The sequence below is a fragment of the Bombina bombina genome, chromosome 6 (genome assembly GCF_027579735.1).
Source record: "Bombina bombina isolate aBomBom1 chromosome 6, aBomBom1.pri, whole genome shotgun sequence".
In the NCBI taxonomy this organism is placed as follows: domain Eukaryota; kingdom Metazoa; phylum Chordata; class Amphibia; order Anura; family Bombinatoridae; genus Bombina; species Bombina bombina.
In genome coordinates, this window is record NC_069504.1 from 536968405 (window position 1) to 537112583 (window position 144179).

Here is a 144179-nt window from a genome sequence, read left to right on the forward strand (position 1 = left end):
AAATGTGTATTTGCGCACATTTTGCCTGCTCGACGGTTTTTCCTACTTACGCCAGTTTAGCATCTGACGACGCTGAATATTGGATAGCTAGAGTTGCGAGCCGAAACTGCGGGCGACGCGGGTTACCTCGCTTGCGCCGCAAACTACGATCTATATCGGATCGACCCCCATGTATGCCGACTGAAATAAGTAATTAAGCCAAACAGCCAAGGTAAATGTCATAGCTTGCAGTCCCTTACCAGGTGCAGAAAAATAGAGAAGAAGAACGTCTTAACTCCTCTGTGGATTCAACAAAGACTTTTAAAGCTCTCATAACATCTTGGAAGCAAAAAATAACTGAGGATTCACAGTAAGTGGAAAGGATTTAAAGCTCTGGTGTGTTCGGTGTTTTTGCCTCCTCCTAGTGGTCTGGGGGTTAATTTCCCACACGTGATGTCTTATGGACTCTCACAATGTGATAAAAGATATTTTTTACACAATCTTAAATTACAAGTACCAAAAAATAAACAAACCAGTGTTTAAAACTATAGAGTTTGGCGGTCAAATAATAGGTACACTTTGTAGAGATAATTAAGGTAATTAACTAATACAGTTGAGTTATGAGTATTGTCTGGAAAGTAATTTGTGATGTGCTGAGTGTTTACCTGTATACTGTACAATGTCAACAACAAAACCAGGGAAGCTGTGTTTGTAATTCGTGAGGATTGTCACAGATTGTATAGTTTAAAGTTAGCATATATCACCTTTATTTCTCCTGGGGTTATAACTTGTATTGGGTTTAAAATACATTTTCTCTATGTTATCAAATCAAATTGTGAGCGGCATTTTGGAGGGGGCGGTCCTAGGAGCTATTGCGGCACGCTTGGCGTTGGCGCACGTAAGGAGCGCCGAGGCGAGGGACACGCAGGGTGAACGCTGCTAGCGGAACCGGCGGGAGAGATCGAAGGACAGGGAAGCAGTGCAGTGAGACGGAAGTGGCGATTGGAATCCACAGCCGACGGCGGATGGTCTCACTTCCCGGTCCCCGCAAGCGGCTAGAAATCTCGCTAGGCAAGATGGGTGGCTGAGGAAAGGCGGCTTAAAAAGGAATTAAGGTAGTAGATACTGACAAGGCACACTGATACCTTTCCCCCTTGATAGGCTGTAGTAAAAGGTTATTCCCTCCCAAAATTCACTGATATACCACGGGGGATAAGGATTACTTTCGCTTAGCCCTCCTCAAGTACTCACATTCTATGCCGCGAGTTTGGTCATTAACAAAGGCGACCTGCTAGGACTTGCCCCAAGAATTTAGGGCTGTGGAAAAGGGAAAAGGGTTATTTCCCCCGCCCCCCCCCTTAGATATAAGGTTAAATTTAGAAGTTAAGTCCTAAAAACAGCAAATTCATTAGCAGATTTTAAACCTAACAAAAGTTCGTTGGAAAAACAGACATGCGGGCACCACAGAAATCAGCGTGCTGGACTGCTGTTAAAAGGTCCAGCCTGCTTCCAAAGGCACACAGGAGTGCCGCAACGCTTGTGAGTATCACTCTGTAAGCTAACCAATGATATACGCACTGTTTATGATAGAGTCACACATGTGTGGTTTGTATTATGTCTCCTTCTCTGACTTATGTACCGGAGGAACACTGACACATTGCAACTGAGGACAGTGTGCTAGACTGCTGTAAAAGGTTTAGCCTGCGACAACTGGCACAAGAGAGTGCCGCTGTGTTTGTGAGTACCCTAAAAACTGCTCTGTATACATTTCATGCTTGTTTTCTTAGCGGATTCACACAGGGTACTGTATTTTATGTCCCCTTTACATGTTTACCGAAATTTGGAAGAAAAGCAACATCCTCCAGGAGAGAAACAGCATGCTGAACTGCTGCTAAAGGTTCAGCCCGCTTCTACTGGCACATGTGGGTGCCTCTGGAATATGTGAGTACCCTGTATGGCCCTAGCCTAGGTTTATCTTCACCTTTTTATGGATACACACATGGGGCACCCCTTCTTTCTTTTATTTCAACAGATTCGCTGAAGCAAAAGCTGGGGAAGGACACGGATAAGGATCACCCCAGATTGCCCAGAGGAAATATCTAGGGGAAGAAAGGACTCTTATTTTGTTATTCAACACATTTGGACATTTGGGACTGTGATGGCACAGAAGCTATTTAAGTATCACATTTAGTTATTTATTCTTTCTTTACAAGTCCTGAAGGGCTGTCGGATTTGTTACTTTTTTTGTATTTTATTTATTGATTTAGAAACTGTGCACTGTAGAATTAATGTAAATTTGGTTTAAAGACAGAAGACAGGGGCACTAGACACATAAATAGCCTGCTGACTTTGGGAATAGTAGGACATATGGGATTGAATAAGAATCTAATTAAGTATTATATCACTTTTGTAAGGTATATGCACTGAGTGCTTATGTCACTGTGCTTGCTCATATAGTGATCTTGGTATTATGCACTATGTGGGTGTTTGGGGATAAGTCAGGGAGGGAGGAGAGGAAGAGATTTTTCTTCTTTTCTTAGCTCTGCTTTAATATTGGTCTTGGTAATAACAATATATAGAGGAACCTTGAGGACAGAAGAGGAGAGGTCAATAGGAGCTTCACAGCTGCTAAAAGGTTAATCAAAAGGAGGACAGTGATAGAAGGAGACACAAACACGAGGAAGTTATATAGGGAAAGCAGGGACAATAGTGCCACGTCCCTTATGGATAAATTTATTTCAGTGTCCGCTCCAGAATCTTTAAAAAACTGTGTTATAATTTGGATTTATTGGACATTTGGAGAAATAATTTTCCAGATACTCAAGAATACACTTGCTTGTCTAAAGCACACAAATCACTCTCGCGGATAGACATGTTTCTAATTAGTAAAAACCTATTCTCTTTAGTTCAAAAGACTACAATTACCCCAATCACAATATCGGATCATGCACCAATATTGCTACGTTTAGTAACAAACGGTAATAGTACACCCGGGAATAAATTCTTTTTTCCAAAATATTTATACACAAATCTTAGATTTCGAAATTTTCCATGCAGTAAATGGGACGAATATGCCCTTAATAATAAAGATTCAGTTAAGAGTAAGGAAATATTTTGACAGGCCTTTAAGGCCGTGATTCGTGGTGAAATTCTGGCCTTCCTTGTTAAAAGGAAGAAAATAAATAATAAATATTGGATGCAACTTACTAATCAAATAGTGAATAAGTATCAAAGGTATTTACAAAACAATAATAATGAGAACTGGAGGCAATACATAGATGCCAAAAAACAGAGGGACACTTGGTGTCTCCTAAAAGAGACACAATCTGAAATTAAAAGGAATAGTAAATTTATGTCCTATGGTAATAAAACTGGGAAATTCTTAGCCAATATGGTTAAGTCTCAAAAAGGATGTAAGCCTATAACAATGATCAAAGTCAAGGACAAAATAGTTAGCCTGTCTTCAGAAATTATTCAGGAGTTTCAACAGTACTTTAAAGAACTATATGGGAAAAGGGAGGTAGACCAACAGGAGAAGGAGGCGTTTTGCGGTACTATTAAGGTACCTCAAGTAGCGAAGGAAGATCTTATGAAACTAAACGCACAGATCACCGATGAAGAAGTTCAAAAATGTATTCAAAATTTGAAGCTCAACAAGGCACCTGGCCCTGATGATATCCCAGGAGAATTATACAAGATTCTTGAAGAGAAAATTACTCCAACAGTGAGGAAAATATATAACTCTTTTCTTTACGATGGGGATTCCCCCCTCTAGTTACTTTAATGAATCTAGGATTGTTTTATTACCAAAACAAGGGAAGGATCTAAGTAAGATGGAATCGTAAAGGCCCATATCACTACTGAATGTGGATTATAAGATACTGACACACATTCTGGCAAACAGGCTACAACTGGCTATTAGTCCACTTATACATCCAGACCAAACTGGATTTATGAAAGGGAGAACATTGGTTAAAAATCTCAGGAAGTTGGAGGTAGTGATAGATTACTGTGATATGGCAATTAAAGAAGGCATATTCACAACGAAAGATGCGGCAGTGATAACCATAGACACACAGAAGGCCTTCGACTCGCTGATCTGGGACCATATGTTCACATCATTAGAAAAGTTTAGATTCAGAGGTAATTTTTTAAATGTCCTCTTCAAGCTGTATAATGCACCTGTAGCTGCACTAGTAATCAATTCTAGCCTCTCAGATAAATTCTGCTTGCAACGGGGCACAAGGCAGGGGTGTCCTATTTCACCCCTGCTCTTTAATCTAGCATTGGAACCTCTGGCCATATATTTTAGGGGAAAATTGGAGGGAATCGATATTGGTGCTTTTAAAATCCAGCAAGCTATATACGCAGACGATCTCCTCATTTTCACGCAGAATTTGGAAAATAACTTGTCCCTGATTATCAATATCCTGGACAGATTTCAGTCTTTTACGGGATTTGCTATTAATAAGGACAAATCGGAAATACTGTGGTTAATAAAGGATAAAAACTCACCTACAACCCCGTTTTAAAGAGGCAAAAGAATACATTACGTATTTGGGAATCAAGTTCGCAGCAGACCTGAGGAATTGGTATAAATTAAATTTTTCAACACTTATTAGCTCTTTCGAGAAAAATATAGAGAAGTGGATGAATCTACCCTTATCTCTGTCCGGCAGAGTTCAGTTAATCAAAATGATCTCACTACCTAAATTCTTATACATATTTCAGGCACTGCCACTTTTATTATTGAAAAAAGATAGCGAGATAATTAATAAAATTATAAGACGATTTATTTGGAAGGATAGAAGGTCTAGAATAGCGCTTAAACGTATGTGTGCAAGGAGGGAGGGGGGGGACTAGCCATCCCGGATATAGAGGCGTATAACATTGCGGCCAATATAAAGTATGTTATTGATTGGTTCCAAGGAACAAATAATTTCTCGTTATGTGATGTGGAGGAGAGACTGGTCGCACCCCTCTCCCTCAAAGCCCTCGCGCATATGCCTACATCCAAGATTCCTAAAGAGCTAAGACAATTAACAATTATAATTCAGCCAATCAGAGCCTGGAGGAAATTCTGTGCGAAAACAGGTTTTGACTATAGGGCCTCCCCGTACCTAACTATAAGGGGGAACCCAGATTTCTTGGCAGGATACGACTCGTTAAGATTTGAAGCTTGGACGGAGGCTGGGATTAGTTACATGATTCAATTGGTTAACTTAGAGGAAAATAGAGTGAAAACCTTTGACGAATGTAAATGTAAATTTGGGATTTCCAACTCCCAATTCTTTGCCTACCTGCAAGTTCGGCATTATGCCGAGCAAATTTTGAAAATAACAAATTTGGACTGGCAAAATAAAGCCTTTCAAAATATACTACTATTATTTAAAATAGGAAAACTCTCTATTTCACCGATTTATACTTTAATGCTAAGTAGTCAAGAGCTGAGTAATACTAAATATCTCACATTAATTTGGGAAGATCTTTTGGAGGGGGAGGTAGAAACAGAGGTATTGACAAGCTCTATCAAGAGGGCTGTCAAAGCTATGAGAGGGGAATATTATAGAGAACAACAATTTAAGATTCTGTATAAATATTATAGCACTCCCAAGCTGAGATCATACTGGTCTAATGAGAGGGAGACCTCTTTTAGTATTAGATGTAAATTTCGTTTAGCAGACCTCACCCATTTGTTATGGTCATGCCCAGTAATGCAGAGATTTTGGGGTAAGATCTCATTCTGGGCCACCAAAATTTCTAGGACTTATATATGCATCAATAGGCAGAATGTGTTTTTCCTAACTTCAGCAGAGGAAGTGGGGGAGCTCTCCCTATTATTGAACACAGCTATTCTCATAGGCAGGAAAATAATTCTGAAAAACTGGCAGTCCCAGAAAGAACCTAAGTTTTCGGAATTCAAGAATGGGGTAATTCATCAATTATTCTTAGAACAGGCTACAATACAAATGGAAATGGAGGTCAACATAGAGAAATTTTTTGATAAATGGGGGAAACTTATCAAGACACTGGACAATAATATTCAGAAATCAATCATATCCCCTTTTAGGGACACTTTATTTATGCAGGAAGCAAATCTAAGGGGAGACTGGGTTATTACAATCTAATATGATATATAGAACGGGGGTGGGAGAGGAGCTGGAAGGGAAGGGGAAGGCAAATCGATATGACTATTTAATTACCACTTTTTTTTTTTTCCCTTATGGATGGATGGATGGGCAGTGGAGAGTGAATGATAAGGGAATACGAGTACCAGCCAAGAATAGACTACAATGGGTAGCACAAGACGTAGAGACTTAGGGATAGGTTGAAAGGAATTATCTTTAATGCTCAGCACATTATTAAGTGTGTGGTTTATATTGAAGTTGGTGTTCTCTCCTTTCTTTCTTTCCTTTTCTTTCTTTCTTTTTTCGTTTGTTAGGAAGTACTCCCTGGTGGTGTTGTAGGATAGGTTTTTAGGGGGGAAAAAAAAAAAGAAAACCCAGCAAGATGCGTAAATATGGAAAAACTTGTAGTTGCTTTTCTATTGTGATATGGCCCTGCGTGGCAAAATACCATCTGGCCCTGTGTGGCGCAGGAAATAGTGTATTTTTTTTTTTACTACATATGCTCATTTATAATGTTATATATTGCTGGAAATAAATAAATATATATATAAAAAAAAAAAATTTTCTCTCAATAAATTACAATAGTTTTGAAGTTACTTGGGGCCTTAAACTTGGGGGTCGATCCGATATAAATCGTCTCCCGCAAAAGCCGGCGACGCCAATATTTGCGCGGATTTGGTATCCTATATACGGCGTAACCTAGAAGTTACGCGCGTATATTTCTGCCGTCGCCCGTAGTTTTTTGGGCCATAGGCAGGTATACCAAACCCGCGCAGTTTGGTATCCAATATGCAGCGTAAGGACTTACGTGGCGAAAATGGAGAAAACTTACTCCATTTTCACCTCGCCACAAAAAGCAGCCGTAAGAAGCCTTACGCTGACTATTGGAGCCCCGTAACTCCCTAAACTAACTAGAAAATAAACCTAACACCTAACGCATGCGCAATGTCTATCTCCCTGTCAACCGCGATCTGCTAAAATAAACCTAACACCTAACGCATGCGCAATGTCTATCTCCCTGTCAACCGCGATCCCCCCCCCCCCCCCCGAAATCCCTAATAAAGTTATTACCCCCTAAACCGCCGCTCCCGGACCCCGCCGCCATCTACATAAACTAACCCCCTACTGTGAGCCTCTAAAACCGCCGCCATCTACCTTATCTATCCCCTAATCTGACCCCTTACACCGCTGTCATCTACCTTATCTATCCCCTAATCTGACCCCTTACACCGCCGCCACCTATATAAAAATTATTAACCCCTAATGTAAGCCCCTTACACCGCCGCCATCTCTATTAAAATGATTAACACCTAATTTAATCTACCTACCCCGCCGCCAGCTATATTATCTATATTAACCCTAAGTATATTATAGTTAATATAGGTATTACATTATATATATTAACCCTAATTATATTAGGGTTAATATAGTTAATATAGTTACTATAGTATTTATATTAACTATATTAACTCTATCTAACCCTAACTAAATTTATATTAAATTAATCTAATTCATTTATAAACTAAAATATTCCTATTTAAATCTAAATACTTACCTATAAAATAAACCCTAAGATAGCTACAATATAATTAATAATTACATTGTGGTTATGTTAGGGTTAATATTTATTTTACAGGTAAATTGTTAATTATTTTAACTAGGTATAATAGATATTAAATAGTTATTAACTATTTAATATCTACCTAGTTAAAATAATTACCCAATTACCTGTAAAATAAATCCTAACCTAAGTTACAAATACACCTACACTATCAATAAATTAAATAAACTACAAACATCTATCTAAAAATACAATTAAATTAACTAAACTAAATTACAAAAAAAAACAAACACTAAATTACAAAAAATAAAAAAAAGATTACAAGATATTTAAGCTAATTACACCTATTCTAAGCCCCCTAATAAAATAATAAACCCCCAAAATAAAAAAAATTCCCTGCCCTATTCTAAATTCAACAAATTTCAAAGCTCTTTACCTTACCAGCCCTTAAAAGGGCCTTTTGTGGGTCATGCCCCAAAGAATTCAGCTCTTTTGCATACAACAAATACAATACCCCCCCCATTACAACCCACCACCCACATACCCCTATTCTAAACCCACCCAAACCCCCCTTAAAAAAGCCTAACACTACCCCCCTGAAGATCTCCCTACCTTGTCTTCACCACACCGGGCCGAACTCCTGATCCGATCCGGGCGATGTCTTCCTCCAAGCGGCAAAGAAGAATTCTTCCTCCGGCGATGTCATCCTCCAAGCGGCAAAGAAGAATTCTTCCTCCGGCGACGTCTTCCTCCAAGCGGCAGCAACGTCTTCATTCTTCCGGTGGCATCTTCAATCTTCTTTCTTCGCTCCGCCGCCGCGGAGCATCCATCCCGGCCGACTGCTGAACTTGGAATGAGGTACCTTTAAATGACGTCATCCAAGATGGCGTCCGCCGAATTCCGATTGGCTGATAGGATTCTATCAGCCAATCGGAATTAAGTTAAAAAAATCCGATTGGCTGATTGAATCAGCCAATCAGATTCAAGTTCAATCCGATTGGCTGATCCAATCAGCCAATCAGATTGAGCTCGCATTCTATTGGCTGTTCCGATCAGCCAATAGAATGCAAGCTCAATCTGATTGGCTGATTGGATCAGCCAATCGGATTGAACTTGAATCTGATTGGCTGATTCAATCAGCCAATCAGATTTTTTTTACTTAATTCCGATTGGCTGATAGAATCCTATCAGCCAATCGGAATTCGGCGGACGCCATCTTGGATGACGTCATTTAAAGGTACCTTATTCCAAGTTCAGCAGTCGGCCGGGATGGATGCTCCGCGGCGGCGGAGCGAAGAAAGAAGATTGAAGATGCCGCCGGAAGAATGAAGACTTTGCTGCCGCTTGGAGGAAGACGTCGCCGGAGGAAGAATTCTTCTTTGCCGCTTGGAGGATGACATCGCCGGAGGAAGAATTCTTCTTTGCCGCTTCGAGGAAGACATCGCCCGGATCGGATCAGGAGTTCGGCCCGGTGTGGTGAAGACAAGGTAGGGAGATCTTCAGGGGGATAGTGTTAGGCTTTTTTAAGGGGGGTTTGGGTGGGTTTAGAATAGGGGTATGTGGGTGGTGGGTTGTAATGGGGGGGGGTATTGTATTTGTTATATGCAAAAGAGCTGAATTCTTTGGGGCATGCCCCACAAAAGGCCCTTTTAAGGGCTGGTAAGGTAAAGAGCTTTGAAATTTGTTGAATTTAGAATAGGGCAGGGAATTTTTTTTATTTTGGGGGTTTATTATTTTATTAGGGGGCTTAGAATAGGTGTAATTAGCTTAAATATCTTGTAATCTTTTTTTTATTTTTTGTAATTTAGTGTTTGTTTTTTTTTGTAATTTAGTTTAGTTAATTTAATTGTATTTTTAGATAGATGTTTGTAGTTTATTTAATTTATTGATAGTGTAGGTGTATTTGTAACTTAGGTTAGGATTTATTTTACAGGTAATTGGGTAATTATTTTAACTAGGTAGATATTAAATAGTTAATAACTATTTAATATCTATTATACCTAGTTAAAATAATTAACAATTTACCTGTAAAATAAATATTAACCCTAACATAGCTACAATGTAATTATTAATTATATTGTAGCTATCTTAGGGTTTATTTTATAGGTAAGTATTTAGATTTAAATAGGAATATTTTAGTTTATAAATGAATTAGATTAATTTAATATAAATTTAGTTAGGGTTAGATAGAGTTAATATAAATACTATAGTAACTATATTAACTATATTAACCCTAATATAATTAGGGTTAATATAGTTAATATATATAATGTAATACCTATATTAACTATAATATACTTAGGGTTAATATAGATAACATAGCTGGCGGCGGGGTAGGTAGATTAAATTAGGGGTTAATCATTTTAATAGAGATGGCGGCGGTGTAAGCGGCTTACATTAGGGGTTAATAATTTTAATATAGATGGCGGCGGTGTTAGGGGCTCACTTTAGGGGGTTATAGATATAATATAGCTGGCGGCGGGGTACGGGAGCGGCGGTTTAGGGGTTAATAACTTTATTAGGTTGCGGCGGGGTAAAGGAGCGGCGGTTTAGGGGTTAATAGCTTTTTTATTGTTAGGCTAGTGAGGGGGGATAGCGGATAGAGGGTTAGACAGTGCGGGCTATGTTAGGGAGGCGTGTTAGACAGTGCGGGCTATGTTAGGGAGGCGTATTAGACAGTGCGGGTGTTTTAAACTTTAGTCAGGTTTTATAGGCGCCGGCAGTTTCTAACGTGGCGCAAGTCACTGGCGACGCCAGAAATTTGTACTTACGCAGATTTCTGGACATCGCTGGTTTGTGAGACTTACGGCACGTTAGCATCTGACGGCGACCTATATGGGATGGCTCGAGTTGCGAGCTGAAACTGCGGGCGACGCCGGTTCCCTCGCTTGCGCCGCAAACTGCGATCGATATCGGATCGCGCCCTTGATTCCTCTACACTGGAAGCATTGCAATAAACAATTACACTGTAAATGCTTGATGCAGATAAATATCAAAGCCAAAAAATAAATAAACACATATCAAAGTATTATACTTTTCAATGAGAGAAATAAGATTTTTACTTATATATAAATCAATTTCTTCACATTCAGAGTAAAAGTACATAAAGTAAAATTCTATACATCTGGGTTAGTTAACTCTTGCCTCTCCTGTTCTCAGCCTTTCCAGTTTTTACATATAGCCTAGTTATAGAAGCGGAAAATTTTATAGTATAATTGCACAAAGGGTAAAAGGAGTCAGACACTCTCTTGTAAATGATGTATTGTGATCTATTGATTATCAGAAAGCATTAATCCAAAAGACAGGTATGCATAGTTGGTGTCCCTTTGCTTGAGAAGACTATAGTGTCTAGAAAAAAAGAAAAAAAAAACTATCATGATTTAGTACCAAAAGTAAAGGCACTGTGGGAGACAGATTATTTCATTCACAAAGATAGGGATTACGGTATACATGGTCATGATCAATAAAGATGACGCGGGTACTGAGAATAAATGTATCTCACAATGGAGAATAAAAGGATAAAGCCATGTAAATAATACATAGCTGCCAACATTTAAAAAAAAAATTCCAGAGACACTTTGCAGCAGAGCCACATCCATTTGTGGTTTGCATAGCTCCGCTCACTCCAAACCCCCTCAAAACAATCACTTAAAAAGCTAGTAGTGTAAGTTAGTCATACTGATTGCTTAAAGGGATAGGAAAGTCAAAATTAAACATTCTTGATTTAGATAGAGAATGTAATTTTAAAATGAACTTCTGTTATCAAATTGTCTTTGTTCTATTGGGTTCCTTTGGTGAAAAGAATATTTCCATATCCTCTTGCGCATCAATGCACTAATGGAAGCTCCAAGTAGTGCATTGCTGCTCTGGAGTTTATTAATTATGGGCGGGATTAATTAGCGCTAATTAGTGTAAAGCTTACCTGGATAGCGCTTGCTTATTGGTGGCTACATTTAGCCTCCAATAAGCAAGCATAACCCAGGTTCTGAACCAAAAACGGGCCTGCTCCTAAGCTTTACATTCCTGCTCTTTAAATAAAGATAGCAAGGGAACAAAGAAAAATTGCTAAAAGTAAAAAATTTGGTTTAGTATCCCTTTAAGCAGGATAAAGGGGAATAATTAACCCTTTCAGTGCTAACGACGGCTCTGAGCCGTCGCAGAGTTTCCCACTCTGGTGCCAACGATGGCTCATAGCCGTCACTCACACTCTCCCACCTTGAGGGAGATCTGGGGGCTCCCACCCGCTCCTACTGTTATGCGTGGTGATGTCACGCGCAATGACATCACTGCGCAACTTGAAAAATAACAATGTTAAGAATAGGAAAAGGGGGCATGCTGCTTAGAAGCCTGTATCTCAGGAAATTGCATAACATTTCCAACAGTGTAAGTCTTGGGGATCTGGAAAAAAAAAAAAGTTAAAAAATGTTTTTTTTGAAAAATGAAAAACCTATAAACAGCTTAGCACTCAGGTGGAAAAGTGCTTAGCACTCAAAAGGTTAAATAAATACTCTGTCCCTTTAGAAATGCCTCACTAAGGGCTCGTTTCCACTGAGCCGCAACTAGGTTTGCGTGCACTCGCAAACCGATAAATTTGCTGTTGTAAGCAATATTGTTCACCGACTGCTTCCAACGGGTCATTATTCCTCAATTTCAGCAACTGGATACATACAAGGTATGTGCCCCATACAAAGTATCAGAAGCTGCTAATCTAGAAATAATACCAGGTTTCCAATGACTGCGCAAACCGTTAATACACTGTCGGAGGCTGCGGATACATAGAGAAAATTACTCCAGGTCAACTAGGTGTAAAATAGGAAAAAGGAGCTTTTTGAGACCTATTTCCCATTGAAATCTAACCCACCTCCCAAAAATAAACCCGACACGTCAAAACCCTTTTCTATCAGCAATCCCCCCACATCGCAACTAATAATAAATGTATTAACTACTAAACCACCAACCCCCCACATCGCAATTTACAATAAAATGTATTAACTAGGGATGCACCGATACCAATACTAGTATAGGTATCGGTACCGATACCAAGTATTTGCATGAGTACTTGTACTCGTGCAAATGCACGATACTTAAACCGATACCTCCACTTCCTACCCATATGCTATCTTGTGGCGTTTTTTCAAATTGCATGTTCCCATTTCATTTTAAACTGGAGTGGAGACTAAACTAAAAATTGTTTACTACTGTTCTGCCAATACAAATTGCTGTTATTTGTATTATTGTAGGAGAGATCACTGTACCTTGTTCAGACAAACCCCTGAAGTACTGGGCAGTTAATAAACAGATTTCCAGCTCTTGCTAAAATGGCCCAAATATATCTTTCTGCCCCATGCAGTAGTTTGGAAAGTGAAAGACTGTTCAACTTAGAGTCGAACCTCCATACAAATGTCAGATTGATGTTATATAACAGCCCTACAACCCAATTGTATCACCCCTTTAAATTTAATATTTTATTGTAATATTTTTTATTTATAAACATGTTCAGTGAACTTTTTTATTATTTCATAATGTCTTTTGAATTACAGTCCTTTATAATTATAAAGAAGGAATCTTAAATAATTAGTCTGTATTGTGCTTGGTAAACTGTCACATGACATAAAAAAAAAAGTATCGGTAATTGGTATCGGCGAGTATTTGAAAACAAGTATCGGTACTTGTACTCAGTCATAAAAAAATGGTATCGGTGCAACCCTAGTATTAACCCCTAATCCGCCATCCCCCCACAACACAACCAACCTAAACTATTAACCCCTACACCACCATCCCACCAACACAAAGTACCTATTTAAACTATTAACCCCTAATCCAACATCTCCCCACAACACAACCAACCTATTTTAACTATTAACCCCTAAACCACCATCCCCCCACAATGCAAAGTATTAATCTAATCACTAAGCCCCCTAACCTAACACCATTACATAAAATAAAAAAAGACTATTAAACTAATAAATTACATTACCAAAATTGAAAATCCTAATCTAAAATTTAAATAAAAAAATAAAACTTACAATTTAATTTAAATACAAAATTACATAAAATACAAAAACTACAATCACAAAAAATAAAAAAAGTCTAAGATTACATAAAAAAATAAACAAAATTATCCAAAATAAAATCTTCTTCCTGGAGGTGCGGAGCGGTCTTCGGTGGCAGGGCGGTCATGACATGGAGGCTCCTCTTTATGCGATTGTCCGTCGCACACTGAAGCTTGAATGCAAGGTTTCCGTTTTATATTGTGGTACCTTGCATTCCTATTGGCTTACAATTTCAAATCAGCCAATAGGATGGGAGCTGCTTAAATCCTATTGGCTGATTTAAACAGCCTATAGGATTTAAGCAGCTCTCATCCTATTGGCTGATTTTAATGCAATGGATGATCGTATGAAGAGGAACCTCCATGCAGCCGAGGACCTCCACTCCGAATCTGCGCATCAGGGAAGGCCACTATGCACCTCCGGGAAGAATATAGAAGATGTCCCCACGATGGATGAAGATGTCACTGCCTGGATGAAGATGGATGTCCGGACTTCAGGAACGGTGAGTAAATTTTCAGGGGTTAGTGTCAGGGTTTTTTATTTTTTGGGGTGGGTTATTTTTAGATTAGGGATTTTTTTAATGTGCAGCAAAAGAACTGATTGCCCATACAAATGCCCTTTTATGGGCAATGGGTAGATTAGATTTTTATAGTAAGGTCTTTTTTATTTTGGGGGGTTGCGTGGGTGGGGGTTTTTACTGTTAGGAGTTCATTTGTATTTCTTTTCACTGAAAAGAGCTGATTGATTTAGGGCAATGCCCCACAAAAAGCCATTTTAAGGGCTATTGGTAGTTTAGTTTTTATTTTGGGGTGGCTTTTTTATTTTTAGAGTGGTATTAGATTAGGTTTAACTTTTTTTATTTTGGATAATTTCGTTAATTTTTTTATGTACTCAGATTTTTTTTATTTTTTGTGATTTTAGATTTTTTTTATTTTATGTAATCTTAGATTTTGTAATTAAATTAAATCATAGGTTTTATTTTTTTTATGTAATGTTAGGATTTTTTATTTAAATTTTAGATTAGGATTTTTAATTTTAGTAGTTTAATTAATTTATTACTTTAATAGTCTTTTTTTATATTATCTAATTGGGGTTAATTTAGGGGGTGTTAGGTTAGGTGGCTTAGTGATTAGAGTAATACTTTGCATTAATAGGTAGATAGTTTAAATAGGTACTTTGTGTTGTGGGGGATGGCAGTTTAGAGGTTAATAAATTTTATTGTTAGTTGCGATAATGGGGAGGATGGCCGTTTAGGGGTTAATACATTGATTAGTTATTGCATTTGAGGGAGGGCGGTTGAGAGGTAGATATCTCGCATGTGTTAGGTGATTGCTTTTATTATAACAGAGAGCGACAGGTAAAATATATGTGCAGCACTTGTATGCATCGCCGTATATGTGATTGAGTGTAAAGTGTAGTGCAAGGTCGGGTTACCATAGTAACCTATTAATTTTCAAGAAATCTGGCATCGGGTAGAAGCGTTAAACACAACACTAACTTACACCTACACTAAAAGGGCAACTGCACGCAATGCGCTAAATAATTCAATGGAAACGTGGCACTAAAATAGAGCCGTAAATTACTTTTAGCTGCCGGCAACTTCGGTAGCTTACAGCTACATTTTTAACGGCTCAAAGGAAAGTCTGTAGTCTGTATTTTTGTTTTTAATGTTCTCTGAATTTCAGTCCCAGCACACAAAGAGCCCAATGTGTTAAGTCCCTTCTAAGCAAAGCATCAGTTTATAAATGGGAGCAATTCTACATGTTCCAAAGATGCCTTACTTCATCACCCATTGCCTCCTATCCACTCTGGTATTATATATCACATCTCATGGCTTTCTCTTACCTGACCACACACTGCTAAACTTCAATGTAACAAAAGACACAAATAAAGAAGACTACAAAAAAACCAAACACACACCATATTGTAAGCTATGAGATAATAGAGTAAAATGAAAAGCCACAGTGACCTTTGTGCTGGGAGTACTGCACTGCACACAATATTATTAAACTAAATACAGACTAAATTAAACAAGGAAAAGACTTAAAAGGCAGGGACAGGAAGCCAAAAAAGTTCCTAAGAAAAAAAAAACAGTTGGCAACTATAAATAATAATAGGGGAAAAAATTGAAAAGGGAACTGCTTCATATGATGAATCTGACAAGTTTGAAAAATAAACCCCCAATTTAGAGGCCTGATATATGAGAGAAAAAAGTGTTGGAATGTAAAATTAGTGAGACCAGAAACAATTAGTATGTTACCTTAAGACATTTATAATAAAATATATCCTGGTGGGGCTGTGTAAAGTTTCAGGGGAGATACCACAAGTGAACATAACCTGTAGCATTATAGCAACTACTAAATGAGATTAAGTGGAATTAGGGTTAACTTCATGAGGGTAGCAGTTGCAGGTTATAGTTTTTGAACAGTTACTCTGACACTTAGCTATCCGTGTTGCTGTGAAGAGGTCAGACACTCCATTAAAGGGGTTTTAAATAGTAAACAAATCATAGATATAATGATGTATTCAAAGCAAAGTTTAGTCTAAAAATACATAGATGTATTTTTCTAAAATGATATTAGTTGTTTAAATAGTGGAAATTTACGAGTTAATGGTTAGTTTCTATACAGTACTTTAGTTTCTTTAAAGTAATAGACACTGCCATGTTTGAACCTAGGTTTTCCCATTATTTATCTTTTCTGCTGATGACAATTACAGAAAGATATAAAATATTCAATAATAGTTTGCATATAGGATTGTAAAAGGGACAGTGTACACCAAATTTAATTTAACTGCATGTAATAGACACTACTATTAAGAATAATATGCATAGATACTGATATAAAAATCCAGTATAAAACCCTTTTACAAATCCAGTAAAAAAACCTTTAAAAAATCCAATATAAAATCCTTTAAAAACTTACTTAGAAGCTCCCAGTGTAGCACTGTTAAAAAATTTAGCTGGAATACCCACTGCAACTGCAAGTGGTTCTATAGCAAAAAAAAAAGCCCCCCCCCCCTTTCTCTGCATATGAAAAGACTCTTTACACAAACAGGAGCAAGCTGGAGTAGGTGAACATCAGTATTCTCCTAAAACTTTGGGGCTTGGTTAGGAGTCTGAAAATTAGTGCAGTTATTTAAAAATAAGCAAAACTATACATTTTTACAAAAACACACCCAGATGGGCGATATAAATGGATCATCTACAAAACATTTATGCAAAGAAAAATCTAGTGCATAATGTCCCTTTAAATAAACTAACAGAGTTTCATCACAGCCTTGTTTACACACTCTCTTTTATTGCCTGTTTTATATCTGTCCTCAATTGTTCTCAAAAGAAGAGAGAAAGGGAAAATCGGGGATCTAATAGTGCAGTGTCCATTATTTTACAGAAAATTATTTAAAATTACAGGAAAAGGGGACACATAAAATGATTCAAGTATATTGCAAAGTTTTTTTTTTTACTACATACATTTAAAAGGGACACTGAACCCAAATTTTTTTCTTTCATGATTCAGATAGAGCAGCTATTTTAAACAACTTTCTAATTTACTCCTATGATCAATTTTTCTTCGTTCTCTTGCTTACTTTATTTGAAAAAGAAGGCATCTAAGCTATTTTTTTGATTCAGCATCATGGAAAGCACTTGTTTATTGGTAGGTGAATTTACCTACCAATCAGCAAGAACAACACAGTGGGGCCTATCTATCCAGCTCCGAATGGAGCTTGACGGCCCGTGTTTCTGGCGAGTCTTCAGACTAGCCAGAAACACAAGTTATGGAGCAGCGGTCACAAAGACCGCTGCTCCATAACCCTGTCCACCTGCTCTGAACAGGCGGACAGGAATCGCCAGAATTCAACTCGATCGAGTACGATCGGGTTGATTGACACCCCCTGCTAGCGGCCCATTAGACGTGAGTCTGCAGGGGCGTATTGCTCTCCGCATTCAGCGATGTCTTGCGGACCTGATCCGCACTGTCGGATCAGGTCCGCAAGACATTTCTTAAATAGGCCCCAGTGTGTTCACCAAAAATGGGCCGGCATCTAAACTTACATTCTTGCATTTCAAATAAAGATACCAAGAGAATCAAAAGAATTTGATAATAGGAGTAAATTGCATGCTCTATCTGAATCACGATTGGGTTCCGTGCCCCTTTAAACTTTTTATTTTACAGTCTCAAACTTTTTAATGCTCCTTTAAGATACTTTCTTTTTATTTTGGCTTTCTGTGGCAGGATTGAGAGCTAACCCATATCAGATTTCAGCACAGCCCAGTTAATTAGTATATGTATTATCCATGATAACGCCAGGTATCAGCATGGACTATGTACTTTGAGTTACAGTTTATATATCAGCCATGATATATTTAGATGTCAGTATTGCAATACTATTAACAGAATAGCATATTCAGTATAGGTTATTCATGAAAATGTACTAGATATGAGCACAGTAATAATAGTTAAAGGGACATTGTTCACTAGATTTTTCTTTGCATAAATATTTTATAGATGATCCATTTATATAGCCCATCTGGGAGTGTTTTGTAAAAATTTAGTTTTGCTTATTTTTTTAATAACTTTGTGCTGATTTTCAGACTCCTAACCAAGCCCCAAAGTTTTAGATGAATACTGATGTATACAGATCCCTGCTTGTTCCGGTTTGTATAATGGGTCTTTTCATGTGCAGGGGAGGGGGGGTAGAGAGTGTCTACACTTCATGCTATCTCAGTCCATTTCAGTAGGTGCCCCAGCCTAACATAATCAACAGTGCTACATTGGGAGCTTCTAAGTACGTTTTAAAAAAGGTTTTATACTGGATTTTTATATCAGTATCTGTGCATATTCTTCTTTATAGCAGTGTGCAGTTATGTGCAAGATATATGCATTTGCATGATTATGTGAAAATGTGTGTATACTGTTCTTTTAAGAGCAAGATGTATGCATTAACGTGCAGTTATGTGAAAATTGGTGTATACTGTCCCTTTAAGAGCTAGATGTATGCGTTAATGTGCAGTTATGTAAAAATTGGTGTGTATTGTCCCTTTAAGAGCTAGATGTATGCATCAATGTGCATGTATGTGAACATTGGTGTGTACTGTCCCTTTACCAGCATGTAATAGCATGAAGCTCCTATAAAAAGTAATGTTATTGCAAGTGACATGTCCACTGACAACCTCTACCCAGCACTAAAGGAAAATCCTTCATGATCATAATAAAATCTTGTTATCAAAGGAAAGAAAACAAATATATCACAAATAAAAACTCCTGTGTTTAAGATCCACCTGTCAAATAGTCATGCAACGGAACCAACGTCCATTGAAGGCCAACTGTCCATATGCAACGGAATTAACCCAGCCAATGCCCATATTACTCTCACACCTTGCTGTATACAAGAAAGAAATCAAACAGAGAACAGTACTAGGGAGCATCCAAGTAGAGTGGTATCACTGTGAGGATAGGAGTCAGAACGTATTTCAACAAGTAGTTATTTACTTGTACACCAGTACATTTTTATACGCCATTCAAAATGAGAATGACTGCTATCTCCAATTAGCCTGAGGAAAGGGAGACAAGTGCACTAAATGCTAAGCACTAAGATAAATCAGGCAGCTAACAATCTCTTTGGCATTTGTTTACTGTAAAATACACATGTCTAGGCTGCTGCTAGTGGTTTTGTGGTGTATCAGGATGTTCCACCAAGCGAAAAACATGGTAAACCTGCCTGACAAAGACAATGGTAAGTATTTGTAGACCTTTAGATATAAAAATGTTCTCAAGCCGAAGGTCATAATATGGTCCCTTGCAATACTGGCTACCAAAGATATTATCAAGTGCCCAGTGCAGTTGATGATGTTACCTGCTGGAGTCAGGGAAGAGATTGTAACACATTCCACTGACACGAAAAAACTTTATGGTTTCAAAGTGACATTATACACTCTATTTTTCTTTGCATAAATGTTTTGTAGATAATCCATTTATTTAGCCTATACAGGTTTTTTTTTTTTTTAAATGTATAGTTTTGCTTATTTTTAAATAACATTGCAATGATTTTCAGACTACTAACCAAGCCCCAAAGTTTTATGAGAATACTGACGTATAGCTACTCCAGCTTCCTTCTGTTTGTGTAAAGGGTCTTGTCATATGCAGAGGAAGGGGGGAGGGGGAGTGTCTGCTATATCCCACTTGTAGTGGGTGTTCCAGCTACCTTTTTAACAGAGCTAAACTTGGAACTTCTAAGTAAGTTTTAAAAAGTTTTATACTGGATTTTTATATCAGTATATGTGCATATTATTATTTATAGTAGTGTCTATTACATGCAGTTATATACAAATTGGTGTATACTGTCCCTTTAAGTCACATTGCTGGACCCTTATCAACAGAGATCCTGCCACACAAAGAGTTTGGGGTCAGGACCTGCCCTGGATTATAGCAGTATAAGGTGGCCTGAACCCTCACTTCCCGAAAAGGGGTTTCCAATGTATATACAGATACGTATCTAATTTTAAAAAACTGTAATTCCTCTTAAAGTTTGAAAACTTGTTGTTTCTCCAAAGAATAAAAAGAAAACTGTTGAGAAGTTAATACTTAAAGGGACAGTCTACCATAGAATTGTTATTGTTTTAAAAGATAGATAATCCATTTATTACCCATTCCCCAGTTTTGCACAAACAACACTGTTATATTAATGTACTTTTTACCTCTGTGATTACCTTGTATCTAGGAACCTTCTTCCAGCCCCCTGATCACATGACTGTGACTGTTTATTATCTAGTGTCTTAAATTTAGCATTGTGTTGTGCTAGATCTTAAATAACTCCCTGTGCCTGAACACAGTGTTATCTATATGGCCCACGTGTACTTTCTGTCTCTTTGTGTTGAAAAGAGATTTAAAAAGCATGTGATAAGAGGCAGCAGCCTAGCTATGTTTAGTTTAAACTAAGAATACCAAGAGAAAAAAGCAAATTTGATGATGTAAATTGGAAAATTGATAAAAATTAAGAGTCCTATCTGAATAATGAAAGTTTAATTTATACTAGACTGTCCCTTTAAATAAAAACCCAGACTAACAGAATCCTGCTTAATGCACTGTCAAAGTGAGAGAGAAACATAAATATGTACTTTAGAATGGATATAACTTTATCTGAACTGCACAGTATTTCAAATATCACTAGAATCATTTGTTATCAAAATTTGTATAAAAATATAGCTGAAGATCGCTGTTTCATGAAATCTTTTAATGTCCACAAGAACCACAGGCTATACAGATATAGGTTTTCTGCACACACTTTCAGCCACAGTACATGCTCTGAGTTCTAGTGGTGATGTCACATATAGGACGAGATTACATATGCAGTGCAGGCTTCAGCACAACTGCTGAAACCCGCGTCGCCCCGTAAATTCACCTCACACATCGGAGAATCACATAAACCACGCCGGCAGTTCATAAACTGCCGTATGTCGGATAAACTGGCGATGTCCAGAAATGTGTGGTCGCCAGTGACCTACAGCAGTCTATAAACTGGCGGCTCGTAATAAAAACACAAAAAAATCCTACATTGCCTGTAAAAGTCTAACCCGCCTCCCAAAAACAAAACCTGACATGTAAACCTGACATGTAAAAACCCCTATATCCGCCATCAACCTCTAAACCGCCACCCCCTACAATGCAATATACCTTAATAAACTATTAACCCCTAATCGGCCATCGCCACACATGGCAACTAATAATAAAAGTGACTAACCCCTAAACCGCCATCCCCCCACAACGCAATATACCTTAATAAACTATTAACCCCTAATCCACCATTCACCCAAATCGCAATCTACATTATAAATGCATTAACCCCTAAACCGCCAACCCCCACAAACGCAATATACCTAATTACCCTATTAACCCCTAATCCACCATTCCCCCACAACACATTAAACATAATAAAGCTATTAACCAATAAAATGCCCTTTTAAGGGCTATTGGTAGTTTAGAGGGTGTTTTTGTTTTGAGGGGGCAATAGATTAGGTTTAATTTTTTTATTTTTGATAATTTGGTTTATTTTTTTCTGCAATTTTAGATTTATTTATTTTAATTTAATTTAAGTAATGTTAGGTTTTTTATTTTATCTAATTGGGGTTAATTTAGGAGGCTTAGTGATTAAATTAGTTATTTGCATTGTGGGGGGATGGAGGTTTAGGAGATAATAGGTTAATTAGGTTTATTGTGATGTGACAGATGGTGGATTAGGGGTTAATACATTTATTAAGTAGTTTGCATTGTGAGGGATGGCGGTTTAGGGGTTAATCACTTTATTAGGTATATTGCGTTGTGGGGGGTTAGCGGTTTTTGGTGACATTTTTATCACTGGAATATTCCTCTAGCGCTTATTAAATTATAACAGATTTTATCCCTAGCGAATTCACATAGCTGGTGTTAAAATGGAATATTCAAGTAGTTAATTCTTATTCAAACATATAGAAAACTATAGACTATGTGGCATATTTATCAAGCTCCGTATGGAAACAGAAGTTATCAAGAAGTTATCTAAAGACTGCTGCTCCATAATTTGTCCTCCTGTGGACAGAAATCAACCCGATCGAATAGGATTGGGTTGATTGACACCTGTTGCTAGTGGCCGATAGGCCGCAAATCTGCAGGGGGCGGCATTGTACCAGCAGTTCACAAGAATTTATCATTGCACCAGCAGTTCACAAGAACTGCTGGTGCAATGATAAATGCCGACAGTGTATGTTGTCGTCATTTATCGATGAGCAGCAGACATGATATGCTACTTCGTAGTATGTCCGCTCACACAATGTTAAAAATGCCCCTTAGGCTTTGGCCTAGTCTCTGTCTAAGGAGGATACTCCCAATAGCCTTTGAATGGCATTTGATAAACCCTATTGAATTGGGGTATAAAAAAACATGGCTGATGTTGGACACATTGGGGAATTTGGCTAAGTATACAGTATTCCTTGGATAAAATGATGTGATTATTTTAGCAGTGTTGCACAAATTGGGGATGCGGTAGCTAGTTGCCCTGTATTATATATTTTACAGCAAAACAGTCCAAATAATTATGTATATACACCTGTAAATAATAATCTTATTATTTAACATATATTGATTCCTAATAAACTCTTTGGAAACAATGGAGACCCTTTTACAGTGTTTATTTCACTTAAAGGGACTGTCTAGTCAAAATTAAACTTTCATGATTCATATAGGGCATGCAATTTTAAACAACTTTCCAATTTACTTCTATTATCTAATTTGCTCAATTGTTTAGATATCCTTTGTTGAAGAAATAGCAATGTACATGTGTGAGCCAATCACACAAGGCCTTTATGTGAAGCAACCAATCAGCAGCTACTGAGCATATCTAGATATGCTTTTCAGCAAGTGATATCAAGAGAATGAAGCAAATTATATAATAGACGTAAATTAGAAAGTTGTTTAAAATGACATGCTCTTTCTAAATCATGAAAGAAAAAAAATTGGGTTTCATGTCCCTTTAACTTAATTCTAATGGTTTAGTGGGTTTTTACATAGAAGTATATATTTAGTGGATTAAATTTAAAAATCTATATACATTTTTAATAACCACAGGGTTAATAGGTTAATAAGATATTTTACGATGTGGAGATTTTATTTAGTTATTGCGGTGGGGGATGACGGTTGACAGGTAGATATTGCGCATGCAATAGGTGTTAGTTAGAACTTCCTGGAAGTTACAGTACTTATATATTCAGCACAAGGCTTGCTGCGCCTGCCTATGTGTGGCGAGGTGAAAATGGTGTAAAATTTTGCCATTTTCGCCGCTTAAGTCCTTGCACTGAATATATATGATACTGATTTGCAACGCGAATTAGTGGGTGCAAGGTAAAATATACGCGCCACATTTAAAAACTGGCAACGCCGGCTTTTGAGGGCGACGCCACATATTTAATCTCGCCCTTGATGTCATATGCACTCAGGGCATGTATGGCTGCTGAATGCTCAGGCATGAGACAGACAGAGTAGGGAAAAAAAATGACTAAAGCTTCCTAGCCCTAACCCCAGAATGAACAATAAAAAGAAAATTAGACTTCTTGATCCCAGGAGGAAACACCATGGGAAACAACAAGAGGGGGGTTATGAAAGCTGCTTTATTCTCATGGAAAATGATCTGAATCCTACAACAAATACCTGTTTCATAAAGATTATCCATGTGCTTAAAATCTTTTGTACATATGTATTTTGGTAGAAATATTCTAACCAAACTTTTCCTCAGAACCCAATAGAAAACTAGTGACCAATTCAGAGGCAAAAAAAACACACAAGATAGAAATACATTTTTTCCATAACAAATCTGGATAAATGGAAAGACAAAACAAACCTCATTCCATGGGTTTGATCTGCAATCCAAAAAGTTTAAAAGCACCAAAATCACTTCAGGGGAACTTAAGTTTTTTTGAAGAGGAGGTATATAGAAAGGTAGGATCCACAACCTCTGACTTTCGTAAGGAATTTATCTGTACTCCAGAAAGGTTTAATGTCATCTACCTCCTGTACTATAATGGTTCTAAAAAAAGCTTTAAAGAAACACAAAAACAACTTATATTTACAGCTTTTAGTGTAAATAGGGTTTCTAAAATGAATAAGTATAAGTGATTCACTTTAATGAGAACCTCAGATTTCCCTCTGAAACTTTGGTATTTCTAGGTAAAGAAGTAACTCTAATGTCAACATAATGGTGATGTTACAAACTATCCCTTTCACATATAAAATTAGGAATCTTCAGCTTGATATTGACTTACAGGTCTGAGCAACACCTAAACACTACCTTCTCTGCATAAAGGTCTATACACTTTGTTGCAATGTCATTCCCAATGTCTATTACAGAGAGGTTGGACCTTTAAGAGTCATCCACCTTGATAGATGTATCTGCACTGATGTAAAATACATTTATATGCATAAAAATAGACTACAATGCAGCAAAAGAAGAAAAAAAACAGAATTTATGTTTACCTGATAAATTTCTTTCTCCAACGGTGTGTCCGGTCCACGGCGTCATCCTTACTTGTGGGATATTCTCTTCCCCAACAGGAAATGGCAAAGAGCCCAGCAAAGCTGGTCACATGATCCCTCCTAGGCTCCGCCTACCCCAGTCATTCTCTTTGCCGTTGTACAGGCAACATCTCCACGGAGATGGCTTAGAGCAAAAGAAGAAAAAAAAGGCAATTACATGTTCTGAGACAGATAAAAGGGAATATAAGGTGAGTTAAGTGGGTCTTATCTATTTCTCAATAGAAAATGATGTTGTTCTGCTCGGTTTCATGACTGAAGGGTCTTTTTAACTGAAGCAAAACCAGTAGAGAGAAAAAAATGAATCAATTGCTTTTCTTTTCAAAATACTTTGATACATAAATCATTAACTTGGAAGAAAATGATTTATTTTTATATTTTGCCCCTAACATTTTTAAAATATTGGTGTGAAGCACTTAAAGGACCAGTCAATACAGTAGATTTGCATAATCAACAAATGCATGATAACAAGACAATGTAATACCACATAGTCTGAACTTCAAATGAGTAGTAGATTTTTTTCTAACAGATTTCAAAGTTATGTATATTTCCACTCCCCCCTGTATCATGTGACAGCCATCAGCCAATCTCAAATGCATAGACATATATTCTGCAAATTCTTGCACATGCTCAGTGGGAGCTGGTAACTCAAAAAATGTAAATATAAAAAAATGTGCACATTTTGTTGATGGAATTAAATTGGAAAGTTGTTTAAAATTGTATGCTCTATCTTTTTAACACCTAAAAGTAGAGTGACATAGTTCCAGATGTATTCAAGCAACAGTTAATAAAAAATTGATACATTTTTAACATATATACATACATTTTAGCAAGAAGCCATAGCATTTTCATTTGAGTATTTTATTTTAACTTTACATGCGGTGTTAAAAACCCAAAAATTACAGATTTATTTACACATTCACAATACAACTATACAATATATCTACACGGTAAAGTACCCTACAGAACAGGATAGAGCAACTTAATATTATAGTTACTTTTATATGATGTACCATTATAAAAAAAGATACAATCTGCTCTTTACCTTCACACAAATGGATAAAGCACTTTATTAAATTAATGGTTTGACCTAGACTGATTGTTAGAAATGTCAACAGAAATACTGATAGAACCCACAATACAAAGCCGCACAATGTTATCTGGTTTAACAGATTGTTATGACTCTGCTTGTACAGTCTTAAGTGTTCCTATTATTACATTAAACATGAAGTCACATCAGTGTGTACACTTTAAAATATATGACTTAGTAGCGATAATTGCATATACGTTTAATTTAAAGAGTGCTTAAAACCTAAATTTTATGTTCTTAACTTTGGCCACAGGGAACAAAATAAAATGTGGTTTATATCGACACATTTATACAAAAGATCTAATTCAAATATATAAATAATATTTCATGTAAAACTGACATTAATTGGACAATTTTTGTTTTAGGACTAAAACACCATTCAACCATTGCTTTTAAATTAGTATATGTTATGCTCAATAAACAATATGCTTATTTGCATGTTTCAGCTAAAATAGCCATCTGTGTTTAACTCCAGTAACAAGAAGATACTGTAGAATCTTGGAAATGTTTTACATTGTTTAACCAGGTGTTACATTAATCTAGAAAATGTTATTTAGTATTAGAAACGGTAATCCTTCAGTATTCTGAAGTGGAATGTCTCAAAGTAAGTGATAGTTCTGACTGTGAGCATTTACTTTATTCCTCCTTATATTACACTGATTTAGGGGCTTATTCAAAGTGTTTATTTGTGGCACTCGGTTAATATGACGTGCTATACTAAAGACATGACAGACTATATTTTATTCTCATGAATAAGGCACAAAATGCACAGATTCAGATTCTCTCAACCATTTGTACAGAATATTGTCATTACCTGCATGACTTTATAAAACATCCATACATGAAACAGACATTGCACTACAGTTGAACATACTATTTTAACAAGGCTGTTCTGAACTTCAATATTCAAGGGAAGGGGTGTAACAATTAAGCAGTATTATTTTAGTGTGGGAAAGGATTACATTGATGGCACTGCAACTGTTAGTTATTTCCTCTAGCACAAGAGGTACATTTATTGGTTTTCAATTTGCAGTGATCAGGTAACACAAGCTACCATTAATGCTATAATTGACCAACTGTGGATAAATAAAATCCACAGTATAGTTTCCAGTGGAAATACAGAATATTGATTAAATAGCAGCATAATATTATTGAGAATCTTTACATTCTTGCACAAGGTACCACGTTCAGCCAAGATAATCATTTGAGAGACAGAAATGAAAAATGATCTGTTTCACTCAAATACAAGCTCAGCGGAATTATAGTGGTAGGCAGTAATATATTTGTTCAGTCATGCTCAATGTAAACTTGTCCATAGCATACAAAAATTGCAAAGATAATATATATATATATATGTGTATATGTCTGTGTACAGAAAATATGTACATACAAAGTACACACATATATAGATTTATTGTGATATACAGAATGATGAAAAATTACATTTAAGCTTGAGAGAGCAGTAATTACATAATAACGCAAATATTGAGACAAGTTTCAGACATTTGTGCAAGAGGCAATGTGAATGCATACATATTAAAATGTTCACATTTAATGGGATAGCTACACACGGTGGCAGTCTAAATGTAAGCCCATTTCAAGTATATCATAGTTCTTAGCACTGTATCAGGTTTCTGTAAAGGTAAAATAGCCCCTCTGTGCTACATGTCCACTTAGCTCCAAATAAAAGAAAAAAAAATGACCAGCATTTTCTTTTGTTTTTCACAAGTATGTCTTGCTGCTCCTGTATGTGGCAAGACATGATGTTGCCTAATTAAAGACAACTTCTTTGGCCACTTTGTTCAGGATTGATCAGGCAAGCAAGTCTTTGCCTGAAGTTGTAGATTACAACATAGTGTGTTATAAGAGGTCTGTTTTACAGAAAATAAATGTTTTAGTAGCTGTATTTGTTCAGCTGTCTTACAGAAGTGTTTTGTGGAGCAAATGATGGTTTTGGTGGCACATCAGGTTTAATAGATGGTGTCCTCTTTATTCCTGTACGAGGAAGAGTTCCATGCCCTGAATAACTGCTTTGTCTTGACAATGAAGTCTGTTGATGAACAATAACAGGAGCTCCTTGCACGTAATCCACTCTTGGATTTGGGCTTGGAGGCATATACCCTCCCCGACTAATACTGGGCTGTCTGGAAATTAAAACACCATTTGGTGAGTTCATACTTTTAGGAAGGGCTGATATTGAATGCCTCTGAGAAGAGTTTTTATGATAATTTCTTTGTGATTCTAAAGCTGTCATTTGCCCATTTGGGGTTGAAGGAACATCCACTCGCTTTGTTGGGCTGTTTCTAGGAAGAGTAGAAGATGGAGAATACAAAGATGCTTCCCTGTTTGGGACTTTTGGAGGAATTTCAGACATGTTTCCCATTGTATCAAGCATTAAAGTCTGATGAGGTGCCTGATGGCCATTCTGGTGAACTACTTGAATATCTGCCATTATAGCCTTTGGGCTTCCTGCAGACTCATTCAAATGTTTCAAAAAGTCATTCAATGTATTCCTGGAATCGACAGAACGCCTGTGGTCTCTCTTACTTGACTGTTTTGTTAGTGAATGGTCAACGTTATGAACTTTTTTGTCTGATTTGTGTGCATTCGAATTTGAAAAAGATGTATTGTAATCATGGGTGGCATTTGGAAGAACAACTGCACTTGGAATTTGTCCATGAGCTAAAGGTGAATGTGGTGGGGGACTGGATGGAAAAAATTGTGGGCTCTTAAGAGGTGTTTCTTTCCGTGAAATATTTAGGTTATTGTGAGCTTTCTCCCACTGGTTTTTAATGGGTTGCAGGTTCTTTTGATGAAGAACTGGTGTTGATTCAGGGGTTGGAAGTGCAGCTAGTTCAGGTGGTTGTCCTTGGGTGTCCATCATCATGGATTTTGTGTCACCATTTGGAGGCAATTCCTTTCTAGTCAAAATGCTTGTATAGTGCTTTGGTGAATCAATGTTTTGCTGATATTCTTTAACTGGACTATCAAATAAGCCGTTAAGTTTAGCAAAGCTTCCACTTGAGTCTGTGCAGGATTGTGCAGACTCTGCATCTTTGTGCATTTTTCTAGATTTACGTATAAACATCTCTCTGTAGCAATAAACCACTACTCCTGCAAGGAAAGCTCCAAGTACAAATGCAGCAAGGACACAGGTGATCAAAACATTCATATGCACCATTTGGTTCGATTCCCCTGACTGTACTTCCCATCTAACACCTGTAAAGAAAAATAGGTGGTAATATTACATTAAGGCGCATCTGCACAAATTAGAAAAAAAGTGACAGCTCTTCAGTGTATTGACAGCTCATTAGATTTATTTATTCTTAATAGAATATTTTGAATTTTGTACTCTGTTTTCTATCAGTCCTTGTGTCAATCAGGATAGAAAACAATTTGGAAAGAGGGTAACATGATAAGTCTGAAAATCCAATAAACTGACATTTGTAACAGATACTGTGGCAATTATTGTTTTCATAGGAATAGTTTTGAAACTGGTATAGAAAAGCAGGGGATTTAAAGTAACTTAAGTGCTTTTATACTGATTGACATATTTGAGTGTACATATATCATATATGTGTGTGTGTGTACATATTTTGACACACATATATTTACACACACATACAAACAGAGGGATAATGATACATTTTTTCAGTAATAAATTTGATCATCACAAAAACATAAACAGTTTTATACCTGTAATTTATAAATTCCCCAACAGAATGTATACATAATATAAAAATTAAATATTCTATTTTTCCCAATGAATCTAATGCATTTTAATTAGTAGAAGCGTTGATGCCACTTTGTCCTCACTAGACAGGCTTGACTTAATTGCTCAGTATTTCTTGCATATTAGTGCAGCTGATACTAAAATTATTTCACTTTGCTACTAATTGTCAATTAATCCTACTAATAAATCTAAAAGCCAGATTGTTTATTTTATTTATTTTTCTCCAAACATGTATATAACATTATTTAAATTACAACAGACCTAAAATATATAACAACATGTTTTTGAAAACAAAATGTAAACAATGAATGCTCATTTAAATATTTAGCATGCATTGTAATTACAATATTTTGAGGATGGCTAAACATATTTCAGCTTTTTTTTGTTGTTGTCGCAGAAAACAAAAAGATTTTATTTCTGTAATCTATCACATTTTCGACACACAAATCAAACATTTCTAAATTTGACCTAAAAGGAGAATATTGGTTAGTGATCATTCAGGTGCTACTGTTAGTAGATAGATAGGTTAGTTAGCAACCACAGACATTTCTGAAGTTAACCTCTTTACCAACAGAGAGGCTGAAAAGAATGAACTGTAATAAAAGAGTTAGTTGTAGCAAGGACTTGCATATTTTATTTACTTCATACATTCCCATTCTCCCAAGAAATGTTAAATTCTTGGCTGTGACACATTGCTAAATCTAAAAATGTAAGCATGTTAGGGTAATCGAGGAAGCGTATTTCTGTTAGTGGCAAGGCCTTTGAATATAGAGAGAGAAATGCTTAATTACCAGCTTCGCTGGCAGCGTGCAAAGGAAAATCACAAATGGGAAAAAAAATCATAAATGAAGAAAACAACAGAAGACAGAAAAACACAAATAGCAACAACAAAAAATGTATATGTATTACAATAATACTAATATATATATTATACTATTTTAAGTTTTATATATTTACTAGCATGAAATATTTTCTTTGATACTCTATTATCTATTCGCAGCTCTGAAAATCCTTATATATATGGGTCGATTCACAATCCTATAGAAAAGTTTATCTTATGTTTTTTTCTACAAAATTCACTCAGTATTAAAGTCTACGGTTACATTTGTAGATTGTTACTTGATTACATTTTCTAATAGATGGCAATCAGCCCCATAACGTTTTATTTTAATATTTTTTTTTCTTGTAAACAAAATGATTCGACTACAGCTGCAAATATTAAAATTGGGGACAATTTGAATAAATTCTATAATGTAGGGTGTGTGCCCTCTGTTGTATATTTTAAAGCGTGATTGTATAAATAGGAAGATGTTAACATTTATGAACAGATATGAAACCAAAATAAGCAAATAAATGTATGAAAAAAGAAAACAAAATATATATAAAAATAAACAAGTAAATAAATAAATAAGAATGAATGCACTGCCTCAACAGCCGAGAGGAAACCTGATCAACCATGTCATAATATTTAGGTAGTAGTTACAGTTCATTTGGGGCTATATTACAAGTGGAGCACAATCAATACCTTTGGTCCTATAATATTAGTGCAAAAATATAAGCTTTATTGATTGCACTTGAGTGATGTTAAAGAAACATGAAAGCCTAATAAACATATTTCATGATTCAGATAGAGAATACAATTTTACTTTTTTTACTTCTATTATCTATTTTGCTTATTTCTCTTGGAATCCATTGTTAAAATCATACCTAGGTAGGCTCATGAGCTAGGAGCTAGCTGCTGATTGGTGGCTGCACATATATACTGCTTATTATTGGCTTACCAAACTGTTCAGCTAGCTCCCAGTAGTGCATTGCTGCTCATTTAATAAAGGATACCAAGATAATGAAGCAAAATTGGTAATATAATGAAATTGAAAAGTTGTTTAAAACTGTATCTTCTATCTAATTCATGAAAGAAAATGGTGGTATTTTTTGTTGTGCTCTACTAGTAATCCAGGCCTTTAAATACAGTGTTTAAGCACAAGAGAACTTGAAAAAATTGTCTGAACACCAAGATCTAAATTTGTTTGAAAAAAATGACGTTATAGGGACACCAACATTTGCTATTTTCAAGGTCAGATCGATAAACCACAGCTTTGCAATATCATATACTGGTGTCCCACTAACTTAACAAGGGCTAGTGAAATGTCTTTGTAGATCTTGTTCAGGTTTCCACTCAGTATCATTTCTCCCCTTTAAGGCCTTACCCTTATGAACACCTGTTAATAGATCAACATAATCAGAGGTGTTTGGGTCATCTTGATAAACAAATTTCCGAGAGCCAGTCATTCTGGGTTTCCAGGAACCAATCACTTTAGGTAATATTACTGGGCTACTTGTCAAAGTGGTTACAGAAGATGAGGGAACTTCCATGTCTGTGGTAGCAAACAAATGTTTATTATTTACTTTCTACGGTAAGATAGATAAAACAGTATTTCTAAAAAAAGCATGTTGGCAAATCAAACGTTTATAAATTGGTTTGAATGTTAAATTTATTTGACCTCATTAAGTTCTAGACTAGATTGTAACAAACAGAAGTAGACTTGTGTCCATAGCTTACACACATTTAATGAAATTGATAGTCATAAAAATGCGGTATGAAAAAATGTGACCATCATCTATAACTAATAGATGAGAAACAGCTACTGACGAATGCATGGACAAAAATGAAAGCTGTTTGGCTTTCATGCATTGAAAATGTCACATATTGTCTAGACTATTCTGAAAAAGATTTGACGTTCAAGTCAATGATGGGATAAATTGGGTAACATGCGTCTACACAAAGGTGAATTCCTGAATAAAAGAAAGAAAAAAAGACGGCTTGCTGTCCTCATTTAGTGAGTACATGGAGTCAAAGCACAAAAATGAGAGATTGCCAACTGCGAAAAGGGGAGGGGGCATAAGAGCAGAAAATGCTAAACTGAAACAAAAGGCGGTTATTTTTTTTTTTAAATAAAATTCATAAAAAAAACTAACCAGATGTTGGATCGCCAAATATTTTGTAATCTGGTGTAGTTGTAGTAGACAAAATTTCTAAAATTAAAGGAACAGATAATCAGTGAAAAGTAACCAAAAATAAAGCAAAAAGGTTATAAACTCTGAACTAAAATTCAAAATATAATAAATATATGTTTGTAGGATAGCTGTCTTTTTTTTTCTATAGACCTCAGGCAGTTGTACACAGTAAAAAAGGCAATATTTTACTTTTGTAATTAAACAAAAAGGCAGCTTTACCATATAAAATAAATCAAGACAGAAAAAAAGATATCCGGAATGCCAATTTCTATAGCACAAAGTAAATGTTTTTACTTAACACAGAAGGCATATTCTTACCATGACAGTCTCCAAGCTGTGCAGTATTACCATATTCCACATCTTGTTCATATCCAAAGCTGCATAATGCAAAAGACAAAAAAAAAATGTATTAGCGGAGCCTGCAATTCTTAGTACCTACTGTATTTCAAGATTAAATGGAAGAAAATATCAGAGCAGCAAATTTCAGCTCGAAAAAAAAAATATTGTGTAAACATAGAAAGCCAATTTATGTTTGTTTGTACAAGAGAATTGTTCTATGATAATTAATAGTATTCTCTAGAGAACCAGTATTGTATCTCCCAAATGGTTGAGAAACCTATTACTATTCCCATTAGGATTTATACTTTCAGTTCAGTTGCATTATGTTAAAAATATGATTAAAAATTGCAACATTACACTATTGCTAAAATTGTTTGAGTAAATATTGGAATATGATGGAAATGTAACGAACATTAAAAAAGGAATATGTTAAATAAATATACCTTAAAATTCCTAGAGCAATGTTTATAGAACAAGGTAATACTAATATGCAATTACATTTTAATTGTACTGTACTTACAACATGCCAGGTTTCACTCTGCCACAAGATTCATGGTTAAGCCAACCACAATAAGGGTCTCGTGAACCAATGCAAGACCTACAGATGAAGAGATAAAATCTCATTTGGTATGCATCACCTAAGCAAAACATGCTCTATTTGTCTGTATGATAAACTAAACTTACTTCTTGCATGAACCATACCGCTCACAGCGGCTAAGGGGAAGTCTGATAACGCAACTTGAGAATGCCACAAATAACGCATTATGATCTCTATCCAGCTGCAGTGACAGGACTCTTTTGTCCTCTTCACTCTCCCCATAACACCTGTGGAGTAAAATGAAAAATAAATACAGGACACAATGAAAAGGTCACTGAATACAGCTAGCTTGATTTAAAATAAAGTATATATAAACCTGACACAAAGTTAAAAATGCAAGTACATTGAAACTGATAGAGCTTTTTTTATTAATTACTGCTATAATTATTCTTATTACTAATAATATTTACAACAGACGACTTAAAGGGACAGTTTACTCAAAAATGTTCTCTCCTTTAATTTGTTATCAATGATCCACTTTACCTGCTGGAGTGTATTAAATTGTTTACAAGTATTTCCAGTACTCTTATATTTGCATTTGAAATTGTATATTTAGCCTGTGGTATCCCCACCCATACTGAAAGTTTTTGGTCTCAAGGCCAAGCTGTGTTAACACAGCCAGTAGAAGAAATTACACTCCCAGTGGGTTATAGAAGACATAAAGGGACATTAAACACTTTGAGATGGTAATATAAAATGATAAATTGTATATAATAAAACAACTCTGCAATGTACTTTCATTATTTATTTTGTCCTCTTTGTCTGTAATTCCATTCTAAAATTGTGAGCTTTTCAGTTCCTGTTAGAAATGGAAGTGCAGAACACTGTTAAATCCAGCAAAACCATTGGCTGCACACTCTAGTGACCTATTTATAACTGACCCTAATTGGCCACAGAAGAGAAGGTAACACAAGTTACAACATGGCAGCTCCCAGTGTTTTATAGACACTAAAACTTTACACTTATTTTGTCACTTTTTAAACAACTAATGAAACTTTAAAAAATATATCTATATGTTAGTCATGGACTAATCTTTTCTTTGAATGCATCATTCTATCTAGCATGTATTTAGTGTTTAATGTCCCTTAAGGTAATACAATGTTAATTTTCCATTGTTCTCTTCAAGTGTTGGTGATTAGTTTATAGACAGATATAAGATAAAGAAGCAGGTATATGTACATAATGTGATTAAGTAATGAGATCTGATTATACCTACAAGCTCAACCCATTTTATTAGGTTGTGGCTTCAAAATACAAAATCAGCTAATTCATATACACAAATAAGGCTTAAAAGCAAATCGCATACATTTTTTACTGTACAGCTGGTAAAAAAGTAATTGGAAACACATTAAGGGAAAAACAATTTTATAGTATACTGTTCCCTTTAATGGTGTAGAGGAAGTACAATTAAAGGGACATTAAGCATTAAACAAATGCTAGATAGAGTGATGCATTCAAAGAAAATATTAGTGTGAGAATAACATGTAGATGTTTTTTTTTTAAAGTTTCATTAGCTGTTTTAACATTGACAAATTAAGTGTCAAGTTTTAGTGTCTAAAAAACAATGGGGGCTGCCATTTTGCAGCTGAGGTTACCTTCTCTGCTGTGGCCAATTAGGGACAGTTATAAATAGGTCACTAGAGTGTGAAGCCAATGGCTGTGTGGAATATAACAGAGTTCTGCACTTCCATTTCTAACAGGAACTGAAAAGCTCACAATTTCAGAATGGAATTACAGAAAAAGGGGAAAAAAGAAATAATGAAAGTATATTGCAGACTTTTTTTTTTTTACATATACACACACAATTAATAATTTTATATTGCCATCTCAAAGTGTTTCATTATCCCCATAATGTACCACAAGCATACAGACAGTATACAGAGAAGGATGATAGCCAGCTTTCATGATATCATACAATCTAATTTTTATAAAAGGAAATACAATAAGTTTTCTATATTGTAATCTCATAATAATGTTATGATTGTGGTTATTTTACAATTTAAGCAGATAAGAAGGATGGAAAGAGATTTTTTTTAGATTAAAACTTAATACCAACAAGAAGGTTTTGTTATAGATTTGGTGACAGAATTGTAATGTATAATAAATCACAATGTTGTGGGAGAGTCCTTTTAAAAAAAAAATTAAAAAAAATATATATATATATAAATATCTTACTTTGCACGATTGTAAGCATCAATTTCTTCAAGTAATAAACTGTCATTCAGAGAAAAAGGACTGGTCTTTGCCAGAATCTTCAGTACAACACCAGCTTCAGAGCCCACAAATATGACGGTGTAGTTCAGGTAAGGTCCAGCTAAGTGGTCCACTGCAACAGCGGTCAACCTGTACCTGTATATTAAGACAATGCACACAATTATTTAAACATAATTTCCATGCACACTTTTAATTCATTAAATATAGATCCTAGAAATGGGTCTTGAGTAAATAAATAATGCTTAAAATCACAAGGTGCTGACATGACTATTAATCCATACTTTCTTCTGTACTTGCTCAGAGAAAACACTATTTGACATAAACCTTCTCTGACTCAGGGTAAGTCTAAGCAAGACACAGTACCTGACACGTGTCTTAGTGAACCAGGGCTCTTCTATGATAGAAGGCACCGCCGAATCCATCAAAGGATGGGACTTGATGAATGACAAGGTTTCATCTGGAAATTCAGTGGAAGACCTATAACCTTCAGCTAAACCGTGTCTTGCACAGCAGCCAGGTCTGAAATAAGAATAAACAACATCAGGGTTTTAATACATCAATTTCTCCTTAAAATGTTCTATTTACCTAAAGCTAATTATTTTACAAAAAAATGCACAGTCATTTGGGAGAACTGTGGTGTGTGCTAATATCTTTGGAGCAGGTTTTTCTTTTAATACCTTGGCTTGGGCACTTTATCTTCAGGTACAGCTGTCCAAACAGAATCTGGAGTCTTTTGTTCTTTAAACCTTCCTCTGAATACTTTCTCAATGTCATCCATGGTAAAAGCACAAACTGCTGAACCTGGGATGCTTAATAAATAAGGAAAATCTTTGTGGGTTTGTCGTCTACAATAGCAACTATTTTAGCAGTAAGAAGAAAGTAAAGTAGTTTGTTTGATGTTGAATTGCTCATCTCTTACCTATTAAGCTGTGTAGTAAATACACCAACAACAGTGGGAATTCCATTGATTTCTATTATGTCTGTGATAGACTGCAGAACATCAAAGTAGAAGAATGAATCCCCGGGAACAGAGCAATTAAGCCGCGCCTTCACAAATGATGTCCAATGTTTTTCAAGCACTCTCTGGGAGCCCCCTAAATCATTTTTGCATATACGTGCAACACGAGAGTGAACGGCCTGCAAAAGCGACCCAAAGGCAGGAGGAAGATTAAATAAAATAAGCAACAAAAGAGCATTATTTTTTATTCAGTTAATAAAATATCATACACTTGATTTAAATGGAAGGCAGGTTATGTATATACACTATCTATCTATCTATCTATCTTTGTACTGAAAAAAAGCAGACTGAATTTAACTTCAACTGAATGTCCATTTTAATGCATGAGTTAGCAAGCTCATAACATTTACACAGTTTCCCCACCTTTTGTAAAGTCTTTAATTAACCATGCGTAAATTAATTAATAATTTACAACAGAATGTCTATAACGTAGCCCAAATATCGTAAATTGCATTTGTGTCATTTAAATATTTAACATTTGGGAGGCACAGTGGAATCTCTGTTGAAATATAAGCATATTTATGCATTTGATTCTTGCCAAGAAATAAAGTGGTTTCTTAAGTGAAACATAGACATTTGCATGCAAGTTTAGTCATGAAAGAAATATACATTTTTATTTTTATGACTTTAAATGGGCATCACAAGCAATATATATCGCACATCAGTGTGCAGGATTACCTTTAGTGAATCTTCAAAGAATAAATAAAGAAAATAATTAAACTAATCTAATACTAATAGACATTAAGAAGTAGATAGAAATGCAGAGCCCCGAGGCTAATGGATAATTTTACAATAGCTTTTGGATTTTTCAGGCAGCAGCTTGCTCGGGCTGGTAAATCTATTCGCTTGGTTTGTGCACTAAAATTCATATTCTTACGAACACCATTTAAATCGTTCAAACTTGGAACGACCCCAATTCTCCACTTACCTTGCCTAAATTATTATGCTCCACAGCAATTTCACGAAAGAAGAAGTAGATATAGCTTCCATACTCTATTGCATGAAGAAAATGAGGCTCTGAAAAAAGCAGAGACAAGATATGTATACCAGCTGCACTGTATAATAGCAATGCATCTTGAATTTATAAACCAGAACCAAGAAAAGTGAAGGCACATACCCTAGGCTTAATGTATAAATACATATGGATTTAGAATTAATTGATCTTGCAATCTTTAATGTTGCCTAATGGAGTGTAAAAAATAAGCTCAAGGGATTTATATGGAGCGCTTTTCTTTTTTATTGCAGAATCAATCATAAACTATTTGCAAAAAGGCAAAAATATTATTTTAAATTAAAGTCCATAATGTACCATCATGGAAAATTTAAATTCCACTAAACAGCACTGTCATACCAGAAGGATCTAGGCTGCTTTATATGCATCAAATTTCTGAGAAATGCCATTAAATTGTATTATGGTACCACTCTCATATCACGTAAATGTCTGCTCTCTGTGTCACTTTTAATAAAAGCCTTGTCTTAAGTACCTTTTAGCCATTTAGAATCGTATTTAATGGTCCTCAGAGCAAATCCATCCCCCATGCTCCTATAGATGACTGCATCGCTAGCTTGGAAGTCCGCCATAGTGGCAGAATATAACTTCCCGTCTGCAAGAGAAATAATAACTCATTTTAGCTTCCCAGATTATAAATACATTTGTGGTTTTCAGAGAATCGAAGGAAGCAAGGAAGTCTGCAAACATTAAGGTCAATATTTTGACCAGATGTATGTATGTATGTATGTATGTATGTATGTATGTATGTATACACACACACTATATATATATATATATATATATATATATATATATATATATATATATATATATATATATATATATATATATATATATATATATATATAATATATATATATATATATATATATATACACACACACACATATACACACACACACACACACACACATACGATGTTCAACATGCACTCCTTTCTTTAAAATAAATTGCACAGGTGACTCCTCAATTTGTTTTATATAGAAAAAAGGCATACAGGAGGGCACTTTTGGGTCTTTCCAATGAAAAATTTTTCTTTATTGGTGCAAATCAGATCATTTACAAGTCGACGTTTCGGCTGATACAGACAGCTTTTTTCAAGACAATCTTTAATTTAAACATAAAAAATATTATTCTGAGGTGCTAAAAATAGTATACACATCAGAAAATTATACAGTCATATACAATAAACCCAGATGAACTCCCACCAAAATCACACATGAAAACTCAAAATAAATCATTTAAATTCTAAATAGTAAAATTAAAAACTTTTGCACAGACACAAACATCAGTGCCATGATATCCAGCAGTATATATATATATATATATATATATATATATATATATATATATATATATATATATATATATATATATATATATATATATATATATATATATACACATACACACACACAGACAAAATAAACATGATGTTAACACTTATATACAAATTGCATGTGAAAACATTCCAATAATTACATTTTAAACTCAAACGATATACTGGATTACATTTTTAGCTTGTTCTATGATAACTTATTAGTGAATAAAAAGCATGGAGAAACTACATATATCTGATGTATATAGTATTACAACAATGTTGCCCTAAAGTATATATGTAACATACATGATGTACCATCAAGTACAACTCACTGTAAGAGATAATCCACAGATGATGAAATGCCAAGTAAACAGATTAGCTGTATTCAGTGTGCACAACACATAGCTACCTTAGCATTTAGCCGATACGGATTTGAAGTTTCTCCATGCTTTTTACTAATAAGTTATAGAACAAGCTGACATTTAATAAATCTTTTGAGCTTAAGATGAAATTATAGGAATGTTTTCACATGCAATTTGTATACAAGTGTTAACATCATGTTTATTTTGTATATATGGTAAAAACTGCTGGATATCATGGCACTGATGTTTGTATATGTGTCAGTGCAAAAGTTTTTAATTTTACTATTTAGGATTTAAATTATTTATTTTGTGTTTCCATGTGTGATTTTGGTGGGGGTTCATCTGGGTTTATTGTATATGACTGTATACTATTTTTAGCACCTCAGAATAATACTTTGTATGTTTAAATTATAGATTGTCTTGAAAAAGGCTGTCTGTATCAGTTGAAACGTCGAGTTGTAAATGATCTGATTTACACCAATAAAAAAAAAATAATAATTGGAAAGACCCATGAGTGCCCTTCTGTATGTATGTGTATATATATATATATATATATATATATATTTAAATATCACATCACAGATGACAATTCAATATTCTTTATCATTTTTTATTCAAATGTCTGTCAAAAAAAATTTTTCTGTCCTGTTTTTAAACGTCTTATACAGTTTATGTAATGTGCAGATCTGTTTTCTTTATTATAACGCTGGCAATTATATATGAATTACTCACATAAACGTTAAAGTAAAAAAATCTACTTACCAGCAAAAAGTGCAACATTAGTTTGCCGAGCATCAAATGGACATCGGGCTAAGCCACTTATCTCTTCCCCATCATACTCTAATGAGTTTAACTGAAAAGGCAAGAAAAAAAAACCTATTCTGCATGCTATTATAAACCAACAAAATCACATAAATGAAATCATTTATATAGAATTAACATGTTTTATTAGTTATAAGGGAACCAAAACCAGTTTGTAGTCTTATAAATCACACAGTTTCAATGCAGTCTAGTCTATTGCTCTGCCTACAGGAGATGGAATTATCATATCTCCATACTTGAAACCACTTGTAGCCAGAAAAATTATTTACAATTAAAATGTGTTCATAGTGAATGCGACCATTAGCAATTAGTGTCTACCTCAGAGTGCCTCCTCGTGAGTACCCTCATAGTGCTAGGTGTTGTATGTGCAATACAGGGAGTGCAGAATTATTAGGCAAAGGAGTATTTTGACCACATCATCCTCTTTATGCATGTTGTCTTACTCCAAGCTGTATAGGCTCGAAAGCCTACTACCAATTAAGCATATTAGGTGATGTGCATCTCTGTAATGAGAAGGGGTGTGGTCTAATGACATCAACACCCTATATCAGGTGTGCATAATTATTAGGCGACTTCCTTTCCTTTGGCAAAATGGGTCAAAAGAAGGACTTGACAGGCTCAGAAAAGTCAAAAATAGTGAGATATCTTGCAGAGGGATGCAGCACTCTTAAAATTGCAAAGCTTCTGAAGCGTGATCATCAAACAATCAAGCGTTTCATTCAAAATAGTCAACAGGGTCGCAAGAAGCGTGTGGAAAAACCAAGGCGCAAAATAACTGCCCATGAACTGAGAAAAGTCAAGCGTGCAGCTGCCAAGATGCCACTTGCCACCAGTTTGGCCATATTTCAGAGCTGCAACATCACTAGAGTGCCCAAAAGCACAAGGTGTGCAATACTCAGAGACATGGCCAAGGTAAGAAAGGCTGAAAGACGACCACCACTGAACAAGACACACAAGCTGAAACGTCAAGACTGGGCCAAGAAATATCTCAAGACTGATTTTTCTAAGGTTTTATGGACTGATGAAATGAGAGTGAGTCTTGATGGGCCAGATGGATGGGCCCGTGGCTGGATTGGTAAAGGGCAGAGAGCTCCAGTCCGACTCAGACGCCAGCAAGGTGGAGGTGGAGTACTGGTTTGGGCTGGTATCATCAAAGATGAGCTTGTGGGGCCTTTTCGGGTTGAGTATGGAGTCAAGCTCAACTCCCAGTCCTACTGCCAGTTTCTGGAAGACACCTTCTTCAAGCAGTGGTACAGGAAGAAGTCTGCATCCTTCAAGAAAAACATGATTTTCATGCAGGACAATGCTCCATCACACGCGTCCAAGTACTCCACAGCGTGGCTGGCAAGAAAGGGTATAAAAGAAGAAAATCTAATGACATGGCCTCCTTGTTCACCTGATCTGAACCCCATTGAGAATCTGTGGTCCATCATCAAATGTGAGATTTACAAGGAGGGAAAACAGTACACCTCTCTGAACAGTGTCTGGGAGGCTGCGGTTGCTGCTGCACGCAATGTAGATGGTGAACAGATCAAAACACTGACAGAATCCATGGATGGCAGGCTTTTGAGTGTCCTTGCAAAGAAAGGTGGCTATATTGGTCACTGATTTGTTTTTGTTTTGTTTTTGAATGTCAGAAATGTATATTTGTGAATGTTGAGATGTTATATTGGTTTCACTGGTAAAAATAAATAATTGAAATGGGTATATATTTGTTTTTTGTTAAGTTGCCTAATAATTATGCACAGTAATAGTCACCTGCACACACAGATATCCCCCTAAAATAGCTAAAACTAAAAACAAACTAAAAACTACTTCCAAAAATATTCAGCTTTGATATTAATGAGTTTTTTGGGTTCATTGAGAACATGGTTGTTGTTCAATAATAAAATTAATCCTCAAAAATACAACTTGCCTAATAATTCTGCACTCCCTGTATAAACAGGTTGGCTTCATAGAGAGCTGTGCATGAAAGACTTAAAGGGCCACTGTAAGTAAATATTTTCTATGCCTGTTACTAACTAACTACCCCAAATACGCTTTTTATCAATAGCATTTCATTAACATATCTCTACCGTATATCAGAAATCTTGTCTGCAAATGTAATTGTTTTCCAAACCCACTCCGTGGGTATCATTTGCTCTGTACCAATCCGTTTACAATACCTAGGTTTCAAAATGGCGCTTTAAACACAAAGTTATTGGTTTAAGTATTTTGAACATGAAGTGCTGAAAATAGTGGGCAGGATAACGTGACATCATCGGCAAATAAAAGATATAACTTTTAGAACGTTATGAAACTTCGTTTTGGAGAAAATATAGGTCAGTAGGTTTTAATTAATGTTTATTAACTTTAATATGTTAGTTGTTTAGCTTAAAAATTATAACAGAAAGTAATCCTTTAAGTATTTTATGTGCATGGCTTTCACAGATTCATCCCCATGTGAATAGAGAGCAGAAAAAAAAATGTATGTATACACTGATGTGCAACTGCACCATGCGTACGTTCGAGACAGACACCAATGACTTTTTTAAGGCTGGAATACATTCTGCTACAGAAGGTTGAACCTGAATACGCCACATGAAGATTACTTAATCGGTGCAATTGTTAACTTGTCCCTAACTCTTCTAAACACTTTTAAATTTTAATTTAAAAAAAATGTGTGTGTATATATATTTAATTGTAGTAAAGCTATGATTACGGTGTTTAACCGAAACATGTCAGCTTGAGTACACTGTGCTCGAAATTGTTTGTGCTGGACCCCCATGGTTTTCTCCTTTTTATCCGAAGTGGAATTCTAATAAAGACTTTTTCTGTTTTAACCCTGCCTTTGGATCAAAGTTTTTCACTATCATCTATTACTTGGCCAGGATCCTAGGTCAGAGGGAGCTCACCATTCCTCTCTGCTTTACAGCGTTTTACCTACAGTATTGGAAAGTATGGTGGTGATTGGTCGATGAGGACCACGTGACCGGAACGACTAATTATTGGTCACACACCAGCCACGGATGCTGCAATACACGCTGAGTATACTTACCAGAGCCTGGGGAACACAATATGGAGATATCGGCATATCAGCTATAGTGACACAGGAGTGGTGAGTGAGCGCAGCCATAGGCTGCCTTGGGCAATATTAGCTCTTGGGTTCTGCTTAATCCGCCAGTCATATACGGACTTTTCTGTCCCCTAGTGTGCTTAACATTTCCAGGTGTGGGGATATGCTTTATAGAATATAATTTGAGATTTGTATCATGACTTTGGTCCTAACTGTCCTTTACTTACTCCTATTGAGGGTGTTTGATTGACTTTTTGAGAGAGGAATTTCATCCTTTATGGAGGTATATCTGTGATTGTGCAATATACTACACCCCCCCAACTTACATTAATTGTAGTAATAATCAACCTGGGGTACAGAGGTAGAGAAATGTATTTGAAATTTATGAGCCAGAAAATCTCTTTCTTTTTTTTTAAGTTGGACAAGGATTCTTGTTCATAGATATATATGTATATAATAATAAATAAACTCCGGAATCAAAAGTAAAATCTTCATAGACTCATAGTCTTTATAACACCAAAAATGTTTTTTTTTTCTACAAAGGTAGATTATATCATTTGAACTTACCCTGTAATATCTACACATGGGATTAAAGGCATTTGTGCCACAAACAAAGACCATCTCATCATTCCTTGGAACAAAAACCTTGATGTAGTTATGGCACTCATCCTAAACAAATAAAAAAATGGCACATTAGAAACACTAAGCTCTGTTCGGTCAACTTAAAGGAATAGTATAGTCAAAATTAAACTTTCATGATTCAGATAGAGCTTGCAATTTTAAGCAATTTTCTAATTTACTCCTATTATCAATTTTTCATCGTTCTTGTGTTATCTTTATTTGAACAAGCAAGAATGTATGCATAGGAGCCGGCCCATTTTTGGTTCAGAACCTGTGTAGCACTTTCTGATTGGTGTCTACATGTAGCCACCAATCAGCAAGCACTACCCAGGTTCTGAACCAAAAATGGGCCGGCTCCTATGCTTACATTCAAATAAAGATACCAAGAGAATGAAGGAAAATTATAATAGGAGTAAATTAGAAAGTTGCATAAAATTGCATGCTCTATCCGAATCATGAAAGTTTAATTTTAACTAGACTATTCCTTTAATATTTTGACGCAAACCAGCAAGAAGTTAGGCCTTGAAATACACACCTTGTGTTTTCCTTTCAATGCACAGTTCTTTCTGTCTGAAGGCCCCGATCTCCACGTCAATTTCTTTTGAAGCAAAACAAATAAACAAAAGAAAATAACTCCTACAATAATACATTATTGTATTATTATGTATTTTATTATTATCGTTACTTTTTTAAAAAATTCTTATTTATATTATTTTCTTGAAAAGAATCAGTGACATCTGTGAGAATAGAATCATTTTAGCAGTACTTCCACTTACTTTGCTTGGAGTTACTTCAGTCTTCGGTACCTCATTTAAATTTACAGCATAAACCTGATCTCTATAGAAGATTAAAAAAAAAAAAAAAAAAGCAAGTCAGGAAACGGAGAAAAAATACCATAGATTTTATTCATGCATAGCGTGACAAATCTATTTTAAAGGCCCTTGTCAAACAAGGCATATGTTCTGCAGTCCTACTGAATTTCTTTGTCTGAATAAAGACGGTTTCTGCAGGATTACATTTTTCTCCCCCTGTTTTGCAAGAGTATAGCTTTCATTTACTTTCTTATGGTGACAGAACAATCTAACCTCTTCCTTGGTGTTTTTAAAGACTTACTATGCATGTTTTACTTTGCTTCGACATAAACACATCATTCAACACTGTGACTGTGCCTGAATGTATTTTTTTTTTATAAATTCCACAACATGTCATTTCAAGGTAAGAGTGATCATCCTGCCTTACTGGTGAAATATCAATGCTGAGCTGTGATACTTAATCTTGTGATTTGCACGAAACAGAGACATTGCTGTCAGATATCAAAGCAATACAAAATGGTGGATTCAACTTTTAAAATACGCACTTTATTTAAAAACAAACATTGCGCTTGTTATAGATAATCAAACACTGTTGATTAATGATTCATCAAGATGCACAATAATATTTCTTTGAGTTTCCAATGGAGATGTTGTTTAAATTTCCCATCTCAATTGAAAATTTATGTATTAACGACAAGACAAAAGGCCAATTTTAAAACAAGAAAAGAAAATTAATTGGACTACAATAACAGATTCAAGGAAATTACCTTCCAGCAACATAAAGCGTATCTCGAATTTTTAGCATGAGTTGAAAGTCCAGGCTGTGTTGTGATTCATTGCCTGAAGTGCGTCCTCGAAACACTGGGTATTGCCTTGAATCTGAAAGTTAAAATGGTATACACCATCAGACTGGATTACAGAGCTAGAAAATCAATATACCACATTGATTAGCTGTATATACTAGGTGTAGAAGGGTTTAAACTAAATCCCAAAAGCAATGTCCAGAAAATAAATGAATAAAATCTGGCCTATGTCAGCAAACACTCTCCTTTCAAATTACATGTGGTCATGCAGAAAACCTTTTTGCAAATGAGGGTGCCCTCATGAAGTCATGCGTATCCATAAATAACCCATAGCACATTAAGTGTTTCATATTTGCCGTGAGAGTTTAATAGATTACACACAGGCAGCTTCTCATTTCTTACCATTAAGCTAATAAATTACTTACAATGATAGTCTACAACATTGATAGGTTCATCATCTTCCGGAAAGCTCACTGCAGAAGCCAAGGATATTGCTAACACTATAGCGTAGGAGTGAAGTATACAGAGCCCCATGATTCACAGTTCATAAAATAAACTTCTGAGATTCGATTCTACCTGCAAATAAATAAAGATGTTCATTACAAGGCCTCTCATGTATATAACCAGAATATGTGTTTTCATGGGCCATTACAACTTAATGGGACAGTCTTTCTAGGCCAAAATAAACTTTCATTATTCAGATAGAGCATGTAATTTTAAATAATTTTCCAATTTACTGTTATCACCAATTTTTCTTTGTTCTCTTGGTATTCTTAGTTGAAAGCTTAACCTAGGAGGTTCATATGCTAATTTCTTAGACCTTGAAGCCCACCTCTTTCAGATTACATTTTAACAGTTTTTCACCACTAGAGGGTGTTAGTTCACCTATTTCATATAGATAACACTGTGCTCGTGCACGTGGAGTTATCTGTGAGCAGGCACTGATTGGCTAGACTGCAAGTCTGTCAAAAGAACTGAAAAAAGGGGCAGTTTGCAGAGGCTTAGATACAAGATAATCACAGAGGTAAAATGTATATTACTATAACTGTGTTGGTTATGCAAAACTGGGAAATGGGTAATAAAGGGATTATCTATCATTTAAAACAATAAAAATTCTGGTGTAGACTGTCCCTTTAAAGGGATACTAAACCCAATTCTTTTCATTCATGATTCAGACAGAAAGTTGTTTAAAATTGCATGCTCTAATTTACTCCTATAATCAATTGTTTTTCATTCTCTTGCTATCTTTAGAAGCCGGCCCATTTTTGGTCCAGAACCTGAGTTACGCTTGTTTATTGGTGGCTAATGTAGCCACCAATCAGCAAGCGCTATCCAGGGTACTGAACCTTAAAATGGTCCGGCTCCTAAGCTTTACATTCCTGCTTTGAAATTAAGATAGCAAGAAAACAAATTAAAATTGATAATAGGAGTAAATTAGAAAGTTGCTACTCTATCTGAATCATGAAAGAAAATAAATTGGGTTTAGTATCCCTTTAACATACATATTATCAAAAAGGGAGTTGGTAAATTCTGTAATGAGAATTCAAAGTGAGATTTAAAAAAAAAAAGTGAAGGAGAGAAATTGACAAAACACATTATAAAGGAATCATCGAATAACAAATCTTGATCAGTGAGTTCTTTCAGAATCAGTATAGGTCATACACTCTCTAATGTCAATATTCCACTCCAGTGGTTTCATATTGTAAACTATAATATTCTGTATATAATAATCAAAATAAACATAAAGGTTTCTTGTGTTAAACAATAAACAAACAAAAAAAAATTGCTTATTCACATTTCATTTTAATATAAAAGTGTACAAAACCAGACAAGAATGTTAATTTGAACTTATATATAAAGCTTCTTATAAAAAATCTATCACCTGAGCTTGCATACAGTATTTTTGCAAGGAAATTCTAATGGATTAGACACAGATCTTGAGATTTGTAGACACTTATAAAAACAGCAATATGTGCCAAGTATTTTTCTAATTTCCATTACATTTTGGCCTAGATCACCATTACTATGGACTTGGATGTCCTTGTCGCCTCTTGGAAACAAAATCATTTTATAGTGCCATGTCATCATTTAACAGAATTATAAAGACATGGCAGTTCCTATGAAGACCCAACCAATTGTTAAATTAAACACTTGATAAAAAGATTAAAAAAAGGATCAGTTTAAATTTCATACTGAGCTAAACTGCATATATTTTATTACACAATGATCTCACTTCTATTGTTTCAGTTATTTGCTTTGTTTTACTCCACTGGAGCAGAGTAGTATTGCTTTGCCAAGAACAAGTTTAAAAGGACCAGTAAATGCAGTATAATAAACAAATGTATCATAACAAGACAATGCAATAGCACTAGTCTGAACTTCAAATGAGTATTAGATATTTTTCTGACAAATTTCAGTTATGTCTATTTCCAATCCTCCTGTATCATGTGACAGCCATCAGCCAATCACATATTCATATACGTATATTCTGTGATTTCTTGCACATGCCCAGTAGGAACTGGTGACTCAAAAAGTGTAAATATAAAAAGACTGCACATTTTGCTAATGGAAGTAAATTGGAAAATTGTTTAAAATTGCATACTCTATCTGAATAATGAAGGTTTAAAAGAGACATAAAACAAGTTGGGATAGAGACAAAATATAATATGTACTTTACCTGCAAATTTATACTGCGGTGCCTCACCATTAACCCTTTCTTTTTAGTTTCTGAATTGTAAAGCTTGAACTCCCCCCACACATTTCCTTCTATGGCTGTATCTATATCTATTGTTGTTTTGGTAGAATGCAAAAGTACATAGGGATTATCTGCTGAAGCATGCCTAGAAGCTGTGAACTTCTGTGAAATACAATGTGTGTGTCTAAACACTGATAAGGAGGGGGTGAATTGGCTGCTCCAGGCAGATTAGCTATGTAATTAATTTTGCTTACTTTTGAAAATTATTTTAAAATACTTGCCAGCAATTTTCAAACAATTTTTGTATGCAAACTATTTTTAATTAATTAGCCCTTTTAGGATATGCACAGATCTCAACCTGTTTTATGACCCTTTAATTTTGACTTGACTTTCCCTTTAACTTCTTTCTGCACTCATAAAACTGCACTTCATGAAAATGTTTTATTTGGGTTAAAAGGACAATAAACTGCTGTGTACAACTACAGTAGCATGGTTACTACTAACTGCATTTCCTCCTGTACCTGCAGCTCGCTTTAAAGTTGTTCTCTTATTTTAACTCATAACAGAATCCAGCTGGTAAAGCTCTACATTTTATACTGGGCTCTGCCATCTTGTAGCTTGCGTATTGTTGCATCCTGTGACATAAGCAGTGCACTTTCACAGATCTGTGAAGTTACCGGCTTTCAGACAGCCGTACCATTCACTTCAGTTTAGCTAACACAATAGAGAGCGGCAGTGTTACATTTATAAGATCCAAGATGGCGGCGCCCAGTGTGAAGATTCAGAACTTCACTAACTGATAATTGTAAGTGGTTAAAATAAGAGAACAATTTTGAAGACAGCTGCAGTTACAGGAGTAAGTAGACAAGTAGCAAGTAGTGAACCTGTCCGCCTGCAATAGCACTTGCAATGTTTCGTCGCATTGCAAAATTTATTATTGCACAGGAGGATTCTTGTGAAATGCCGCCCCCTGCTCCGGAGAAACCAATTGCACTAGAGCAGGAATGTCAATCACTAAAAATAAGCGAGTGATTGATTTTACCATTTCTGGTATGGGAGAGGGAAAAAATGAAATGGTTTTTGCTTGTTAAATATGTGGCAGCATGCTTGTTTATGCAAACCTGCTCTACATAGTCAGAAAAGCTGCAAACACAGCTTAAAGGGACAGTATACAGTAATTTTCATATAACTGCATGTAATAGACACTACTATAAAGAATAAGATGCACAGATACTGATATAAAAATCCAGTATAAAACTGTTTAAAAACTTACTTAGAAGCTCTCAGTTTATCTCTGTTGAAAAGGTAGCTGGAAAGCCCACAGCAATTGTGAAAAAAGACACTCCCCCTCCCCCTTCTTTTGGATATGATAAGATCAATTACACAAACAGGAGCAAGCTGGAGAAGGTAGCTGACGGCATTCACATAAAACTTTGGGGCTTGGTTAGGAGTCTGAAAATCAGAGCAATTTTATTTAAAAATAAGCAAAACTATACATTTAATAAAAAAAAACAACTTTATGGGGTATATAAATAGATCATCTACAAAACATTTATGCAAAGAAAAAATGAGTGTATAATGTCCCTTTAATAAATTTACCCCTGAGCATGTTTCTAAAAGTAAACATGTAAAAAGGAAGCAAATATATTAAATGGACATTGTGTATTTTATATTATGTGCAAGAAAGATCAGTATATTTTATTTGCATAATAAAACTGTCTAAATCAGAGAATTTAAAAACTATTGATCACTGGGGAACTTTGACACATGAATGTAAAATAAAAAATAAGTTTCATGTCCCTTTTAGACAAATTACATAATTATATCACATAGGGAATAAAATGCCAGGCATGGAAAACAACACCAGTGACACTTCTTTTCTAAGCACCACATTTTAATACACAGAAATTTGTGAGGGAATAAATAAATAACCATACACTTATTAAACATTCTAAACCATAGGAAATATAATGGGGAGTGTCTTACTCTAGTCATATCAACTGCCAAATCTAATAATTTAAAAGGGACAGACAAGTCCAAAAAAAACTTTCATGTTTCAAATAGGGCATGTAATTTTAAACAACCTTCCAATTTACTTTTATCACCAATTTTGCTTTGTTCTCTTGGAATTCTTAGTCGAAAGCTAAACCTAGGAGGTTCATATGCTAATTTCTTAGACCTTGAAGGCCACCTCTAATCTAAATGCATTTTGAACGTTTTTCACCACTAGAGGGCATTAGTTCACATGTTTCATATAGATAACATTGAGCTCATGCACGTGAATTTACCATGGAGCCAGCTCTGATTGACTAAACTGCAAGTCTGTCAAAAGAACTGAAATAAGGGGCAGTCGGCTGAGGCTTAGATACAAGGTAATTACAGAGGTAAAACGTGTATAATTATAACTGTGTTGGTTATGCAAAACTGGTGAATAGGTAATTAAGGGATTATCTATCTTTTAAAACAACAACAATTCTGGTGTTGACTGTCCCTTTAAGCATAACAAATTTTCTTCATTATATATATATATATATATATATATATATATATATATATATATATATATATATATACACACACACACACACACACATATACATATATATATATATATATATATATATATATATATATATACACACATACACACACATACATATATACACACACACACAAACTGTTTGTAGTTAGCAGTGAAAAATAAGTGCAGGTGACTAAAGAAATGATGTTAAAGGGACAGTCAACACCAGAATTTTTGTTGTTTTAAGTTAGATAATCCCTTAGTTACCCATTTCCCAGTTTTGCCTAACCAACACAGTTATAATAATACACATTTTACCTCTGTATTTAAGCCTCTGCAGACTGCCCCCTTATTTAATTTCTTTGGACAAACTTGCATTTTAGCCAATCAGTGCTCACTCGTCGGTAAATTCACGTGCATGAGCTCAAAGTTATCTATATGAAACACATAAACTAACACCCTCTAGTGGTGAAAAACTGCCAAATGCATTTAGATTAGAGGCGGCCTTCAAGGTCTAAGAAATTAGCATATGAACCTCCTAGGTTTAGCTTTCAACTAAGAATACTAAGAGAACAAAGCACAATTGGTGTTAAAAGTAAATTGGAAAGTTGTTTATAATTATACGCCCTATTTGAATTTTACTAGCTGGCTTCTGGATACAGCAAGAGTGGGATATGCTAAAAAAAATTAAAAAATATTATATATATATATATATATATATATATAGATATATATATATATATATATATAATATTTATATATATATATATATATATATATATAATATTTATGAGAGAGGGATAAATACAATAAAAAAAAACCCTGCTCATCTGTGCCTTAGTTTTAATCTTTTATGGTTTTACTTTTACTGAATGAGACACATACAATACATAAAATATCAAAGGTTGTTGGAAATGTAGCTACTTAAACCCATGACTGCCAAATATCTAAGCTAAAACACACTGCTTTGCAACTTGCTGCAGGTCACTCTAACAGCAAAGGTCAAATATACAGTCAGCAAAAGTTGCAACAGATTGTGATCTGCAACAGATAAATGTTTAGTTATGCATAATGAAACAACATTGCAATACATTTACATTATTTAGTTTGCCTGTTTTTCATGTAATTTAGATATGAGAATTGAGCAATTTCTAATTGTCAAAACTTAAAGTGTACATGCGGACTTCTCAAGGCCAACCCTATTACATATCTGACCTTAACTGGATTTATCAGATAATTGCAAAACAATGCATTTTATGCTAATTTTAGGACAGAAGGCAAGTTTTGTGAGTGGACCAGCAGTGAAACAGTTAAAGGGACAGTTCACCCAAAATGTTTCTCCCCTTTAAATTATTCCCAATGATCCTTTTAACCTGCTAGAGTGTATTAAATTGGTTACAAGTAGCTCCTTTACTCCTATTTCAGCATTTAAAATAGCTGATTTAGCCTGTGGTATCGCCACCTATACTGAACAAATTAATACTGGAGTATAGGCTATTGAATAGCCTAAGTATACACAGCCAGCAGAAGAGATTACACTCTCAGTGGGATGCAGGATAATTAAGTAATAAAATTATCATTTTCCATTGTTCTCTCTATGTATTGAGCTTTGGTGTTCCAGCCAAATAAAAGATAAGGAAGCAAGTCTGTTTACACAAACTTAGAACATAATGAGATCTGATATCACCTTTAAGTTCAACCCATTGTAATAGGCTGTGGTTTCAAAGCACAAAATCAGCTACTTCATATACACAAATAAGCATGAAAATGGAATTTCTCAAATATTTTATACTCTTTAGTTGGTATAACAAGTCATTTAAAATACATTAATGGAAAAACAATTTTACAGTGTACTGTCCCTTTAATTAGAGCAATTAGCAAACACTACACAATGCAGACTGCAAGTTATGGTTCCCTTATCAACGATTTCACTGCTGGGCCACTCACAAAACTAGCTTTAGAGGGAACACTGAAGGTTGTTACTGTCTGTTTAAGCCCCTGTCTTGTTCATTTTACAACCAACTGAGGAGTTAGATTTTGTGTCAAAGACAATCAAGGGCTTAACCACTGTTTGGGTTGCTGACAAACTAGAGGTTAAATCATTGTTGTTATAGTTTGAATAAATATACTGAAGCCTACTGTAAACTACAATTCTCCTGGGTGGCAGTGTACCAATAAGATGGTCCTGCATTACTGACATACATTCAAGTACACTACTCAAAAATATGTTCAACATCTAGGAGCCAGGTGTTTTTTGAGTATATATTTAACAGTTTTAAACAAGAATGCTAATAACAGTGCAAGTAAATAAGGCATAATTTTAACACCCAGTGCAGCCATGTGGCCTTTATTTGTTTCGTTTTTTTAAAGGAAACTCAAGTCAAAATTAAAAACTTTCATGATTCAGATAGATCATACAATTTTAAACAACTTTCCAATTTACTTCCATTAACAAAATGTGCACAGTCTTTTTTAAACTTTGAGTCACCAGCGTCTACTGAGCATGTGCAAGAATTCACAGAATATGCGTATATGCATTTGTGATTGGCTGATGGCTGTCACATGAAACAGGTGGTGTGGAAAGAGACATTACTTTGAAGTTTGACAGACAAAAAGTCTACTACTCATTTGAAGTTTAGACTAAGTGCTATTGCATTGTCTTATTGTTAGTGTGCATTTGCCGATTATGTAAATCTACTGTATTTATTGATCCTTTTAAAAACTAATGTAGACATGTAACATTTTTTCCCAAAAAGTAATACAGTTACATAGTATAGTTGCTTAATAACTTATGCAGGAACACAACACTTTTTTAATATATATACACAGAAAGAAGCCCTGTTACATTCAATACCCTTTTATAGAAACAGCAAGGTTGTTAACATAGAGACAGTATGATCAACAGAAGATAAGAGTTTATAATAAGACTGCATACATTTCTGTATGCAGAGAGATGTATATGACCACATTCTCTTACAAGGATCCTGTAATTTTCTTTGCTTGGCTTTAAAGAAATCACTCCATCTTCAGTTCAGCATCTATGTAAGCACGCACATCATTCTTCCTATCTCAGCAGTGTACTGCTACACTGAAGGTTATACTTGCCTATAAACCCATCCTTCAAACATTAGCACAAATGCCAGCACTGCGCTCAGACTTATCAGGGCCATGATTAGGGGCACAATTAGGAAAACGTTTTAAAGCTTTGGAGTACAATTTTTTTTATGCCGACCACCCTAAAAACTGCTAGCTGAACTAGTGCTAGTGGACTTAATAGGGCTATGACAGGAGGCACACTGAGGGAAAATGGTTGAGAGCTCTGGAACACCACATCTTTTTGTCTCCCACCACTTGCGCATTATTTATTTTGTTTTTGTAATTTATTTATTTATTTATTTATTTAGTGGAGGGGGGGGGGGTTATATATTCATCAATGGCTCATTGGGAGGTATGACCCTCAAAAAGGAGTTCCATAAAGCAAAAAATAAAATGTTTAAATGTGTAGCAATAGGGAATAATGTCCTGTTGTGCAGTAAAACTATAATAAAAGGGGATTTCGGAGGGAAAGCAAGTTTTTACAACCTGCTGCCTGTTATTTTCACAGTTCTGAAAAATGGGTAAATGCAATGTTTTAAAAGCACAGATTCTCCTAAACTACTGATTGAAGGCAAATTACGTTTATAGACATCATATCACCTGTCAGTACTAGAATTTCATAAGTGCTTTCCCTGCAGATGGATCAACCATAATATTTAATTTTACATCTTTATTTATTTAGGTAAGAGAGACATTCTTACACAAACAATACATGCTCAAATTAGTTAGAATGCACTATTTTTGCAGTAATTTACTTTCTATCATGTAATGATCACAAAAAGGGTAACACACAAAGTTAAAATTCCGCTTGGAAAATGCAACACACTGCAGCTACCGCCCCTGGGCATTACCTGTGATTGGTGGCTACATTCACAAGCTATTCTGTTTTTGCTTTAGAATCTCCATTTTACTGCTATTTTTCCAAACCATGAACAAATTCTCAGCACTACTTCTCTATATAAATACAGATAGAAACACATTTATCCAGACTGCCTGGGACCAGAAAAGGTTTGGATTTTGGAATAGTTTGAATTTTGGAATATTTACATCAGTAAAATGGGACAGCTTGGAGAGGGGATGAGCCCAATTATAAACATCAATATCGCATGCCATTTAGGCAATATTTGCATGTTATAATACAGATTATACATGCAATCTAAAGGTAGTTTGAAAATAAAATAAGTAAAACAAAGTAAATAGAACAAGAGTTATAAAATTTGCTGAAATTAAAGGGACAGTCTAGTATAAACTAAACTTTCATTATTCAGATAGGACTTTTAATTTTAATCAACTTTCCAATTTACTTTTATCATCAAATGTGCTTTTTTCTCTTGGTATACTTAGTTTAAACTAAACATAGGTAGGCTCATATGCTAATTTCTAAGCCTTTGAGGGCTGCCTCTTATCTCATGCTTTTTAAATCTCTTTTCAACACAAAGAGACAGAAAGTACACGTGGGCCATATAGATAACACTGTGTTCAGGCACAGGGGGTTATTTAAGATTTATCACAAAACAATGCTAAATGCAAGACAATAGATAATGAACAGTCACAGTCATGTGATCAGGGGGTTGGAAGAAGGTTCCTAGATACAAGTTAATCACAGAGGTAAAAAGTATATTAATATAACTGTGTTGGTTATGCAAAACTGGGGAATGAGTAATAAAGGGATTATCTATCTTTAAAACAATAACAATTCTATGGTAGACGGTCCCTTTAAACAACTGTCTGTGAGCAGACTGTCAGCACACACAACTAATCAGTAGTGTTCAACTGCAAGGGAACTCAGGTAAAGAGAATATAACCTAGCCTCGCAGGTATTCCAGCTCCTGATTGGCTCCTTTAGCTTATACATTTGTATCCTTTCTCAAAATAAGAATGCGTTTTCCCCATGGGAGCTTTACAAGGGAGCTTAAACACACGCTTCTAAATAAAGAGTCAAAAGAAACAGTCATTATTCAGATACAGCATGCAAATTTATAAATATTTCTAATTTACTTTTACATTTTCTTTGTTCTTGTGCTATCTGTTGTTAAAGAGTAAATTTCAGCTGGCTCATGGGAGCTCAGGAGCGTCTTTAGGACTATAAAGTATCAGTGTTTGCAATAAATGAATATAACAATGCTGCAAACACTGCTGTCATAGAGTACTAAATACATATACACATTCCTTAGCTCATATAAGCCTACCATGAGCCTACCTGGGTTTACTTGCTTTTAAAGCTTTATGGTGCAACAACAATTAAGAAGCAAAAACATGTTCTTTAGCCTCGTGGCGAGATAAATCACCCTGACATTTACAACCAACTGAGCAAGAGCCAGGGGGCAGCATTGCACAAGAGAGCTCTTGTGCAATATTACATTTTGCCACGTGCGATTACATTGCAAGTGTTAATTTCAGGCAAATAATTTCTCTACAAGAGAATGAGTCTGTCAGCAATCTTAATAAATATTTCTGTTTATACAGGACAATGGTACAATATCAAATTTCACCTTAGAGCAGCCTCTGGTACATCACAGATGAGGGGAACAAAAGCACACATTCCACCAGAGTTTTCAAGTGGTGTATCACTTGACTGCCCTTGAATATGTTATGCAAAAAAAGGGATTATATTGAATGCAGCGTCTACAGAGATTTCATCTGCTCTGCATTATCAAATCCCTGCAAATTATAATTATAAAAACAACAATTTTAAATTATTTTAAAACCTTTATATATGCAGCTTTTATATGCATTGAAGTACTTAAAGAGACATTATACTGTATAATTATTTTCCCTTAATGTATTTCCAATGACTTAATTCCTTCTGCATGCTATGTTTACATGCTTGTTAGTAGCTTATATTTAAAAAGGGACAGTCTAGTCAAAATTAAACTTTATTTTTTTTAGATAGGGCATGCAATTTTAAACAACTTTCCAATTTACTTTTATCATCAAATTTGTTTTGTTCCTTTGGTATTAATTGAAAGCTAAACCTAGGAAGGCTCATGTGCTTCTTTCTAAGCCCTTGAAGGCCACCTCCTATCTGAGTTCATTTTAACAGTTTTCTAACAACTAGACTGTGCTAGTTCATGTGTGCCTTATAGATAAAATTGTGCTCACTCCTGTGACAGCACTGATTGGCCAAAATGCAAGTCTGTCAAAAGAACTGAAATAAGGGGACAGTCTACAGAGGTTTAGCTATAAGGTAATCACAGAGGTAAAAAGTATATTAATACAACTATGTTGGTTATGCAAAACTGGGGAATAGGCAATAATGGGATTATCCGTCTTTTTAAACAATAACAATTTGGGAGTAGACTGTCCCTTTAAGTATGGAAACTTTCAGTATAGCTAGGGATACTACAGGCTAAATCAGCTATGTCAGATGTAAAATAAGGGTAAAGGAGCTACTTGTAAATAATCCAATACACTCCAGCGGGTAAAACAGATCATTGGGATAAATTTATTTTGTAAACTGTCCCTTTAATTGCTGATACATTCAATGTACACAGATACATTTATGCCCCTTAAAATGACATAAAAAGAAATCATAAAATGCTCTAATATACTAAAGCATTTTATGTTTGCACTATTGCTTGCTTATAAAGTGTGTTTAATACCTGTAAAGTGGTTAAACACACAGATAAAATCTACTAAAAAAATTGGCAATGTGTCGATCCTGAGCTGGACACGGCTGGAGATTGGTAGTTATGCACATATGCCAGCCCTGATTGGTTTTGAGAACAATAATACATTGCTGGTCCAGAGCTGGTTTTAATAATGTGTTTAACACATTTGTGGAGGTTAAATTGGTTAAATGTACAGGTTTAGACATTCAGTGCCATAAGAAAATGCACTATATTATTAGAGCATTTAATTATAGCTCCTTTATGTCCATTTACATGTTATGTCCCTTTTACATGCCACACGACAAAATAGAACAGAAATTGTTTCTGAACAAGTGCATTTGTACTTAGCTCATACAAATGCCATTCTACTGTTCTGTGATTCATTTCAACTAGAAATGTGCGATTCATTTCGGATCGATTTGGAAATTCATCCGAATTCGTAAAATTCGGGATTTGGATCGATTCGAATTTCTGAATTAAAATAGTGCCGAATCTACTGAATAAATCCGAATTAGTTCGGATTTATTCGGTAGATTCGTATGGCCATGGATTACACTAGTATTGTACAGTATATTAGGTTATATAACTCTGCTATGGGTTACACCTAATACACAGTACATAATACTAGTCTAATACACAGCACATCCCACCTAACACTTACCGAAATTCCGAACCGAATCCAAACCGAATTGATTCAAATTTTTCCGAATTCGAATCGATCCGAACCAAAATTCGTAAAAATCTGAATCGATCCGAACCGAATTTTTTCGCCATTCACATGTCTAATTTCAACATGATAATTTCACTACAAGGGCAGAACATAGCTCATATTAAAATCTGTATAAAGAATCCATAAAAAATTGCACAAATATGAAATGGTAATTTCAGTACTCAGATATAAAAAGATCTGTTTGTTAATAAACCTATTGAAATGGAGAACAAAATGCTGTTTATAATAGGGAGATTTCATTGGCAATTCTATAGGGTGGGTTCTACTCTGATTTAGATTTGATAACAGAATTAAATTGAAAATCATTTTAAAAACATAAATTATGCTTACCTGATAATTTCCTTTTCTTCTGATGGAAAGAGTCCACAGCTGCATTCATTACTTTTGGAGAATAAGAACCTGGCCACCAGGAGGAGGCAAAGTCACCACAGACAACTACTTAAATACTCCTCCCACTCCCCTCTCCCAGTCATTCTGCTGAGGAACAAGGAACAGCAGAAGAAACATCAGGGTGAAAAGGTGTCAAAAGAATATAAGGACGCCCCACCTAAAATTAAGGGTTGGGAGCTGTGGACTCTTTCCAGCAGAAGAAAAGGAAATTATCAGGTGCATAATTTATGTTTTTCTTCTTAAATGGAAAGAGTCCACAACTGCATTCATTACTTTTGGGAAAACAATACCCAAGCTATAGAGGACACTGACGATGTCAAGACGGGAGGGTACATTAGGCGGCCCATACTGAGGGCACCAAGCCTGAACCTCTACCCAACGTCCGAAGCCAAGAAAAAATTTCAAAAGGAAAAGCCTCGTGACACTGACTCGCAGCTAGTCCAGAGCCAAACCAGAGACCGCAAAATGGACTCAACTGAGCCGACAGTCCACCAAGAGACACCGCCGCCCAACAGACAGTCCCCTAATATTCATGCCTCACAATGAGGGTAAACCCAGCCAAAATCCTCAAGGGGACAAGGCAAAGTAGGACCGATAAAACCTCAAGGTCACTGAACACAAAAAAACACCTCCGAGAGTGGGCCCCGCTCACAGAGACCCAAATGGACCCAACAGGGAAGGAGGCCACGCCTATACCAAGTGAAACCCGGGATAAAACCGGGCATGGAGACAGTCTCCTCAACATCCTGCAAGCATGGAATGCAACTAAATAGGCAAAATCCTTCCAGCGCCTGTCCATAGAATACTAAAGGATTTGAGCGTGAAAAGTGTGAAAGAGCCCCAGGCGAAACCCCAAGCTTGAGAACACAGAGTCCATAACAGGACGGCCCAGAGGAAGCTTGCAAGGATAAGAAGCAGTCCTCAAGAAAGACAGACCCCATAAAAACTGCCCCTCGACAGAGGGCACGCTCCAGGCCATCTAAGCCGCCGGACCTACTCGCAGGTCCATAAAAAAGGGGAACACAAAACCTCCATTGAGGCCCCCAAGAAGGAAAGTATACCCTCAGAACGAGTAAACCCCTCCTGTCAAAGGAGCAAGGAGAAAGGAAAATCCATCTCCTAGGAAACTGAGCTATCAGGATAAACTCAATAAGCTCACACATCCAGAAGAGACTGCAACCCATAGACTGCTCGGGCATCCTGATCTGTAGACCCACACCCAGCTGGACCAAACCAGCCACAGAGATCCAATACAGGGAACAAAAGAACCCCGAAAATGGTACAGGAACAAGCGTAAAGATGGTACAGTCATTTCCCCAGAGTACAAGTATAACTTGACTCTGAAACCAGACAAGGCCATAGACCTAAGGATCCAAATAAGGCCCCACAATCTGACTTGGAGCCAGCAAGATTCCAGGTGGAACCAATTCCACCCTCCACATCCCGACCAGGAGGAGCCCTAATGGAGATACATTCAATGTTTCTCCATTAGGAGGGAGAATATCCCCTAAATCAAAATGGGAAGAAGCCGGAAAGGCAACAACTGCCCTCAAAGCCCAAAGCCACTGGCTAATCAGGAAGAAAAATCCACAACACAAATGTCTTAGAAAGGACACCCCTACAGGCAGCTTTGCCAAACAGAGGCACAGCCGACCCATTCCCTGTAAAGCAGAGAATTTACAGGTACACTGACAAACTGACCAGGGGAATGCAACCTTAAGGCGCACCAGAAATTGGAATCCAATGCCAGCAGCTGGGTATAAACCCACAACCCTTGAGGCGCAAGCCACACAGCTAACTCCTAGATGACATGGGTTACTCTGTTGTAAAGAGCAAGAAATACTCCTAAAAGCAGGCCAACCCTGACCCGGTCAGGTAGACGGAGCAAGGACATAGCCCAAGTTCCCACTGCTGTGGAACACCCTCGACCAACCCTGAGATCCATATTCCAAAACAACCCAAGACTGGGTCAGGAAGAAGGACAAGCAAAGCCTCAGAAAACGGAAGTCTCAGGGAGAAAAACCAGGCCTGGGCTCCTAATAGTTCAGGAAACCCTACTCTGGAACTAAACATCCCAACTGGCCAAAAATCCAGAAAAGGGAAATGGACCCATATCCAGAGAATCCAGATAGCGAAGACAACTCGAAAGTCCCGACCAAAGGAAGGACCACCCCTAGCCAAAGTCCAACGCTCCAAGGAGCAGGGCTAGAAGTCATATGAAGGGACTTCCCAAGCCTCAAGACAACAGAAGTGATACCTTGAGGTCCGCAAAACCCTACCAGCAGGGCTAGTCTCCCCATCACCTCCACATAGGCAGAGGACACAGGGAAGAGAAAGGCGCTAAACTTTCCAAGCTCCGGGGAACCTGAGATAAGCAAAATCCCCACAGGGATCAACCATCATCCGGGATGCTGATCCCTAAAATGAGATCTAATTCACCCGGAGACATATAAAAGGAGACCCAAAGGCCTCATAACTCAGTTAGACCATCACATCCAAGAGTAAAAGCTGTATCTAGATACACTAGAAACGGCCTACACATACACCCACAAGGTGGCGAGAGCTGCAATAGACTTTAAATTGCAAAACCTTCCGCATGCTGGACAGCTATCCATACAAGCTGTAGAATCAAGTCCACACAGGACCATCCAGAGGCCTAAAACTGAAGTCCAAACTACTGAAACAGCGGTGATGGGGCCTAAACCCCCCAACCCTCCCTCACATGGAGGAGGAACTCTAGGATCTGATGAAATCAGATGTCAGAGAGTGACGCAGCGGAACACTCCCCCGCCCAGTCATCTATGACTGGAGGCTATAAGGACTGAGACAATCCTTCCTGCCTCACAAACCCACGTTTCTTCTTGAATGCTTAGTGGAACATGAAAAACAATGATAACCTGAGCACTCAGCACATCTACCGAACCAGCTCAGCAGAACAGCGCCACAATGGAGCGAACCCGACAGGACAAGCCTGTACCAGGGGTCCTAACAGGCAAGCTGCAAACCTTTCCCTCATAGGGGAAAATGAAACAGACATTTTTAAATGTAGGACTAACATGTCCAAATAACTTCCGTAGAAGTAACAAAGAGCATCAATCCCAGATGGTTCCCGAAGGAAACAAAAAACAAAGAAAAGACATCCATTGGATACAAATAAAATATAAGGCAACCCGAAGGTTAACGCCCAAAAAAGGCACGGGCCTACCCGTAGGACCAGCCAAACAAAGCCCCACAAAAACTGGGAAAGAACTCAAAATTAAGACAATAGGAGATTACCTCATCCCCATATGTCTAACGAGTTGTACCATTCGCACCATCAGACTGAAAATCCCCATAACTATGAACTTAGGGTCATTCAGTGACTCAAACAGATGTCTGAGCAATACGTGAAGGCGCGCAATCCGCTACTGAAAAGCACAACACTCCAGAACAGAACTCTCAGGATACTGCGGAGGCCCAGCCCAAGGCGGAATACCCGGAACAATAGGGCACAAGCACATTCTCAAAGCTACGTCTGGACTATGCAGACGAGCAAGCGCCAACATTATCTGAAGGCAAAAACGTGCTGCAAGCTCCGGGGTAACACACCACCCCACGTGGAGGAACTATAAACTGGGTTACCCGCATGTGTAGGAGAAAGAATCGGTAGGGAACTCGCCCCCTGGGAAACAGGACCCCCAGAGGAGGACGGCTCAGCAGATCCCTGATTCCCCGAGCCCAAGGAATCGGGTGCTCTCATATGGAACTAGACTGATTGACAGGAGTCAACGAGGCTAAACCGGATTCGTCACCGGACACAGAATTTGAATCAGATATTATAATCGTCTAAGTGTCAGAATCCTACGTAACTGAATCTGAAATGAGCACAGTCTTAGCATCAGAATCCCCCATAACTATAAGAGGATATGTCAATAAGGACTATAAACAGTAAAAAACAAAAATGGCACCTGACACCACCAATGGCTGGGGCACTCACCACCTCCTATGACCAGACCCCTGCAGACTAAAATATCTCAGTCGCCACACGGTCGGGAATGAGGAAATGGGAAACAGAGCGTAACCACACCCGGACACAGGGTGAACTGTACAGTCCAAAAGGCAGGGTCTCTTCCAAAGGCCTCAAAGTTCCAAACCACGAGCCCATAAACCTCACACATAAGCAGGTTGAATCACGTAACAAACATGATTTAAAAAACCCTGTCCCATAACCCCCTCAGGAGATATTAACCCTCAATTCCAAGATCTAACAGAGACTCACTGAGACCCTTATGTTATAAGTTAAACCCGTGAGGAGCTTGGGCCTCACGGGAAACATCATGTTACAGTACATTGAATAAAGTAAAGTGAAATGATCTTACCGGAATCAACGTCGTGGAACATGAACATGGCCTCACTGAGAGACTGACAGGACTACTTAAAACTCCTGTCCCATGTCAAAGAGTACTACCCTCCATAAGAGACAAAAAACAAAAATTTAAATTCTGAAACGTCTCTGCCAACCTCCTGAGAGGAAAGGCGAAGAATGACTGGGGGAGGAGTATTTAAGCCTTTGGCTGGGGTGTCTTTGCCTCCTCCTGGTGGCCAGGTCCTTATTTCCCAAAAGTAATGACTGCAGCTGTGGACTCTTTCCATTTAAGAAGAAAATTGCCTGCTCTATCCGAATCATGAAAGTCTGATTTTGACTTTACTGTCTTTAAGCTCCTGTTTCAAGAATATACTATACGCCTGTGTTCCTTGCACATTACATTACAAACTGGAACAAAACACTACAAGAATAGAAGTCCCAAAAAAACTGAATATAAATATACTCTAGTCTACTCTAAATCTTACCCCCTAGAAACAGACATATATTGAAGCTTTATTAATTAAATGAATTACTGTTCCTCTGTATAAATTGTTGTTTAAATGACACAATTTATCTCAATGGCTGATGCAATTAACTGTATTAATGCTAAAACATTACAAGTCACATATTACTTCTTAATTTCATCATGTGCATTGCCCATTGTTACTTTCTGTGTGGTAATAAGTGGTGACATTACATATAGCACACACAGTCACATACAGTAAACAAACTTATGGGTCACAGTAATTAAATTATACCACATGACGGCTCCTTAACCCTTTGGGATAATATACAGATTTCTATACATAAACACACTTACCTGACTGCTAAAGAAATGGGGTTGGCTCCAAAATATGCTAGCTGACTCAAACATAAAAATAAAGTGTTTTATTTGTGTGTGTCACGTGTGTGTGTATATATATATATATATATATATATATATATATATATATATATATATATATATACACACATACACACACGTGACACACACACATATATATATGTACAATAAAAAAATTATTTTGTGATTCAGATAGAGCATGCAATTTTAAGCAACTTTCTAATTTACTCCTATTATCATTTTTTCTTCGTTCTCTAGCTTTCTTTATTTGAAAAAAACGACATCTAAGCTATTTTTTTGGTTCAGAACCATGGAAAGCACTTGTTTATTGGTGGGTGAATTTATCCACCAATCAGCAAGAAAAACACAGTGTGCTCACCAAAAATGGGCCGGCATCTAAACTTACATTTTGCATTTTAAATAAAGATACCAAGAGAATGAAGAACATTTGATAATAGGAGTAAAGGCTGTGACACACTGCAAGCGGAGCGGTGCGCAGCGTGTAGATGCGGCTGTGCGCGCTCGGTGTGTCCTTCCTTTTCATCTCTGAGCACTCTGCTGCGTCAGGTCGCGTAGCTGAGCGCTCAGAGATGAAATAATTGAACTTCAGAAGCGATGCGTCTCGGTGCAAAGCAGCTGCATCGCCTCGTGCCGCATCGCTTGCAGTGTGTCACAGCCTTAAATTAGAAAGTTGCTTAAAATTGCATGCTCTATCTGAATCACAAAAGAAAACATTTGGGTTCAGTGTCCTTTTAAAGACATTTTCAGAGCTAGCACCTCAATTTATAATGTTTTTTCTAGATGAAAAATAATTAAGTCATATTTAAAAATGTACAAATTTGTATTTTTAAATTCCGCATATCTGAATCACATTTTATTTTGGCCAGTAAAAAAATAACACCTTATGATTGTTTTTTTTTGTTTTTTTTGTATTACTCTATATAAAACACCTTTTCTACTTTATAAAAACTCTATGTACCTTACTGCTCAGTATTATTGTGAGCCCCTATGCCTCGAATAAGTTTGTCAACCACTGTCTAAAAATGTGTGTACAATAACAGCTCCGCATAAGCAAGGTGAACATTAAACTGATATTAAACTCAAAATGTATTTGCCGTAAATTAAATAATACATTTGTATCTTAGGCATCTTGATATGCTGAAAACTGCTTGCACAACTTACTACTACACAGTGATTGATTAGAGCAGTGCACAAACAAATTGAATTGGCATAATGTACAAAGTTTGGCAAATAATTAACAAAAGTACTAGTTTCAAATGCATTTAAACAAATTGTTTTATCTGCAGATATTTTGTAATTCAGTCCTTAACTGTTGCTATACACTTTGAATATAGTAAAAAAAATACTTTGTCCCTTTAAAGCAAAGGTCCTTGCTGAGTCTTTTTTTTGTTTTGTTTGTAATTTAGCCAATAAAGTCTAATGATTTTGCCCTCATACATATGCTCTTCAGTTTTTCTGGTTGAAATCCAATCACTGCTTAAAGGGATATTCCATCCAAAATTGGAAACCACATGGGTGCATTTGGGTATTGAACAGAAGCAATTTTGTAATATATATGCATTAGCAAAAATGCTTCTAATAAAAGCTATAGCTGTTTAAAAAAGTGTATTTAAGTATGCACCGTGCACCAGCATTTTAAACACAGCACTTGCTCAGAGAGCCTAAGCTGCTTGATCTGGTAATTACTCAATTTGTTAATTGCTGACATTATACAAGCCCCAGTGATGATCTGAGCAGCTAAATTATTTAAAATGTGGGTGCAGTGACAATATCTAGCTATGCGTCACATGCACGTGCAGAGAAAAATGTTAACACTAAAACAGTGATAACTTTTACTAGAAGCATTTTTGCCAATACATGTATAGTGCAAATATGTTTCTATTCAAATATGTAATGAATCTATGTGCTTTTAAATTTTGGACTTGAATGTCCCTTTAAATAAACATGTATTTACCAAAGGCAACAAAATAATTAAATTAATTAAAATTTGACATATAAACCACTTCCAGTTTTCTATAATGCAAACTTACAGGTAATTCAACAAGTATCCTTCATTACAAGCTAAAATGCAGTGAAGAAACATCATGTGATATATAACTGGCATAGTTGCACATACAAAACAGAAGGATGCCGTAAAATAATAATAATAATAATAAATTAATTTAAACAGACATATACAGTATCTCACAAAAGTGAATACACCCCTCACATTTTTGTAAATATTTTATTACTGTATATCTTTTCATGAAAGCACTAAAGAAATTACACTTTTGTACAATGTAAAGTAGTGAGTGTACAGCTTGTATAACAGTGTAAATTTTCTGCCCCCTCACAATAACTCAACACACATCCATTAATGTCTAAACCGTTGGCAACCAAATTGAGTACACCCCTAAGTGGAAATGTCCAAATTGGGCCCAATTAGCCGTTTTCCCTCCCCGGTGTCATGTGACTCATTAGTTTTGCAAGGTCTCAGGTGTGAATGGGGAGCAGGTGTGTAAAAATTTGGTGTTTTTGCTCTTACACTCTCTAATACTGATCACTGGAAGTTCAACATGGCACCTCATGGCAAAGAACTCTCTGACGATCTGAATAAAAAAGAATTGTTGCTCTACATAAAAATGGCCTAGGCTATAAGAAGATTGCCAAGACCCTGAAACTGAGCTGCAGCACAGTGGGCAAGGCCATACAGCAGTTTGACAGGACAGGTTCCACTCAGAACAGGCCTCGCCATGGTCGACCAAAGAGGTTGAGTGCACATGCGCTCAGTGTCATATCCAGAGGTTGTCTTTGGGAAATAGACGCATGAGTGCTGCCAGCATTGCTGCAGAGGTTGAAGGGGTGGGGGGGTCAGCCTGTCAGTGTTCAGACCATATGCCACACACTGCATCAAATTGGTCTGCACGGCTGTCTTCCCAGAAGGAAGCCTCTTCTAAAGATGATGCACAAGAAAGGCCGCAAAGAGTTTGCTGAAGACAAGCAGACTAAGGACATGGTTTACTGGAACCATGTCTTGTGGTCCGATGAGACCAAGATAAAAACTTATTTGGTTCAGATGGTGTCAAGCGTGTGTGGAGGCAACCAAGTGAGGAGTACAAAGACAAGTGTGTCTTGCCTACAGTGAAGCATAGTTGTGGGAATGTCATGGTCTGGGCCTGCATGAGTGCTGCCGGCACTGGGGAGCTACAGTTCATTAAGGGAACCATGAATGCCAACATGTACTGTGACATACTGAAGCAGAGCATGATCCCCTCCCTTCGGAGACTGGGCCACATGGCAGTATTCCAACATGATAACAATTCCAAACACACCTCCAAGATGAACACTGCCTTGCTAAAGAAGCTGATGGTAAAGGTGATGGACTGGACCAAGCATGTCTCCAGACCTAAACCCATTGAGCATCTGTGGGGCATCCTCAAACGGAAAGTGGGGGAGCGCAAGGTCTCTAACATCCACCAGCTCTGTGATGTCATCATGGAGGAGTGGAAGAGGACTCCAGTGGCAACCTGTGAAGCTCTGGTGAACTCCATGCCCAAGAGGGTTAAGGCAGTGCTGGAAAATAATGGTGGCCACACAAAATATTGACACTTTGGGCCCAATTTGGACATTCCCCTTAGGGGTATATTCACTTTTGTTGCCAACGGTTTAGACATTAATGGCTGCATGTTGAGTCATTTTAAGGGGACAGCAAATTTACACTGTTATACAGGCTGTACACTCACTACATTACATTGTAGCAAAGTGTCGTTTCTACAGTGTCGTCACATGAAAAGATATAATAAAACATTTACAAAAAGGGTAGGGGTGTACTAACTTTTGTGAGATACTGTATGTTTTATTGTACCCACGCAGCTATAGCCACCTATCAGCACCCCTTTAATACTCTCTGAAGCATGAGCTGGCAAATTTATAGTAACCACATGGCCCAATATTGTTGGGAATATTTTGAGATTATAAGGGTGTGATGGTAGCACTCACATGAGATGAAAAACCCCTAGTGGTGTGGAAGGAACGATCTGGGATCAAAAACAGTCACCCAGAAGACTGGCCTCTGGTGGATATGTGATAATCTGTAAAGGACAATACAAAGCACAAGAGGGTGCCTATATGGCCTAGTATTCCTTTTACCAAGCCTGATGAAACAGCCTGTCGGCTGAGAAACGCGTTGCTACTATTTCTACTTTGTCAGGGTGCCAGGAATCAGACTGAGACGAGAAGTGCAAGAATAATCACACCTTTATTAATAGCAAAAAATAATAAAAAGTCCACAAGTCAAATAACAAGCCAGGAGTCAAAACCAGAGCTGGTAGTCAGACGAGCCGAGTCAGGAGCCAAAGCGAATAGTCAGACAAGCCGGAATCAGGAACAAGCCAGGGATCAGGAACCAGGAGAGACGTCAGACAGCCAGGTAATACAAAGGAACTGGAACTCTCACAAACAGGTCTGAGACAACGGAAGGGCAAAGCATAGTGAACAGAGGCCCTTTAACTAATAAGTGATGACATCACAATTCTGAGACTGCAACCTGTCTCACATGGATGATGTACACCAGTCTGGCCATAAAAGGGCATGCAGGAAATGAGCAGCATCACACACTATGCACCAGAGTCAGCAAGAGAGGTGAGTAAAATGGCTGCCAGCAGCACATGGCAAACAAAGCAGGGAAAAAACCCTGACATACTTACCACTTGCTGCCTGTTGGTTCTCTACCATCTACACCTAATCCTGCTTTTGGACCACTGAGAGCTCCTGGATGCCGGTGAATAAGTCTACTGGGTGACTATATTGACCCCCGTTTTGCCCCTGTAGCACCAAGGGAGGTGCTCTACCAAATGTGAGTGCATTTCATATATTATATTACTTATTTGCATCAGCAATACTAGGCCATATAGGCACCCTCTTGTGCTTTGTATTGTCCTCTACAGATTATCACATATCCACCGGAGGCCAGTCTTCTGGGGACTGTTTTTGATCCTAGATCGTTCCTTCCACACCACTAGGGGTGTTTCATCTCATGTGAGTGCTACCATCACACCCTTATAATCTCAAAATATTCCCAACAATATTGGGCCATTGGGCGCTTCTGTCCTCTTCTATCCAATACAGATTACTGACCCTGGGTCGCAGCCTTGATCCTCTACAGACAGCTGCCTGATTGTGCCCTCCCATTTACCTACATTGAGACCACCTATAAGTCACCTAAGGACTTTTGTCTTTTCTTATTTTCTTTTTATTATCTCTTGTAGAATATATGCTATTTTGTATTTATTCATATATCTTGTATTCCTACATCTTGTATTCATTGATTTAATATTCACCATTGTGTATATTGATATACTATTGTTACCAACTATCATTGCTAAAATTACTATTAATACAACTGTATTCATTAAGGGTGCCCCCTATTATCATTCTCTCAAATTTATAGTAGAGAGACAGAAAAGAGCAAAAACAGATATTCTGTCTTAGAGCATTATATGTTGCTTGCATATTACCGTATGTTTAACCGCATGAAAAGATGCACCGTTTTTGTGCTCTGATCCTTATTTACATCCCGATTTTGGACAATATTAACCCCATTAAGGAATACATGGCCTGCACCCAGACCACCACATTTCAGCCACAGCCTCCTGGGTCTTAACTAAAATACAAATAGGCTGTGGCATGTAAAGACCTGTTAATGTTTATTTAAAGAAAAGAAAAAAAAAATTGTCTTAGTACTGTGCCCATTTAAAAGGGACACTCAAGTCAAAATTGAACTTTCATGATTCAGATAGAACATACAATTTTAAACAACTTTCTAATGTACTTCCATTAACAAAATGTGCAGTCTTTTTATATTTACACTTTTTGAGTCACCAGCTCCTATTGAGCACGTGCAAGAATTCAAAGAATATACATATATGTATTTGTGATTGGCTGGTGGCTGTCACATGATACAAAAGTAGTGGAAATATACATAACTTTGAAAGAAAAATCTACTTCTCATTTAAAGTTTAGACTAAGTGCTATTGCATTGTCTTTTTATCATGCATTTGTGGATTATGCTAATCTACTGTATTTACTGGTCCTTTAGGACAGTCAAGTCCAAAAAAAGTTCATGTTTCAAATAGGGTATTGTAATTTAAAACAACTTTCCAATTTACTTTTTTCACCAATTTTGCTTTGTTCTCTTGGTATCCTTAGTTAAAAGCTAAACCTAGGAAGGCTGATATGATCATTTCTAAGCCCTTGAAGGCCACCTCTTATCACATGCTTTTTTATTTCCTTTTCACAACAGGAGACTGCTAGTTCATGTGAGTCATATAGATAACATTGTGATCACGCCCGTGGCTTGTCACAGACACTGCACTTATTGGCTAAAATGCAAGTCAATAGGTAATAAATAAAATGTAATGTGATCAGGGGGCTGTCAGAAGATGCTTAGATACAAGTTAAAGGGACAGTTCACCCAAAATTTGTCTCCCCTTTAAATTGTTACCAATGATTAACAGGATCTGCTGGAGTGTTTCAAATTGTTTACAAGTAGCTCCTTTACCGCTATTTTGGCATTTGAAATAGCTGATTTAGCATGTGGTATCCAAACCTATACTGAAAGTTTCTATACTGGAGTATATTCTATTGACAAGCTTAAGTAAACACAGTCAGCAGAAGAGATTACACTCTCAGTGGGGGGCATGATAGTTAAGTAATAAAATAATAATTTTCCATTGTTCTCTCAAAGTATTGAGCTTTGGTTTTCTATACAAATATAAGATAAGGAAGCAAGTTTGTGTACATAAAAGTGATAACATAATGAGATCTGATATTACCTGAAGCTCAACCCATTGTAATAGGCTGTGGTTTAAAAGCACAAAACCAGCTACTTCATATAGAAAAAATTACCTGAAAAAGCAATTTCTCATACATTTTATACTCTGCCACTGGTATAACAAGTCATTGAAAATACATTAATATAAAAACAATTTTGCAGCGTACTGTCCCTTTAATCACAGAGGTAAAACATATATTAATATAACTGTGTTGGTTATGCAAAACTGGGGAACGGGGAATAAAGGGATTATCTATCTTTTTAAACAACAAAAAGTGTGGTGTTGACATATCACAGCCAGAAGACTGAAGCCACACATTATAACTGTCATTAAATAATTTTCCTTTAAAACTTATAAATTACTGAAAAAGATTAATGGCAAGAAATTTATTACCAACAAAAAACGATATTTCGCAAGTCCTCCTTTAAAGCTTTTATTTCTAAGTACAGTTACTATCGGCTAGATTTAGAGTTTTGTCGGTAAGGACCCGCGTAGCTAACGCCGGCTTTTTTCTGGCCGCACCATAAAAATAACTCTGGTATTGAGAGTCCACATAAAGGCTGCGTTAGGCTCCAAAAAAGGAGCGTAGAGCATATTTAACGCAGCTTCAACTCTCGATACCAGAGTTGCTTACGCAAGCAACCTAACACCTGCAAAAAAGCCGCGTTCAGCTCCTAACGCAGTCCCATTGTTTGCTATGCGGAAACACTTCCTACGTCTGCACCTAACACTCTAACATGTACCCGAGTCTAAACACCCCTAACCTTACACTTATTAACCCCTATTCTGCCGCCCCCGCTATCGCTGACCCCTGCATATTATTATTAACCCCTAATCTGCCGCTCCGTAAACCGCCGCTACTTACATTATCCCTATGTACCCCTAATCTGCTGCCCTAACATCGCCAACCCCTATATTATATTTATTAACCCCTAATCTGCCCCCCACAACGTCGCCTCCACCTGCCTACACTTATTAACCCCTAATCTGCCGAGCGGACCTGAGCGCTACTATAATAAAGTTATTATCCCCTAATCCGCCTCACTAACCCTATAATAAATAGTATTAACCCCTAATCTGCCCTCCCTAACATCGCCGACACCTAACTTCAATTATTAACCCCTAATCTGCCGACTTGAGCTCACCGCTATTCTAATAAATGTATTAACCCCTAAAGCTAAGTCTAACCCTAACACTAACACCCCCCTAACTTAAATATAATTTAAATCTAACGAAATAAATTAACTCTTATTAAATAAATTATTCCTATTTAAAGCTAAATACTTACCTGTAAAATAAACCCTAATATAGCTACAATATAAATTATAATTATATTATAGCTATTTTAGGATTAATATTTATTTTACAGGTAACTTTGTATTTATTTTAACCAGGTACAATAGCTATTAAATAGTTAAGAACTATTTAATAGCTAAAATAGTTAAAATAATTACAAATTTACCTGTAAAATAAATCCTAACCTAAGTTACAATTAAACCTAACACTACACTATCAATAAATTAAATAAACTACCTACAATTACCTACAATTAACCTAACACTACACTATCAATAAATTAATTAAATACAATTCCTACAAATAAATACAATTAAATAAACTAGCTAAAGTACAAAAAATAAAAAAGAACTTAGTTACAAAAAATAAAAAAATATTTACAAACATAAGAAAAATATTACAACAATTTTAAACTAATTACACCTACTCTAAGCCCCCTAATAAAATAACAAAGCCCCCCAAAATAAAAAAATGCCCTACCCTATTCTAAATTAATAAAGTTCAAAGCTCTTTTACCTTACCAGCCCTGAACAGGGCCCTTTGCGGGGCATGCCCCAAGAAGTTCAGCTCTTTTGCCTGTAAAGAAAAACATACAATACCCAAGCCCCCCAACATTACAACCCACCACCCACATACCCCTAATCTAACCCAAACCCCCCTTAAATAAACCTAACACTAAGCCCCTGAAGATCTTCCTACCTTGTCTTCACCTCACCGGGTTCACCAATCTGTCCAGAAGAGCTCCTCCGATGATCGGAACAGCCAATAGAATGCGAGCTCAATCTGATTGGCTGATTGGATCAGCCAATCGGATTGAACTTGATTCTGATTGGCTGATTACATCAGCCAATCAGAATATTCCTACCTTAATTCCGATTGGCTGATAGAATCCTATCAGCCAATCGGAATTCGAGGGACGCCATCTTGGATGACGTCATTTAAAGGAACCGTCATTCGTCGTTCAGTCGTCGGCCAGGATGGATGTTCCGCGTCGGAGGTCTTCAGGATGCTGCCGCTCCGGATGGATGCCGCTTGGATGAAGACTTCAATCGGATGGAAGACCTCTTCTTGCCCCGCTTGGATGAAGACTTCAGCCGGATCATGGACCTCTTCAGCTCCCGCTTGGATGAAAACTTCAGCCGGATCATGGACCTCTTCAGCCCCCCGCTTGGGCTTGGATCAGGACATCGGAGGAGCTCTTCTGGACAGATCGGTGAACCCGGTGAGGTGAAGACAAGGTAGGAAGATCTTCAGGGGCTTAGTGTTAGGTTTATTTAAGGGGGGTTTGGGTTAGATTAGGGGTATGTGGGTGGTGGGTTGTAATGTTGGGGGGCTTGGGTATTGTATGTTTTTATTTACAGGCAAAAGAGCTGAACTTCTTGGGGCATGCCCCGCAAAGGGCCCTGTTCAGGGCTGGTAAGGTAAAAGAGCTTTGAACTTTATTAATTTAGAATAGGGTAGGGCATTTTTTTATTTTGGGGGGCTTTGTTATTTTATTAGGGGGCTTAGAGTAGGTGTAATTAGTTTAAAATTGTTGTAATATTTTTCTTATGTTTGTAAATATTTTTTTATTTTTTGTAACTTAGTTCTTTTTTATTTTTTGTACTTTAGCTAGTTTATTTAATTGTATTTATTTGTAGGAATTGTATTTAATTAATGTATTGATAGTGTAGTGTTAGGTTTAATTGTAACTTAGGTTAGGATTTATTTTACAGGTAATTTTGTAATTATTTTAACTATTTTAGCTATTAAATAGTTCTTAACTATTTAATAGCTATTGTACCTGGTTAAAATAAATACAAAGTTACCTGTAAAATAAATATAAATCCTAAAATAGCTACAATATAATTATAATTTATATTGTAGCTATATTAGGATTTATTTTACAGGTAAGTATTTAGCTTTAAATAGGAATAATTTATTTAATAAGAGTTAATTAATTTCGTTAGATTTAAATTATATTTAACTTAGGGGGGTGTTAGTGTTAGGGTTAGACTTAGCTTTAGGGGTTAATACATTTATTAGAATAGCGGTGAGCTCCAGTCGGCAGATTAGGGGTTAATGTTTGAAGTTAGGTGTCGGCGATGTTAGGGAGGGCAGATTAGGGGTTAATACTATTATAGGGTTAGTGAGGCGGATTAGGGGTTAATAACTTTATAATAATAGCAGTGCGGTCCGGTCGGCAGATTAGGGGTTAATAGGTGTAGGTAGCTGGCGGCGACGTTGTGGGGGGCAGGTTAGGGGTTAATAAATATAATACAGGGGTCGGCGGTGTTAGGGGCAGCAGATTAGGGGTACATAAGTATAACGTAGGTGGCGGCGCTTTGCGGTCGGCAGATTAGGGGTTAATAGGTGTAGGTAGCTGGTGGCGACGTTGTGGGGGGCAGGTTAGGGGTTAATAAATATAATACAGGGGTCGGCGGTTTTAGGGGCAGCAGATTAGGGGTACATAAGGATAACGTTGGTGGCGGTCGGCAGATTAGGGGTTAAAAAAATGTAATCGAGTGGCGGCGATGTGGGGGGACCTCGGTTTAGGGGTACATAGGTAGTTTATGGGTGTTAGTGTACTTTAGAGTACAGTAGTTAAGAGCTTTATAAACCGGCGTTAGCACAGAAAGCTCTTAACTACTGACTTTTTTCCTGCGGCTGGAGTTTTGTCGTTAGATGTCTAACGCTCACTTCAGACACGACTCTAAATACCGGAGTTAGAAAAATCCCATTGAAAAGATAGGGTACGCAATTGACGTAAGGGGATCTGCGGTATGGAAAAGTCGCGGCTGAAAAGTGAGCGTTAGACCCTTTTTTGAGTGACTCCAAATACCGGAGGTAGCCTAAAACCAGCGTTAGGAGCCTCTAACGCTGGTTTTCACGGCTAACGCCAAACTCTAAATCTAGGCCATTGTATCTTATGGGGAAGATTTGGTCTTTTTCAGTCTCTATGCCAAAGAAATAGGAATAAATAGGGTTTATATTCCAATACAACTGCAGGGGTTAAAAATAATTTACTGGATTGTGCCTTTGGAAATGTATTAGATTATTTATTTATTTTTTAAACAAAGAGAAATTAAAGGACCAGTCAATACAATAGATTTGCATAATAAAAAAAAATGCAATAGCACTTAGTCTGAACTTCAAATGAGTAGTAGATTTTTTTCTGACAAACTTCAGTTATGTCTATTTCCACTGCCACTGTATCATGTGACAGCCATCAGCCAATCACAAAAGCATATAAGTATATTCTGTGATTTCTTGCACATGCTCAGTAGGAGCTGGTGACTTAAAAGTGTAAATATAAAGAGACTGTGCACATTTTGTTAATGGAAGTAAATTGGAAAGTTGTTTAAAATTGCAGACTCTGTCTGAATCATGAACGTTTAATTTTAACTTGAGTGTCCCTTTAAGCATTTTATTTTTAAAATACTTTCCTTCTTTTACTATGTGTTTACCTCATTTAAAAAGAGTTGCAATCCTGCTATATTTGACTTTTGAAACCTCCACCTATACTGAAAATGTCAGTACTGCAGTAATGGGTGCAGAAGAAATCTTTACTTCTTATAGCTTAGGCAATGCCCCCAAGCTTTAAAACAAAAAAGTAAAAGCCAACTATATAAACAATAACTACCCATGCATTTTTAAAAATAAAATATTTTTATATAAACTGTTTAGTTATGCGCAATGAACAACTTTGCAATATATTTCCATTCTTTATTTTGCCCCCTTTTTGTTAATTTAGTTATGAAAATTCATCAATTTCTAATTCTCAAAACTTAAAATGCACCCTGCTGACTTCTCAAGGCTGACTCTGCCACATGTGTCATGTGCTACATATATAAAGCCTAAGTGGCTTTATCAGATATTAACTGCAAAACAATGCATTTTATACTGACTTTATGACAATGGCTATCATTATAGTCTGTGCACTAAGCCCATATTGTCTCCTACAAGTTTGGCTATTAAAAAATAATTGCATTAAAAAAGGGCGATGAATTTGTTTGAAAACATTAAAGGAATAGTCTAGTCAAAATTAAATTTTCATGATTCAGATAGAGCGGGCAACTTTCTAATTTACTCCTATTATCAATTTTTCTTCGTTTTCTTGTTATCTTCATTTGAAAAAGCAAGAATGTAAGCATAGCAGCTGGCCCATTTTTGGTTCAGCACCCGGGTAGCGCTTTGTGATTGGTGTCTAAATGTAGCCACCAATCAGCAAGCGCTACCCAGGTTCTGAACCAAAAAAGGCCCGGCTCCTATGCTTAGATTCAAATAATGATACCAAGAGAACTAAGAAAAATTGATAATAGGCATAAATTAGAAAGTTGCTAAAAATTGCATGCTCTATCTGAATTATGAAAGTTTAATTTTGACTAGACTATTCCTTTAAAGGACCAGTCAACGCAGTACATTTGCATAATCAACAAATGCAAGATAGCAAGAAAAAGCAATAGCATTTAGACTGAACTTCAAATGAGTAGTAGATTTTTTTCTCACTTCCCCTGTAACATGTGACAACCATCAGCCAATCACAAATGCATACACGTACCATGTGACAGCCATCAGCCAATCACAAATGCAAATACGTATATCCTGTGAATTTTTGCACATGCTCAGTAAGAGCTGGTGACTCAAAAAGTTTAAATATAAAAAGACTGTGCACATTTTGTTAATGGAAGTAAATTGGAAAGTTGTTTAAAATGACATGCTCTATCTGAATAATGACATTTTTATTTTGACTTGAGTGTCCCTTTAAGACCTGGCTGGTAATGTTATTCTATAGCAAAACAACAGAAATATCTTGTAAATACAAGGTGCTTACTATCCCTTTAACTTGTCATACAGCTGTAAATACATTGACAAAACAAAATTACTAGTCCCATCACTATATTTTTGGAGCTCTCAGTGTCAGTTTAAGGTGATAACAGCCAATAACTGACACAGTAGCAGATCTCTATTCCCTGCTGAATTGAAAAGCTTATGAAAACATAAATCTGGCCAACTAGCATGTCTCTTTGGTTGTATGGTCATGTTTGTATGATTTTACTACTGTAACATCTGCCTGCTTCCTGATCAAACACATGTGCAGATTTGCTCAGATTATGTGGGAGTGAGAAATACAAATCTGTATACTTTGTTCTACATAGATCTGAATTTGGTGTCTATTTTTTCCTCTCTCAACAAATCTCAATGAAAGCCTACAGTGTGTTTTTTTTTCCTCTCTTGTTTGTCAGCAACAGATACTTCAGACAGAGCATTGGAGAGATGCAGAAGATTCTGGGCATGATACTAATTGATTCGGAAAGAACAAATAACAGTTCTGTCATTTAAAAAACACTACTTGACTTGTTTCAAAGAATCTGCATTAACACCTCTTGATCTGTGTCAAAGCAAAAAAAATATATATTTAATATTAAAATGATGAAGTCTTAGTATTGAAATCTGTGCTTTGATCATAATTGGCTTCTGGTGCTTCTTGTTAAATTTCACTTGTTTCCCTCATTTTAATATAGAAAACTCATTCTTCCACTAAAAGGATAAAGATGCCTCAATTTTTGAAAATAGATTTGATGCTTTTTAATGATGTGTGTGTTTGGTGCTTTGCTTGAATGGCAGCTAAATGCTCCTTTGATTAATCAAATAACTTTATACTGCTTTGTTCGCAATCGTCCCAATATTTACTTTTAAATATAGTTTTGAGAGTAGTAAGTTTAGCATATTGTCTCATCGTCCAGCACAACTACTGACTCCAATATATTATATATATTATAATATTGTGTACAGAAGAGTTTAGCATCTGCAGCTTTTGGCAAAAAGCTGTAATACTGTCAAATGGAGGCAATAGCCCCTAGCCATTCAGATCAATTCTATCCCATATGTAAAAGCCCTTTAGCCTCTTTTTAGCTAAAGATTTTTTTAGCTTGTGTTTCTCAACCGATTAATACCAGTGGGAGTGCACAAGCACAATAATGCTTCAGTCCTGTGGCAGGAAAAGCCAAAATTAATCATTCTGACGGTGTTGTGTCAACCAGAATTTCTCTCTGATTGGCTGTATTGTTTCAGCCTTTTTATTTTTTCTTTCATCTGCAAAAACTGTAGATCAGAGCCTTGGGAATCTTGGTAACCAGGGAACTAAACACAACTACTTAAAGGGTTACTCAAGCCAAAATAAACTGTTAGAGCATGCAGTTTTAGGACACTTTCCAATTTACTTCCATTAACAAATTTTGCACAGTCTTTTTATATTCATACTTTCTTGGGAACAAGATCCTACTGAGCATGTGCACCAGCTCACAGGGTATATGTATACTAGTCTATGTTTGGCTGATGTCTGTCACATGATACAGGGGCCGGAAAATGGGAGAAAAATACATTTGTCAGAATTTTTTTTACTGCATATTTGAAATTAAGAGTATGTGTTATCACATTGTCTTTTTATTATGTGCTTGTTAATTATGCAATGCATTGCATTAAGTGGTCCTTTAAAAGGGACAGTCTTCTCCAGAATTTTTATTGTTTAAATAGATCATCCCTTTATTACCTATTTCCCAGTTTTTCATAACCAACACGGTTATATTAATACACTTTTTACCTATGCCAATCAGTGCCCTCTCATAAGTAACTACAACAGGCATGAGCACAATGTTATCTATATGGCACACATAAACTAACACCCTCTAGTTGTGAAAAACTGTCAAAATGCATTCAGATAAGGAGGTGGCCTTCAAGGGCTTAGAAATTAGCATATGAGCCTACCTTGGTTTAGCTTTCAACTAAGAATACTAATAGAACAAAGCAAATTTGATGATAAACGTAAATTGGAAAGTTGTTTACAATTGCATGCCCTATCTGAATCATGAAAGTTTAATTTTGACTAGATTGTCCCTTTAATTATTGAGTCCTAGACTGGAAATATGCTATACCCCAAAATAAGCGGTAGTTACATTCACTGGTATACTGGGATTATTTCTCCTAGTCTAGCTAGTGAGTTCGCTAGATATATGCTACACTACATAGGGTGTTAAAAATAAGTTCTTATAAAGTTGAGGCATTTAACAAATGCTGTAAAAAGTTAAAAGGGACAATGTACTCAGTTGTTTCCCCGTTTAAATACTTATTATAGTAAAGCAAACTCCCAGTGGGTGTTGGAACAGATATATAATAAAATATTAATTTTCTATTGTTCTCTCTGTGGCCTGATTCTAAAAAGATCCCTGGGCTGGTGAGATTCTATAAGAATGCTCGCCAGCCCTTCTATTTCCATGGTGGAATGAAATAAAGCCAATAATATTTGTATTTTAAAAATCGTACAAAATGAATAATTGAACCATTCACACAAAAATATGCATGAAAAAAAAAAATTGCATTGTCAAGGTGCATCAAAATTCATAATAAAAATTGTTCACCAAAAATCGTATTGTACAGGTAGCCCTCAGTTTACGCCGGGGTTAGGTTCCAGGAGGAATGGTTGTAAATTGAAACCCAGTTTATAATGTAAGTCAATGGGAAGTGAGGGGGTTAGGTTCCAGGTCCCTCTCAAAATTGTCATAAGTAACATCTAATACATTATTTTTAAAGCTTTGAAATGAAGACTTTAAATGCTAAACAGCATTATAAACCTAATAATATAGATTGTATCATCATCATCAAACTAAGTTTAATGAACAAAAACATTTGCTAACAGCACCTATTTAAATAATCACACAACAGATAGCATCATCATCAAACAAAGTTTAATGAACAAAAACGTTTTTTTACTTGCATTTTTCTGCAATCAGTTCTCTGCATTATTAGCATGTTAGATAATATTGGGTCTGCACCTATTCTGTGCATTTCAATCTGCAGTGATTAAGCAGTTAGGCACCCTCACCTCAAGCAGCTGGACAGGAAGATAATAGGGAAGTGGCTGCTAAAACTTGTTGCTCGATAGCTAATGTTCGCTCTGTGTACACAGATCAATTTCAGGCTGTTAAATTGTATAACTTTGCTGCAAAACAAGCGGACAGCTCCACCTACTGGCTATTTTAATTAGTGCACTTTGCTTTCCAAAGCTTTTCAATAGCAGTCACATGACTGAAAAAAAAGGTTGTTATTCTGAAACGGCGCAAATGAACCGGTGTAAACCGAGGGCCACCTGTATATATATATATATATATATATATATATATATATATATATATATATATATATATATATATATATATATATATATATATATATATATATATATATATATATATATATATATATATATATATAAAAAACACACCTTAAAATTTGCTGGTAAATTACACAGGAATACATCTTATTAACTATGCACAGCGTAAATCGTAATTGAAGTACACTGAGTATGCAAAAAAAAGCAAGAAATTCATAGTTAAACGTACAAAATACAAAAGCGTAATTTTTGTATTTTCACCTAATGGGCTGAACATGGGCATATATGAAATTTTCTCTTGAATCTCAGCATAATTCTATAAAACATTTTCGAACTACAGTTCATATTTTTTCTTGCAAGTTAAAAATTGGTGAGTTTTCACTAACATACTCAAAACACTAATTATTCCGAAAGGAAAACCTATGCATACAAAAATGACAGCGAATTTAAAAAGGTACAGTGCACTGTAATTTGATTTGTATTAAGCGTAATTTATTTGCATGGGAGACATCTCACCACTCGCAAGGACAGACACCTTTTTAATAGTATTTCATGAGGGCTGCCCCTACGAGTGTTGTAGTGCTTATCCCAGTTATTCTTGAAGTCCCTCACAGTGTTTGTCATTACCACATCTAGTGAAAGTTTATTCCATGATACATTAACCCTCTATGTAAAGAAGTGCTTCTGCGAATTACTCCTGAACCTTCTACCCTTCAAACATAGATAAAGGCCTGAAAAAGCTCTTTCCAAGACAAATTATTAAATAATGCAAGGCTTGAAAAATGTGTATAATGTGTAGGGAGTCAGACAGAGAATGTGGGGTATATTAAGAGAGAGAAAAAGTTATGGATTTTTTTAACATTTAAATAGGAGAGCAAATTCACCTTTCATCTTCATTTCTAGAACAAATGTAATTTACTTGTTAAAAACAAATTTACATTCTTCTACATTGAATATCCACAGCAATTAAAAATTGAAAATAGTGAACTTTAACATATGCTTACACAGAGGTCTATGAGAAGAAATGTTCAAATAATACTTTTGGTACATAGAATACACACCTTAAACAAATTATATGGTTTGCTACAGCAAAGTAACAATTGTTTGCAACAAACATGTTTTGTTTAACATCTGTTTTCAGTGAACTCATGTGGTCCATATCTGTTACCTTCCATGAACATGTTGCAACATTTGCCCATCTCTAGTAGTGATATCTGGCTGCTAAAGCAATGAGTATGTAATCTGCTTTTTCAATACTCTGGCATTATATATAAGCTTTGCAAACAAATTGTCCATGGGAGAGAAGAACCGCCAGTTCAATTGTATCCACAAGTATAAAAAGTAGCTGCCAACTGAGATTAGACTTACTGGGTACATTTTTATTTAGAATGAATCAGTCTCAATTTGTAACATACATAAAAGTATTTCATGAATTTGAATGACTCAATAATCTCTATGTATAGTTTTTTTTTTTAACAAGTTACAGATCTAGTAGTGAAAGGGAGACTGAATATCACTCTATTTCCTTTAGTATTTGTGTAGTTTTATGAACTGCATTGATATACAGATTAATAAAAGATCACTATTTATAAACAAATCATGCAAAAATATTATGATATTCAAAATAAATAATGTGATGTTCTTTAGATACATTTTCACTTTTTGTCAGTAAAAAAGAATAAAATTGTTTTTGGAACTAATGTATACAACATCATACAAATAGAATAATATATTTTGTGTCTGTTATTATTTTTTCTTTTTCTTTTACGTATGAATAATATTCAGACTTTCAAAAGTCCCGGCTGCCCCAAAGACTTATCTTTACAGAGATTCCACCTTCTTTCAGAAGTGAATGAATAATTGAGTGACAGTGACTGAATTCATGATGAATTAGAACACAATGGTTTTCCTCATAAAGTAAGCATGATGCCTTATTCCCCTGTGGGAAAAAAGTCAAATTAAAAAGTCTACATGGCCGTTTGTAAAATCTGAAAAATTAGTTTAAAAAAAAAAAAACTCAGATCCAAAGAAGATGAGTCAATGCAGTGATCACAGTGGCCTTATTTGCATATGAAATACACTTCTAAATAGCTCATGAATATCGTTAAAGTGAAACTTTTCCTTCATTATAATAATAATGAGCGCATTTGTTTTTGCCTTTGTAAACTGGCTGCAAAAGCCAACTGTGTAGATCTCAATATTGGTAATGCCAATCAATAGACCCAAAAGCCATGATTAAATGCCAAAATAAACACTATATTGTCTTAGAAATTAAATAATTCATCAAATGAAATGTGTAATCACTTTAGTTTTTTTTAAGATTTTAAAATAATTAGGAAAAAGACATTTCATCATGTTAAATATATACATGGCGGGTTTTTTTTTCTGGTATATATCAATTTACTTTTAATTGATATGGGTTTTTTTCTGGATAGTGTAACAATTCTGTTTCCGTGCACCAAGGAAAGTTTTATAAATATATAAATTCATTTAACATATGAAATAGATAATGAATAAGGACAGTTGGCGTTTTCTCTGCTACATTCTGATAAACAGACACCATAGATCTCTCAATAGGTCTACAACCAAACTTCCTATTTTCACTTCCACAAAAGTTAGTCCCTTGCTATTCATTTTAACGATTACCCGAACTCATTGATCAAGAGTGAACTTTCATTTAAACTGTCAGTCACGCCTTACATTCAAGTCTACAAAATAATTATAAGATCTGGCCATTTCTCACAAAAGGTATCACCAAACCCCTTATTTAAATGACAAGTCATTCCTCATATTGTAAAAAGTAATTTTACCCTAAAAGGCATTCCTCACTTTTCATTCCCTGCACCAGCAATTCATTTAGTCTGCTGACAGTCCTCATTCTTACGCACTGTCTTTCACTTGCTGCTCCAGCAAATTCTAAAATAAAATGTAACCTCCACACTTTTAAAACCCTTTGTTGACCACTACCACTACCACTGACCACCCTTGTATTACTGTATATTCAGATATTAAATATTCAAAAGATAAAACTCTACATAAAGACTGGACTTTAAATAAGGCGCTCTCCATATCCTAAAACATAAAATTAATATAATTTAATTATACTGAGGCATTAAAAAGCTAAAATTCAGTACAACATAGCTAGCAGTTCCTTACCAATTCTGGCCAACATCTGCCCCTGATAAATAATTGAGATATGTCCCGTCGACTACAAAAATCCTCTTTTTGGACTAGCTGACAAAAAAAAAAAACTCACAAAAGACCCTTTAGACTTTTATATATTCTCCCACTTAATTAATTGAATCACATTGTGCAGAGAGTTTAGTCTAAATGCATCATTCTCATGTCCTTGTTAATCATGACTTGGCAGCTTACAACAGTTTAGCTTTGAGTTACTAATTTTGTTTGTAATATATATATATATATATATATATATATATATATATATATATATATATATAAATGTGTGTGTGTGTATATATGTATGTGTTTACAAGAAATTTGTATATTCAGTGATATCAAAACATATACATGGAAGAAACATGTGACATTCAGCAGCTGAGAATGTTGCTACCCTAATATTGATATGGCATAAGAAAATTGTAATTTGATATCAAAGTATTTTCTCATGCAGGTGTGTTTGCTAAAACCCCTATAGATCATGTTACACCAAACAGATAAAGCATCTGTGGGTGAACAAATCTAAATTTAGGAAAACCTCTCATCATATATTACATCCTTATAGCTCAAAATTGGCTCCAAGAGAAAGAAAGAATGAGTTGCAAACTATTATCCCATCTGAATAGCATTAGAATTGTTAATCTATGCTAAGCCCCACCAATTGCATTCAGTCACTTCCAGCAAACATAGATTTATAAGTCATTGTGTTAGACGAGGACATCCGATTCCAGGAAAGTCCATCTTCATTATGCAGCCTGTTCTGCCTAATAGATCACCTAAAGAGATGTGGTCATTTATAGTGTCCGTTTGGTGAATGGACAACATAAACTATGCACTGATAATGATTTAGCCAATTCTTCAGCAATCAGTACATTGTAAGTATGTAAATGGAAAAAACAAAACAAACATTAAATGTATTTTTCCATGGGTCATTAGAAAAATTTTATCTAAAAGATTAATTTGCTAAAAAAAAAGTCTTGACTCTCCAAACACTTGGTTTAATTGTTGCCTCATGTGAACTGCAAAATAATCTTATAAAATTAAAATGTTGGGAAAGTGAAAGTAAATTTAGAGCCTCAACATTAATGCTATCCATTAACGTTTATTAGATAAGTACAGTCAATAACTAAAAAAAAAAATTAGTCTTTATTAGTAATTTATATCCTAAATAGCATACCTTTTGCCATGCTTCCTCCACCCACCTGATCATTTCCTGGTTTCTCTCCTTTACACGCAAGACCGGTCCCACCCGCTCTTACGTGTACATTCATGCGCGTTCTCGTGATGCATATTCTTTTGCGCATGCGCAGAGTAACGATCGATACTTTAAGCTGCAAGCATTGAAGGAAAGAAGACCGCCGCTCACTCCTAAAGCTAAATCCTAGCTACCTATCAGCGGCATTGAAGGCAGACTTCCGCTCGCTCCTCCTAAGTCCTAAATGTCCTTAGTAACTTGTACTTGTTGTCGGTCTCACTCTGACGGTCCCCAAGTCAGTAGTCAGTGGGTGGGATTGGAATGACTGACAGCCAGGCACAACAGGTCACTGTCAGGAGCGGCATTGAAGGCATTCCAATCCCAACCACTGACTACTGACTTGGGGACCAGGTGAGGTGACAGTCAGAGTGAGACTGACAACAAGTAAAAGTTACTACGGACATTTAGGACTTAGGAGGAGCGAGTGGCAGTCTCCCTTCAATGCTGCTGACAGGTAGCTAGGATGTAGCTTTAACTTTTTTTATAGAATAGAGAGCTTCACAGCATGCTCATATAACTTTACAACTGTAAATTCATATAAGATTACAACTGCTAATTATATGGGGAATTACACTGAATGGTTTACAAACTTACTATTTTACTGTCAGCTACCACTGTCTCAAAAATGACAATGTCTATCAGGTTCTTTTCCAAACAGAGAATGCGCATGCGTGTCTCATAAACGCGCATATATTGCGGCAGTAAATTTCTTGAGACACGCAAACGTATTTAGGTTGGTGGGCGTAAAATAACCCCGGGGGGTGACCAATCAAAATGGATTTCAACTGATTCGTCATTACAAAATAAATTTTATTAGCCAGGCAGAGTTACGGAGATAGAACCGAGCGGTGTAAAAGGTACTTTAAAATGTTTTTTTTAATAACGATGTTATAAAATTGACTTAAACTCACACTAATTTTGGATTTACTATATAAAGCTTCATAGCGATGCGTGACAGTTTACTTTTCCTTTAAGCTTGTCTCTTTTAGATATAACACAGGAGATATTTTAATGCCCATTTCATAATAAAATAGGCTAAAAACAGAGTTTATTCCAGAAATCTTATTTTAGTGAAATGTTGCTGCATATAAATGTAAACATATTACCAAGTGCTCCCCCCCCCCCATGAACAAGCTTGTCTGATAGGCAGATAACTACAGGGAGCATCTAAGCACCAATCAGCAGCTTCCTAGCTTCATTGTTTGTTACAGGGCACGTATAATAAGCAAATGTAGTTTTATTATGTGCTTCTATTACAAAAAGCATTTAAATATGAAAAGGGTTATACACAGATTTGTCAATGCATTTCAGATAAGAAATACAAATATTACTAACATTTTAGCCACCTCAGGTTAAAGAAGTTGGGCAAATATATATATATATATATATATATATATATATATATATATATATATACATACACATACACACACACACATACATATACAGAGCATGTAGCAAATATTACAATAAAACTGCAGACAGCTTGGTCTCTCCTCTCCTGACATCTATAGGCTGAATTTTTTTATAACACTGATTGAAACTGCATGAAGTGAAATAAAAAAGCCTCGCACTGTTCCAATCGAGAATTCTTAAGACAGGAAAAGAGAGAAGCACATTTTTGTGAGCGTTCTGGTTAATCACAACAGCAACTGATTTGCTTGTTTATATACTAGAGTTTACACGCTGCTATTAACACAGAAATGTTTGCTAATCATCTTCCACTTACAATAAATTCACTTACTCAGGGATCAAGTCCCACGAGCATTTTGCTGCACATTATAGCTACTTTTAGAATAGAGGGTTCAGCATTTAGCAAGTCATTTGTTTTAGTTTAAAAAGAACGATACTTCTTTATAGGAATAAGATCTATTGACATGTTTGGTCTATATTTATTAAATCTTTACACGCTCTACAAACTTAAACACATCATCAGATAAGAAAATACATGTGTGCTTCTATGTGTATTTATAAATGCTGAGCCACATTTTGAGATATATATATATTCATGTGTTCACTAAAAGAGGACCTTATATGTTAAATATCAGTTTATTTTCTCTCTCTATTTCTTTTTAGTGAACAAGATGTATACTTATTGGTACAATCTTTTTGCACTATTTACAACTCCCTTTTCTAACTCCACAAAATTCTTGCTGAGTCAAAATGTTAGAAGCCAAGCTGAAGTGATTAAAATGATGCTACCTTTGATACTAAATAGGTTACAGAGAAGTATAGTATTCAGCTATATCTCAAAGGGACACTATATAATGTGCAATTGTTACTATAGTAGTTCACGTTTAACTGCCCCTAACTAGCCAAAGCAGAGGAGATAAGTTATAACTGCTTAGGGAAACCTAGGTTACAGCATTGTGGTGCAGATTACTTTATCAACACTTATTTATTCAATCTTGAAACAATAAATATAATGAAATTGTTGCAGAAGTTTTGCTTGTGTTAATTAGCGAGTTTCTAACCACAGATCAGTTGTGCATAAACATTTACTTTCTGTTAAAGGGACAGTCTAGGCCAAAATAAACTTTCATGATTCAGATAGAGCATGTAATTTTAAACAATTTTCCAATTTACTTTTATCACCAATTTTGCTTTGTTCTCTTGGTATTCTTAGTTGAAAGCTTAACCTAGGAGGTTCATATGCTAATTTCTTAGACCTTGAAGCCCACCTCTTTCAGATTGCATTTTAACAGTTTTTCACCACTAGAGGGTGTTAGTTCATATATTTCATATAGATAACACTGTGCTCGTGCACGTGAAGTTATCTGGGAGCAGGCACTGATTGGCTAGACTGCAAGTCTGTCAAAAGAACTGAAAAAAGGGGCAGTTTGAAGAGGCTTAGATACAAGATAATCACAGAGGTTAAAAGTATATTATTATAAATGTGTTAGTTATGCAAAACTGGGGAATGGGTAATAAAGGGATTATCTATCTTTTAAAACAATAAAAATTCTGGTGTAGACTGTCCCTTTAAAGAGATATGAAATCCAAAAATGTAATTTTGTGATTCAGACAGAGCATACCATTTAAAGAAAAAAAATCCTATTTACTTCTATTATCAAATTTGCTTTGTTCCCATGATAGTCTGTGTCTGGAAATGGAGCTCTCATCTAGTGCTCTTGCAAAACTGCTGCCATATAGTGCTCCAAAAATGGGCTGGCTCCTAAGCCCACGTCCAGGCTTTTCAACAAAAGATACCAAGAGAACAAAGAAAATTGGATATTAGAAGTAAATTAAAAAGTTGTTTAAAATCATGTGCTCTATTTAAATCCTGAAACATTTTGGGTTAGATCTCTCCATTATATAAAAAAAAACCTTCAACATATTCTTTTTCTAGGGAAATATATTTATTTGTTTAAACAATCTTTGTTTATATACATTATTTCTACATCCATTTGCATTATTATTATTAAATGTGCTTTTCAATATTTGTCACTTACTGCAGCTATTGCTATGAAAAACCCAAAAATGTATGTATTTCGCTAAAAGATCATTTCAGGACTTGAGAAAACTCCTGCAACCAGATAGCCACTGACATTATTAGTTTACAGTGGTAATATACCACAGAAGAGTATACGTAGTAGCACTCCACACAGAATGCTACTAGGTATACTCTTCTGTGGTATATTTCCACAATAAACACATATACATACACAGATTATATATATAAGTAACGTTTCGGGGATAATATATCCCCTTCTTCAGGTCTGAGGAAGGGGATATATTATCCCCGAAACGTTACTTTGTCACAGTAAAGATTGTTAAAAAATACCAGTGAGTGCAAGTTTCTTCCATTGCTATTATCACTACCTACTAGCACCCTGGCAGATGACATGGTAGTGAGAGTGCACATCTCTGCTACTACGTAGATATATATAAATCAGGGATGCACAATTTATATTGCCCCGATGCTCGGGACATGCAGTTCTGGGCACCGAGCAGGAGGATTTTCGAAACCTAGCAGTGCACCTGACCCAGTGAGTCACAGAATGAGAGACATATGTTTCAACGCGTAGTTAACGCTAACTAGGGTAGCACGAAGGGAGCTAACCATGAGTATCCGCAAAACACAGAATGCTAAATTCCCAGTATGCTGCAGCCTGAGTTACTGCTCAAAGAACCTACACAGTAATTGCAATGCTGCCTCTAGTGACATCTTGAGGCTATCTAATGTAGTCTTTAGCTGCGGGCTATCAGTGCACAGGACCCGGCCAGCGAGTCACAGACCGAGAGCCTGACACCCAGAGGTGCCGACTGCCCCCTCCATACTGCCCCAGACAGGCCAACTGGGATATCAGGAAATTCCAGGTGGGCAGGGCATCAGGTACCATTTAATTATCTAGTGCTCAGGAAGCCGTCTTGGGGCGCGCGCTGGAAGTTTACCATGTCTAGTTAGGCTCAGCAACAATCTTAGGGCGTGTGCTGGACGTTTACCTCATCCAGTTAGGCTAAGGAACCGTCTAAGGGCATGCGCTCAAAGTTTAACTTATCCAGGGAGTATCAGTAAGCCGTCTTAGAGTGCACTGGCAGTTTACTTTTTGGTTAATATATTGCAGAACCTGCAATATATTAAATAAAAAGTATTCCCCTCCTGGTAATCTAGTGGTACAGCATCTGGTCTGCACCTCTGTCTGGTGCAGACCATACTAATCGCTCCCCTCCTGGTTCAAGCTCTATGTGAGTGAATGCAGCATGCACTGACTCACATCACTGAGAGCCAGCCAGAATAAAAACACAATACAATAAAAGTTAACCTCTTATGGTGATTATCTATGCACCGTAAGGGGTTAGTTTTTTATTTAACCTCCTCATGACAGTGATTTACAAACTACACTGTCACTAAGTGTCTCATTCACTGCAGGCGCACATTGTATGCCGCCTGTCTAACCTGAGGACCACTTTTAGCTTTTTGTTTTTTAAAAAATGAGAAATAGTTCACAATAAGTATTAGGCTCAGAATTCCCCTAAAAAACTGAAATCCAAAGCATATGTGTTCCCTAGATCAGGACAAATGAATTCATTTATTCAGTATTTCTCTTTAGGTGCCCTAGTTGTTTAAAAATATTTATATTGTGTATCAGAACAAGTAGATTGTCATGAAGGGCAAGTAGTTAGGCTCCCACTTTAGTCCGTTGGACAAGTAGATTTTTTTAACATTTTACACACACACACATAATATATATATATATATATATATATATATATACAGGGAGTGCAGAATTATTAGGCAAATGAGTATTTTGACCACATCATCCTCTTTATGCATGTTGTCTTACTCCAAGCTGTATAGGCTCGAAAGCCTACTACCAATTAAGCATATTAGGTGATGTGCATCTCTGTAATGAGAAGGGGTGTGGTCTAATGACATCAACACCCTATATCAGGTGTGCATAATTATTAGGCAACTTCCTTTCCTTTGGCAAAATGGGTCAAAAGAAGGACTTGACAGGCTCAGAAAAGTCAAAAATAGTGAGATATCTTGCAGAGGGATGCAGCACTCTTAAAATTGCAAAGCTTCTGAAGCGTGATCATCGAACAATCAAGCGTTTCATTCAAAATAGTCAACAGGGTCACAAGAAGCGTGTGGAAAAACCAAGGCGCAAAATAACTGCCCATGAACTGAGAAAAGTCAAGCGTGCAGCTGCCAAGATGCCACTTGCCACCAGTTTGGCCATATTTCAAAACTGCAACATCACTGGAGTGCCCAAAAGCACAAGGTGTGCAATACTCAGAGACATGGCCAAGGTAAGAAAGGCTGAAAGACGACCACCACTGAACAAGACACACAAGCTGAAACGTCAAGACTGGGCCAAGAAATATCTCAAGACTGATTTTTCTAAGGTTTTATGGACTGATGAAATGAGAGTGAAAATCTAATGACATTGCCTCCTTGTTCACCTGATCTGAACCCCATTGAGAACCTGTGGTCCATCATCAAATGTGAGATTTACAAGGAGGGAAAACAGTACACCTCTCTGAACAGTGTCTGGGAGGCTGTGGTTGCTGCTGCACGCAATGTTGATGGTGAACAGATCAAAACACTGACAGAATCCATGGATAGCAGGCTTTTGAGTGTCCTTGCAAAGAAAGGTGGCTATATTGGTCACTGATTTGTTTTTGTTTTGTTTTTGAATGTCAGAAATGTATATTTGTGAATGTTGAGATGTTATATTGGTTTCACTGGTAAAAATAAATAATTGAAATGGGTATATATTTGGTTTTTGTTAAGTTGCCTAATAATTATGCACAGTAATAGTCACCTGCACACACAGATATCCCCCTAAAATAGCTAAACCTAAAAACAAACTAAAAACTACTTCAAAAAATATTCAGCTTTGATATTAATGAGTTTTTTGGGTTCATTGAGAACATGGTTGTTGTTCAATAATAAAATTAATCCTCAAAAATACAACTTGCCTAATAATTCTGCACTCCCTGTATATATATATATATATATATATATATATATATACACACACACATACACATATATACATTTTTATATTCACTGTACCAAAAAATCTATTGGTAATGTACATTTTCACATAAATTACAAAATGTCACTTCTTAACACTAAAGGATTACCTTTTTTGTTTCATGTTTTACTTGAATAAACTAAGCTGCATTCGCAAATATATACAATGTCCACCTATTGTGTCTCATTTAGGTTATACGTATCTACAAGTTTGTTTTTTTCTATTCATAAATCTTCAAATTATAGTTGTAACATGATATACAAAACAACAAACATAAATGCCAGCCAAATAAAAAGGTATAAAGTATTAAAACTCCCTTCAACCTTTAAAAGGTACTAACAGTTCCACTTGGGTTGGCCAATAATTCATACAAATTTAAATTTGTTTTTCAAGTTTTTGCTCTAGTCAGAGAAGTAAAAAAAAAAATCACTAACAGAAAAACAATCAATGGAATCGAATGATAGTTTTATTTGATGTATCAGCATAAATTATACAGCCTGAACATATAAAAGTTGGCTCTTTTTTTATAATTTTTTTCATGTTATTCTACATATATCTTGACAGAGAATTTTGGAGGCAGCTATATATTTTCTAGGAGTCACGTTATTTTTTTCTGTCTGGCAGAAATTGAAATTGATTAAGGCCTCTGTTATACTCATTTAGTTTCAGTAACCATTCATGAATGAAACATTGCTCAATGAAATCTCCATAAAACAGACATTTTCATTGGTGGTCATTTATATACAGGGGGCAAGAAAGAAGGATATATATATATATATATATATATATATATATATATATATATATATATATATATATATATATATATATATATATATATATATATATTTATTTTGTGTTCTCCACTGAACATTTTGCCAGCTAGATGGCATTATGAAGTAGCTGGGTGGGGGCAGTGTAATATTTTCTAATATTATATAATTTTGTGCTATCCAAAGCAAAAATGAATTGCATCATTTAACAAAATATATTTAATGATAATTTATGCAATAAAATTTGACTTTTAATATTAGCTAATTTTTGCTTAATATTTGCTAACATTTTAGACAGGTGGTCAGTAAAATCAGCCAGGTGGTGCACCCACCACAAAAGGTCCTGGGGAGAACACTGATGTGTATCAATTAAAGTTTAACTTTTCAACAATATGTGACTCACAGAAAATAATTAAAAAAAAACAAAACAAAAACAAAAAAAAAAAACCACCTTACAGATTAATATGTATGTTTTGAAATTCCTGCAATATAGAGATTATTTTGGTGCATTATTATAAAATGTTTTTTTGACAATCTTTAAAAGTTATATTTTATTTATTCTGCATATAACCACATGCATCATATTTAGAACAAATAACTGTTAACAGGCTTCATTTAAATTTAAAATTATAGATGCTGTTTAATTGGAATTGAATAGGTATATCTATCTATCTATCGAAGTTGAAACATTCCTTTAAATTTTCTTTGCTATTAAAATGCTCACAATTATTTACATCATATCATCAGTTCATTGTTATCTTGGATATTTGCTTGAATGTCCCAGGCCTCAGGCCCAAAATATATTAGACAGTGCATTACTCAGGGTGGACTGTGTGTTGCCAAAACAAATAACAGACACCCAAAAAAAAAACATTCAATTTTTGTGAAAATAAACAAATAAAAACTTCTGTTACATAAAGGATAAAAACAATGATTTGTTAATGTATAGCTTTAGGCAAGGGTGACAGCTTGATTATTTTTAGGAACCAAAGCTTTTGGTGTCAAGGAGAAAAGATCTATAGCAAGAAACTATAAGTTTAAAGGGACAGTCTACAATAAAAAACATATAGTTTTAAAAAGATTGATAATCCCTTTATTACCCATTCCCCAGTTTTGCATAACCATCACAGTTATATTAATATATCTTTCACCTCTGTGATTACCTTGTATCTAAACATCTTCTGACAGACCCCTGATCACATGACTTTTTATTTATTATCTATTGACTTGCATTTTAGCCAATTAGTGCTGTGTTGTGCTGACTCTTAAATAATTCCACGGACATGAGCAAAATGTTATCTATATGGCCCACATGAACTAGCAGTCTCCTCTTGTGAAAAGCAAATAAAAAAGCATGTGATAACAGGTTGTCTATAGTGGGTTAAAAACAGATAAAAATGTAGAGGTTTAAATGTTATAAAGTATATTAATATAGTAAATAAGTAAAATAATTAGGCACCATGTTCCAAGCATCAGTCTATTGCTTCTCATGGGCAACAGCAACAAGATACAAGGTTCTTTATAACATTAGAGAATTTGAAACTAAATCATTGTGTAGATAAAGGGACACTAAAGTCAAAATTAAAGTTTCATGATTCAGATGAATAAAAAAATAATTATATATATATATATATATATATATATATATATATACACACACACATATTATATTTTTTTCCCCATTATCAAAATTTTATACGCATACTTTCTAAAGCTCCAGCTCCTACTGAGCAGATGCAAAAGTGCACAGTATATATGTGTATGCATTTTGTGATTGGATGATGGTTGTCACATGATACAGGAGGAGGGGAAATTATATTAACTTTGACATTTGTAAGAAAATATTCTAAAGCTCATGCTATTGCATTGTATTTTGTATTGTGTGTTTGCCAGTTATTCTGTATTTAGTGGTCCTTTAAAAGGGACAGTCTACTCCAGAATTGTTATTGTTTAAAAAGATAGATAATCCCTTTATTACCCATTCCCTTGTTTTGCATAACCAACACGGTTATATTAATATACCTTTTACCTCTGTGATTACCTTATATCTAAGACTTTTCAGACTGCCCTCTTATTTCAGTTTTTTTGACAGACTTGCATTTAGCCAATCATTGACGTCTCATTTGTAACTCCTCGGGCTTGGTCACAATGTTAATCTGTATGACACAGTTGAACTAACACCCTCTAGCTGTGAAAAACTGGCAAATCCATTAAAATAACAGACGGCCTTCAAGGGCTTAGAAATTAGCATATGAGCCTTCCTAGGTTTAGCTTTCAACAAAGAATACCAAGAGAACAAAGCAAATTTGATGATACAAGTGACTTAGAAAGTTGTTTAAAATTGCATTCCCTATCTGAATCATGAACGTTTAATTTTGACTAGACTGTCCCTTTATGTTCTTTGTGAATTAGCAGAAAATATTTACATATGTACAAATGGTCAAGAGTGTAAAACTAGCACCAAGTGATTTGCTAAATCTTACACAAACTCAGTTTATTTACTTCTGTAACAAATGGATTCAGCAAAATAGCTTAGGAGTATATATAAAACAACATCAGAGAAAACATGACTGAATTACTTTCTTTCCAAAATTAGCTAGAATTATTAGTATATAATCAATAACCTTTAGCAATGGTATCTTAAAAGTTCTTGTACTATGACTGCACACCTTCAATTCCACTACTTGTACGGTCTTTCCCACAATGCTCTAGATCCCAGATGTTACTCACTAGTCAAGTACTGTACAATTTGGCCCTCACATTCCTATCTTTATAATGGCCATCATGTCCAACTGTGAAGCTGGAAATCTGTGGCCTGCTGTGCTAATTTTATTCTAATTAAATGTGAGATCCTTTCTTTTGTCTTGATAAGTAACCCACTTCCTACAGTTTAGGACCTTGACACATCCCTTACTTAAATCTAAATACATACACCCTTGAGAAAAAAGAAATATCAGGGTACTCTGGATTTACTAGACTTAAATGTTGCTTTAATTCCATCATCTGCTGATATCAGTTAGTAGACTATTTAGTCTAGTTTAATATTAGAACGCTCAGACAATATTAAAAAAAAAAAAAACCTCTCTCTCCTGCTACATAATATAGTCATACTTCACGAAAATCTAAATAGTAAAGAGTATATAACAACATTGACCATGAATTAAAAATATTTATTTCTATGTAAAATTAGGGCAACTCAAATATAGCAAATAATTAAGATCCCATAACGGGAACATCAAAAAGTTCTCTATTCTTTGTTCCATCTTTTAAAATCTATTATGTTTTATAAGAAATTAGCTTTGCATAGTGATTAAAGATAGTTTTTAAATTTAATTTTTGTGTAGGTGCCTTTTTGTCCACCAATATAGTTAATTGGGGGTGTTGTTCCTATCAACCACTGAACATATGAGAGATAGATAGATAGATAGATAGATAGATAGATAGATAGATAGATAGATAGATAGATAGATATCATATATATTTTTAAATACCAAGGTGCCGGCAAAAACATCTACAGCAAAAAATTCCATGCAGGCACTCTCTGGATTTTAATATAATCTCACTTTTAATGTGATGTTTCTCAGAGGAAGAGTTGTTTAACTCCAAAACAGCATATGTCTGGACTTTTTGCTCTATATACACATACATACATATATGCACATACACTAATAATATCAAACATGCATTGCCTGTTAATTTGAAGAGAAGTTTCAAGAGCTTTTGCAAAACCATTTTTCATGCATACAATTGTTTTCACATGTTTACTTTAATTGCTGTTCTTAAAAGACAAAGTTTGTATTTCATGTTTCTTTAGGCTGATCTTTATAGCAATGTTGAAGAAATCCAGCTGGAAAGATGGGAGGATTATATTTAGATCAACAGTTAACAGCCCTAGATCCCAGGTGAGGTTATTTCAGGATAGAGAATGAATGATGCTGATTTTTATAACAGCCATTGTTAGTTTGTCCCAGAAAGCTCATAACCCTATGTAAGAACCTCCTAACCAACTTGTCAATATGTTGTTTACAAATGAACAAAAGGTAAACAGAAAATAAAGATTTAATATCACTAAATAAGCATATGTATTGGCAACTCAATTTGAAGATGGGCCCCTTGGGCTGGAGGAAGGCAACAAGACATCTAAACCAAAAGAAACTTTATGTTCACCGTGTTAACTTTTGTTGCCATGGCCTAACAATGCTGCCAGTGGTGTGGAAGAAAAAAAAATACTGTAGCCAGCTGTGCTGTTCACAGTCGGATAATCTCTCTATAGCTCTGAATGGTTATGGAGCCAGTAGTCTGTTGTGGCCAAGGACAGAATGATGGATGATCTACACACAGTACCCAAGTTTAAAAAGAAAGACTGAAGTTCACTGCATGCCAGTTAAAATGCTAATATGGGTTAGTAAACAAAAAGCTAATGAAACAGAAAAGTTGGTAAAATAGGCGCACCTCATGTTATGTGTGTACACTAGCGATTTGATGGCTATACCAATTTAAACATTAGGTTGTTGGAATAAGACTATTTACTACCCTTCCTGTTTGAATAAGCTAAATTAACTTATTAGCTACAAGAAAAAAAAACCATTTATGTGGTAATACTGAATATAGACCATAACACCCCCCCCCCCTGCGGCTAGTGGAATTGACATCAAGAGGTTGAAATATGATTTTCTATTAACATTTCACTGTGACTAAGAAAAAAAGGGAGTATTGCATGTAAATCAGAAGCCATTTTCAGAAAGAATAACACAAACTTAAATTTAATGGCTTATATGGATTTTAAACCATAATGATAATGGATCATCTAATATATGAAAACAGATCATCAGCCTTTACAGACGTGAGGCGTAACACACAGTTTCCTACATTTTAATAACCTGCAGTATAATAGTGCTAGGAAACTGAAAATAATATTCTACCTTGAGTAAACAGTATATCTCCAGTGCTCTAGTTAAACGCCCATTCTTTCTATATACAATAGGAGGCAACAAAAGTGAACTTCTGGAAAGGAACTGGTATGTTAACAAGTAAGGACCTGATGTTTTGCTCTTGGGCTGTTTTCTTCAGCTTTTGTAAGTTATCTCTGCCAGATTTGTGCCAGTTTCTTTACATAAAAATAAATGCTTAGGATATTTTTAGTAACTCCTTCAACCCCCCTTACAGAAATACAGATATTCTGTTATGCACCTTCCTTAAAGGCAAATCATTATTATTTTTTGTAGATAAAATTATCAACAGGGCAAGTCATAACTTGAGTGACTGAATATGCTCTCATTTTCTTCAGAGATTACATTTCTCTCTCATTTTTCAGATTACATTTGTAAATAATCAGCCAGTTTATATACTGTATTTTACCATGACTATGCAAAAGTAAAAAGTAAAAGGAACTTCTGCAGTATAGATCAGATTTAGCCATACCCACAGGGCCAAGTAATCAGATAGCCAGTACATTTCAAGCAGAGCAGAAAATAAGCTCATACTGTATGTGCGGACACGCACTCATTTTTGTACTTGCTGAGGTATAATGTTCACACAACGCAAGCGAGTAACACAAAAGGTGCAGGGCTTGTGGTTTTATACGCATACAAATACCAAATTGAAACAAATTGCAGTATTGTTACTAGTGAAATTAATTTGTACATAACTCAATATATGTCATATTACCTTAAAATGTTTCCTCTAGTTAACCTAATTATATAATTGAAGTATATAATTAGACATTAACTTTCAAAATTATCTTTTGAGCATTGTAAATGTTTAGAGATTTAATTCTATAAAGCAGTGATGCTTGATAAAGCTCTGCTTAGGTGTAGTTGCATTAAGTACAAAAATGCATAGCCCTGGGTATAGTTTTTTCTTCCCAGTACAAATTAAGTCAAATAAAGGGCCTATTCCATTAGCACTTAAAAGTAATACTACATCCCCATACTGAGCTTCCTGTGAAATGGACACCTCACAAATACAAATAAGGATCCTAAGAAAAGTCTCTTAAAAAAATCCCAGAAAAAAAAATAAATATATATATAAAGTAAGGAATAAAGCCAGATTAAATTTCTTATCATAAATATTTTAAAACATAAATTACCAAAGTATAATTAAAAGTAAAATGGTTGCAAAACATATCATTTCAAGGTCATGTGATTAGATTAACGTAACGTTTAGTGATGATGGATAGAACATTTAAAAAGAACCACATTTCATTGGCATTATCTATCTGCTACATATTATGTTAATCCACTATGGAGATATCAAAAGGAATTACTATGTATCAAACTTTTTTTTTTATGATTCTTGCAAATATTTTATTGGCAGGTGGTAGTTGTAAATAAGTTGGCAACTAAAGAGTTAATTTCTTGCTTGAAGCATGACACACACACACACACAAAAAAACAACAACCTCATAGCTCATGTTATATTCCTGAGACCCTATCACAGAAATATTACAATACTGTGTGCTGTGAGGTGTGGTTTGGTTTCAATAGGTGGTGCACTGCACTAAAACAGATTTTCAATTCAGTATCTCTATAGCAAAGCAATAACCCTCACACAACATCTGACCTTTCAGGGTTTATAAATAAGAAATTGTAAATCCCATCTCATATGGGTGTCTGAATTCACGATATCAATTTCATAAGATGTACAAAAAAAAGTTTGATCCTGTTTTTATTTGAACAAAACACGGCTTTCAACAAATGAGTTGCTTTTCTCTCCAGCACTGCAAAGAGATAGCAGTGAGCTGACTATCCTATTTGTTTTCATGCATAATGTATGGCCAGAATGAAATACAGCTCCCTCTATATCCAGGAGCATTGCTGTTATTGAACATAGGAACAACCTGGGTATGTTTTGCCATCATTTAACCATTAAATCATTTCTTGCAATGACAATTCATATAAAGTTGAAACAGATATAAACACCAGGAGCATTTAAAACACTAATCACGTGAAGTCAAAGATGCAGAGCAGAAAACAAAAGTAAAATAGAATACAATGAATCAGGCTGTAAAATGAGATTAGCCATTGGTTGTAAAAAAAAAAAAACTACAAGATTATCCATTAAAGCAGCAATCAAATGAAAAACATCATAAATCACAAGTGTAATTAAGAACCACAATAATACATTCAATAACATAATAAATAGTAAAGGGTGTCAGCTTGCATGCACGGTGAACAGGTAGCACTGTATCCGAAGTGCATTGCTGCTCTCAGAACTGACACATAATCATATCCCAGAGCTATGAATCACAGAATATAAGGGAAACTTACCTATGGAAACTACTTTTCCAGGCGCTCACTGCCAATCACCCTACAGCTACTTCACAAATCTTAAACACAAATTGCAAATCCTGGCATCCATCTGTTAACTTTGAAGCAACGTTAAGGTTCCACAAGATAAGGAGAATTCACATCCAGCTGCAGGAACAGAGCTCCACAGCGGTTACAGAGCTCCACAGCTCACAGGGCAAATCCAGCGGGTTTAACAGGCTCTGCACATCCCACCGACCTACAGACCCCAGCAGTGTCTTGAGGCCCAGCTGTAAGCTTTCTGATCTTCAAAGCACAAGCTTGATCAAATGGCACTGAGACAGCGGACTGCCCTGTCTCCCCCCTAGCCCAGCCAGCACCTCCTCCTCCCATTGCACACTCCCATCCCCCTATAACACAGCTCAGTAAACACACAGATCCCAAACTACAACTTCAACCAATTCCTATCGCTCTAGGGCACAAGATCTTAAATCAGTCCCGGACAAAATAAAAACATCCAAGAAAACGGTACGCGCGGCACAGCTAAACTTTGCACTCACCCACACCCTGCGAGAGTAAAAATAAACCAACTATTTCTGCAGCTTTGCTCAGTCTGTCAGGGGATTTTGCAAAGTGGCAAATCTACGATTCCTACTACTCCAGCACCAAAGCTATCAAACAAGGGCAGGCTTAATGTCATTTAACCCATTTGCTGTCTGACACATTGCAACCTTCTAGGTAGCCAAGGGGTTAATCTGTCACTTACCTCATAAGACAGAGATGGATATGTTATTTTGGATCCTGATTTTGCTTGCCACATATAATCCTAAACTCGTAAAAAAAGCTTCCTGCAGCCAGAAGAAAAACAAACTGAGTCAAGGCAAATGGTGTAATTCGATCCATCTCTAGTCAATCCATCCAGAGATCAGTAGGGCTGCTTACCAATAAACCAGCTCCAAGCCAGGGTCCCACCCCCAGCTCTGATCCTGCAGCACAGATGCAGGTTTTGGGCTGTACTCCTAAGGTTTCTTTTTGTGTCTGTGATGTTGCTCTTGCTGGAGGAGCTCCTAGTTTAGTCTGACCCTTCCATGGCCTCTTGCCTCCCCCAGCCAGCAACTCCAAATATAACAGTGCCACAATTGACAGTCATGTCTTCTCCCCCTCATTATCCTCATCTTGTTACAACCATCCTGACGACAAATCATTTCTGCACATTTTACCTACAGTCCCTGAGCAAAGTTATTTCTTAGTTTTGTTTGGGCAGAAGCAGTGCACAATACAAAACTATTAAGTTGCTGTTTGTTTTTTTTTGTTTTTTTTTTTAAACTGAACATCAAGATGATTTATTTTAAGAAAACAGTCCAGTTCAATGTAATGAGCAGTTAACAATAGGACTGATTTAATAGAATTTCTCAATGTGCAGTAAAATAACTAAGCTGTTAGAAAATCATTCTGAGTAGCTCATCATAAATATGCAAAAAAAATATTAAAGACAAGTAGGCAATCTTGAAAAAAAAAACATTCTAGGCAAATGATTTGCATTAATATTCAAGTAAAAAATCATTAGATATGCACAAAAATAAAATGTTAAACACTGCTTCATTAAGGACCATTTGCAGGGATCTGGACTGCTTTGTTATGTACAAAAATATATTTTAATGAAGTTGTTCTGCTTGATATTCATAAACATTTGTATTCATAAGAAACCCCCAATGGACTGAGACAATGATTAAAGGGTCAAGTTATTAACCTAAAAATGTGATATGAATACAGGGATCATATAATAAAAAGAGGCAATGTATTACAGTTGTTACTTGTTTTGTACTTTGTACATTTCAATGATTTACTTCAATAAAATTAATTGATAAGAAAATCTTAAACAACCAGCAATTGTTTTGTAAATGATTTATACTGCCCTGTCTTCCCTGCACGTTTATAATTATGTCTTTATAAATGCAACAGGTTTTATTTTACATGATCCTCAATAATTGCTGAGTATCTTAGTAGATCTTTTTTTTCTCTGCATCTTTTTTTTAAAGGTACATGGTACTCACAAATTTAAAGGGATATGAAACCCATTTTTTTCATGATTCAGATAGAGCATGCAATATTTAGGCACCAACCAGGTGCTGAATAGAAAATAGCCAGCTCCTTAGCTTACATTCCTGCTTTTCTAATAAAGATACCAAGAGAACAAAGACAAATAATTGTAAATAGGAGAAAATTAGAAAGTTGCCTAAAATTGCATGCTCTATCTGAATCATGAAAAAGACAATATTTCAGAATGCATGTTGATGTAATTTTTTTTAATGGATTTCCTGTGCCGAATAATCTTTTTTTTTCTGTGGGTGTTGTCTCTATCAGCCACTGAGAAGCAGAGTCCTATAATTCATCTGTGCAAATCATGGACATCCTGTTAATTTCACCTTAAAGGAACAGTAAAGCCAATATTAAACTTTTGTGATTTAGATACAGAATTAAATATATATATATATATATATATATATATATATATATATATATATATATATATATATATAAATAAACATAAACATGGTTTACTGATGGTCTTTTATATACATATTTGAAACATTTTGTGTAATCTGTCCCTGTAACAATTACAGGGGCATGGAAGTCATTTTTAACATCTAAATAAGGATATTTTAACATAGGCATAAACAAAAAATGGATTTTCTTTTGCATAGTATAACAATCTCTCTTGCATTTTGCTTGTGGAGATATGTACCTATGCATTGCTAGAGCTCTGGAAGCTGTCCTTATCACCAATGGGCTCAATATATCAAGCCCTTCTCTCCTCGTTGACTGCAGGTGTGCACAAGCAAACCTGCAGTCAGGATTTATCAAGCAGAGGTAATCACACTGTTGTTTTCCTGCCTTGTTCTGCACCTCTTAGGTAGAGAATTTCATTCTCCCTGGTCTCTCCCGATTGGGGAGATTGACAGCTCCTGCCAGAATGTGATTGACTGTGCACGGGCAGGGGGCTGGAATGCACACAAGCACACAGAAGCGCTTGTGTGCAATAGTAAATGCGGGCAGCGGACTGCTGCCCTCCAAAGGAGAAGTCTGGTGGACAGGGGAGAAAATATGTACGCCCACGTCCACCACAGTATAATAAATCGAGCCACAATTGGCAACTGATCCTTGAGAATCAAGTATATACATAAGCTGGGTACAGAGATAGAGGTATACAATGACAATAAGTTATAAAATCCAAAAAAATAACAGACTAAACAAATCTAGTACAGGAGGAAGTGGGTACTGCTCAGAAAAGCTTACAGTCATATATATTAAAAAAAGAGCCAGGAAACCTCCCATATCCCTATATGGAATCAGCACCAGGAATGTATAGGGCACTCTCTTTTCAGGGTGTATTTTTAATACTTAGAAGCAGCAAACCAAGCAGGTGAATTTTATTCAGAATAAATACAAAAAAAAATAAACTTCTACTACAGTGTTTATTTTCTGGCATTCAAGTTCATAAAAACTGAATTTAAAGGGACACTAAACCCACATTTTTTCTTCATGATTCAAATAAAGCATCTAATTTTAGGCAACTTTCCAATTTACTCTTATTATCATTATTTCTTAGTTCTCTTGCTATCTTTATTTGAAAAAGCAGGAATCTAAGCTAAGGAGCCAGCCCATTTTTGGTTCAGACCCTGGATAGTGCTTGTGATTGGTGGCTACATTTAGCCACCAATCAGCAAGCGTATCCCAGGTTCTGAACCAAAAATGGGCCTGCTCCTAAGCTTTACATTCTTGCTTTTCAAATAAAGATAACAAGAGAACAAGGAAAAATTGATAATAGGAGTAAACTAGAAAGTTGCTTTAAATTGCATGCTCTATCTGAAGCATAAAATTAAATATTTTGGTTTGGTATACCTTTAATGTCCCTTTAACGGGTGTTGTAATATTCATTGTGCAATACAGTATGCTATATATATATATATATATATATATATATATATATATATATATATATATATATATATATATATATATATATAATATATACAGTATATATATATATATATATATATATACACACACAACCATACCACGAAGATACTACAAAAACGTAATACATTTCCAAAAAAATTGGTCAAGCAATTCAGCAGTGTCCCCATTCCCAACAATTTTTAAGTTATACTGACAGCTTTAGGAGGTAGACTTTTGTTTCTGAGAGCTCAGGTAGTGTGCTGATTGGCAGGCGCACTGAGTGTCATTAGTTAAGTGGAAAGTAAAACGTTTTTGCTTGTGCGCTAACCTGACGCATGCCAAAAGCCGTACTTACAATATCACAACCTCGTTAACGTATTGCCCCATAGAATTTAATGTAGTTAGATTACAAGTGGATCAGTAGTTTGTGCTCCAGCTCACGCATTAACCCGCTAGACATATTTAGACATGTATATGTATGTATCTCTATGTAAAAGCCCGTTGCAGCCTTTTTTCTCTAAGAGTAACAGTTAACCAGAGCTCCAAAGTTGCGTTATCCCGACACGCATTAAATTGATTGGCGCTCAATCGATCACGTTTCAACTTGTAATATGCACGCTACAGCCGCAATGGACCCAATATCGTTTGCACACAACTGTTAGTGTGCCACTTGGAATCTAACCCATGATGTACACATTTAATATAGATAACAGAATATCATGTGTTTTCTCCAACAACTACTTGTTTGTTTATGTCACATATATAACTTTAATGCAATAAGACTTGGTCTGGAGAAGATCATCTAATTTAATCTAAAATCACAGCAAGATAACTGATGAAATCTCACTCAAGCTGGGTTCCATGCTAAATAGGATCCCTGCTAAATGCTCAAACAACAGGAAATGCATTAGTGCTAAAAAATTTGCTGTTGGCAGACAAGATTTTTTTTTTTAATTTTAATGTTTGTAAATCCTAGTTTTTCAGCTAATATTCTGTTACATACATATTAAATGAAAATGTATCCCAGGTTCTTAGTTTTTTTTTTATCTTAGAAGGATAATCAGGATATGCAGTCGCAAATAGATATCAGTAAACCTGCATGTGAGACAGGGCTTGCCATGCCTCTGTTTCATATGTTCGTAATTATGTAGCAGAATTGTCCAATAAGGTTGAATTGTGCAAATGGTGGAAGGGGGGTGGGGGGAGTAATGTCTGTAACAGGTACAATGTAAATAAGAGGCAAGTGGAGGAATGGGAATAGAATGGAACGTGGAGTGGGGGAGGGAGACGTGTCTCAAGTAGATCTGTTGTCTAAAAGGACAGGATTATGAGAGGAAAAAGGGGCACATGGAGTAAAACTGTCTGATTCAAGACTTTTATTCTATCTATCTATCTATCTATCTATCTATCTATCTATCTATCTATCTATCTATCTATCTATCTATCTATTTGTCTGTCTGTCTATCTATCCCTCTCTTTTATCTATCTATCTATCTATCTATCTATCTATCTATCATCTATCTATCTATCTATCTATCTATCTATCTATCTATCTATCTATCTATCATCTGTCTGTCTATCCCTCTCTTTTATCTATCTATCTATCTATCTATCTATCTATCTATCTATCTATCTATCTATCTATCATCTATCTATCTGTCTGTCTATCTATCCCTCTCTTTTATCTATCTATCTATCTATCTATCTATCTATCTATCTATCTATCTATCTATCTATCTATCTATCTATCTATCTATCTATCTATCTATCTATCTATCTATCTATCTATCTATCTATCTATCTATCATCTGTCTGTCTATCCCTCTCTTTTATCTATCTATCTATCTATCTATCTATCTATCTATCTATCTATCTATCTATCTATCTATCTATCTATCTATCTATCTATCTATCTATCTATCTATCTATCTATCTATCTATCATCACTCTGTGTGTCTATGCTTGTATGTGTGTATGTGTTTATTACACAAAAATAAATCCATTTTCAATCCTTCTTTTAATTATTTATTGGGGACGCTAGAAGAGGAAAATGTAGGAGTTGCAAAGGCATTCTGCTGTTCTCTTGCCTGCAGGGTAAGGACCTCTGTGCTTGTGGCTCATATTCCCATAGGAAAACAAACATTGCCTGAAAGGTGAAGTGAGCCCTGAGAATGTGCACACACCATGGGATTATGGGCCTGCAGTAAAGTGCTTCCATTGCACAACCATGTATAATTTATGTACCCATGTTCTGCATTCTGAGTTTTTGCTTACAGGAACCTCCACAGATTTTTTTTTCTTCAAAGGCTAGTTTGTTGCCTACAGTGCCTTATAAAGAAGTCAAGTGTTTAGACCAAATTAAAGAATGTTTTCTCTAGGAAGCTTTTGACACATTTTTTATGTATGTGACTCCTGATTTTTTTCATGTATATAATTCCTAAAGGATTCCAACAATAAAATGTGAGGATATGACAGTTACAATATTAATAATTAAATATATTGGCATTATTACACAAACATTTTTTTTAACTAAAAATTCTTACAATTAAGTTTTTTTGTTTGTTTAGCCCTTTTCTGCATGACACCCTCTGTTGAAAGCAGAGCTCCTGAAGGTGTCCTCTTAATATCTTGATTGAGTATCACTGTGTTTGGAAAAGCACATTTTTAGGGGAAAAGAAATGAAAAGGGGGATATACAATCTCTTTAGAATGTTCAACAGAAAATGTTACTGGTACTTGGAAAAACAAACAAAAAAAACATTTCTATACACATAGTTTCCGGCTATCATATTTGTTAGTAGTACTTATCTTAGTTTAGTTTATTGTTATGTTTTCAGTGTGAAGAAGAAAGTGGTTTTCCTTGATTCAAAAAAAAAAAAACAACTAATGACCATTTGGTCAACAATATGGAATAATAAAATATTTGAATAAAAATACGTAGAAGGTTCACAGAGGAGTATTTATATAAGCATTAGTTTTCCTATATGCATTACAGATGACTGTGGAAGCCATGTTTATTGTTAATGTAAATTTCAGAAGGAAATATTACACATTACATGATAGAGATTTAGTTAAACTATTTTCCATTCTTTGAATATGCAAAAGGTTTTGATGTAGATTAGGCAGTATTGTAAAATGCACAAATAAAAGGACAATTATATAAAAACAGGATGTATTCAAACCTCCATCATATTGAATTATGGTACAAGCTGTTACTAAGTTTAACCTTTTTCCCCTATACCAAATTACAGTTTTCATGTTTTTAATTAAAACCTGAGCATTCTGTTTGCTGGCTATAATTGTATGCAGACCGCACAATATGTCAGTATCATGCAACCAAAGGGACCAGAATTGCATTAACTAAATGTAAACACACACAGAAAATATGAAAAACATCAGTTTCCATGTTTTTCCTTAAATTCAATGTTGTCTTAATTCTGCATGACTTTTGATATCTCATGCAATAATTTAGTTAGTACACACACCTGTTTCGATAATCTCTATGCATGCAAGAACGCTAATTCCAGGAATCAAAGCGTGTGTATACTTGTTCACATTTGTTATGCATATATATATTTATCAGAATAGTATTTCAATATTTCAAGTTGGGATTTTAGCCCTTTCTTTCATTTATAATATAAAATATTACTTGTATCTGATTCCTTTATCCTAGATTAATTCTCTTATTGACAACGATCATCCCTATGAAATTCAAACAGAGCTCATTTAATTAGATATTATGTAGGAGACTGGAAGAGTAATTTTATTTGCTTCTACAGCATGTTTTTTTAAGAATAAAGGCTTGCACACAATTCTCCAGCCTTGTTATGACAGGGGCATCCATTTAGCATTGATAGTGTTGTTACTTCTCTTAATTTATTTTTATAAACTGCACAAAACGTCTTAAAATGGAATATTTTCCCTCTAGACATTTTTCTTTTCTTTAGAAGGAAACAATTATCTGTAAACAGGATGAATCTAACTGTGCTAAAGATAGTGTTACGTGAACTGGAGCTAAAAATACATAAGTTGCAGGTGGAAGAACGAAATACAGTGTCAGGGTAAAAAAGATTTGACTCACAACATTGTTAACCCATGGGAAGTTTGAATTGAATGCCTATACATCAACAAGTGACAAAACGAAAGTGATAGGTGATTTTTATACTTTTCTTATTGTGAAATTGTGAGCCATTTGCCTTTTTTTTCTCCACTTAAACAGATATTCAATTTTATTTTTGACCCTGATGTTCCCATCTTTATTTTTATTTTTGGGAACTTCTTTATTAATTGCTTGCTTTACCCCTGAGAAATGACCTTATGCCCTTTTTATAGCTTAAGCTTCAGAAGGTCATAAATAAAAGTGCAAACGTAATCAGAAAGCACCTGTCTTTCAGAGGAAATGGTATAGGTCACTGAAGTAAAGTAAAATCCATGCTTCTATGGAAGCATATTAGGATAACTAAAATATCACTGGATTAAATTATTTTTTTTATAGAATTTGGTATGAATCAGGGGTGGCCAAATATTTCACACCCAGGGCCGCAATACCAATGTAACAAATACCACTAATCGAAACAAAAATATATGTCATGTTTTTGTAAATCCTTACATTGATATATGGTGCTGTTTGAACCAAAATGAGTGGGCCTTTGAATGAATAAACAAACAAACAAATACATGTGACCAAAAACATTGTTTGTTGGTTAATTCATTTATGCAGTTAAAACTGATACTCTATAGGTGGGAATAGATTTTCTGCATGCGAGAAAGGCTTCAAATTTACAGTTTATACTTTTCAGTAGCGGTTAATCAAAGTTCTTGTCAGGTGTTTAATTCCTGTGTCAGCCAATAAGTATGTAAGCTTCAATTTTGCTTTTAACAATTGTGACCTCCATTAAAACATAAGTAAATACATTTAAAAATTAAATAAATAAACTAAAAAACTAAATTTATGCTTACCTGATAAATGTATTTATTTCCGGGCATGGAGAGTCCACGATTCATTCCAATTACTAATGGGATATTCACTCCTGGCTAGCAGGAGGAGGCAAAGAGCACCCCAGCAGAGCTGTTAAAGGGACACTGAACCCAAATTTTTTCTTTCGTGATTCAGATAGAGCATGACATTTTAAGCAACTTTCTAATTTACTCCTATTATCAAATTTTCTACATTCTCTTGGTATCTTTATTTGAAATGCAAGAATGTAAGTTTAGATGCCGGCAAATGTTTGGTGAACAACCTGGGTTGTTCTTGCTGATTGGTTGATAAATCCATCCACCAATAAAAAAGGGCTGTCCAGAGTTCTGAACTAATAAAAAAGCTTAGATGCCTTCTTTTTCAAATAAAGATAGCAAGAGAACAAAGAAAAATTGATAATAGGAGTAAATTAAAAAGTTGCTTAAAACTGCATGCTCTATCTGAATCACGACAGAAAATGTTTAAGTTCAGTGTCCCTTTAAGTATCACTTCCCTTACCCATAACCCCCAGTCATTCGGCTTAAAGGAACAGAAAAAGACAAGGGTATAGAGGTGCCTGAGGTTCATCTGAATTTAAACAAGGGTGGGTCATGGACTCTCCATGCCCGGAAAGAAATAGATTTATCAGGTAAGCATACATTTTGTTTTCTTTCCTATGGCATGGAGAGTCCACAATTCATTCCAATTACTAGTGGGAACCAATACACAAGCTAGAGGACACAGAATGAAAGGGAGGGAGTAACAAGACAGTTGGGGCTATACCGAAGGCACCACCGCTTGAAGAAACTTTCTCCCATAAGAAGCCTCAGCCGAGGCAAAAGTAACAAATTTGTAAAAGTATGTATTGAGGACCATGTGGCCGCCTTGCAAATCTGTTCCACAGAGGCTTCATTTTTTAAAAAGCCTATGAAGATGAGACTGCTCTAGTGGAATGAGCCGTAATTCTCTCAGGAAGCTGAAGTCTAGCTGTCTCATAAGCTAAACGAATAACACTTCTCAACCAGAGAGAAAGAGTGGTAGAAGTGGCCTTCTGAACCTAATGCTTACTAAAGAAAACAACAAACATAACATTTTAAAGCATGCACAATGTCCAAATTATGCTAAAGACGTTCCTTCTGGGAAGAAGGATTAGGACAAAAAGAAGGAACAACAATTTCCTATTAATATTGAGATCCAACACTACCTTAGGGAGAAACCCCAGCTTAGTACGAAGGACCGCCTTATCAGCATGAAAAACGAGGTAAGGGGAATCACACTGCAGAGCTAACAGTTTGGAAACTCTGCGAGCAGAAGAAATAGCAATAAGAAACAAAACCTTCCAAGATAGTAATTAATGTCAACAGAATGCATCGGCTCAAATGAAGCCTAATGCAAAACTTTAAGAAAAAGATTAAAGTCCCAAGGAGGAGCAACATATTTAAACACAGGCTTGATTCTAACCAAGGCCTGAACAAAGGATTGAACATCTGGCAGAACTGCCAGACGTTTATGCAAAAGAATAGATGGTGCAGAAATCTGACCCTTCAGAGTACTGACTGAAAAACCCTTCTCCAGGCCCTCCTGAAGAAAAGCCAAAATCAGAGGAACCTTTACTCTGTTCCAAGAGAACCACTTTGAATAACACCAAAAAAGGTATTTACGCCATACCCTATGGTAAATTCTATGAGTAACAAGCTTACGAGCCTGAAGCATGGTATCTATGACTTTCTCAGAAAAGCCACGTCTAGCCAAAACTAGGCATTCAATCTCCAAGTAGTCAGCTTCAGAGAATATAGATATGGAAGAAGGAAGGGACCCTGAAGTAGAAGGTCCTTCCTCAGAGGCAACCTCCAAGGAGAAAGAGATGACATCTTAACCATATCCTGCAAGGCCATGCAGGAGCTATTAGGATCACATACGCTCTCTCCTGCTTGACAAGACCAATGATTTGTGGAAGGAGGGCAAATGGAGGAATAGTATGATAGATTGAAGATCCAAGGGACTGCCAGAGCGTCTATCAGAAAGACTTGAAGATTTATTGACCTTGTACCGTACTTTGAAAGATTGGCATTTTGACTAGACGCCATCAGATCCAACTACGGAACCCCCCACCTGAGGGTTATCATTGTGAAAACCTCTGGATGGAGAGCCCATTCCCCTGGATGAAAAGTCTGTCTGCTCAGAAAATTTGCTTCCCAGTTGTCTACCCCTGGGATGTGGATGGCAGAGAGATGGTAATCGTGAGACTCTGCCCTCTGGAGAATGCAAGTCACCTCCTTCATTGCTAAGGAACTCCGAGCTCCTCCCTGGTGATTGATGTTTGCCACCAAAGTGATGTTGTCCGACTGAAATCTGATAAACCAGAGCAAGGCTAGTTGAGGCCAAGCTGTCAAAGCATTGAAGACTGCTCTCAACTCTAACATGTTTATAGGAAGAGAAGACTCCTCCTGAGTCCACAGACCCTGCACTCTTATGGAGACCCAAACTGCTCCCCAGCCTAATAGACTGGCATCCGTGGTCACAATCACACAGGAAGGTCTCTGGAAACGTGCCCAAAGATAGCTGGTCCTTAAACATCCACCACAAGAGAGAGTCTCTTGTTAGAGGATCCAGAACTATCCTCTGCAAGAGATTTGAATGGTCTCCGTTCAATTGGCTGAGCATGCATAGTTGCAGAGGTCTCAGTTGGAACTGAGCAAAAAGGAATGATGTCCATAGAAGCAACCATCAGACCAATTACCTTCATGCATTGAGCCACTAATGAACGAATAGCAGACTGGGGAGAAAGGCACGAAGCAAAAAGTTTGGATTTTCTGACGTCCGTCAGAAAAATCTTCATGGACAGGGAATCTATAATAGTTCCTAAGAAACACACCCTTGTATCTGGTACAAGGGAACTCTTTCCCAGATTCACTTTCCACCTGTGGGAACGTAGAATAGACAACAACATCTCTGTATGAGATCCTGCTAGATGAAAAGATGGTGCTTGAACCAAGATGTCATCCAGATAAGGCTCCACAGCAATGTTCTGAGACCTGACCACTGCCAGAAGAGCCCCCAGAACCTTTGTGAAAATTCTGGGAGCTGTAGCAAGGCCAAAAGGAAGGCCAACAAACTGGAAATGTTTGTCTAGAAAGGCAAACCTTAGATACTGGAAAGGATTCCTGTGAATGGGAACATGGAGATACGTGTCCTTTAGATCTATGGTCGTCATGAACTGACCCTTTTGTACCAAAGGAAGAACCTTGACAGGTGAAATCTGCCCCTGGGAGGGCAAGATTTGAATCCTATTCTGTAACTGTGGGACACTATGTCTACAGCTCAAGGATCTGGGACATCGCATATCTAAGCCTGCCGAAAAAAAGAGAGCCTGCCCCCCACTTGATCCAAGACTGGATCAGTGGTGGTCCCTTCATGCTGATTTTAGGATTAGCGGAAGGCTTCTTGGCTTGCTTTTCTTTATTCCAAGGCTGACTGGACCTCCAAGAACAATTGGAGTGATCCAACTTGGAAGAAAAGGAGGAAGACTTTTGTCCCTTAAAGTTACGAAAGGAACAAAAATTAGAATGCTGGCAACCCTTAGGTCAATTCTTGACATCTGCAGACCAAGATTTAAACCACAGAGCTCTGCAAGCTAAAACAGTGAAACCAAAAATCTTAGCTCCCATCCTAAGAACTTGCATAGTGGTATCACAAATAAAGGTATTGGCTAGCTTGAGAGCCTTGATCCTATCTTGGATCTCCTCTATAGTAGTCTCCTCTGAATTAGATCAGACAAGGAGTCGCACCATAAAAAGTTGCACCTGCAATTGAAGCAATACTTGCCACAGGTTGCCAATATAAACTCTGATGAATGTATATCCTTCTTAAAAAGGCTTTCCATAGGGTCCTTGAAAGCAGCATTATTCTCGAAAGGGATAGTAGTTATTTTGGCTAGAGAGGATATAGCACCCTCTACCTCAGGTACAGTGCTTATGATTCTCAAACAGAATCAGCAACAGGAAACTTTTTCTTGAAAACATGGGACGGGGAAAAGGGAATCCCCGGCTTCTCCCAATTCTGAGCTAGAGTGTCCAACAAAACGATCTGGAATGGGAAAGACTTCTACCTTTAAGCTTATTAGTCCTCTTTGGAGCCGCAGCGACAGTAGAATCAGAGTCTTCCATTGTAGCAAGAACCTCCTTTAAAGGCAAACGGAGATATTCCAGCTTAAACCTAAAGATAAATTCCTCTGAATCTGCTGACTAGCAACCACAGGTTCAGAGTCAGAGATTTCACCCTCAGAAGCCACTGAGGTAACATCTACATCAGCTAACTGAGAGAGACTGACCAACACAGCCTTAAAAGAGTCAGAACCCTTACTGACAGAATTTTTTTTTTTTTTTTTAATTTCCTCCTTTGCTTACCAACAACAGGGAAAGCTGACAAAGCTGCGGAAACCGCAGACGTTATCTACGCAGCAAAATCGCCTGGTAAACACCCCCAGGGGATTGATGAAAGGAACTGCAGGACACTGCATGTGAAAAACTGCTAAAACTTGGGACGTTTGAGGGGAAAGCTGAGGCATGGCATGGATAACATAATCCTGAGAGACATATGGCTGAGAGGGGGTATCCTTGTCTCTAGATGACAAAGTCCTACTTAAAACATGTGGAAGAAAGCTGCACAGGAGGAACAACTTGTGCCTCCAAACAATACAAACATTTATTGTATCCTGGATCTCCAATTAACTCCAAAATTAGTTACAGAGTCCCAGTCTGAATATATATTCCCAATATATATAAAATTGAACAGATATTAAAGAAACCCTTTCAAAATAAAAAAATGTACCTTTAATAAAATAAACGATTTTAAGCTTCAGAACCAGAAAAGTACTTTAAAAAAATAAATATATATATATATATATATATATATATATATATATTGGTACCTCTAAACCTCAGTCCTAGCTGAGGACCTACTCCAGTGACCGGTCGTGACATCCCACAAGCAGAAATGCGATATTGCAGACTCAGGAGTAGTAGAAAATGGATGCTGCATGTTAAACACTTAAACACAACAATGCGCTCCGCTCGAAGTCCGGCTGACATGAAAGCCGTAATAGCGGAAGCGCAAGTACAGTCACGTGATCGCAACTAATAAAAAAATTAGGAACTGCATCAGAGTATTAGAAAAAAGGCACGAGTATGCGGCATTGCCGTTAAAAATAAAACAGTGCAGCTGATTGTCCTCACATGATTTTAAATCCTCACATGAATATAGGGGAAAAAATAAAGCCTCTATCGGATTAACCCCTAATGTGCCCTATTGCCAAACATACAGACAGTCTCACAGCCAGCCTAGTTACTAAAGTGAATACGTCAAAGTAACCCTTTCCCTAGCAGAGCAGTACCCTAGCAGAAATGCCCAAAATAATACTCCAGTCTAGCGAGATAGATATGTCCCAAAAATGGCCACAGAGGATTAATCCCTAAGTGCTGGCCCTCAATACCTAGAAAGAAAGAGCACTTACCTGTGCATCCAGCTGGGGGGCAGACTCAGCTTCTTAGGTGTGACAGATTCACCAATATCTGTCAGGGACCTGTAGAGAAAGAAAAGAGAGGATAACTAACCCTGACTTTCTATAAAGGGATAGCATAAGTGTTAGAAATAAAGCAAGCACCACCTCGCCGCCTTCTAACTGCTAAAAGCCACGGTTACTCTTACTAAAGAGATTGACATGGACACAGCATAGTCAAAATTAAACTTTCATGATTCAGATCCTAAACCTAGGTAGACTCATATGCTAATCTGTAAGCCTTTGAAGACCACCTCTTATCTCAGTGCATTTTGACAGCTTTTCATATGTAGAAAATATTGTGCTCACTCTCTGGAGTTATTTATGAGCCAGTACTCATTGGCTAAAATGCAAGTCTATCAAAATAATTGAAATAATTGGGCAGTCTGCAGAGGCTTAGATACAAGGTAATCACAGACCTCACCCAGGTTAGCCCCCCATATTCAACATTTTAACAAACAATCATTCCATTTGTTAGATCTTTGATAGATCAGGTTAGATCAACTGTTTTTTTTTTTCGTTAGATCTACTCTAAAATATGAAATATTAACAATCTTTTTCAGGGGGGCTAACCCGTAGCCAGCCCCCCCTCAACAAAAATGTTGACAAAATGTTATTGATTATGATAGCTCCACGTTAGATCAGGTTTGATCAGCCAAAAGTTTTGTTAGATCTAGTCTAATTACGGAGATATTGCATTTTTAATGAGGGGGCTAGCCCCCCCCTCAACTGAAATCTGGACAAAATGTTATTGATTTTGATAGATATACGTTAGATCAGGTTAGATCAACTGATTTTTCATTAGAGCTATCACGCAAGAGGCGGTATTCACAATCTTATTTTGTGTGCGGGGGAGGGGTGATCACTGGGCTAACACCCCCCCCCCCCCGCAACTGAAATCTGGACCAGATTTTATTGATTTTGATAGATATACGTTAGACCAGGTTAGATCAACTGTTGTTTTCGTTAGATCTATCACGCGAGAGGCGGTATTCACAATCCTATTTTGTGTGCGGGGAGAGGTGATCACAGGTTAGCCCCCCTGAACTGAAATCTGGATCACATTTGATTGATTTTGATAGATATACGTTAGATCAGGTTAGATCAACAATTTTTTTCATTAGAGGCGCAAGAGGCGGTATTCACAATCCTATTTTGTGTGCGGGGGAGGGGTGATCACTGGGCTAGCCCCCCCCTCAACTGAAATCTGGAACAAATTTTATTGATCTTGATAGATATATGTTAGATCAGGTTAGATCAACTGTTTTTTTTGTTAGATCTATCATGCAAGAGGCAGTATTCACAATCCTATTTTGTGTGCGGGAGAGGGGTGAACACGGGTTAGCCCCCCTCAACTGAAATCTGGATACATTTTTATCGATTTTGATAGATATACGTTAGATCAGGTTAGATCAACTATTTTTTTCGTTAGATCTATCACGCAAGAGGCGGTATTCACAATCCTAGTTTGTGTGCGGGGGAGGGGTGATCACTGGGCTAGCCCCCCATCAACTGAAATCGGAACCAAATTTTGTTTATTTTGATAGATATACGTTAGATCAGGTTAGATCAACAGTTTTTTTCATTAGATCTATCAAGCATGAGGCGGTATTCACAATCCTAGTTTGTGTGCGGGGGAGGGGTGATCACAGGTTAGCTCCCCTCAACTGAAATCTGGACCAAATTTGATTGATTTTGATAGATATAAGTTAGATCAACTTTTTTTTTATTAGATCTATCACACAAGAGGCGGTATTCCCAATCCAAGTTTGTGTGCGGGGGAGGGGTGATCACTGGGCTAGCCCCCCTAAACTGAAATCTGGACCAAATGTTATTGATTTTTATAGATATTTACGTTAGATCAGGTTAGATCAACTATTTTTTGTGTTAGATTTATCACGCAAGCGGCGGTATTCACAATCCTATTTTGTGTGCGGGGGAGGAGTGATCACTGGGCTAACCCCCCCCCCCCCGCAACTGAAATCTGGACCAGATTTTATTGATTTTGATAGATATACGTTAGACCAGGTTAGATCAACTGTTGTTTTCGTTAGATCTATCACGCGAGAGGCGGTATTCACAATCCTATTTTGTGTGCGGGGAGAGGTGATCACAGGTTAGCCCCCCTGAACTGAAATCTGGATCACATTTGATTGATTTTGATAGATATACGTTAGATCAGGTTAGATCAACAATTTTTTTCATTAGAGGCGCAAGAGGCGGTATTCACAATCCTATTTTGTGTGCGGGGGAGGGGTGATCACTGGGCTAGCCCCCCCTCAACTGAAATCTGGAACAAATTTTTTTGATCTTGATAGATATATGTTAGATCAGGTTAGATCAACTGTTTTTTTTGTTAGATCTATCATGCAAGAGGCAGTATTCACAATCCTATTTTGTGTGCGGGAGAGGGGTGAACACGGGTTAGCCCCCCTCAACTGAAATCTGGATACATTTTTATCGATTTTGATAGATATACGTTAGATCAGGTTAGATCAACTATTTTTTTCGTTAGATCTATCACGCAAGAGGCGGTATTCACAATCCTAGTTTGTGTGCGGGGGAGGGGTGATCACTGGGCTAGCCCCCCATCAACTGAAATCGGAACCAAATTTTGTTTATTTTGATAGATATACGTTAGATCAGGTTAGATCAACAGTTTTTTTCATTAGATCTATCAAGCATGAGGCGGTATTCACAATCCTAGTTTGTGTGCGGGGGAGGGGTGATCACAGGTTAGCTCCCCTCAACTGAAATCTGGACCAAATTTGATTGATTTTGATAGATATACGTTAGATCAACTTTTTTTTTATTAGATCTATCACACAAGAGGCGGTATTCCCAATCCTAGTTTGTGTGCGGTGGAGGGGTGATCACTGGGCTAGCCCCCCTAAACTGAAATCTGGACCAAATGTTATTGATTTTTATAGATATTTACGTTAGATCAGGTTAGATCAACTATTTTTTGTGTTAGATCTATCACGCAAGCGGCGGTATTCACAATCCTATTTTGTGTGCGTGGGAGGAGTGATCACTGGGCTAACCCCCCCCTCAACTGAGTGCTGGACCAAATATTATTGATTTTAATCAATATACGTTTGATCAGGTTAGATCAACAGTTTTTTCATTATAGATCTATCAAGCAAGAGGCGGTATTCTCTATCCTAGTTTGTGTGCGGGGGAGGGGTGATCACGAGTTAGCCCCCCTCAACTGAAATTTGGACCAAATTTTATTGATTTTGATAAATATACGTTAGATCAGGTTAGATCAACTGTTTTATTTGTTAGATCTATCATACAAGAGGCGGTATTCACAATCCTAGTTTGTATGCGGGGGAGTGTGACAGGGTTGGGGGGTGAGTGTGACAGTGCGAGAGAAGGTGAGTGTGACAGGATTAGTGGCTTAATGTGATCAGGTGAGTGTGGAAGGGGGTGTGTGTGAAAAAGTGATAGACAGGGCCGGAGTGGGACCAAAAATAGGCCCAAGCATTTTAAGGCAAAGCAGCCCACCCCCATTTCTTGTCAACACCAGAATTTGTGTTGTTTAAAAAGATAGATAATCCCTTTATTACCCATTCCCCAGTTTTTCATAACCAACACTTTTAAATTAATATTCTTTTTACCTCTGTGATTAACTTGTATCTAAGCACCTTCTGACAGCCCCCTGATCACATGACATTTTATTTATTATGGCCTAGATTTAGAGTTCGGCGGTAAAAGGGCTGTTAACGCTCCGCGGGCTTTTTTCTGGCCGCACCATAAATTTAACTCTGGTATCGAGAGTTAAAACAAATGCTGCGTTAGGCTCCAAAAAAGGAGCGTAGGGCATTTTTACCGCAAATGCAACTCTCGATACCAGAGTTGCTTACGGACGCGGCCGGCATCAAAAACGTGCTCGTGCACGATTCCCCCATAGGAAACAATGGGACTGTTTGAGCTGAAAAAAAACCTAACACCTGCAAAAAAGCAGCGTTCAGCTCCTAACGCAGCCCCATTGTTTCCTATGGGAAAACACTTCCTACGTCTGCACCTAACACTCTAACATGTACCCCGAGTCTAAACACCCCTAACCTTACACTTATTAACCCCTAATCTGCCGCCCCCGCTATCGCTGACCCCTGCATTACACATTTAACCCCTAATCTGCCGCTCCGTAAACCGCCGCAACCTACGTTATCCCTATGTACCCCTAATCTGCTGCCCTAACATCGCCGACCCCTATGTTATATTTATTAACCCCTAATCTGCCCCCCACAACGTCGCCGACACCTACCTTCAATTATTAACCCCTAATCTTCCGATCGGAGCTCACCGCTATTCTAATAAATGTATTAACCCCTAAAGCTAAGTCTAACCCTAACACTAACACCCCCCTAACTTAAATATAATTTACATATAACGAAATAAATTAACTCTTATTAAATAAATTAATCCTATTTAAAGCTAAATACTTACCTGTAAAATAAATCCTAATATAGCTACAATATAAATTATAATTATATTATAGCTATTTTAGGATTAATATTTATTTTACAGGCAACTTGGTATTTATTTTAACTAGGTACAATAGCTATTAAATAGTTAAGAACTATTTAATAGTTACCTAGTTAAAATAATTACAAATTTACCTGTAAAATAAATCCTAACCTAAGATATAATTAAACCTAACACTACCCTATCAATAAAATAATTAAATAAACTACCTACAATTACCTACAATTAACCTAACACTACACTATCAATAAATTCAATAAACACAATTGCTACAAATAAATACAATTAAATAAACTAGCTAAAGTACAAAAAATAAAAAAGAACTAAGTTACAGAAAATAAAAAAATATTTACAAACATAAGAAAAATATTACAACAATTTTAAACTAATTACACCTACTCTAAGCCCCCTAATAAAATAACAAAGCCCCCCAAAATAAAAAATTCCCTACCCTATTCTAAATTAAAAAAGTTACAAGCTCTTTTACCTTACCAGCCCTGAACAGGGCCCTTTGCGGGGCATGCCCCAAGAAGTTCAGCTCTTTTGCCTGTAAAAAAAAACATACAATACCCCCCCCCCAACATTACAACCCACCACCCACATACCCCTAATCTAACCCAAACCCCCCTTAAATAAACCTAACACTAATCCCCTGAAGATCTTCCTACCTTGTCTTCACCATCCAGGTATCACCGATCGGTCCTGGCTCCGATATCTTCATCCAACCCAAGCGGGGGCTAGACATCCACTGAAGAAGTCCAGAAGAGGGTCCAAAGTCTTCCTCCTTTCCGGCAAGAAGAGGACATCCGGACCGGCAAACATCTTCTCCAAGCGGCATCTTCGATCTTCTTCCATCCGGTGCGGAGCGGGTCCATCTTGAAGCAGGCGACGCGGATCCATCCTCTTCTTCCGATGTCTCCCGACGAATGACGGTTCCTTTAAGGGACGTCATCCAAGATGGCGTCCCTCGAATTCCGATTGGCTGATAGGATTCTATCAGCCAATCGGAATTAAGGTAGGAATTTTCTGATTGGCTGATGGAATCAGCCAATCAGAATCTAGTTCAATCCGATTGGCCGATCCAATCAGCCAATCAGATTGAGCTCGCATTCTATTGGCTGATCGGAACAGCCAATAGAATGCGAGCTCAATCTGATTGGCTGATTGGATCAGCCAATCGGATTGAACTAGATTCTGATTGGCTGATTCCATCAGCCAATCAGAAAATTCCTACCTTAATTCCGATTGGCTGATAGAATCCCATCAGCCAATCGGAATTCGAGGGACGCCATCTTGGATGACGTCCCTTAAAGGAACCGTCATTCGTCGGGAGACATCGGAAGAAGAGGATGGATCCGCGTCGCCTGCTTCAAGATGGACCCGCTCCGCACCGGATGGAAGAAGATCGAAGATGCCGCTTGGAGAAGATGTTTGCCGGTCCGGATGTCCTCTTCTTGCCGGATAGGAGGAAGACTTTGGACCCTCTTCTGGACTTCTTCAGTGGATGTCTAGCCCCCGCTTGGGTTGGATGAAGATATCGGAGCCAGGACCGATCGGTGATACCTGGATGGTGAAGACAAGGTAGGAAGATCTTCAGGGGATTAGTGTTAGGTTTATTTAAGGGGGGTTTGGGTTAGATTAGGGGTATGTGGGTGGTGGGTTGTAATGTTGGGGGGGGGGGTATTGTATGTTTTTTTTTACAGGCAAAAGAGCTGAACTTCTTGGGGCATGCCCCGCAAAGGGCCCTGTTCAGGGCTGGTAAGGTAAAAGAGCTTGTAACTTTTTTAATTTAGAATAGGGTAGGGAATTTTTTATTTTGGGGGGCTTTGTTATTTTATTAGGGGGCTTAGAGTAGGTGTAATTAGTTTAAAATTGTTGTAATATTTTTCTTATGTTTGTAAATATTTTTTTATTTTCTGTAACTTAGTTCTTTTTTATTTTTTGTACTTTAGCTAGTTTATTTAATTGTATTTATTTGTAGCAATTGTGTTTATTGAATTTATTGATAGTGTAGTGTTAGGTTAATTGTAAGTAATTGTAGGTAGTTTATTTAATTATTTTATTGATAGGGTAGTGTTAGGTTTAATTATATCTTAGGTTAGGATTTATTTTACAGGTAAATTTGTAATTATTTTAACTAGGTAACTATTAAATAGTTCTTAACTATTTAATAGCTATTGTACCTAGTTAAAATAAATACCAAGTTGCCTGTAAAATAAATATTAATCCTAAAATAGCTATAATATAATTATAATTTATATTGTAGCTATATTAGGATTTATTTTACAGGTAAGTATTTAGCTTTAAATAGGATTAATTTATTTAATAAGAGTTAATTTATTTCGTTATATGTAAATTATATTTAAGTTAGGGGGGTGTTAGTGTTAGGGTTAGACTTAGCTTTAGGGGTTAATACATTTATTAGAATAGCGGTGAGCTCCGATCGGAAGATTAGGGGTTAATAATTGAAGGTAGGTGTCGGCGATGTTAGGGAGGGCAGATTAGGGGTTAATACCATTTATGATAGGGTTAGTGAGGCGGATTAGGGGTTAATAACTTTATTATAGTAGCGCTCAGGTCCGCTCGGCAGATTAGGGGTTAATAAGTGTAGGTAGGTGTCGGCGACGTTGTGGGGGGCAGATTAGGGGTTAATAAATATAACATAGGGGTCGGCGATGTTAGGGCAGCAGATTAGGGGTACATAGGGATAACGTAGGTTGCGGCGGTTTACGGAGCGGCAGATTAGGGGTTAAAAGTGTAATGCAGGGGTCAGCGATAGCGGGGGCGGCAGATTAGGGGTTAATAAATGTAATACAGGGGTCGGCGGTGTTAGGGGCAGCAGATTAGGGGTACATAAGTATAACGTAGGTGGCGGTCGGCAGATTAGGGGTTAAAATTTTTAATCGAGTGGCGGCGATGTGGGGGGAGCTCGGTTTAGGGGTACATAGGTAGTTTATGGGTGTTAGTGTACTTTAGGGTACAGTAGTTAAGAGCTTTATAAACCGGCGTTAGCCAGAAAGCTCTTAACTCCTGCTATTTTCAGGCGGCTGGAATCTTGTCGTTAGAGCTCTAACGCTCACTGCAGAAACGACTCTAAATACCGGCGTTAGAAAGATCCCATTGAAAAGATAGGCTACGCAAATGGCGTAGGGGGATCTGCGGTATGGAAAAGTCGCGGCTGCAAAGTGAGCGTTAGACCCTTTAATCACTGACTCCAAATACCAGCGGGCGGCCAAAACCAGCGTTAGGAGCCTCTAACGCTGGTTTTGACGGCTACCGCCGAACTCTAAATCTAGGCCTATGTATTGACTTGCATTTTAGCCAATTAGTGCAGTGTCTGCCACAAGTCACGGGCAGGATCACAATGTTATCTATATGGCTCACATGAACTAGCTCTCCCTTGTTGTGAAAAGCAAATAAAAAAAGCATGTGATAAGAGGCGGTCTGTAAGAGCTTAGAAAATATCATATGAGCCTTCCTAGGTTTAGCTTTTAACTAAGAATACCAAGAGAACAATTACATGCATTATTGGAAACATAAAAGTTTTTTTTTGGACTTGACTGTCCCTTTAACACTCGCTTGTTCAGGATGATTGAAATGCTGTGCTATAGTGCAACTGTTTGCACCACAACAGGGGATGGCGTTGCACAGGAATACTCTTGTGCAAAATTACATTTTACCTTGCTATGAAACCTGGCCGCCTGCAGGGATGGTAAATATCCCCCAATGTGTGACATCCAGCACTACAGAAATTCACTTGTATGAACGCAGACCCCACATACACACACTTATTTGCGCGCACATCACACATACACCCACTTACACACACTCATATGTAAGCAGATCACACATACACAAACTTCCAAACACACTCATATGTACGCACATCACACATACATCTTCTTACACACACACTCATATGCACGCACATCACACATACACCCACATATATGCAAGCACATCACGCATACACCCACATATATGCAAGCACATCACACATACACCCACATATATGCAAGCACATCACACATACACCCACATATATGCAAGTACATCACACATACACCCACATATATGCAAGTACATCACACATATACAGACTCATATGCAAGCACATCACACATACACACACTCATATGCAAGCACATCACACATACACCCACATATATGCAAGCACATCACACATACACCCAAATATATGCAAGCACATCACACATACACCCACATATATGCAAGCACATCACACATACACACACTCATATGCAAGCACATCACACATACACACACTCATATGCACGCACATCACACATACACCCACATATATGCAAGCACATCACACATACACCCACATATATGCAAGCACATCACACATATACCCACATATATGCAAGCACATCACACATACACCCACATATATGCAAGCACATCACACATACACCCACATATATGCAAGCACATCACACATACACCCAAATATATGCAAGCACATCACACATACACACACTCATATGCAAGCACATCACACATACACACACTCATACGTACACACATCACACATACACCCACTTAAGGCTGTGACACACTGCAAGCTCTGAAGTAGCTGTGCTGCTGTAACTGTGCCCCAAGAAATGGCCCTGTCAACTGGTCAAGAAAAAAACAAAAGTTTTCACCTTTAACACAATTTTAAAAACACAGACTTGATGGCTCTGAAGGTCACCGGTTTCACTTCTCACAATCCAAGCTCCCTTCCCCAGTGTTGCTACAATGTCTGCACGGACCGCAGAGGCTGTTGTGTCACATGTGACATCATCAGCCTGAGGCCGCATCAGTGTTTTGTTTTTTTTGCAGTGTAAATAATGAATAGGTGGGCGGAGCTATGGGAGCTGGCGGCCCACTGGGCATTTGCCCACTATGCTCGATGGTCAGTCTGGGCCTGGTGATAGAGGATGAGTGTGACAGGATTGTGGGGTGAGTGTGACAGTGCAAGAGAAGGTGAGTGTGACAGGATTAGGGGTGTTAATGTGATAGGACATATGGATTGTTGGAAGGCATGTAATAATAAGTATACTTTATCACCATTTGTGTGTATGCTGATGGTAGCTGTTCTTTATCACGGTCTGTACCACCATCTGTATCTGGCAGACCATCTCCTGATAGTATGTATACTGTACCACATATGGCTTTCAGGCTCTATGCAGAGAATAAATATTTTGTCCCACTGTCACTGTGAGCAAGGCCACAGTCAGCGCAAGGCCTTAGGAGGCCGCCTAACTCACCTAATTAGAGAGCTGCCTCTGTACAGGCCTACACATAAAGGAGCAAACAAGAAAATTAGTAAAATAATAGTAAATATAAAAGTTATTTACATTGTCTAAAACAAAATTAAGAGTAATACTTTGTTTAATAATTTTTTTAGTGCTTTTAGAGTTATTTATAAAAATGAAAACATAAAAGTTCTGAAATGTATAACTTCTTTTGAAAGCCCTAATATTTATTTAGGTTTGTATAGATTGGGATATATCATCTTATAAATACTAAACCTTTCCTTTTCTTCTGTAACATTTATTGTAATGGATTTTTTTTTTTTAAATCTTTCTATTTTAAATAATGCAATGTATAAAGAAAATGTAAGCAGTCAGTCTGTAATGGCTTTTCTGAACATGTGTTATAAATGCCTATAGTGTACAAACCATATCTGATGTTTACCTCATTTTTAATATTCAAAAAACATTTTTGTTGTTGTAAGTGAATCAACATGTGACTCGATTATGAGGTATGGCCCAGGTTTTTAGGTTGGTTGCAGTTATGAAAATGGTCTTTTATTGACCTTAAAGTAAGTTTATAAAGAGCATTTAAAACTATTTCGACAACATGAAATGTAATGGCTTCCTTGAACATGCATTATAACTGTCCCTAGTGTATAAACCAAATCTGATATGGTCACTTCATAAGGAAATTCAGAGAGCCATTGCTTTCTTGTAGGTAAACCAACACGTGGTTCAATTATAAGATGTGGTCCAGGTTTACAGATCATTGTAGTACGTTGGTTGCAGTTGGGTGAACATGGTCTATTAATGACCTTAGAAGAACTTTGCAAAGCACGCTCAAAACCATGTCTTAGATCATTTGTGTTGATCGGTCAAAAGATACTGCATCTCTCTTGGTTATTTTTACATGCTGCATTTTGATATGTAAACGTTTCAGTTGCACTGGGAATGTTTTTTAAAAGCAGTTGCATGTTAGATCTAACAAAAAAACAATTGATCTAACCTGATCTAACGTATATCTATCAAAATCAATAAAGTTTGGTCCAGATTTCAGTTGAGGGGGGGCTAGCCCAGTGATCACTCCTCCCCCGCACACAAAATAGGATTGTGAAAACCGCCACTTGTGTGATCAAAATCAATAAAATTTGGTCCAGATTTTAGTTGAGGGGGAGGGGCTAACCCATGATCACCCCTTCCCCACACACAAACTAGGATTTTGAATACCGCCTCTTGCATGATAGATCTAATGAAAAAAAACAGTTGATCTAACCTGATCTAATGTATATCTATCAAAATCAATAACATTTGGTTGAGATTTCAGTTGGGGGGGGGGCTAACCCAGGATCCCCCCTCCCCCGCACACAAAATAGTATTGTGAATACCGCCTCTTGTATGATAGATCTAATGAAAAAAACAGTTGATCTAACCTGATCTAATGTATATCTGTCAAAATCAATAAAATTTGGTCCAGATTTCAATTGAGGGGGGGCTAACCCATGATCACCCCTCCCCCGCACACAAACTAGGATTGTGTATATCGCCTCTTACGTGATAGATCTAATGAAAAAAATAGTTGATCTAACGTATATCTATCTATCTATCAAAATTAATAAAATTTGATCCAGATTAACATTTTGTCAACATTTTTGTTGAGGGGGCTGGCTACGGGTTAGCCCCCCTGAAAAAGATTATTAATATTTTTTGTTAGAACTAACAAAGATCTAACAAATGGAATGATTGTTTGTTAAAATTTTGATGAAGGGGGGGGCTAACCCGGGTGAGGTCATAGAGGTAAATAGTGTATTAATATAGCAGTGTTGGCTATGCAAAAATAGGTCATTTTTAATAAAGGAATTACCTATCTTTTTAAATAATAAAAAAATGAAGATGACTGTCTCTTTAAACAGCCAAATGTAACATGTCCATAGAAGCTTTACAGAAATAAAATGTAGCCATCTGAAAGAATATACGGTTTCTCACAAATCAGTTAACATGATTGTAAAGTTTAATAAATAAGTGCCCGGTAACTAAAAATAATTTTAAAAACAGGGGCACTTTTATTCATTAAACTTTACAATGACGCTTATTTTTTAAAATACTTACCTTTGCATTATGGTAAACATAACTCCAATTCCCTGCCCGCAGCTCCTGCTTTCTTCAGCAGATCGATGACAAATCCTGCTTCCTCCAATCGCTGTGTGCCCCTTTTGGCGCTCAGCTTGTGAGGCTCGCAATGTTTGGAGCAAGCAAGATTGTTATCATTATGTAAAGAAAGCAGGAGCTGCGGGCAGAGAACTATGTCTTAGATCAGCGGCCGCCAACCACTGGTGGTCTGCGAGATAATGTTGGTGGTCCGGGGAGAAATTTTAGATTTGGATATTACCATTTTTAAGTTTATAATACTGTTTCAGTGACGGAACTACCAGGGTCACAGTAGATAAAGCTACAGTAGATAAAGCTACACTTTAACATATATAACTACCTCTGAAAGTCCACATACTTTGTTGGGGTCAACTTTTTTCACAGATTGGACCATAGTATACTTCCCAAAAATTGTCTTTTCGACAACATGAAATGTAATGGCTTCCCTGAAAATGCATTATAACTGTCCCTAGTGTATAAACCAAATCTGATATGGTCACTTCATAAGGAAATTCAGAGAGCCATTGCTTTCTTGTAGGTAAACCAACATGTGGTTCAATTATAAGATGTGGTCCAGGTTTACAGATCATTGTAGTATGTTGGTTGCAGTTGGGTGAACATGGTCTATTAATGACCTTAGAAGAACTTTGCAAAGCACGCTCAAAACCATGTCTTAGATCATTTGTGTTGATCGGTCAAAAGATACTGCATCTCTCTTGGTTATTTTTACATGCTGCATTTTGACATGTAAAAGTTTCAGTTGCACTGTGAATGTTTTTTAAAAGCAGTTGCATGTTAGATCTAACAAAAAAAAAAATTGATCTAACCTGATCTAACGTATATCTATCAAAATCAATAAAGTTTGGTCCAGATTTCAGTTGAGGGGGGGGGGCTAGCCCAGTGATCACTCCTCCCCCGCACACAAAATAGGATTGTGAATACCGCCGCTTGTGTGATCAAAATCAATAAAATTTGGTCCAGATTTTAGTTGAAGGGGAGGGGCTAACTCATGATCACCCCTTCCCCACACACAAACTAGGATTTTGAATACCGCCTCTTGCATGATAGATCTAATGAAAAAAAAACAGTTGATCTAACCTGATCTAATGTATATCTATCAAAATCAATAACATTTGGTTGAGATTTCAGTTGGGGGGGGGCTAACCCAGGATCCCCCCTCCCCCGCACACAAAATAGTATTGTGAATACCGCCTCTTGTATGATAGATCTAATGAAAAAAACAGTTGATCTAACCTGATCTAATGTATATCTGTCAAAATCAATAAAATTTGGTCCAGATTTCAATTGAGGGGGGGCTAACCCATGATCACCCCTCCCCCGCACACAAACTAGGATTGTGTATATCGCCTCTTACGTGATAGATCTAACGAAAAAAATAGTTGATCTAACCTGATCTAATGTATATCTATCAAAATCAATAACATTTGGTTGAGATTTCAGTTGGGGGGGGGGGGGCTAACCCAGGATCCCCCCTCCCCCGCACACAAAATAGTATTGTGAATACCGCCTCTTGTATGATAGATCTAATGAAAAAAACAGTTGATCTAACCTGATCTAATGTATATCTGTCAAAATCAATAAAATTTCGTCCAGATTTCAATTGAGGGGGGGCTAACCCATGATCACCCCTCCCCCGCACACAAACTAGGATTGTGTATATCGCCTCTTACGTGATAGATCTAACGAAAAAATAGTTGATCTAACCTGATCTAACGTATATCTATATATCTATCAAAATTAATAAAATTTTATCCAGATTAACATTTTGTCAACATTTTTGTTGAGGGGGGCTGGCTACGGGTTAGCCCCCCTGAAAAAATTATTAATATTTTTTGTTAGAACTAACAAAGATCTAACAAATGGAATGATTGTTTGTTAAAATTTTGATGAAGGGGGGGGGGGCTAACCCGGGTGAGGTCATAGAGGTAAATAGTGTATTAATATAGCAGTGTTGGTTATGCAAAAATAGGTCATTTTTAATAAAGGAATTACCTATCTTTTTAAATAATAAAAAAATGAAGATGACTGTCTCTTTAAACAGCCAAATGTAACATGTCCATAGAAGCTTTACAGAAATAAAATGTAGCCATCTGAAAGAATAAATGGTTTCTCACAAATCAGTTAACATGATTGTAAAGTTTAATGAATAAGTGCCCGGTAACTAAAAATAATTTTAAAAACAGGGGCACTTTTATTCATTAAACTTTACAATGACGCTTATTTTTTTAAAATACTTACCTTTGCATTATGGTAAACATAACTCCAATTCCCTGCCCGCAGCTCCTGCTTTCTTCAGCAGATCGATGACAAATCCTGCTTCCTCCAATCGCTGTGTGCCCCTTTTGGCGCTCAGCTTGTGAGGCTCGCAATGTTTGGAGCAAGCAAGATTGTTATCAATATGTAAAGAAAGCAGGAGCTGCGGGCGGAGAATAATGCCCACGTAAACTGAGGGCTACCTGTATTTGACCAGGAGTAGTATATTTCTTACAAATGATGTACCATGGCTCTTAAAGGTTAGAAATTGTGCTTTAAATACATTTCTAGCAAACTTGTATACTTTTATTATAAAAAATGCTTTGAGTAAATTGTATTACTGTAGTTCAGCAGCATACGCACATATGCTGATAGGGCCCATGCACCAGTATTCTAATGCCATTCCTGCTCAGAGAGATGGTGGTGGTGTCTATCGATGAAGAAAATTAGTATCATACAACCCACTGCTGACCAGTGGTGATTCTAGAACTTAATATTTTGTGGGGCTGATTGGGTGACTAGCAAATGTGGGAAAGAGACAGCACACATAATATATGGAACCCTTTGCAGCTTAACGAGGGCACTATACGTGCATTTGGTGGTGCATAGTACCGCTCAGCGCCCTCAGCACCCCCATAAAACCACCACGGCTGCTGGCTATTTGAGAATGTGTGTTTCGGTAGAACATACAATTTTAAACAACTTTCCAATTTACTTTTATTATTAAATTTGCTTCATTCTCATGTTATTCTTTGTTGAAGGAGCAGCAATGTACTACTGGTTTCTAACTAATCACATGGGTGAGCCAATGACAATCAGTATATATATATATATATATATATATATATATGCAGCCACCAATCAGCAGCTAGAACCTAGTTTTTTTGCTGCTCCTGAGCTTACCTAGATGAACCTTTTCAGCAAAGGATTACAAGAGAAGGAAGCAAATGAAATAATATAAGTAAATTGGAAAGTTGTTTGAAATTGTATGTTTTGTCTAAATCATGAATGTCTTATTATGACTTTACTGTCCCTTTAACACTCAGAGCTCACAATTTGAAGTGAATCATTTGAATGTTTCAAATAGTTATTTTTTAAATGTGTATGTTTGGTGTACTGTTTTAAAACATGATCAATTTCATTAGGTAGCAGAAATGTTTGCCAAATCTAACATTCTTTCCATTAATTGCAAATCATGACTATTAGACAAAAGATAAAAAAAAATATTTTTTTTATAAACAAAAAGGTTAATTTTACAGTTCAAGTCCCATAAAGAATTAGTAAATCTCTAGATTTAATAAAATAAAAAACTAAAGAAGAGATTCCATACACAATATTTTTCCAATGCCTGGTAAAAATGTAATGTAGATATGCTAAAAAGGCGAATTGGGTGTTAGCTATGTCCTCACCAGTTGCTGTATTCAAAATGAAGAGGAAAGATACATTACAAAGTTACTCAGTAACCTCACATCAAATAATCTTTCACTAAATAACTATCTACCTTGGAGAGTGAACAGTCTCGGATTACAACAGCTTTTTTGCATTTCAGATAAAATGCAGTTGTCCATTTAACAAGATAGTTCCACTTCTTTTGTTCCATTGCTATATATATATATATATATATATATATATATATATATATATATATATATATATATATATATATATATATATATAGTAATAACAGCAAATAGAGCACTCACCTGGACTATCACTGATATAGCATAATGAGCTTTTTATTTATACAGGTAACGTTTCGGGGATTCCAACCCCATCCTCAGACCTTACATAACACACAATAAGTCTTACCTTAAATACCCTCCACAGACTGAGCATATCCCTGTAACGGAAGTCGACCACTGCGCATGCCCAAAGCGTCGGCATGACAACCGGACCCAGCGTCATGCTTGAAAAAAAAATATACACATAACACCGTGGTTAAAAACATGAACATGGAGTAAGTGGATAACAATGCAGCCTCACATTTAATCTACAGTAAGCACAAAAAATTACCTGCTAACCTAATGTATAAACTTTGATACTAGAACACATATTACCTTGTGATATTTGTACCTGAGGTAACCAAGAGCTGAATAGTTGTATCTTTTTATTACATTTACTTGCCTATGAACCGATACTAACTATCATCTTAAATACATATCAATTTTTAGCTACACATATCAATAGATCATTGATCCTAGGGAGCACTGTATATTTCCTAAGAAGACAATACGGAGATATAACAACCTATAGAATCTGTATCCCTGAATACACTATTTGTGTAATGTCTAATCTGCAATAATCTTGCTAATAAATTAGGGGCCAAATAAATAGCTCAAATTATAGGGTACTACAGAAAACAGTGCCAGTCTAGGTGGGTATTAAGCCCACCAGGTACAATAGTACCTAAATTAAAAATCCATCTCGATTCGCACTGGAGCAAGATCCTGTCTCTATCTCCACCCCTCGTAAGTGGTGGTATGTGATCTATGATCACGTATCTCAAGTCCGCCACCGTATGGCCCTTCAGCGCAAAATGTCGTGCAACTGGTTGTTCCGAATCGTGATTTTTAATTGCCAATCGGATTGCCGTGCGGTGATTAGCCATACGGGTGCGGAGATCATCAATAGTTTTTCCGACATAGAATAACCCGCACGGACAATGCAGCAAATACACAATATGTGTGGTCGTGCAGGTTACTCTATGTCGGATGGTATATCTCTGGTTAGTTGTAGGATGGGTGAAAAATTTGGCATTAGTTAGACCATTGCACGTAGTGCAACCCATACACTTGTAACAACCAGGCTTGGAGGTCTGTAACCAGTTCTTTTTTGTGTAGTTGTGGACCGGGTCCACTTTTACCAGGATATCACGTAGTGATCTTGCTCTTCTGTATCCCACTTGTGGGTGTAAAGTCCCTTTGAAAGGTAACCTTTTATCGCTCTCAATAATGTTCCAATTCTTTTTCACCAGCTGATGCATGTTGTATTTGTCAGCAGTGTACTCAGTAGATAGCGTCATTCTTTGGTTTTGCTTCCGAGTACTACTCGTCTGTAGAGCCTCATCTTGAGACATAGAGGTAAATCGTCCCAGATGCTTCTCAATCTTCTTTTCTTGATAGCCTCTATTCAGGAATCTTGATTTCATCTCCTGAAGTTGTTGTTGTGCACATTCCTGATTGCTGTTATTTCGAATTACCCTCTTAAATTGTGAGATGGGCAGTGCATTCTTTAGAGATGGTGGGTGGCAACTTGTAGCTTCCAATAAGGAATTTCTGTCAGTGGTCTTCTTGAAGAGTGTGGTACATAAAACCCCTGCTTCCAGATAAATTCTTAGATCCAGGAAATCCACAGATGTAGGACTCTTCGTCATTTTGAATTGTAGGTCCACTGAAACTGAATTTAACATCTGGAACCAAACATCAAGTTCCTGCTCTGTGCCTGACCATAGAATGAATAAATCATCTATGTACCTTTTAAAGGTTGTCATGCCGACGCTCTGGGCATGTGCAGTGGTGCGGGCAGAACGCCGGTCGACTTCCGGTACAGCGATATGCTCAGTCTGTGGAGGGTATTTAAGGTAAGACTTATTGTGTGTTATGTAAGGTCTGAGGACGGGGTTGGAATCCCCGAAAAGTTACCTGTATAAATAAAAAGCTCATTATGCTATATCAGTGATAGTCCCGGTGAGTGCTCTTTTTGCTGTTATTACTGAATGTTGTTTGGATGCACCCTGGGCGGCTGAAACATAAAGTGAGTGCAGAGTTCACCAGAGACTGTTACATTATTTTTTTAACTCTTGCACCCTAAGCAATTGCGGATCCTCTATACTTGACTGTTTATTGCTAGCCACAGATGGTTAACATTGTTTTTAGATCCTTACATGGATTATAACATGGATACAACACCAGCAGCTATAGATGAAGGGGATGATATGCAAGACACCATACAAGGTGCAACTACCTTTAACTATACTGAAGATGATGCGGATAGAATCCGCTTTGCAGCACTACCTGCCAGGGATTTAAAGGAACAACCATCACATTTGTATGCCAAATGGCTAAAGCTTTGTAAAAGGAAAATTGATCTAACTTTACATGGAACTTTTCTATCAGACTATCATAGAAAATTGTTCATTCCTAGGGGTTTCAGGATGAAAAATGTTCCCACCATAGGGAGGAATAACCCTGCTTTTTGCACCAAGTGGTGTAGCATTTTGAACAAATGCTCTTTGGACTTGATGCTCCTAGTTATTGAGGAGGTCAGGGTGCTAATGAACAAAACAGACACTGAAGTACAACAGTTTGAACAAACCTATAAAGCAGCTTTGGAGGCTGATGATGAGAATAAGTGGATGGAAAAACTGAACAAACAAATAAAAGAATTTGAAACGGAATTACTGACCTTTAAAAATCGGAAATGGGACGCAGTGGAAGCTGATTATAAGGATAAAAGGGTCTATAGGTGGTTACTATCTGCAGAAGAAAGGCAGAGGAGTTTTGACACTAGACCAAGAAGAGCACGCTTCTACAGGCCCAGGAACATAACGACAGTTGATTCCTCTGGCAACAGCTCTGATTCAGAAGGTGCCATGAGAACAGAGATTCCACAAAGACATGTGGAAGTGGGCATTACAACCAGGTCAAAAAACTTGAGAGGCATCGGACACACATCCGGAGAGGGGGTGGTACGAGGAAGACCACCAAGAGCCCGCCGCAGGATGCTGTAAACGATATAGTCATCAATCTGAGCTCATACCGATTAACCTCAGCAGAGACGAAAATATTAAACAAAGGTTTGTCTTTCATTCCTACCACTCTATATAAACCATTTGAAATGTATATTGATATACTAAAATTTGAGCGAAATCTCAGATTGAAAGAACACTTCAGTACACTACAGGGAGACACTGATATAGAACTTGGTGACATCAAGCAAATGAAACCCAGGAGCACATGTGACTGCTCTAGTACGAATCCTAGCATCAAGACATATACCAGACTACTATTGGAAGATACTGATTCAATGTGCAAAAAAGCAAAAGCAGATTGCAGGAATAACTTGTCCAAGGAAGAGAGACATGTGCTTGACAATCTAAGCACCAATAAGGAGTTGATATTTAGGGAAGCGGACAAAGGAGGAGCACTGGTAATAATGGACTATACATATTATCAACAAGCAGTCCTTTCACAGCTTGGGGATGTATCAACGTATAAAGCATTAACTTGTAACCCCACAAGAATGTTTAAACAACATATTGATACAGTATTGGATCGAGCATTTGAGAATGGCTGGATCAACAAACAGGAAAGGGGTTTTAGCATTTTATACATTGCCCAAGGTCCATAAAAACCCTACCAGCCCTCCTGGAAGACCTATTGTATCTTCTATTGGGTCACTGCTTCAACCTATTGCTATATTCCTGGATAGCATATTGCAACCAATGGTATGCAATATGCCCTCATTCTTACTGGACTCAATCAGTCTAATCAATGAATTAAGGGGATTTCCAAAAATTGAGGAACCAATCATTCTAGTTACATTAGATGTTGTGGCCTCTAAACTGCTATCCCCCATGGACAGGGGATCGCAGCAACCCAGAAACAACTAAACCGATACCCATATGTGGGGCCACCTATTGATCTACTGTTAGAACTACTAGAATTATGCCTATACAGGAATTATTTCAAGTTTGAAAAATCATTTTATCTACAACTAAAAGGCACAGCGATGGGGTCGAATATGGCCCCATCATACGCCAACCTTTTTATGGCGGAATTCGAAGAAAAGGACACCGAACTCTTCAAACATCGACAAGTCAGATACTTTAAAAGGTACATAGATGATTTATTCATTCTATGGTCAGGCACAGAGCAGGAACTTGATGTTTGGTTCCAGATGTTAAATTCAGTTTCAGTGGACCTACAATTCAAAATGACGAAGAGTCCTACATCTGTGGATTTCCTGGATCTAAGAATTTATCTGGTAGCAGGGGTTTTATGTACCACGGTCTTCAAGAAGACCACTGACAGAAATTCCTTATTGGAAGCTACAAGTTGCCACCCACCATCTCTAAAGAATGCACTGCCCATCTCACAATTTAAGAGGGTAATTCGAAATAACAGCAATCAAGAATGTGCACAACAACAACTTCAGGAGATGAAATCAAGATTCCTGAATAGAGGCTATCAAGAAAAGAAGATTGAGAAGCATCTGGGACGATTTACCTCTATGTCTCAAGATGAGGCTCTACAGACGATTAGTACTCGGAAGCAAAACCAAAGAATGACGCTATCTACTGAGTACACTGCTGACAAATACAACATGCATCAGCTGGTGAAAAAGAATTGGAACATTATAGAGAGCGATAAAAGGTTACCTTTCAAAGGGACTTTACACCCACAAGTGGGATACAGAAGAGCAAGATCACTACGTGATATCCTGGTAAAAGTGGACCCGGTCCACAACTACACAAAAAAGAACTGGTTACAGACTTCCAAGCCTGGTTGTTACAAGTGTATGGGTTGCACTACGTGCAATGGTCTAACTAATGCCAAATTTTTCACCCATCCTACAACTAACCAGAGATATACCATCCGACATAGCACGACCACACATATTGTGTATTTGCTACATTGTCCGTGCAGGTTATTTTATGTCGGAAAAACTATTGATGATCTCCGCACCCGTATGGCTAATCACCGCACGGCAATCCGATTGGCAATTAAAAATCACGATTCGGAACAACCAGTTGCACAACATTTTGCGCTGAAGGGCCATACGGTGGCGGACTTGAGATACGTGATCATAGATCACATACTACCACTTACGAGGGGTGGAGATAGAGACAGGATCTTGCTCCAGTGCGAATCGAGATGGATTTTTAATTTAGGTACTATTGTACCTGGTGGGCTTAATACCCACCTAGACTGGCACTGTTTTCTGTAGTACCCTATAATTTGAGCTATTGATTTGGCCCCTAATTTATTAGCAAGGTTATTGCAGATTAGACATTACACAAATAGTGTATTCAGGGATACAGATTCTATAGGTTGTTATATCTCCGTATTGTCTTCTTAGGAAATATACAGTGCTCCCTAGGATCAATGATCTATTAGTATGTGTAGCTAAAAATTGATATGTATTTAAGATGATAGTTAGTATCGGTTCATAGGCAAGTAAATGTAATAAAAAGATACAACTATTCAGCTCTTGGTTACCTCAGGTACAAATATCACAAGGTAATATGTGTTCTAGTATCAAAGTTTATACATTAGGTTAGCAGGTAATTTTTTGTGCTTACTGTAGATTAAATGTGAGGCTGCATTGTTATCCACTTACTCCATGTTCATGTTTTTAACCACGGTGTTATGTGTATATTTTTTTTTCAAGCATGACGCTGGGTCCGGTTGTCATGCCGATGCTCTGGGCATGCGCAGTGGTGCGGGCAGAACGCCGGTCGACTTCCGGTACAGCGATATGCTCAGTCTGTGGAGGGTATTTAAGGTAAGACTTATTGTATGTTATGTAAGGTCTGAGGACGGGGTTGGAATCCCCGAAACGTTACCTGTATAAATAAAAAGCTCATTATGCTATATCAGTGATAGGTGGATGCTAGAGACCTTGCGATCCCCCCACCTTCCATTTGAGGATGCCACCCAGATACTCAATAGGATTTAGGTATGGAGATATGCTTGGCCAGTCCATCACCTTTACCCTCAGCTTCTTTAGCAGTGGTCTTGGAGGTGTATTTGGGGTTGTTATCATGTTGGAACACTGCCCTGAGGTCCAGTCTCTGAAGGGAGGGGATCATGCTCTGCTTTAGTATGTCACAGTACATGTTGGCATTCATGGTTCCCTCAATGAACTGTAGCTCCCCAGTGCCAGCAGCACTCATGCAGGCCCAGACGATAACACTCCCACCACCATGCTTGACTGTAGGCAAGACACACTTGTCTTTGTACTCCTCACCTGGTTGCTGCCACACACGCTTGACACCATCTGAACCAAATAAGTTTATCTTGTCTCATCAGACCACAGGACATGGTTCCAGTAATCCATGTCCTTAGTCTGCTTGTCTTCAGCAAATAGTTTGCAGGCTTTCTTGTGCATCATCTTTAGAAGAGGCCTCTATCTGGGACAACAGCCATGCAGACCAATTTTATGCAGTGTGCATATGGTCTGAGCACTGACACGCTGACCCCCACCCCTTCAACCTCTACAGCAATGCTGGTAGCACTGATACATCTATTTCCCAAAGACAACCTCTGGATATGACCCTGAGCACATGGACTCAACTTCTTTGGTCGACCTTGGCGAGGCCTGTTCTGAGTGGAACCTGTCCTGTGAAACCGCTGTATGGTCTTGCCCACCATGCTGCAGCTCAGTTTCAGGGTCTTGGCAATCTTCTTATAGCCTAGGTCATCTTTATGTAAAGCAACAATTCATTTTTTCAGATCCTCAGAGCTCTTTGCCATGAGGTGCCATGTTGAACTTCCAGTGACCAGTATGAGAGAGTGTGATAGCGATAACACCAAATTTAACACACCTGCTTCCCATTCACACCTGAGACCTTGTAACACTAACGAGTCACATGACACAGGGGAGGGAAAATGGCTAATTGTCCCCAATTTGGACATTTCCACTTAGGGGTGTACTCACTTTTGTTGCCAACAGTTTAGACATTAATGGCTGTGTGTTGAGTTATTTTGAGGGGACAGCAAATTTACACTGTTATACAGGCTGTACACTCACTACTTTACATTGTAGCAAAGTGTCATTTCTTCAGTGCTGTCACATGAAAAGGTATACTAAAATATTTTTAAAAATGTGAGGTGTGTACATTAAATTTAGTCCTGGGATCTTTTTAACTTTAATATATGTATATGGGTTTCTACAAGACTTCTTATCCATCACACATTGCCATTGTTACTTTATAAATGTATTTTTTATTTATTTATTTGTTTTGCTTTCCAGTGCATAATCCCATGATGAGAAAACCTTTCCTTTGTTGTATTAAAATGAAAATGTCTATTGATGTAATTTATATATTCTATAAAAATGTGCTTAAAATATATAGGTTAATAGGTTAACTAGTGAATTTGTTACATAGTGATGTTTGGCAGCAGTAAACCTTACATAGCCCCCTAAAATATATAAAAAATAAATAAAATGTCAGCCTACATCTCTATTTCATTTGTCAATGATGAAAACTATATTTTATTTTACAGTAGCTAGAAAAGACCAATAACTTGATATCACAAAAAGATAACAAGACTTGGGTTACATCATAAATCACTTATACATAATATATTTTCTTTCCCATTTTAAACATAGGATACCATAGTTATACTTTTAAATTTCAAGTAGTTGCCATTGTTCCTGTGTAAACTATTTTGTTTATATAAATATATATATATATATATATATATATATATATATATATATATATATATATATATAGATAAATAAATAGATTAGCAAACAGTTATCCTTTAATTTTTAGCCCCAGTTTTGCAACTCTCAGGGCATATATGTAATCCCCTATGGTGTGCAAAAACACTTTGGGTCAGACTATGGGGCATATTTATCAAGCTCTGTATGAAGCTTGATGCGCCTTGTTTCCGCTGCTCCATAACTTGTCCGCCTGCTCTGAGGCCGCGGACAGAAATCAACCCGATCAAATACGATTGGGTTGATTGACACCGCAAATCTGCAGGGGGCAGCATTACAACAGCAGTTCACAAGAACTGCTGGTGCAATGATAAATGCAGACAGTGTATGCTGTCGGCATTTATCTATGTGCAGCGGACATGATACGCAACTTCGTATTATGTCCACTCGCACATTGATAAATAAGCCCCTACAAGTTGAGCGTAAAATATAGATTCTGCGAAAGAAGCGACCAATAGCGCCGCGAAACGCGTCAGGCTCCGCCCCCCTACACGAACACGCTCTGACAGTGTGGCACAGTAAACATCAAGGCTGTTTGTGGTTAAGCTTCTGCAAACAAGCCTCTCAGCTTAGTGCACATTGGAGTAGCGATATTTAACTTGCACAATACATTGTATGTTCTACTGGGAATGCCAATACCAGTTTTTTATACGTTTTACAGTGTGATTATCAGTGTGTTTTTTTGTGTGATACACTCTGTTTTCTACAATAAAGCAAAACCTTAAATTCCTTATTGGAAGCTACAAGTTGCCACCCACCATCTCTAAAGAATGCACTGCCCATCTCACAATTTAAGAGGGTAATTCGAAATAACAGCAATCAAGAATGTGCACAACAACAACTTCAGGAGATGAAATCAAGATTCCTGAATAGAGGCTATCAAGAAAAGAAGATTGAGAAGCATCTGGGACGATTTACCTCTATGTTTCAAGATGAGGCTCTACAGACGAGTAGTACTCGGAAGCAAAACCAAAGAATGACGCTATCTACTGAGTACACTGCTGACAAATACAACGTGCATCAGCTGGTGAAAAAGAATTGGAACATTATAGAGAGCGATAAAAGGTTACCTTTCAAAGGGACTTTACACCCACAAGTGGGATACAGAAGAGCAAGATCACTACGTGATATCCTGGTAAAAGTGGACCCGGTCCACAACTACACAAAAAAGAACTGGTTACAGACTTCCAAGCCTGGTTGTTACAAGTGTATGGGTTGCACTACGTGCAATGGTCTAACTAATGCCAAATTTTTCACCCATCCTACAACTAACCAGAGATATACCATCCGACATAGCACGACCACACATATTGTGTATTTGCTACATTGTCCGTGCAGGTTATTTTATGTCGGAAAAACTATTGATGATCTCCGCACCCGTATGGCTAATCACCGCACGGCAATCCGATTGGCAATTAAAAATCACGATTCGGAACAACCAGTTGCACAACATTTTGCCCTGAAGGGCCATACGGTGGCGGACTTGAGATACGTGATCATAGATCACATACTACCACTTACGAGGGGTGGAGATAGAGACAGGATCTTGCTCCAGTGCGAATCGAGATGGATTTTTAATTTAGGTACTATTGTACCTGGTGGGCTTAATACCCACCTAGACTGGCACTGTTTTCTGTAGTACCCTATAATTTGAGCTATTGATTTGGCCCCTAATTTATTAGCAAGGTTATTGCAGATTAGACATTACACAAATAGTGTATTCAGGGATACAGATTCTATAGGTTGTTATATCTCCGTATTGTCTTCTTAGGAAATATACAGTGCTCCCTAGGATCAATGATCTATTAGTATGTGTAGCTAAAAATTGATATGTATTTAAGATGATAGTTAGTATCGGTTCATAGGCAAGTAAATGTAATAAAAAGATACAACTATTCAGCTCTTGGTTACCTCAGGTACAAATATCACAAGGTAATATGTGTTCTAGTATCAAAGTTTATACATTAGGTTAGCAGGTAATTTTTTGTGCTTACTGTAGATTTTAGCCCCAGTTTTGCAACTCTCAGGGCATATATGTAATCCCCTATGGTGTGCAAAAACACTTTGGGTCAGACTATGGGGCATATTTATCAAGCTCTGTATGAAGCTTGATGCGCCTTGTTTCCGCTGCTCCATAACTTGTCCGCCTGCTCTGAGGCCGCGGACAGAAATCAACCCGATCAAATACGATTGGGTTGATTGACACCGCAAATCTGCAGGGGGCAGCATTACAACAGCAGTTCACAAGAACTGCTGGTGCAATGATAAATGCAGACAGTGTATGCTGTCGGCATTTATCTATGTGCAGCGGACATGATACGCACATTGATAAATAAGCCCCTACAAGTTGAGCGTAAAATATAGATTCTGCGAAAGAAGCGACCAATAGCGCCGCGAAACGCGTCAGGCTCCGCCCCCCTACACGAACACGTTCTGACAGTGTGGCACAGTAAACATCAAGGCTGTTTGTGGTTAAGCTTCTGCAAACAAGCCTCTCAGCTTAGTGCACATTGGAGTAGCGATATTTAACTTGCACAATACATTGTATGTTCTACTGGGAATGCCAATACCAGTTTTTTATACGTTTTACAGTGTGATTATCAGTGTGTTTTTTTGTGTGATACACTCTGTTTTCTACAATAAAGCAAAACCTTTTAATATCCATCTGGTTTCCACAGCTAGTTAGCGCCCCCTCTCCCAAACCCCTGCATATACTATTATTTCACAGAAGGGGATCCAGGAGATACGGACAGGTCCTTTGAACAGAAGGAGAGAGTTATCACCTGTCTTAAAGGGGAAGCAGACTGCAACGCTGGACAGAGGGAAACAACTGTGGAATCGACCTCAGGCTATACAGAGCCTCCACGCCAGTATCTTACCTCATACTGATTGAGGTTGTACAAAGTGAGTACCCATCTGTATATAAGTGTTTGTTCAATTAAGCTGCCATAATATACTGCACCAGGATCGGGTCTTTCTGTGCGCCTCTCCCTTCTTCTACCTACTTCAGATTTCACTGAGACCTCCCTGGGGACACTTGGTTACTTTGTTTTTGGAGAAAGGCTGCAAGAGAACTTGATTTAACTGCATTTCAATAGAGAGGAGGACAGTGTAAACCTTTCATATTCACTAGTCTAATAATTTGGACATTTTACTTTTTTTCTTTAATCTGTTAAAAGTATATAGGTTATGTTTAATAGGTTACACTGAAACCGATGTGTGGTATCTGTTATCTAATCTGTGAGCGCTGATATTTTTATATATATAATGTTCTCATCCTGCCTCTGTATTCATACAGTTTTTCGTGTTCAGAAAACATAATCAACAATTTTGCTATCCCAGCAGCAATTTGTTAAAGCCTAATATTTTTATTTATTTATTCAAAAATTGTGAAACTTTTAATAAACTTGCTTCCATTATGCACTTTATGCCCAGATCATTTTTCAATGGCAAAAACAAAAAAATATTACTTTATTGCTGTTGTTTAGATGGACATGTACTAAAAAATATTCTATTATGCATAAGAAAATATTGTAATATATAGATAGATTAATAGATAGATAGATAGATAGATGATAGATAGATAGATAGATAGATAGATAGAGTTAATGCCCTCTTTTAGATTAAATGTGAAACTCAAGTAAACTATCTTGGCTGTTGACAAATTATTTAACATTTTGCCTTTTTTTAATGATTCCACATGTACACTAGTACAAGATGGTACATTAATGTTATCTCCGCATTTTCAGCCGCTATTTGTCATATTTCTATATTTTCTACTTTAAATTAAGAGGTGTTCATAAGTATTCAAAAATATTGCTTAAGTCCTACCAATGTTTAGAAATGTATTTACAAAAACATATAATCAAACTGGGCTTAGAATATATTTTTTAAAGTGTACACTTCTGTTTATGAATAAGCATGTTTACCATTTATAAAATTATAATCTACAGTTAAAATAATTGAAACTTCACAGATACACAAATTAATTGATAATGATTGTGATATCATTCATTTGAGGATATCCTATGGTTCTGTGTGGAGATTTTATATCTTCCCATAATGTTTGCATGTGAACTATTAACACTAACTTGCTTATTCCATAGTAGCCGTAATCTGAGGAGTTTAGAAAACATCTACTATAGATGCTGAGGCTCATGAGACATTTTTACAAGAAAGGACAACAAACCTTCTTAGAGTTTCCGCATTGTATATCAAGTTAGTAATTGAAATGCATTTCAGTGAGGGCGGACAGCTGAAAGACACCAACTTCTAAAAGAATTGATGACTCTCCCCAGTCTCATTCTAACACTTTCACTGGGTCTAAGAAGAAGATTGATGACATAAGATGATATGTAAATCTACCAGTCAGAAAATCAGGAATTACAATGACTATGTAATAAATCTAAAGTAATTTATCTAAAATAATAACATCTCATTATCTTTTAATATTCAACAAAACAATATTTGTGTTTTACATTCCGTGAGTTTAATGTAATGTAACATGTAAAAATACTGTGGTTTAAAAATAATGAGCTTATCTGAACTTTGCATCTTATTTTTTATAAAAACATATGAAAGAGGCCCCTGCAAATGTTTAAACTAAATTTTCAATCATTTATTTAAATTTTAATTTAAAAAAAAAAAAAAAACATTTTGTGTTATTACTTTCATATTACCATACATGTATTTTGTAACACAGTTCTAAGCCATTGTATTTCTTAAGAAATGCAACAGAGACTAAATTGTATAGAAATTATGAGGTACAAATGGCCTCATGATCAAGTCACTCAGGACAAAATGAAACTTTCATGATTCAGACAGAGCATGAAATTTTAAACAACTTTCCGATTTACTTCCATTAACAAAACGTGCACAGTCTTTTTAAATTTACACTTTTTTGAGCTACCAAGAATTCACAAAATATACGTATATGCATTTGTGATTGGCTGATGGCTGTCACATGATACAGGTGGTGTAGAAATGGTCATAACTTTAACATTTGTCAGAACAAAATCTGCTACTCAATTGAAGTTCAGCCTAAGTGGATGCTGCTATATACACCTGTAGTTTATAGCTTGTCGTAAGACTGTTCTTCCTTAACTTCTCTGCCACTATTTAGGTGGTGGACTGCAATCATCCTGATCAGATATGATCGGGATGATTGACACCCCCTGCTAGTGGCCAATTGGCTGCGAATGTGCAGGGGGCTGCATTGCACAAGCACTTCATGTCCGCCTGGCATTTAATAAATTGACCCCATGTGCTATTGCATTGTCTTTTTATCATGCATTCGTTTATTATGCAAATCTACTGTATTTACTGGTCCTTTAAAGGGGACACAGTTTAGTCTCATAATCTAATATTTAGGGGTCGATTTATCAAAGGCTTCTCCTGCCTTCGCCCCTCTATGACTGCAGGTTCTCACAAGAGAACCTGCAGTCTGTTTTTGTCAAGCAGCGGTCATCAGACCGCTGCTTCCCTAACCTCTTCTCCACCTCTTAGGTGGAGAATTTTAATGTCCCCGGTCTTGTCTGACCGGGAAAATTGACAGATCCTGCCCGCGCATGATTGGCTGTGCACGGGCAGGGGGCGTCGTTGCACAAGCGTGAAAAATAGCGCTCTTGTGCAATGCTAAATTCCGGCAGTGGAATTCAGCCCACCAGAGGCGAGCAGCGGCGGACAGGGGAGCATATGTAAGCCCCTGTCCACCATAGCTTGATAAATCCGCTCCTTATTATCATTCGCACAAATTTGCAACATGTATGAAAACTCCAGTTAGTCAAGTACTTAGTCAGAATACATTTCCAATGGTTTAGCAAGGGCGAACTGTTAAAGGGCCATAATACCCAAATGTTTAAACACTTGAAAGTGATGCAGTATAGCTGTAAAAAGCTGACTAGAAAATATCACCTGAGCATCTCTATGTAAAAAGTAAGATATTTTACCTCAAAAGTTCCTCAGTAGCCACATCCCATTGTAAAGCAGCAAATCAGTATGTCTGTCCTGGGACAGCTGAAAGGATGAACCTCGTGAACTCTCATATTATTTCACCAATCAGGTAAAGGAAGCTTACTATGAAATCTCATGAGAGTTAAGTCAAATCTCATGAGATCACAGTAAGAGTTCATGACCTCAGCACTGCTGATGCTGATTGGCTGCTGTTCATTTCTTCATTTTTTTTTTAACTGCAGCTGGGAGCAGCTGAGTATAACTTTTTACACAGAACTTACTCTGCTGAACTGAGGAGATTGTGAGGTAAAATATCTTCCTTTTTTTACATAGAGATGCTCAGGTGATATTTTCCTGTCAGCTTTTTACAGTTATACTGCATCAGTTTCAAGTGATTTAGCATATGAGTATTATGTCCCTTTTAAACATGGCTTTTAAATAGACAGTCTACTCCAGAATTGTTATTGCTTGAAAAGATAAATAATCCATATATTACCCATCCCCCAGTTTTGTATAACCAACACTGTTATATGAATATACTTTTTACCTCTATTACTACCTTGTTTTGAAGCCTCTGCAGACTGCCCCTTATCTCAGTTCTTTTGACAGACATTTATTTTAGCCAATCAGTGCTGACTCAAATAACTCCACGGGAGTGAGCATGCTGACTCAAATAACTCCACGGGAGTGAGCACAATTGTTTATCTATATGCACACACAAACTAGCAGTGTCTAACTGGCAAAAACCGTCAAAATGCACAGAGATAAGAGGCAGTTCAAATGCTTAGAAATTAGCATATGAGAATACATAGGTTTAATTTTTCACAAAGAATACTAAGAGAGCATTGCAAATTTGATGATAAAAGTAAATTCTAAAGTTGTGTAAAATTGCATGCCCTATCTGAATCATGAAAGTTTATTTTAGACTAGACTGTCCTTTTTTAATAAAATATATTGACAAAATAAATATGAAAAAAGGTAAGATTATTATTAATTTGAGCAGCCCAACCAGAGATTCCAACAAAATAATGACATAGATGTCTAACTCCTAGTCCTTAAACAAGTAGTATTTAATTAC

At 36.7% G+C, this 144179-nt stretch overlaps 1 protein-coding gene across 4 annotated transcripts; it reads right to left on the bottom strand.

The window, feature by feature from the left end:
* Nucleotides 1-25623: 25623 nt before the first annotated feature.
* Nucleotides 25624-100028, bottom strand: SEMA6D (semaphorin 6D). 4 transcript variants are annotated; one of them, XM_053717467.1, is made up of 20 exons: nucleotides 99989-100028; nucleotides 99813-99894; nucleotides 46019-46169; nucleotides 45558-45669; nucleotides 44755-44815; nucleotides 44514-44576; nucleotides 43925-44026; nucleotides 40243-40333; nucleotides 38270-38389; nucleotides 37714-37802; nucleotides 36687-36904; nucleotides 36445-36576; nucleotides 36131-36286; nucleotides 35729-35902; nucleotides 33640-33780; nucleotides 33476-33553; nucleotides 32935-32993; nucleotides 32578-32634; nucleotides 31809-31976; nucleotides 25624-29087 (listed from the first exon to the last, which is right to left on the bottom strand). In XM_053717467.1, the coding sequence occupies exons 3-20, from the start codon at nucleotides 46125-46127 to the stop codon at nucleotides 27763-27765; spliced, it is 3255 nt and encodes a 1084-aa protein (XP_053573442.1). In that variant the 5' UTR covers nucleotides 46128-46169; nucleotides 99813-99894; nucleotides 99989-100028; the 3' UTR covers nucleotides 25624-27762. The 4 variants fall into 4 exon arrangements, with proteins under 4 accessions (XP_053573442.1, XP_053573441.1, XP_053573440.1 ...); XM_053717466.1 differs by lacking the exon at nucleotides 99989-100028 and having other exon boundaries at nucleotides 99813-99952; XM_053717465.1 differs by lacking the exons at nucleotides 99813-99894; nucleotides 99989-100028 and adding an exon at nucleotides 99068-99364.
* Nucleotides 100029-144179: the final 44151 nt, after the last annotated feature.

Excerpts from the sequence above, each read along its gene's own strand:
- SEMA6D (XM_053717467.1), bottom strand. The coding sequence starts at position 46,127 with ATGGGGCTCTGTATACTTCACTCCTACGCTATAGTGTTAGCAATATCC. Across the intron at positions 37,803-38,269 it reads CGATTCTAAATGGCTAAAAG|AGCCTCATTTTCTTCATGCA; the intron begins GTACTTAAGACA and ends TGCTTTTTTCAG. Across the intron at positions 32,635-32,934 it reads ACAGCTTGGAGACTGTCATG|AAATTTTGTCTACTACAACT; the intron begins GTAAGAATATGC and ends CTTTAATTTTAG.